Here is a 144179-nt window from a genome sequence, read left to right as displayed (position 1 = left end):
GGAGCCGTCGTCAACATTTCTTCGGTGGCCGGAATTGAACCTGCTGATTTTGGCGCCGTTTACAGTGCTACTAAGTATGGAATAGTTGGTTTTACTCGTGCTTTAGGGGTAATGTATTCTGAATTTTCAAATGTTTTTTTTTAACTGGAGTCATTTCCATAGAGCAAAGACGTCTTTGAACGTACCGGTGTCAAGATAGTGGCGATATGTCCAGGATCAACCGACACAGGCTTGTTTGATGAATTCAAACAGGAATCATTTTCGGTCACCTTCCCTTGGCTAAAGGCGAAACAAATGGCAGTAATGGATCAAACCTTTCTGCAACCGTGAGTGAATTCTTAAGTATTACTCATAATGGAAAATTTATTGTATTTGGTTGATCTTTAATGATCTGCTTTATTTTACAGAGCCAGTGCTGTTGGAAAAGGTGTTGTCCAATTAGTGAATGGTGCTGAATCCGGATCTGTGTGGATTTCCAAAGACAATAAAATATTGGCTGTGAACTTTGTACCAAATGAACATTTGTGAATAAATTTTCCTACAATTCCTTATTTTTTGCATTTTTTGCATATGAGTATTCTGAACATAGTTCTACAATTTATGAAGACAGTATACACAGATTTGCTTCATAAAAAAATCAATTTCACACAGATTTTATAGGTTATATTTGTCATTTTCGAAAAAGGAATTACACAACAGAATGAAGAGAATTCAGACCCACCGAGAAACTTATTCAGCGCACATTTCAAGAATAGAACGAGAAATGAAATCCAACCCAAAGCGACTTTTGGGTTTTGTGGAGCCGAAACGATCTAGCATTTCGATTAATGAGACAAGTGAACAATATTAACTGTCACAACCAGCGGAGTGAAGCACCTTTCATAGCATATACCTACCTTGTTTCATTCCGTTAGATAGGCTTAGGTTTTAAATTAATCATAGCAATCGGTGTCATATTTAAATCACAAATCTGTGAGGAAGAATCATTGCAAGTCGAAAAGCGTATAGCGTGTGGGTAAAATTACAAATTAAAACCAATTTCCATTAATGTTAATTCATTTGAAAGTTTACATAAAATGTAGTTAGCGTAGCTACAGACAGTGCCAGAAACTCTAAATTATTGGAGTGCGAGCATACAAGGAGATTGAGAAACTAAACGTAAGTTACTTATTTAAACTACTACCTAAAAATCATTAAGGGAATTTATTAACCCTTAATGCATGACTTTTTTCAAATGAGAATTGCAGATATTGATTCAGTGAAATAATAACATTTTAATTCGAATAACAAAACGTAACAGATAAGAAGTCGTTATTTTGAGTATTATAAAAGTCATTGCCCATCAAAGTTGAAAAATAATTTTTGAAATTCTTAGTTCATTTCAATAGAATTTTGCTAATTTTTTCAAAACTTAGTTAATTTAGTTCAGAAACGTTTTTGTGATTGATTGAGACTAAAAAATTTGTGAGAATTTACAAATCTTAAAAGATAACAGCGATTTTCCAAAAACTATTTTTTTTCAAAAAATTAATGAATTTGATTTTTGCCGTTTTTTGGTATACTATGTTCGATATCTCACACACAATCTTTGAAATATCGTAATAAAAATACCATGGGCTAGTTTCTTTAAATCTTTAGAATATTTTTTGTGAATACATAACTCAAAAATACCCACGCATTTTCGAGATACTTGGATTTTGATTATTGTTGTTTCAAAACAACACTATGCATTAAAGGGTTAATGCCGTTGCTCTCACAAACGATAAAATTGTATTGTTATAAAAGCAATTAGATGATCGGAAAATAAAGTCTCTCTGCTAGTTTAAGAAGGCTGCTTTTAGTAGTTTGCATGACCGGCTGAGCCCATATATCCCAAATAAATAAATTAATTTGAAACCATTGATATGATTTAACATAACAATTTTTTGTTATTCTATGTTCCCTGTGAGAATAAGCTAAAAGCTTATTCTAAAGAAGAAATAAATAATTTTTGTTGGTAACTGAGAATAGATTTGAGTTTTCTCATGGCAAAATAAATTTAATTTTGAAAGATCCATAAAATGGTTTAATTTTTCGGTGATATTGTGTAGGGGAGGAGCGGGCTATATGCGCCTATTAAGCAGAATACTGATTTAATTAAATATGACTTTGAATATGTGTACAAAAACTACATATACATGAGCAGACATCTGTTTTCTATATATTGGAGTAATTTTTTTGTTGAAATCTCCTTCCGTTTTTGAGAAATTGATTTTATTATAACTGTTGTCAAAATTGCCGAACCTCAAACCGTGCGGGCTAAACGCGCCTATTTATGTTTAAGGTAAAATTTCTGTTTCTTTTGCAATACTTCCGTATAATTTTATTGGAATTGCTAGAAACTGATAACTTTCATACGACAAAGCTGAAGTTTTATAAAAATCTATGTCTTTTATAACTTTATGGAATAAACAAAATTTAGGGTTGCCATCATATGGAGGAATTTCATTGATAAGATAAATTTTATCAAATCTGTTTTGAGATCTTCGATTTGCTCTTAAGATGTTAATTAGAGCTTATATTTGAAGTTTTAATGATAAAAATCATATATTTATTCTATTTAACCAGTTATTTAAGGGTAGTGGCATTTTACAAACATGATGGGGGCATACAAAAACACTCTCTTATTCCACTTTCCCATCATTATGAAACCATCATAAAAGCTTAAACTTGTTTTACTTTTATGGTTCATTTGAACAAGAAACAAAAACCACCCAACTTTTTGTTTTGACTTTCTTTACGTATAATTTTTAAAAGTCAAAATATTACATCAAAAGGTGTCAAAACCTTGTATGAATTTTTAAATTTTTTTGAGTTGGTTTATACATAAAATTCTTTCTTGCCTTATGTTCAAAGCGTATCACCCTCAAAATGCATTGATTGGATATGTTGTCTTGCCAGCCATTTCGTCAAACGGCCGTAGGGTCATTTAACCCGATAGGCCCATTTAGGAAACCTTTCCCCTACCATTACAGGAATTCCCCTCACTGTATTGACCACCATCAGTAATCGCCGAATTTATTCCCTACAAAAAAACTAAGGCTTATTGATAAAATTTTGATAGTGAAGCTTCAACCTTTTCCGCAGCTATTTATGAAAAGATACGATATTTTTTCCCGAAAACACGTTTTGAAAACATGACTTAAAGGGTGTCCACGATGAAATTGCCACACACAAAATTGATTCGCAAAATTCGAATTTTCATTCAATTGCCATGAAATTTTCAGGGATTGAAAAATAACTATTAAATTTTATTTTACCATTTTACTCGTATTTTATTTACTGTCTACAAATCCCTTTGGCCTTATCCCCGGCTAAAGATTCTGCACAACCTGTGAATCAACCGTATTTGCATGAAAACCCATGCTTTCTTCAGCTCCTCGACTGTCTTCACTACCTTAGGTCGTCTAAGAAGGTGCTGCTTCATAATCGCCCAGTACTTCTCGATGGGGCAGAGCTCCGGAGTGTTGGGAGAGTTGAACATTTTCGGCACGAAGTTGACCTTATTGTCCGTATACCACTTCAGCACGTCCTTGGAGTAGTTGCTAGAGGCCAAATCCGGCCAGAAGATTGTTGGGACGTTGTGGGCCTTCAGGAGAGGAAGCAGTCGCTTCTGGAGGCACCCTTTCATGAACGCCTGTCCGTTCATCGTGTCCTGGGTGGTCACGAAAAGTGCACTTCGCTATCCGCACGTGCAGTAGCTTTCCAGGAATTTATTCGCAAATTTGGACATCTTCTGAGTGCGGACATGCTCCGGAACGCTGAACTTTAGCCGTGAAAACAGGTTACCGAGGATCTGTTTGAAGTCGGCCTTCACATATGTTTCGTCGTCCATGATGCAACATTCAACATTCGTCAGCATGTTGAGGTACAACATCCTATCACGGGTTTTGGCGGACTTGTTCTGCTTCTCTCATTTTTTTCATGGATTTTCATCCTATAGGATGATTCATCCCATGTTCTGCTTCATATCGCAATTAGGGGTCTTTTGTACCTTGAAAGTTCGAAGGCCAGCCATAGTTTTGGCCTTCTGGACAAAACTTCGGCTTAGGTGCAGCTTCTTAGCCACATCCCGAACGGAGGCGTTCAGGTTTCGGCGGGTGTTGTACGGAATACTTTTTCCACAGACAAACAGACAGGACACTTAGAAGAAAATCGGTTGATTTTTCGCAAAACTATTACATTGCCATCTAGCGGCGACATTGCCTATCAAACAATTAAAATTCTAGAATAGATCATGGTCACCTATGACAATTTGGCGTTTCTCACAAAAACGTAAACAATCAATTTATCATTTGTAAAGAGATACTCTGTTATTCTCTTTTATAAACTAATTAAAATTTTTGTATTATTTCAGAAATTATTGATACTGCTGTGCTGTTGCTGGCGAGTAAAAATCTTGTTCATAAAAAGAAGTTCAGATTCGAAGATTTCAGAAATCTCCTAGAGAAGGATTGGAGTTGAAACCGGTCATTATCAAGCATTTCTGCATGTAAAGAATATTTTTAGTGGTATTGATCATTGTGATGCAGCGGCCAAGGCTGGAAAGCCTATCTTTTTAATTTTATAAAGGGAATCTTTCCAGTTCAAACTTTTTTCAAAGAAAACTGGCGAAATTTTGAAGGCTTCATGAAGATAACGGATAGACACATTGCACAGAGTTATAATTGATCTAGTTTTATCTAATAAAGGCTATCAATGAGTGTAGGTATATCATTATTTTTAGTTAAAATATGTTTTCCGAATAAATTTGCTCTACCAGAATAAACGTATTGATTTCAAAGAACTACATCTACAATTGATACCCGAAATCGAACTAGGCAATATACAAATGGGAAAAGAAGGAAATAACAACCGATTTTTATTCAATAGAAACACATTTTATTAATACAAAAAAATTGGCAATTCACATCTCAACACTTAAGAATTCGATTTCTGCACAGCATTTTTTTGCTATAAAATGTTTTGGGCAAGAGCGGCTGAGAACTTATGCACCGGAATGAACCTAACACGATTTGCCACCTTATCCGCACAACAGTTTCTCTAACTGTTCATCGCCTGAGATATCGTTCCTGGATTCCTGAAATATTGGATTCTGGATGTCAAAATAGGCATAAAATGAATAACAGCAAAACTTATCTTTTCGCACGAGCGCATTTTTTCCGAACGCTAGTTTTGTTTGTTGTTAAATCAGACTGAATGATGTTGGAAACCATGGAGATATACAAGAACGGAAGGTTACCATGATCAAAAATCTTGTATTCGAACGCAGTGCACTCTAGTGTCGACATTGCCAAGCTTCTAAAGAATCTAAACCGGTTTGCGAAGAATGAAACAGGAGTGTCCCGTCTGTTTGTCTGTGCTTTTTCCTTCACTTCTGGACTGCCGATCAGTGGTCAATCGTTCCTCGAACTTGCGACACCGTGGAATTCGCGATTCTCAACGTTTTAGCGATGGAACGATGCAAGAGATCCTTGTTTTCGTGATGAATGCGCAAGATTTTATCACGCAGGAGCTGTTCTTTCGGCTGCATTTCCGCGAATTTGGTCACAGGACTTGAAAACTTGCAGAATGTAAACAAAGCACTATTAACTAAATCCACCAAAAAATTTATTATATTCTACCCATCGGTTGAAAAGTTAGCACAATTTCATCGAGGACACCTTTAGGCTGCATTGGTCTTAATTTTGAACTCAAGGATTCTAATACTGAACAAGAAGTGTTCAAATTATTGAACACGTACACATTGGAAATGATAGTAGGTATTATCTTAGGGAGAATTCGTTAGATAGTATATTATAAGGGCAAAGGTCAACAGCACACAACCATTCCCTGTTCAAGAACTGTATAACCTATGGGTGAGTTAGCCTGCCCAGCACCTATGAGAACCCCTCTCAATATGCCTCAGGGTCGGCTATCCGCGTTCTAGCTAGCACAAGAAACCACTGAGCTTTGTGAAAACGAACTTTCCCCGTTTGTTGTTTATTGGGTTGATGGGTCGACATGATGGTTTCTACCACTAAGATTTCACAATAACATATGCTCTTCCTACCTTGACGATGACTGCCTATGATGAACTCCAGGGCTGCCCCAGCACCTCCCAGCACCCTTCCGCCTACTTCCGTTGAACTACGCTGCGGCGCAAGGTGAGTAACCCGGTCTACTTTTGGCGTTGTTCTTCTTCGGCTGACCCTTCCGATTTCCGGACCACCAGGTGTTGACGGTTACCTGTATGTGGTGTACTGTCGGACCACTCGGCGTTGACGGCTGCCTGGGTGTGGTGGGAACTGCTACGCTGTCGTGACGGGGCCTCTTGGGATTTGCCTCGCTTAACTGTTGGCTTTCTCCAGACTCGCTGCAGTCCTCCAGTGGAAGGGTTTAAATCCAACAAACGTAAAGGGGTCCTGTTGGTGCAATGGGACAAAACGAAAGTGGATTAGGAATCATTCCAGTGGGCCAGTTCATCATCCCTTAGGATTCCGGGGCGGCAATCACGTTTCACCTGGTTGTAGTGTGATTATTTTTCACTGTACGCACTATCGGTTGAACCGTATGGTATGGAAGTTGTTTGTGGAGTGATTGTCGTAGCTGTAGGTCATCGCTCCGGATCTGAACTTTCGGCTCCGTCCTGGGATTCCGCCCCACTGCGCCGCTTTCGAAGCCCGCCTATGGCTGCCCATCTGTGCGTTTCAATCAGCGCCCTCTGTTGGTCAGCATCTTACTCGACTATTACCTAGCCATTATTTGCGTATGGCGTCGGTGGTGTAAGGTACGGTCCGCCTCCACTCCCCACAGCGCGTCCTGTGCACATTTACATTTAAGTCGATGATTCTCACTGACCTTGGGCTTCTCACCCACGCACTGGTTACAACTGATACCCGTTTTTCCCTACGGAATAAGTAACTGCAAGACTGAAGGAGATAGGGATGCCGAACGAAACATAGCTTGACTACCTTGCTAGTAAGTAGTAATATCACAAGTAGTGTTTTTAATTTTATTGATTTTTGCCAAGAGTGGATTAACTGCCAATCATTATATATCATAACTAATATGACTCAAAAAACACGATTTTACGGTCTCCGACAAAGTATATAGTTTAACAGAAAATTTTCTTTAAATACTTAATAAATTGACTCCAAAATGGAAAGCATTCTCGATTCCAGAGATAAAATAATAATCATGAATGTTTTTTTAGATGAAAATTTCCATACCCATCTAAAGCCTATATAGTCCACACTAGGCAACATGAACTGCGATTTTTGTTATAAGACGTACTTTGTTGTCTGTTGTTGTTGTTGGAAACCTGAGACGGTCTCATTGTCTCCCGAAGAAAATGGTAGACGCTGAGACCGTCTCGAGACGAACCGTCTCCTAGTGTGGACTAGGCTTAAAAAATATAATTTAATCATGAAAACGTTTCTTCTAAATTTTACAAAAAAAGTACATTACTATACTTTTTAGCCCTCAGGCCCTGAGAACTTGAAAAACGATCCTAAATCGACTCAGTCTATACATGCATTCCCGGTGTTAGATAAATAATTATGAAGCTGCGATCTTAGAACAGTAATATCATATTTCGGTTTCAAATGGATTGTTGTTCCGGTTCTGTCAATGCATATAGAACCATGCATTGAAGACAAGTTCAGTAGATGTTCGCAGTTGCACATTTGAATTTGCCAAAGTCAGAAGCTTACAGCATCTCTAACCGCAAAATGTCGCTGAAAAATAAAACAGCCGTAGTTTTCGGGGGTCTTGGAGGAATTGGTTTGGAGATCGGTAAACATCTGCTGCAAAATGGAGTATCGGTAATTTATATTCTGCTGATGCTTTCGGAGGATGAATTTTATTACAGATTTTTTTCTTTTAATTCTGAGTAGAAGCTGTACATTTTGGATATGTTTGAAACCATGGACCTGGAGAAGAAATCCGAGCTTCAAAGCTGCAACGTTGATTGTGCAATTTTTTACGACAAGTGCGATATCACGGAAAAAATGCGGATGGAAAATTTGCTACGAACAATCGTCCTGTCTCGGTTGAGTTTTATCGATATTTTTGTCAATTCGGTAGGGATTATTGACGAACAGGATCCGGAACGAGTGATCGCCACTAATTTGGTATGTGTATTTCTGTGATTCTTAAAGCATGGCTATTCATATTTATTTCAACAGCTCGGAACTGTCAACAGCTCTCTAATAGCTTTAGACATAATGTCCTTGGATAAGACTGGTCTTGGAGGGTACATCATCAACATTGCTTCGATCGCTGGCCTGGAACCTTTCCCGTACTGTTCCACCTATACTGCCAGCAAGTACGGAATCGTAGGATTTACCAGAAGTCTGGGAGTGAGTTATCACCATTCATAGGAACACAATAATTCTGACAAATGTAATTCCTTCCAAGATCGACACCGTCCTGGTAAAGACGGGAGTTAAATTCATGACCATCTGCCCCGGAGCCACCGAGACGATGCTGTTCCAGAAACCGAACACCAGTAGTGTTTTCTTGCTGCCCTGGATGGAAGAACCTGGCCGACGTCTGATGAGGAAGATCGCCATACAAAGGTAACGCCTTGAGCGAGTGAATTACGTTATTGATGTAACTTAATTAATCATATGGATCGGTTGCGCTTTGTTTTCTACATTCCAGGCCCAGCGTCGTTGGAGAATGTGTAATTCGAGCCCTCGTCGAGGGAGAAACTGGTTCGGTGTGGGTTTGTGCGGGAGGAAAAATCGAACACGTTTCGATGCCATTGACCTATGAATAACATTTTCGAACTTATATGTATCTTTAAGCACCTTTTAGGTAATTGGATAAGAAACAGACGTCCGGCCTGGAATTTAATCCGTTTGCTTCGGGAATTTCGTTAGGTTCGGGTTTTACCACAGAACGTTTGACTGATTTTCTTCATCGCTTAAATTGATTTTGATTTTGGATGAGATGAGCAATGTTAAAAACAAGAAAATAAAAAAAATTACTGTATGCCACATCAAAGAAAAAAGCTCTTCTTTTTCGTTAATTTTTCTTAAATCAACAAATATAAGTCGGAATTTCCAAAAGAAGTATTGAAAAATTATTGAATAGTATTGTAGGGATGAGATGAAGAATATGCAGAAAATAAATCAAATGTAATTAAAAATAAAATAATAGTTGTATTCAGCAACACTGAAGATAAATGAAATAAAATCAATTTCTATGGCAACGTTTGTTATTTTGGCAAAACTAGGCAAACAATCAAAACAAAGTCAGTCATTGATCTATTCTTGTGAGCGACAGACGTGTCAAAGTGAATCTCTGAATTGAGATTTGTAAAATCACGAAACGGGGTTGGTAGAATAAGAACAAATAGCACAGATATTTAAGGCTGCTGCTGCTGCTGATTGTTTTGATTTGGTCTTCCGGTGGAATAAGACGGAATTGGCTATAGAAGCGCAGATTTTTAAGGCTGTTGCTACTGATTGTTTTGATTTGGCCTTCCGGTGGAATAAGATGGAATTGGCTTTAAAAGCGCAGATTTTTAAGGCTGCTGCTGCTGATTGTTTTGATTTTTCCTTCCGGTGAAAAAAGATGGACAGCTTTTGTTGATTGTTTGCTTTGATTTGGCCTTCTGGTTGGGAAGGCTAAGAATACTGTTGAATTTTTCCGGCTCTGGTAAACAGAGAGAGAGAATGACAAGAAAATCACAGTTTGAGAAAGCTGTTGCTAAGAATGTTTTTTTCGCGAATTGTTCCGGCTCTGGTAAACAAAAGCAGAGCGACAGAAAAACCACAAATTGGGAAGGCTTTTGTGAAGAATTTTTTCGGATGGGATTAAGAATATGCAGAAAATGAATAACATTTTAAGATTTGAAAATTGAGATTGGAATGAAGAATTGAGAGGAGGGATATTTTGGGGTATAAAATTTGGTATTTTAGAAAACTAAAGTCTGTGAATTGAGAATAGAGTTGAGAAGGAATGTAGAGATGAGATGAAGGATAAACAGAAATTAAATTAAATTTGTATAGGATGGAGAATAAAAATATGGAATATGGATTTGAAAATAAGGATATTTGGTAAATACAATTTTGTTCTAGAGAAAAAAAAAATCGACGCGTAAAAAGTTTTAATTTAGAATAGAGGTGAGAAGGAATCCCGCATGGAGCAGTATTATACAATAACTATACCCATTATCTTCTTCCCGAGACACGCAAAAGATTACTTCTATAGTTTTGGATTATTAATGTAAGATAAGGCTTATCATTTTTTCATGACATGGAATCGTTTGGACGCACTTTACGATACAGAGAACGGGTCGTTAAGTAGAGTAACCATTCGATTTTTTTGCTTTTTTCTACTCACTCCAAGCGAGTTTGATCATACGTGGAATCTTCACTTCATGGTTTTCTCATAAAAAAAATAACGATACAACATATCGTGTCCTTTAGATACAATTATTGAAATTAAAACTATTGAAATGAAAACCTTTTTAAATAGTTTTTAACGCATTTTATTCACAACACATACATATAGTTTATTTGAAATACAAAAAAAAACACTGTTCACAGTGTCCTACACTAACAGTAACAAAAGAAATCCTTGCATTGATTTCGTGCAGACGCTATAAAAAAAACTTTTACAAAAAATATAAAATATGGTTTACATATAAAGTTTCAAAAAAAATTTCTTTTGTTCAACAAATGATTTTGAATTACGATTTATCTTTACAAATATCGACTCATTTAAATCAATCAACATATACATCTAAGTTTACTAAACATAACATATGATCTCGAAACATAGCAATCTTTTGTTTCCTAATAAGAAACCAAAATTTTTCATTTAATGTTTTCGAAATGAATATTAATATTACCTAATCTTCATTACTAATTATTTTCAATTCTGAATTGAAATGTTGAACTTGTACCTTTATATTGGTTAGAATGCTAATCACTCAATCCACTATTCTATTTCTATTTCTTCAAGTTTAGGAAGATTTTTAATGTACATACAAAATTAAACAAGCGCAATCCGCTTTGTGAGAAGGTTGATGCTTATGACATCAACCTCTCCTATAGATTCGAAATTCAGATCGCCTCCGGGGTTTGATAACCTTTCGGCACATGATGTATTCTTGGACATCGTTACCGGTGAAGCCATTCTTTCGTTTTACCTAAAGAAGAAAAACTAAATTATAAACAAATTAAGATAAATTAACACAATTTTACCGTCAGGTGGGTGAATCCGGAATGCTTGTTGCGTATACGATACGGGCTGCAGGTATCGTTGTATATTGCTGTTTTCAGATCTAACTGAAAAGCTCGAAGGTCCGAGGAAAGCTTCATGGGAGAACGAAGGTGTGGATCTTGAATTTACCTACATGAAAAAAAACCGATTTGCTTTGGTGAAGTTATTATGAAGTGGAACATAGAGTTTGAATGATGAAATTCTGGTTAATAATTGTAATTCCGCTTTATCAGAACAATTTTCTAACTAATCGGAATGTCCGGATCATAATCTTATTCCGGAACTTGCTATTTATAATTTGAATTTAAGATTTAAAGATAAACAAGTTCCTCAATCTAAATTCTGATTCTCAATAATTTGTAAAAATCGACAGATGAGCTTCCGGCAACGCCAATCCAGCAAAATCGAAAGCTCATCTTAAAAACTAAGCGAATTGTATTCGAATAGCTTGAAATTTACATAACTTACAAATTTCATCACCAAAAGCATTCCGAGAGAATTTCAGTATCATCTTTCATTTCAGTATAGAGCCAATGCCGGGGAACTAATATCTCACGAGAGGGAAAACCGATTGATTCTGCTGATACAAAGACATCAGGAGCAACCTTGAAAAAAAACAAATAAATTAGCTTAAAATATAATTGATTTTTAATAAGCATTTACCAACAACAGATGATATCTTCGGGCGAGCCAATGATGCCGGATCCTTTCCCGCAATCCCGGGATTGAGAGTTTAGAAGGGACAGGGGTTTCTTCGCCGTAAACAACGGAAAATTGAGCAAATAAATGCCGATGTCATTTAGTCAAAAAAAAAACCAGTTGCTGCCGCCTCTACGCGACTCAGTGGAGTTTTTCCATCCATAACCAGTATTATGTCGACCTGTACAAAGAGTTATACAAATTAAAAATTTCGTTTAACAAAAAAATTTATCAACTTACTTTTATCGCTTGCGTATTCGTCAACCTTCGTGCACTTTCTTTTCGGTCCTGTTTTCGTCATTCATGGTTTTCTTCCGGATCCGCAAGGGTCATAATGGCTCGAGGCCCAGATTCGTTAGCATGCCTGAAGTGTTGGTCCATTTTTATTGTGGCACTTTTTTTCCTGGAGTGTTGGTTCCGTCTGATTTGCGACACAAAATGGGCGTTTTGTCTGTTCATGGTTCCTTCCGGCGAGTGACGGCTACTGCTAATCGTAGCCCGAGCCGTTTCCGCTGCCGGGTGCTCTTCGGCCGTGGGAGAAGAGAAATTGACTATTTCAACCGGTGGCTGAGAAACTGGAAGAGTGGTTGTTTTCTTCCGCCAGGATATGTAATTTGAACTGCTGCTGCTGTTGATGCTACCGTGGTGGCTGTTCCGGCCCAGTATTCATTGTTTTTCACTAAAACTGCTACAGTGTTTGTCTTCCGGACGGTGGATCGGAACATCAGATGCACTTGGTCGAGCTGTAGAAGGGTTAGAAAAATTATTATTTTCGCCAAACAGAAAAGCTCTTTAACTTACCTTCATCGCTGACATTACGGTGGGAATCGGTGCGTTTATTTTTCTTCACGCTGTTGCAATGCTGTTTATTGCCTTTTTCGGGTTCCCTGATAAAATTCGAGGGGTTTTCCCGGAAACGTTCGGGCCCACAAGACTCAAAGTCGCAAAAGCCATTTTATTTTTTTTGTTGACAGTAAAGACACACTCAGACGCATCTTGAGTTTTGTTTCAAGGATTATTACTCGTATCTTTCAAAAAAAGTTTTTTATCATATAAAGCGAAGACGCATGAAAAATATAAAAGTTGGTAAAAATAAAAAGATTTAAGAACGATTACTCGAATAGTCACCATTCATGTAATCAGATCTGAATAATATTAACGATTACGTGTATGATATTTGATTATGCGGGATGTAGGAATGAGATGAAAAATATGCAGAATATAAATCAAATGTAATCAAAAATAAAATAATAGTTGTGTTCGGCAACACTGAAGATAAATAAAATAAAGTAAATTTCTATGGCAACGTTTGTTATTTCGGCAACACTAGGCAAACAAACAGCACAAAGTCAGTCATTGATCTATTTTTGTGAGCGACATACATGTCAAAGTAAATCTCTGAATTGAGATTCGTAAAATCACGACAAGTATGTCCCAAAATAATAGGTAATTTGGTTTTTTTTAACCTTAAGATAGTCTTTGTCAACCCGCTATGCTTAGTTATTAAAAGGCCAACGTTTTCATATCCTAGGCTTTGTCTCATGGGATAAAATATTTTCAATCATCAAGTGTCGCTTCCCAAAGTTTGTAACGACCGACTAGCTCAGTCTTATCGCTAATCTCAGAGTCGGCTAACTGCAAAGGGGAAACGCGAAAAAGACGAAGAAGAGGGATGCGCAACAAAACAAATCTCCGAATGAGATAGCGGACCTCTCCAACATATATCGGCTCGGAAAATTATAAGTTTGGAAATTTACGTTTTTACATTTTTTTTATTTAAGACACCCGCATACGAAAAAACCATAACTTTTATAGTCAGTACGTTAACCAAACTGATCCAGAAACAGTGACTGCTTATGTAATCGTAGAAATTTTGTTGAACCTTGTTTGCAAAATTTCCAAAAATCGATCAAAATGAAACATATACGTTCGTTTAAAAGGTGATGTTCATGTGAAAAGTAAAAACAATCTCGAACTGTTGCCTTAAGCGTCCCCTCTTTCATTCGACCAAACTCGCATTTTAGGGTGCCAGGTGGTTTTCGTATACAATCAGTATTAACAAAGTAATAAATGATTTGTGTTTTTCAAACACAACTCAGACCAAATCATATTAAATCTAAATATATTATTTATTTTGTTTTATTTTTTCTTATGAAGAATTGAGACAGTCGAATATAATTTTTATATATTTTATTAACATTTGAGTGAATTGATTAAAAACGTTCGTAATTTATTTGTTTCCAAGGGTCGCGTTCGCCCACGCCAATAACCAACATTTTTACAGTTTCGATTCCTATTATACTATTTTTTCTTTAAAAAGTTCAAAACTATGGTCATAGTGAGAGCGATGTGATAAGAATTGGCGAACGCGGCCAATGCGAACTCGAGCGGCGGAACAAATTGACATCTGCTTCGCCGCGTGGAGTATGCCAGGTTTAACCTATTCACATACATGTTCATCAAATATGGTTCGCCGCATTGAATCGTATTCGCTGGTTCGCATCGCATCGCACTCACTATGTCATCGGCCTAAGTGTTAAACACATACATTTTAACATGCGGTCCAAGCGTATCACATCTCTCATATAAGAACGTAAATGCATTGTGAAAAAAATTTACGTTTAATTTTGTCAAGGAAAATATTAACAAAAATCAGACCAGTTATTGTTCAATGCAAAATCAAACTTAACCATTATAAAAATTTACCAAATTAAAAGCAAATCAAAGCATTACAACTTTTCAAATGAATATTATTTCGAAGATTTTAAAACAGGCGTATAAAAAAACAGTACACTTGGCATCAGTGGTGACATTTGTCAGATGGGCAAAAACTAAAATGGCGTTGTATTTATCTCGCGTTCGTGTGGATATAAATTATACAAAGTTAAACAATAATTGGTACGAAAATGTATCCGAATTCGCCAGAAGCTGTTTCGCCAGCGGTTTTTCAACATTCAACTCGGTCAGTACGGATAAATCGCGTGCTGCAATCTTATCAAACTGGATGGAACATCAACAGAATGCAAGTCGAGTTTGCTGCTGATTTTCATGAAGGTAAGTGAGCTGTGCTTTTGTGTTAAAGGATTTTTGTTCGCATTTTTAGGGCAAACGCTTAAAAAGTGATTGATTAAAGTTTTTTAATTGCAGTGTATGAAGTTCCCGAATGCTGTCCACTCCCGGCGAATCTTCCGGTACCAAGTCGACCACTGCATGAAAGTATTTCTGCAGGATGTTTTCTCCGGTTTGGATCCAACCGACGGACGGACGGACGGATAAACTGGAAAAAGGACACAAGCAATGTTCGCAACCGGTAAGTTTCATTAACATTTTATAAATATATCGATGCCAACTTATGAAGGTTTTTTTTTCATTATTTCAGCGACGGGAGCTGGAAGAGCAATGTCGTCACGCTGGGAGAATAAATGTCCCGTACGACTTTCGGATCCAGCAGTGACCAGCAGCTACGCCCCTGATTTAATAAATTTGACCTAGTGAAGAAGCTCGTAATATAATACTAATGCATAATACAAGTGAATTAAATCAATCATAATAAAATTTAAAAATGAGTTTGTTTTTCTCTTAAAGAAAAAAGTGGGTGGGTGTGCGTGCTGCTTTCCCCTACGATTCAGAATACAATACGCATAGCGTTGGAAGAACGTTCTATCGAATCGTTTTGCGACTATCACTGTAAATGTTCAGTTACAATGTAATTTTAAGAATAACTGTAACTAAAACAGTTTGATGCAAAAAATACGTTATTCATAAGCGTATTTCAACGTTATCTCAACCGTTTGCTGAGCAGTTCTTCCATATAAGTGTCTTAACAGTTTTTAACAGTAACATAACTTAACGCCATATTCCACAGACCGTCGTTTTGGAATTCACAATTAGTGGAATGTTTTTTACGATGTCAGTTATCGTTTGTTAAAAGTTTTTTTACGCTATTCCTTATAATTATATTACTATTATAGTAACTGTTTGGTAACAGTATTTTTTTATTCGGGCATACAACAAAGGTTATAAGGGAAGGGAATCGATGCGGCCGATACAGCAACTTGAAATGATTTTGAGGGCATGGGTGGCGACTTGATTTCTTGGTTCTTGGAAGGCTTAATAGTGTGGCTTACCGCAATTGCCGGAGCGGATGGGCGCCATTCGACGATCCTTGGATGGACCCCCGAAATTGATACTTTGTGGTTGCGGTAGCCGTCTGCCTTCTTCCACTTGGATGTCTAGTTGCCGGATTGTCGCCTATGTGTCGATGCCAGCAGGTTGTAAGAGCGGGTCAACACCGGCGACTTCGGGCCCGCAGATGCGTGCCAGCAGAACCTGTGCCAGCGGAACCAGTGCCAGCGGAATCAGTACCAGCGGAACCAGCGCCAGCGGAACCAGTGCCAGCGGAATCAGTGCCAGCGGAACCAGTGTCGGCGGGGTCGAAGCCAGCCAGTTGATTGCGGCCAATCGGAGCTTTGACGGCGAGGTAACACCGAGCCAACGGATTGCGGCCAATCGGAGCTTGCCAGCAGGGTACAATAAAACCAACGGATTGCGGCCAATCGGAGCTTGCCAGCGGGATTTGTTCCAGCGGAACCTGTGCCAGCAGGGTCGATTTGATTGCGGCCAATCGGAGCTTGCCAGCAGAGTACAATAAAACCAACGGATTGCGGCCAATCGGAGCTTGCCAGCGGGATTTGTTCCAGCGGAACCTGTGCCAGCAGGGTCGATTTGATTGCGGCCAATCGGAGCTTTGCAGGCGGGGCTTTACCAACAGATTGCGGCCAATCGGAGCGTGCCAGCGGGATACAATCAAGCCAACGGATTGCTGCCAACCGGAGCTTGCCAGCGGGATTTGTTCCAGCCAATGGATGTTGTCGTCGGATCAATTAGCAGATGAAATGCTAAGTGGATAGTTACCACGTGGTTTGGCTTCCGGTAATTAAATGTCCAGAGTTCCAACTTGTCGGTTGACCAAACTTTTCGGAGATGTTGTAGGCCACCTGATTTGAGTTCTCCGGAATTGCCCAGCAAACCTTTCCGAGGGTAAATTGCCAGAACTGGGTGTTCTTTAAAAGATGGCTTCTCCAAGCCCACAACCACGCGGTTTTTTTTTTCTTTAAGTGCAGACCACTTCAAACACGTCTGCTCCAATTCACTATCCACTCCCGACTGACTCCTTGTAGAGCTCGACAACCAACTCTCCACTTCGTTTCCAGATTTCGCCCCGGAAATTTGTTGGTTGTCAAACTCAAGTCGCCCATTATAGCACGAACGGGGTAGGGATGCTGGCAGTTAGGGTGACCATGGACATAGTCCTATGTCCGATTATCATACTCACGAGCCACGGAAGCCAGCTCACATCACGTAACCGTTCTGGTAGTTGTGTCCTAGGGCATCGCGCTCTTGGGACACTCCAGACCGGAAATCTTCCGTGATGATAATCGAACATAGAACCCTATCGCAAATCCTAAACTAACAGACAACACAGCTAATGACAATTTTATGTTTCCCTATCATCAAACATCGAGCCTTATAAAAACTATTACAATAATTACCCTAACTTAATTTAATTTTATATACATGGGATCGGTCCATTAACATCTACATTTAACGCATTGTTACCTTCCGACGGTAACAAGTTATGTTTGATTTATATTGCTTAACAGAGAAAATTGTTATTTTCCAAGTCAAATGTATAAAAAAAGCAAAAATATTCGAGATCTTGTTTTATTATAACTTTTTTTTATACCATTAAAAAACTTTAAAGGATTTTAACATTGAAAAAATGATAAATGATCAATTTGCAACTTTTTTCATTTTAAAATTAAGTGTATTTTGATTTTTATGTTTTTTTTTGTGATTTTTTCTGTTTGTCATACGTCGTATGTAACGGAAATAGTTACCTCTTTGATTTTTTTAAATTTATGATAAATACAAAAAAAAAATCAAGATCAGTCACACCAGTTTTTTACTGTGTCGTTTGATAATTATCATTTTGCTTTATAAAGTTGAAGTGTATTGCAGATATTAGAATACAAAGTTGATTAACGATCATATTCCTAAAGATACTGGTAAACTTGAATTTGATAAAATTAGCAGTGTTCGGTATCGCTAACTGAAAAAATAGCGCTGCTAATTAGATCGCTAACTCATGCAAAGTTAGCGATCGCTAATAAAATACGCTAAATGTGCCGAAAAAAGTTATCGCTTTGAGCCTGAAGCGCTTATCGCTTATCGCTAACTGTTGACCAACATAAAGGCCGGAACAAGTATCAAATTCTTCTTTTGTGACGCCGCTCTCCCTGCGATTTTTCCAACTTCTCAAGGGGGAATAAATAATGTTTAAACAACTCTCTGTGTTCTACTATTCAAAAAAACGAATTCTCGAAGAATTACTTAATCGTTCTACATTATCATCATTTAAATTCTTTAAGCTGTTCTCCCCTTTTTCAAACTTGCAGGAGCATTGTCAAACGTAAACATACCTATACAATGTCTAATTGAACTTTAAACGAAGGCTAAAATGCTAATATTATCTTGTTTTTATATTTAATGATGATCTGTAAAATCTCTTAAAAACTGTAGGGGAGAGTGGGGATACTTGATCCCCTTTTCTTATTTTCACCATATCTTTTTGGAAAAATTTAGTAACTCGCACTCTTTTACATTTTCTGACAGCGTGTAACTTCAAGTTTCTATGCTCCTAAAACTAGAACGAAACTTGAACCCCTAGATGAACTAGAAGCATTTTCGTGGGAGTAAAAAAATTGCGATATTTTCGAAGTTAGGGTAGACTTGATTCTTTTATTTAGGAAGCCCTAATCCATGGAAAAAATCAAACAAAACCCCAAGATAGAATGTTAATTAACTATTTTGGTCATGTTTGTTCTCATTTCACAATCTATAATTGTCAGAAAAAAAAATTCTATAGCTTATTCTCAACCCTAATGACATTGCATACTTACGGGCGCCATTTTTTATAAACAAGTAAAAATCAATTATTTTAGCCCTTTTCTTCAGATAATTGAGGATTAATATTAACTATTGGATAAATATTTGTAATCTCGTAATCAGCAATGACCACGATCCATTGAGAAGAAGAATATACCGGGATCAATTGTACCCAAAATCAACATTTTAGAAAACTTTTTTCTGAAAAAAGTTGGGAGTTTTCCATCGCTTTGAAAATATTGTATTTAGAAGTTCATTTTACACTCGAAAGATTGATGTATTGGAATAAATATTTTTGTTATAATATTTCCATGTTAGGAACATTTTAAAATGATGAAAAAAGATCTTCAAGTCACATTTTGTGAAATTTTTCAAACAAAGTTCAATAACCCAAAAACTTATTTTGTTAAAATTTTTTGAGCTTCAACCATTATTGCTGTTTTGTTCCATTTGGCACATTTTTTTATTGTACGACATTCCAGTTTGGAGATTATTATTTTATTTACATAGTATTCCGTCTCACGACATAACTTGACGAACATAATTCCTAAAATTCACTCGGTCCATGGCAACCGTTCTCCAATTTCTCGGGCACCCCACGTTCGCCAGATCACGCTCCACTTGGTCTAACCACCTCGCTCGTTGCGCCCCCGCTCGTCTTGTGCCTACCGGATTCGTAGCGAACACCTGTTTTGCAGGACAGTCGTCCGGCATTCTCGCAACATGTCCCGCCCAGCGTATCCGGCCAGCTTTCACCACCTTCTGGATACTGGGTTCGCCGTAGAGTCGCGCGAGCTCGTGGTTCATCCTTCGCCTCCACACTCCGTTCTCCTGTACGCCGCCAAAGATGGTTCTTAACAGTTTGGAGATATAGCTAAGGAATCAAGTATCCCCGGGGATCAAGTATCCTCATTCCCTCTCCGCTATTGTGAAAAGTAAATATCTCAACCATTTGAAAACAAATGTTGATGAAGGGATGTTAAAAATAGTTTTATATTGTTTAACACCTTTTATTGTTATCTTCTTCTGTAAATGTTGCGAAAAAAAGTGCTAAAAGAGAAAAAAATGACACTAAATAAATCTTTTATCTAACCCGAGTACACATTCCACCAACTAACCCAATTAAGCAATCAGAATGATGCCCAATGTCACTGCGTATCGGTCACACAGCGATTACCCACGCCGAATTTTTCACCAAAGGAATCCTAACCTGCGGCACTTGTAACGAACCACTCACCGTCTCACACATCATCGGAGAATGCAGAGCATATGCAATATATAGACAATCCAGCGGCATTGGACATAGGATAGAAGAAGCTTTGCATCCAGTCAATGAAGAAAAGCTAGTAAAATTTTTACAAAGTCTAAATTTATTATCAAAGATTTAGCTTTAAAAATTGAACCAATGTAACCAATTCTTCGATACAGAGGGTGAATGACCACGAAGGTTAAAATCCTCTTTAAATAAATAAAAATAGAATAGAATAGAATAGATGCCCAATGTCACCTTAACTTGATTAATTATATAGTTTATTCTGTCACTTATAATTCAAGAGATTGATACAAATATATTGGAGCTGGCGGTCTTCAATTAGCGGAACCAAAAAATAGCGGAACTTTTTAATTCGCTAGATCAATCAAAACTTAGTGGCAAAATTAAATAGCTAACGAAAATTTAGCGAACTAACTAGCGAATAGCGGATTAGCGCTTTTGTGCCGAACATTGAAAATTAGAGTGGAATAGATTATTCCAACAATATTCATATTTCATTAAAAGCACCTACTTAACATTGTAATCTTATGAAGATTCTAAATCATAATTGATCTTCACGATTTTTGCTTAACAGCGAAAATAATTATCGAAACCAAAAAATAGGTACCAATTGACAACTAACGACAACAAAAAATCAACGTTCTTCGCCTTTAGTTTTGCGCCTTTGGGTATGCAATCAATTTCTTGCTAACAAGTTGATCGACTCATTCTATGCTCTAGGGTTCCCAAACAGTACGTCGAAGCTCTTTCTTTTAAGATGAATTATTCGAATACATTTAAAGTTCCATGTTGCAGTGCCGTTATAATTTCATCAACTTATTTGAATTATTGAATTCTAAACTTTGAGACGAGTTTTATGTAGGATTTTTTGGATAATCATCTATTCGAACGTTTTTGCCGGCACAATAGGAATTCTACATTAAGGAACAATTGCTTTAAGCCAAAAAAAAAAGAAAAAAAAAAACAAAAAGTTCTACATATGTCATCTATTTTTCTGAATGCCAAATTAGTAATATCCATCATGTTGTCTAAATATCGATCGTTCAGTGCCGCACGAATGTTGGCACTAAACCAAGCCATCTCATAAGCGACACGTGAATTGACCACTGCCATGATGATCAACACAAAACGATGAAAAGAGAGGCACTCAAACGAATGGTGGAATCAAAACCATGTAGAATATACTATCATTTTTTTTAGAGAGGTTTCGTCATCGAAATCCCTAATTCAATTGGAAATGTCTTATTGAAGTTCACTGCTTAAATCGAATAGGATGATTTCGAAACTTTAAAATTAGCTTTTATCCATCAGAATACCGACTTATATTTATTTATTTTTTCCTCTCATAGTTCGTCACTTTCTCTTTGTAGATTACAATCCCTCCGCAGTCTGTATAGAACGAAGTGCGCGGGCAGCAGTTGCCCGCTGTAACGTGCATTAAAATTAATTCAAATGAGACAGAATACAAATTGAAAAGAATTTGGCCTCGTTTCAGCGGTATAATGTATTCTCGCCTCCCTGCGCCCGTGGAATGATGTTTTGATATTTCTCGCTTGTTTTTTTTTTTCTCCTGGTGGTAAGTGTTGTTATACCAAAATAATGAACTTAATCTGGTCTTGATGGTTTGGTGATTTGAAAAAAACAAAGGTTAAAGTCAATTTCATATCAGAACTTCTAACATCGTAGTCTTGTCGACTATCAAAATAATTGGGATGAGTGATTAATATTTTCACCATTTCACTCATTTTTTTTAATGTCTATAATTATTAAAGCATTTTTAGTAACAATTTCACTGAATTAACACCATTAACACAATGGATTATTTTTCTGCTTGTAGTCTTACATAGTTTTTTTTAATTATTTTTTTTACACCAACTAATTTAAATCAAGTTATTCCAAAATAATGTTTGGCAAATTAAAAAAAAAATGATTCCAATTATTTTTGAGAATTTGAAAACAAAAATTCGTTCAGTGTATAGACAACAGATTTTTGCAGGGAAGAATGGGGAGACTTAATCTAATTTATTTGTTTTCATCATATCTTTTATATCTAGTATGTTCCAAAAAAGGTTCTCATGGAGCAAGAAAAATTTAGATTTTTTTAGCTTTAAACAGATTTCAACCCATACTCAACAAGACTTAAAGTAAAGCTTTATTCAGATGACCTTAATCTTTATCCAAATTTAGCAAAATCGACATGGAAAGATTTGTTGACTGTTTTTGGCCATATTGCTCCTCTTTTTATAGATTTATTCTTCAAAAAATTGAGGATTGACCATTGGTTTGAAGATATGGCGATATGAAGTTCATATCTGTTAATTAATTTTTCAGCCTTATTGGTGAAAGTGATATCCTTTTGAGTAGGGGAGATGGGGGCATAATGGCCACCTTAAGGAAAACGGTTATTTAACCATAGAAAATAGCTATAATATGGAGGTTACATTATTGTATCGTGTAAGACACTTAAAAAGCCTATTCCCTAACGGGCTGAAACGTGAAAAACTAGATGAAAACGTTAAAAAATGCATTTTAAAAAATTTTGCCAAAAGCTGAAAACCAGCCACTGTGGAGGCATAATGAGAACCCCCCCTGAGGCAGTATGAGCACCATTAATCAGAGTAAGGTGTACGTTTTTGCCGGGGAATCTAGCAGCGAATTCAATTCGATGAAGTCAGGTTAGTCGTAGATTCATCAAACAAAGCAATAACAAAATAATCTAGGTCGGTTTGTAGAATACAAACAATTCACGCACGCTCATACATTAAGTGCTTTGTTCGGAGGATGATGCTACTAGCCGTATAATGTAACAATAAAAAAATCGATCATGAATTGTGAATGTAAAAAAATCACCTTGAACAGAAATCTAACTCTAGTCTTTTGATTACCTCTCCGACACCTTACCAATAGGCTAAATTGTCGGATGAAAACTAGTCAAGGTGTGGCGCTATAAATCAATTTTAATTCGCTGCTAGATTCTACGGCAGAAAATGCTCATTATGCCTCGATAATATGGTGCTCTATATGCCCCTTGTCAACAAATTTAAGTAAAAACGTGTTTTAAAATTGATAAAAGTGAAAAATCAAAAATTTTATGATGGTAAAAATTGAGAAACAATGTGTACATCATGTTGCAGTGCGTACATTATAGATCAAAGTTGCTTTAAGATCATAAGAGCTTATTTCGTGGTGCTCAAAAATTATAATATTTTCGTAACTTGAGAACCAAGCTAGTTTTTTTAAATATCTCTGTAAAGATGATAAGGAGATACCTTTTTTTGTGAAAAATTAATACTATAAGGGTATATACGGACGATAGTATTGACGAAGAATTGGCCTCAGCCATAACCTCAAATTTTGATTTGCTGGCGGCCTCACCAGTGATGCTAGGTGCGTTACTAAAATCAGTATTTGCTTGTTTTAAACTAATTATAATATTTCTGAATTGATTAAATTTTTTAACAATCAACAGCTAAACGTTTGAATTCATTACTTGGCGTCCATAAGTGGATGAAGATGCTATCTTTTGCTAATGTATGTTCATGGTGAATGAAAAACATCTGAAATATATTTTCATGTACTGCTCGGTAGAATAAAAAAGAGTTGTTTCTAACTTCTAAACTAATTCAAAATCATTCACTGTTACAAACAAGCTTAAGTGAAAGCCCCGTCTTTGTTGAATTTGAAAATAATCGCCTGCATGCTCGAACTATTTTAAACAAATCCACATAATTCGCTCCTTCGCTTAAATGTGCGATACAGTAAGTTGTTCTTTCGTTCAGATAAATGATGCGTTTAATTTCCCATTCGAATATAAATCTACGGGAAAGTTGCAAGTTCTCAGTACTCATGAAAAGGTTTTTCAATAACAATGCTTTTAATTGCATAAACATCGTTTTCCAAATATCAATGCACTTGGCAGCTCTGAACACCCAAAAAAAAATCAAAACACGAACATCTGTGTATCACTTTTCCACAGGGCGAATTTGTCGATTTTAGTACCTGAAAATCGCGTTTATCGTGCGCCCTTCTCAAAAATCGATTCTGTTCTCCCATGGTTTGAGGTTAGGGCTGAGGCCTTCTGTTAATGTGGTGTTCGTGTAGAACTGTCAATATATCCTAATAGGAAGTACGAAACAAATTCTCATGAAAATTTATTTAAGAAAATACGCACTTTCGTAGAAAAGCGTAGTTCTCATTATGCCTCGGGTGCTTGTTATGCCCTCATCTCCCCTAAAAACATTTGAATATCATGAAAGTTTATAGACCGATAGAAAATTAGGTGAAATGAAAGATGGTGAAAATGGGCGAGAGGAATTTTTTAGAGCATTTTGATCATATTTATCCTAACTTTATCCGTCTATAAATTTTCATAATCTTGAAATTTTCGTACTAAAAATGACATCACTTTCACCGATCAGGCCGATAAATTAATAAACAAACACAAATAACCGTGATTCAAGTTCTTTTATTATTTTATTTACATAGTATTCCGTCTCACGACATAACTTGACGAACATAATTCCTAAAATTCACTCGGTCCATGGCAACCGTTCTCCAATTTCTCGGGCACCCCACGTTCGCCAGATCACGCTCCACTTGGTCTAACCACCTCGCTCGTTGCGCCCCCGCTCGTCTTGTTCCTACCGGATTCGTAGCGAACACCTGTTTTGCAGGACAGTCGTCCGGCATTCTCGCAACATGTCCCGCCCAGCGTATCCGGCCAGCTTTCACCACCTTCTGGATACTGGGTTCGCCGTAGAGTCGCGCGAGCTCGTGGTTCATCCTTCGCCTCCACACTCCGTTCTCCTGTACGCCGCCAAAGATGGTTCTTAACACTCGTCGCTCGAATACCCCGAGTGTACGTAGGTCCTCCTCGAGCAATATCCATGTCTCGTGCCCGTAGAGAACAACCGGTCTAATAAGCGTCATATACAGGTTACACTTCGTGCGAGGGCAAAGTCTTCTCGACCGCAGTTGCTTGTGGAGTCCATAGTAGGCACGACTTCCGCTGATAATTCGCCTCCGGATCTCACGGCTGGTGTCATTGTCTGCGGTCACCAGTGAGCCGAGATAGACAAAGTCTTCGACTATCTCCAGCTCGTCGCCGTCGATCGTGACCTTGTTATTACTGGACAAGCGGGTTCGGTCGGTCTCGGATCCGCAGGCCAGCATGTACTTCGTCTTGGACGTATTAATCATCAACCCAATCCTTCCTGCTTCGCGTTTCAGTTTGCGGTAGATCTCCTCCACCGCCGCAGATGATCTGCCGACTATATCAATGTCATCGGCAAAGCAGATAAGTTGACTGGATCTGTTGAAAATCGTGCCCCGCATTTCGCCCACCGCTCGTCGAATAACACCTTCTAGCGCCACGTTGAACATCATGCAGGATAGACCATCACCTTGTCGAAGCCCCCTGCGCGATTCGAATGAACTCGACAATTCACCCGAAATCCGCACACAGCACTGCGTTCCATCCATCGTCGCCTTGATCAGTCTGATTAGCTTCTCGGAAAAGCCGTTCTCGTCCATGATTTTCCATAGCTCGTTACGGTCGATCGTGTCGTATGCGGCTTTGAAGTCGATGAATAGATGATGCGTAGGGACTTGGTGTTCACGGCATTTTTGGAGGATTTGCCGTAATGTGAATATCTGGTCCGTCGTAGACCGTCCCTCCATGAAGCCGGCCTGATGACTTCCCACGAATCTGTTTGCTTGTGGCGTGAGGCGGCGGAGTAGGATTCGGGACAACACTTTGTAGGCGGCATTGAGGACAGTGATCGCTCGGTAGTTCTCACAGTCCAATTTGTCGCCCTTCTTGTAGATGGGGCATATTACCCCTTCCTTCCACTCCTCCGGTAGCTGTTCTATGTCCCAGATCCGGATTATCAACCGGTGTAGGCAATCGGCCAACCTGTCCGGGCCCATTTTGATGAGTTCAGCTGCGATGCCATCCTTCCCAGCCGACTTGTTTCTATTCAGCTGGCGAATGGCTTCCTTAACTTCACTCGTCGTTGGGAGTGGCTCCTCTTCGTCGTTGGCTACGCCGGCGATGTACCTTCCCCCACCGTCTTGATCTCCTGCATGTGCGCCGTTCAGGTGTTCATCGAAGTGCTGCTTCCACCTTTTGATCACCTCACGATTGTCCGTCAGGATACCCCCGTCCTTATCCCGGCACATTTCGGCTTGCGGCACGAAGCCTTTGCGGGATGCGTTGAGTTTCTGATAGAACTTTCGTGTTTCTTGGGAACGATGCAGCTGCTCCAGCTCCTCGAGCTCCTCCTCCTCCAGGCGGCGCTTTTTCTCCTGGAAAAGTCGAACTCGCTGCCTCTTCCGCTGTCGGTGATTTTCCACATTTCGACGGGTGCCTCTTTGCACTACTGCCGCCCGCGCGGCATTCTCTTCGTCCATCACCCTCCTACACTCCTCGTCGAACCAGTCGTTCCGTCGAGATCGCTCCACATAACCGATGACGTTCTCCGCAGCACTGTTGATGGCTGTTTTGATGGTATCCCAACAGTCCTCGAGAGGGGCTTCGTCAAGCTCGCCCTCTGCCGGCAGCGCTGCTTCGATCGATTGCGCGTAGTCTGCCGCGACCTCAGGTTGCTTCAGTCGCGCGATATTTAACCGAGGCGAGCGCCGGTTTCGCGTGTTGTTCACTACGGAGAGTTTTGGGCGCATCTTCACCATCATCAGATAATGGTCCGACTCGATGTTGGCGCCCCGACAGGATCTGACGTCGATGATGTCTGAGAAGTGCCGGCTGTCGATCAAAACGTGGTCGATCTGTGATTGAGTTTGGTACGGTGATCTCCAGGTGTACTTGTGTGGGAGGCGGTGCTGAAAAAAGGTTCTACGTACGGCCATTCGTTTGGAGGCGGCGAAATCAATGAGTCTGAGGCCGTTTTCGTTGGTCAGCTGGTGCGCGCTGAACCTTCCAATTGTCGGTTTAAATTCCTCCTCCTGGCCGACCTGAGCATTGGAATCCCCGATGACGATCTTGATATCATATTTTGGGCAACGGTCGTATTCACGCTCCAGCTGCGCGTAGAATTCGTCTTTGTCGTCACCGGTACTTCCGAGGTGAGGGCTGTGCACGTTGATGATGCTGATGTTGAAGAACCGGCCCTTGATTCTCAACCGGCACATTCGTGAGTTGATCGGCCACCACCCGATCACGCGCTTTTGCATCTTTCCCATCACTATAAAAGCTGTTCCAAGCTCGTGTGTGTTGCCGCAGCTCTGGTAGATGGCACGACCATCTGGATACGTTCGTACCGTGGAGCCCTTCCAGCATACCTCCTGCAGCGCTACGATGTCGAATTTGCGGCTCTTCAATTCGTTGGAGAGCACGTGGGTACTGCCCACAAAATTTAGAGATCGGCAGTTCCATGTTCCAAGTTTCCAATCGCTAGTCCCTTTTCGTCGCGTGGGTCTTTGCCGATTTCCATCCGAAATTTGTTGTTCGTTATTCGTTGCTTCAAGTTCTTTTATCATCCTTAAAAAAATACATATCGGAGTTCATGTTTCTGTTATAATTCTTTTATGTTGGAAACGTTTGAAAACGTTTGTCTTGGTAAAATTTTCTTAAAAATATCAATCCAATTCAAATAATTCAAACAAAACTCCTTTTTAATTTTTTTTTAAGATAAATGCAACAAGGTTTTTTTTCGTTTGGCTCATTTTTTATCATTATATACGGAGCTATCGATGATAAAATTTTAACATTTTATGATGCTGTTAAAGCATTATTACGACAGATTGGCTTGATGATATTGCCTACAAACTTAGCATTTGTCACATTTGTTCAAATACTCTATACCAAGGTTGCCAGAATGCTCGGTTTTGCCCGGATATTTAATATAAAGTTTAGGAAAAGTCCGGTCTGGCCCGGCTACCCGAATTTCATTGGAAAAGCCCGGATTTTGCCCGGTTTATTCTCATTATCATTCTCAAATCAAACTTAAAAAAAAAACAAAAAGTGTTGTAAATTTTTTTTTATTTTTGCGTCCAAAATGAAACTTTTTGAGCAAGTTCCCCGGATTTCATTGGAAAAGCCCGGATTTATCCCGGTTTATTCTCATTATCATTCTCTAATCAAGCTTCTTAAAATATACAGTGTTGTGAAATTTGTTTATTTATGCGTCAAAATTTTTTTAGCAAGTTTCATAAAAATAATCATGACATAATCGTGAAAGGCTCATAAATTTTGATGCCAATTTTTTCCAGTTTTTTTCTTGATTTTTGATGGAAATTCCTAGGTTTCGACCAAATGTGCTCGGATTTTGGTTGGCAATTTTGAAATCAAGTGTTCGGATTTTGCAAGGTTTTTAGATAAAATAGCCTGGATTTTTCCGGCCCGCATACGTGCTGGAAAAATTCTGTCAACCTTACTTCATACCAACGCTTTGGGTGTAAAATGTTTTTGTTGTTGGAAGCACTTTGGGCAGTAGAAAATCAAGGGGCTGAAAGACAAGAAAATTTCCGAATTGACATTTCAGTACCGCACTGACGTTTTGGTACCAAAATTCCATTGGAATCAAAGGGGAACTGACGTTCTGGTTCCAAAAAGTCAGTACGGTCGGTTTGTATGTGATTTGACATTTGCTTCAGTCCTTTGTAGAAAATAGAGACTTGTTTTGTTATTGGTGGTAAAAACTAGAAAACTTTATTTCACATTTCTATCTTGCATTTATACTAAAGAATCACCATACCTACATTAACAAGCGAATTTGCTGGAAATTTCCCACTTTTAAAACAAGTTATTCTAGAAGGGTTCTTGCTCTTCAAGATTCAAGATTCATTAACTAGCGAATTTGCTGGAAATTTTCCACTTTTAAAACAAGTTATTCTAGAAGGATTCTTGCTCTTCAAGATCGGTACAAAAAAGTTGGACTTTTGAGTTATTTTTAATATAAAATAGGCCATCGAAGTCCGAAAAAATGGTGGATTTTCCCTACTCAAATTAGCAAAACTTTGAAATTAGTTCAAAGTCTCCCATGAAAATGTTCAAGTCAGTTCAGTTAAAGATCATTATTACAATGAAGTAATCATAACACAATCTTTTATACAAAACCACAATCATTTGTAGGCATTTTAGTAGATCAAGTTAACAATCATTAATTGGTGTTAATTGTTCTATACATAAGAATTGAATATGGTAAACCGATTGGATAAAAATGATGACAATCAGTTGAAAACTTAAAAAGACAAGACCTTTTAAAGATGATTTTTTTTTCTTTATTTTTACACGTTTTAGCTTCAAAATGTCATTGCATTCATTAATAAAATTAGAAAAAAACATAAACTTTCATAACATAGTGAAATAGAGGCCTTACAACACAATAAACATGAAATTTGAATCCATTTTCGTTCAAAAACGCGTTTTTCTTTGAAATTTCTGTCATTCGCATATAAATTTTGATACATTCGTTTTTGTGACGTCACAAAAAAATCCAATATGGCTCTCGGCACTGTTTTGTTTAAATATTCCTTGCATCGTGCGTTTGTTGCTATTCATCGCATCGATTGCTTCGACGAGGCTCTGAGAATCTCAACACTCCTCCTCAACACACGCATTCCACAGTCTTCTAACTGCATCCGGCGGCTCCTCTTCAATGCACGAAACGGACCTTCTGGCATCCGGCTTGACGATCTACCAGTGTCTCCAGCCCGTCGATCTTTCATGATTTCTGGCTCGACGACCTCTAACTGGCCTCTAGGTACGACGACCTTCCATGATCCCTGATCCGACGACCTCTTCCTGGCTCCGATCCGACGATCTTCCAACTGATATATGGTCTCGACTCCCTTGCTCGAAGCTTAATCCTGACTTGACGACGTTCCATGATACCGGCCAGCCAATCTTCCATGTCTTTCTGTACGACGACCTACCAGTAGATCTGGTCCGACCGCTGCGTCGTTGTCTCAACCCAGCGACCTTTCATGGCACCGGTCCGATGATCTTGTTGAATTCGACAAGACGTTCTCATTTTGGCCCGACGCCTGCCTATGGTACGACGACCTTCCGCTGGCTCCCGACTCGCCGACCTTCGAAGGATCTGACCAAACGACCTTCCATGGCACATGTCCGACGACCTCTCGTGTTTCCTGGATTGTCAATCTCCACCTGGCTTCCCAGATCGACGACTTTGGCTCCTGGTCCGACAATCTTCCTCGGTCTCCGGATAGCCGACCTACCAGTGGCCCCGGCTTAACGACCTCCATATTGGCTCTGCACCGACGACCTTTCAGTGGCTCTGGTTCCTACCTCGATAACCTCCCTAGGTCGTTGGACTTGTTGTCCTTCCTTCGGCGCTGGCTCTCCTAGCCGCTGTTGATTCCTAGCGATTCTTCTTCTCCTCCTTTCCTCTAGTGCTGAGCCCATAAACTGTTGAAGGAAGCACTTGGGCAGTGGAATGGAGAGACTTGCGTAACTACTTGAAAGCAGTAGAACCTGGAATACTTGATTTCACTTTTCTAACTTGCTTTCATACTAAAGAATCACCATAGCTACATTTACTAGTTATTTACACATGATAATCAAACATCATGCTTGTGTTGCTATTTATCTCATTGATTGCTTCGATGAGACGAATCCCAACAATTTTCCGTACAACCACTGCATTTTTTTTAATTCCGTCTCCTATCTGTAGTAAAATGCAACAAAATTTTAATCTCATTTTCAAACACTGTCATATTGGAGCCTTGGAGCCAAATGGATACAAGTGCATAAAAGCTTATTTTGAGAAAATGCACTTTTAAAGGGTGATACGGTCAAAATTTGATCAAGGGAAAACGTGTGTAAATCGGTGAAATCGTTTATTTAAAAAATCAAATAAAATTTATTTTTCAAGTTTAATTAGTATAAAATTCAGAAAAAATATTCAGTTGGGCTTCCGCTTTTCCAAATCCGAATTGCCGGGTCTTACGCTTAACCCCTGCCATCAGATTTTGTACAGCAACCTTGTCCACCTTCTTCGCCGCAGAAAGCCAGTTTGCCCAGAACTGCTGCTCGTCCTTAACAGTTTTTGGTCTTCTTTAGGTTCCGCTTGACAATAGCCCAGTATTTCTCAATTGGGCAGAGCTCTGGCGTGTTGGGAGAGTTCTTGTCCTTGGGAACCACCTGCACGTTGTTGGCGGCGTATCACTCCATGGCCTTTTTACCGTAATGGCAAGATGCCAAATCCGGCCAAAACAGTACGATACAACCGTGTTTCTTCAGGAAAGGCAGCAGACGTTTATTTAAACACTCTTTCACGTAAATTTCTTGGTTGACAGTCCCGGAAGCTATGAAAATGCTGCTTTTCAAGCCACAGGTACAGATGGCTTGCCAAACCAGATATTTCTTCGCGAACTTTGACAGTTTCATGTGCTTGAAAATATCTGTTACCTTTCCCCTTCCTTTTGCCGTATAAAACTCCTGTCCCGGAAGCTGCTTGAAGTCGGCTTTGACGTAGGTTTCGTCGTCAATTACCGCGCAGTCAAACTTCATCAGCATCGTCGTGTACAGCCTCCGGGATCGCGCCTTGGCCGTCGTATTTTGTTTATCATCGCGATTTGGAGTCACTACCTTCTTGTAAGTCGATAGTCCGGCTCGTTTTTTGGCTTGATGCACGGTTGTAGACGATACACCCAGCTTATTTGCTGCATCTCGGAGAGAGAGGTTAGGGTTTCGCTTGAAACTACTGGCAACTCTCTTTGTCGTCTCAGCGGCTTCCGGTTTTCGATTTCTCCCGATCCAGACTTCCTGGCTGTCGACAAACGTTCCCCAAACACTTTAATTACATTTGTAACGGTTGATTTGGCAACTTTTAGCGCAGCTTAGCGTGCGAGTAGTTCGGATTTTCACGATGCGCGAGCAAAATTTTGAATACGCTGCTCTTCTTCCTTGGACGACATTTTGACAACTGAAGAGTGAATTCCAAAATCAAAATAGGAGCAACATTCTACACACACACACACACACCTTCAAAATGAGGGGTTTTCAGGGTTTTTAAATGCAAAATTGAAAGAAATATGTCAAGTTGATATTGACAAAATTTTGACCGTATCACCCTTTAAGTTGTTGAGTCCAATATCCATTTTTCGAAAATTTCTTTCATACGTAAAAATATTTGAATAAAATTGTAAAAAAATCACCAAATATAGTTTGTGATATGAATAATCGTTCGGCATTTTAACTCACTATCGTTCATTTTGCATTTTGCGTTTTTTTATACTCCTTTGGCTCTGAGGGCCTCATATGATTGTTTTGCAACACTCTTTTGTGAACAGTAACAAATCATACGTTCAAACTTTCTGTTTTCAGAATTGAATAAGTACGTTAGTCTCAAAATAGATCGTACACCTAGAGCCTGCATTTTATTTGCAAATCAGACTATGTACATTGAAATAAAAAAAAAAGTACAACAGTGCGAACACAATCCTCAAGAAAAAAGGAAAAGAGAACAGGTGTATGTGACGTCACAAGTCTAGTAGGGAGATCCCTTCCTCGACCAGGTGATTATTGCAGCACGTTGACTGAATCATGCTCCTGCCTGATACGGAGTTTCTTCGTCTTCGTCAACCCAGTCCATAAATAGTCAGTCGTTTCGTTTATTTTGTTTTTGTTTGGATCTCCGCCGAGGGTGCAAAAGTCACCCGTCCAGAAAGGCAGTAGTCTTCGTAGATAGTCGCAGACTTTCTAGTGAGAATATTCAAGAAGAAATAGGGAGCTAAGTTACAGGTTGTTTGCAGGCAGTTGCAATTTGTATTGGAATGATGGTATAGCTATGGTGACTTCAGGTTGATAAACGATATTAAATCCAGTTTATAATTATTACGCATCACGGAAGATTAACTTGATTTTTATTCTGGAGAATTAATTTGATGTTACTAAAAATCGAGTTAATTTTTTAAGCAATCTTATGAAATCTGTTTTTTAACCTTGAAGTAAAATTTTCATTCACCCGTAACGTATGGATTCAACTTGTAACTTTAAGATGTACTATTCTTTTAAATTGGTGGTCTTGTTGAGATTGATTCTACGAGAAGAAGCGTTTTATACATTGTTGCTTCTGGGGATGAACCTATAATTATCTTATTTCCAGAGGTTGGGCTATCATGTTCTAACGAGGTTTAAATCAAACAGACAGGTCGGAAACCGATTAACACAACGGATTCTTCGATCAGCTGAGCTTTTTTGCATTTCTCCACCTATAGACACACCCTAACTCTATAATTATGTTCTACAGAGTCAAGAACCCCTTTTTCGCGCACGCGGCCGCACATGTTCCGCCCAAAAGAGCGAGGGGAAGAAGCTTCAAATGTTAGTCGTCGCTGAAGCGCGGGCACTTAGTACCTACATACATTCACCCTATAGATACTGAATCGTTTTGGCAAGGTCCAACGTTCTCTAGCTGTCTGCTGCAGCCGTTTGTCGATGTCTGGCTCGGCTTGTGCTCTTCCATTGTAGCTATGTAACTTCCTCTCTCTCATCATTCACATGGCACGGAATAACAAACCTTTTCTGGCTGGACCCGGTCTGCTACCGGCGCGTTGCTTGTTGCTGTTCCGAACACGCTGCTCGTTAGAGAATCGACCCGCATCATCGTGCCAGACCGTGCTATGGTGTTACACCCGCTTAAAGGCCGATCGCTGCCAGTGGAGGCGGTGATGGACTTATAAATGACAAAAAAAAACTAAAATAAAAACAATGAACAAATTTATCAGAATAAAAGACAGCAAATTGTTAAAATAATCAAAAACAAATGTCCTAAGGCGACATCCATTAACTACGTTACGCCAGAAAAGCTCATTTTTGAACCCCTCCCCCTGAAAAATACCCACCCACCCTATCGTATTTTTTTATTTTAATGTTCGAGGGTTAAAAAAGAGTTGCAACAGAATAATATTTTTAATGTTCTTCAAAATACATAGGTACAATAAAATAAATAAGATATGCTCCTTTATACTCAACAATAGCTTCGTTCAATCGTAATTGGTATTAGTATTGGAATTGATAATTAGTAAGAAATTGGTTCAGGTCGTTGTTCAATGAAGCAAGTTGATTCCTTTATTTTATTTCAGGAAATGCTTTTTCTTTTTTTTCAAAATCAGCCATTTCAATAACAAAAAGGCAAAAAGTAGTGCTTTCTAACTGTCAAATTAGATTAAGAAAAAAAAAACAATTTCAAATCTGTAGACGTGGACATCCGGGGAGGGGGGTAGGGGTTTGCCAAATGTCCACGCTTGTCCACGGAGGGGGAGGAGGGGGTCAAAAATCTCATTTTTCTGTCTACGTGGTATCTGAACGGCCTTTTATACTTGCTTCGACCTATTTCGACCAGACTTCATTAAACAGACTTAATGATAACTATCTTGATTGTCTTATCCCGATTTGCTCTGTGTTTGTTAGCTGATGGCCTTTATTTACTTTATTTTGCTCAAGGAGCACAACTTGTTTTGCAAAGCTGACTTAATTTAGTAATATTCGTCGGAATCAATAAACCTTGCATTTTGAACGTTTTTTTTTCGACTTGAAATCGATAAAGTATAATTTAGTTCTTAGGGGTCTTAAAATCGGTTTTCCAAAGGTTATTCCACGAATATTCAATACCGATCTTAAGAAGTCACAGAATATAAGAGGAAAAGATACAAAATAGCTAAAACTATGTTTAAAGAAAACGAACACAAACACATATCTACAGGATCTCAATGTGGAACTTGATGTTTCCTCGAAAAGATTCCTTTTTCTTAACTCTTAGCGTACACAGATATGAGGGCTATCATCTCACAAATGCCAACCCACCAACCCACAGAAAGTGTGTTATCTATGCCGTGAGCGGGATTCGATCTCATGCCCACGGGCTTAGAAGACTTGAATGCTATATCCTCTACAGTCTACATTATAGGCTGCGGCTTCGAAACTGTTAAAGCTTCGATTAAACAACTTCGATCTACAACATTAAGATCTGTCGACCAACACCGTCAAGAGTAAGCTATCCAGACATTTTTAGACATTCAAAATCTTCCAAAAATATTCGCAAAACAGCTGACAACCATGCTTACTTTCATATGAAGAAGCAATCAGTGCTGCTCAAGGTTCCGAGCAGACCAGTTACACAGAAAGATGTTGCTCTGTTAAAATCAAATCTAATGTTTTGAATTCGTCTTGGTACATCTTCGTACCTGAAAATGATCACATGCTAGACTGACATGGAGTATTGATAGAAGATCCAGCGATCGACCCACGGAGCTATGTACGCAAACTGGAGCATATTTGGTCACGATCGCCGTGGTGTAGTAAGCTAGCGCGCCGTTGTTCTGGAGCGGAAAATGCATGTTCAAATCCCTGCCGGTGAGCCGTTGTATCTTTTTCGAGAAATTTATGATATTTACGGCATTCTTTGATATCTTATGTTTCTCTAATTCTTCCAATCACCTTTGAAAATGTGATCATTTTCAGGTACGAAGATGTACCAAGACGAATTCAAAATATTAGATTCGATTTCAATTTTTAGCCTTTTTTCTTCTATATTTATCCATATATCGATCATGGTACCTTCAACAGCTCCAATATTTTGTACTTCTTTAAAAAAATGTCTACTCACGGATAAAAAACTCTGCTAGTTGTTATCAAAATTCGTATTCTTGGCTCTTCCGTATCCCAGATTTTTGGTACAACCCATAATGTTGCTTACACGCTCGGCCATATTGAACCATTAATGCTTGAAAAATAACCATAATCGAAGTTTTGTGGATCAAGTCATTTTATGAGTTTTCAGTGAAAACTCATAAAATGAGATTTGGACGAGAACTAGGACTATGGTTATTTTTTAAACATGGTCAAAAATGTGAAAATAGGCAGAAAATCGAGGGTTTTTTTATTTCTTTCGTTTAAACATAAAAGTATCAAAGGAAGACGACCTTAATTAATGTATAATGATGTTATTTTCAAAAAATAAAAACTTTTATTGGAAAATATGTATACTAAAGGGGTGCAAGTAGTATTATAAGTCGGCCACTTCCGGATGATCCGCTGGTGCTACCTTCCCGGTGACTGCACCCGATGCTAAGTCCGTTTTTGCCTTTTTCCAGTGTTGTTCTTCTACTACCAGCTAGGGTCGGACAAACTTGCCGAATTAGAGGAAGTGTACCCCTTATGCCCTTATCATTTCTGCAATTAAAGATTAAAAAAATGATTATGGAATGTTCCATGGAACAATGTAACCACAATTGAATTATTTAAAAAAATGTAGCATTAACCCTACCTTTTGGAAGATTCCAAAGATTAGTATAGTTCTCTTTTAATAATCGTTTTTAAATAAACCGGGAGTCCCGTTTCGCTCCCGGTGCGCAGATGAGAAGAAACAGTTTCTAAGGGGAAGCAGCATTCCTCTTCTTTTGGTGTTGCTACTGGAAGCTCATGATACGAATCCTCTTGAAGCTTCAGATGCACGAGCCGAACGGATCTGTGTTCCTTGGAAACTGCTAGCCATTGAGAGCGCCTGTGGTCCATCATGATGGTTTAAAATTTTCGGAACCGTTCGTTCTGTTTGAGAAAAAAATTGAAGGTTACTGACGTGGGGGATTTGGAGGATATTCAAAACATAATTTTAAATTCTCATCACTATTGTTCAATTCAGTATAGATACTTACCCGTTGTATGATCTAATAATCCTCCGGGAGCCGTTTAATAAACTAAAAAACTCTGTGAGGTTCGACCGACAGCCGTAGAAAACAAACAAAGCGCACTGCGCGTCCAATAATGGCAATTTTTTTTCAAATAAACTGCATTTGAAATTTAACCATTTTCTGAGTTTACCACCACAACTTAGAAAATGCTTGAAATTCAACCGAACACTATGGTTGAATAATAACAATAATGGCAGTTTTATCGGAAAATCCGTAAAACGGTTCAAAAAAAGTCATTTTTGGTAAAAAAAAAATGAGCGTGTAATCAACAGCGATTACTACGAACAAACTACCGTTTTTGTGAAGTTGATTTGGCTGTCTGGAATTTCTCAGCTTATTGCTAAAATAGATCAACAGCTGGTAAAGAGTGTCTCTGATGAAATCCCACACTATGAAATTGCTCTAACTTTTTAACCGGTGGGTAGAATTTAATGAAAATTTGGGTGGATTTAGTCCATAGTGCATTGTTTACATCCTGCAAGTTTAAAGTCCTAGCTGTAATCAAAACTCGCGGAAATGGAGTCGAAAGAACAGCTCGTGGGTGATAAAATCTTGCACATTCATCACGAGAACAAGGATCTCTCACATCGTTCCGTCGCTAAAACGCTGGGAATCGCGAATCCCACGGTGTCGCAGGTGATTAGGCGGTTCGAGGGACAATTGACCACCGGTCGGAAGCCCAGAAGTGAAGGTAAAAGTAGTTGGGGCCTTCAACCGAAACCCGAACGCCTTCGTTCGGGATGTGGCAAAAAAGTTGCACCTAAGCCGAAGTTTTGTCCAGAAGGCCAAAACTAAGGCTCGGCTTCGAACGTTCAAGCTACAAAAGGCCTCTAATCGCGACGAGAAGCAGAACAAGTCCGAAAAAAATCGTGCCAGGAAGTTTTACCTCAACATGCCGACGAAAGTTGAATGCTGCATCATGGACGACGAAACATATGTGAAGGCCAACTTCAAACAGATCCCCGGCAACCTATTTTTTACGGCCAAGGATAAGTTCAGCGTTCCGGAGCATGTCCGCACTCAGAAGATGCCCAAATTTGCAAATAAACTCCTGGTTTTGCAAGTCATCTGCACGTGCGGGAAGCGGAGTGCACATTTCGTGACCCAGGACACGGTGCACGGACAGGTAGTGTACATGAAAGAGTGTCTCCAGAAGCGGATGCTTCCTCTCCTGAAGGCCCACAACGTCCCAAAAATCTTCTGGCCGGATTTGGCCTCATACCACTACTCCAAGGACGTGCTGAAGTGGTATGCGGACAATAAGGTCAATTTCGTGCCGAAAATGTTCAACCCCATCGAGAAGTATTGGGCGATTATGAAGCAACACCTTCTTAAATGTCCCCAGGTAGTGAAGACAGTCGAGGAACTGAAGAAAGTATGGGTTTACTTGAAAAAAAAAACCCGATTTAATACACTTGACAGTGGATTGTAGCCTTTCTTACAGCCTGTAAATTATATTTGGGTACTTATGTCACAAAATGAATTATGATTAATGAATTTCATACGCAGTAAATCCAAAAAGAATTTAGGAAATAAAAATTTGAAGTTTTTAATTGGAGATTTTTGAATGACTAGATTCTGGAATATCTTGTAAAATTTCGTTTCTATGACATTATAATCTAACTCAATTTACTCTTTTTGGAGTTATAGCATATGGTAACTTCAAAATGGAAGGGGTATAAAAATTAAGAATACAATTTGAAAAATGATGCATGACCATGTATTTCAAATAATCCAACCTCTCAAGTAATGGATACATAGATAAAATTATTGGATAAAATTTCAATTGCTAGAGTAAAATACGATACCGAAACGTAGAAAATCGGTAGAATAAATTTTGAAAATCAAAAATTTTGAAAATTTTGAAATCGCAATATTTTTAATTATGTAAGTTTGCCATTTTTTCAATTGCCAAATTTTTCAATTTTGTCTATTTTGTCAAATTTGTCATTTTTGTCAAATTTGTCAATTTTGCCAGTTTTGTCAATTTTGTCAGCTTTGTCAATTTTGTCAATTTAGTGAATTTTGTCGATTTTCTGATTGTCAATTTTGCCAATTTTAACAATTTTTTCAATTTTCTAAGATTTTGTCAATTTGTCAATCGCTTCAATTTTGTCAATTTTGTCAATTTTGTCAATTTAGTCAATTTTGTCAGTTTTGCCAGTTTAATCAATCTTGTCAATTTATGAATTTTGTGGATATAGTGAATTTAGTCGATTTTGTCTTAGTCTATGTTGTTCAATTCTGTCAGTACTATCAATTTTGTCAATTTTATCAATTTTGTCAGTTTTGTCAATTCAGTGAATTTTGTCGATTTTGTCATCGTCAACTTGGTCAATTTTGCAAATTTTCTCGATTTTGTCCATTTTCTCGATTTTGTCAATTTTATAAATTTTGTCAATTTTCATGATTTTGTCAACTTTGTCAATTTTGCCATTTTTGTCAAATCAGTGAATTATGTCAAGTCAGTCAAGTTTGTCAATTTCGTCAATTTGGTCTATTTTGAATTTTTTTTTTTAATTTTGTCAATTTTGTCAATTTTGTCATTTTTCTTTTTGTCAACCTGGCCAAAATGGTTAATTCGGATAGTTTTATCTGTTTCTTCATTCAACTTTGTCGAATATTATTATTAGCTTTTTAGCTTTATATGCATGTTCCAAAAAAAAACCAAATGCTTCAAACTCTACTATGGAGGGCTTGGTGGCGCTACTGTTTGGTTGTTATTTTCCACTGGCTCCAGCAAGTGAAAGTTCGGATTGACTTCCAAGCCGTCCTTGTTTTTTCTAGACACCAACCCCAACAACAACAACGCAACAATTGCACAGGTTTTTCGATGCGAACGAAAAGTTTTCATCGCGCAACGTTAGATCTGGAGAGAGGAAGAGAAAAGGGAACAAAAAAAACCAAGCCCGAGAGCTTAAAGCTCGAGAGGATTCAGTAGCATTTGTCCTATTAGATTCAATTTGCTTCCACGGGCGAAATTCTCTCCTGTCGTTCGTGCTTAGAAAAAGCTCCCTGAGCACGAACGGCACGTGAGAAGATGAGATGGTGTGCATACATCGTCCGCGTTCCCTCCCGTGTCGTTTTCCCCTTCTCAGAGCAATCTATGCTTGAGAATCTATCGTTGGGCGAGACGGGACTTACCATCACTATAGAAATATGCGATGTGAGGGTCTAGTCCTTCGGCTTGAGTCATTCGAATTTGGGGTTGTACCTCGTGTTGCAATCCCTTTACATAAACTTTAGTTTGGGAACAGTCCCGAAATTAATTTTTTGGCTCCTGTTCGCCTTAGGGTGGACTGGTATATACTTAAATAATTTCTACGTTTACTGGTAACATATAAATTATTACATTTTGTTTACTAAAATCTTTTTGTCAATAAACTCATATTTATCGTTCGATTGGAAGCGCCCTCTGTTTTCCTTATGGGGAATTACACGGAGTGAAAGCGTACCCAGCGCTTATCGCTCCATGTTTTCGATCATCTTCATGAGTGATTGTTGGAAAATGCTGGCAAGCCAAATGGATACGTTTTTTGGAGTGATGATTTGATGATAATTACTATGAAAATTTATTTTTCAAACTATTTTGTTTTTTTTCTCTTTCTTTTATTCATTGAAGAGGGAAAAAAATCAAATTTTTTAAGACAAAAATCATTTTTATTGTACTGCCCAGTTTCGCAAAAACGTAGTGACAAAGTTTACAAAAATTCACACCAATACATACAAATACACTGACATCGTCTGAACTCGTCGAGCTGATTCGATAGGTACCTATAAAGGTATATCTAAGACCCATAATTAAGGATCTCACAAATCGACCGATAACTATACCTTTCTGAAAGAAAGGCAAAAACGGTTGCAGAATCTTATGGCCCCGGGGTTAAGGCCAAGGTAGGCATTTGCGTACTTACTTACTTACTTAATGTTCCCGCGCCGATCCTCCGGTGCATAGGGCTGGGTAAAAGACCTCCACTGTTGACGATCCGGAGCCAGTGTTTTCACCTGGTCCCAGTCAAGATTCTCGTCGACAGTTCGGATTTCAGCGGCTAGGCTTCGCCGCCACGAGTTTCTGGGCCTGCCTCTTCTTCGATGACCTTCTGGATTCCAATCTAGCGCCTCTCTGCAAATCTCGTTTTCATCTTTTCGCAGCGTGTCCCCAATCCATCTCCACTTACGTTCCCGAATCTCGATTTCTAGCGCCCTTTGATGACACCGGCGATGTAATTCCTCATTCGAGATCCAGTTGCCAGGTCACCAAGCGCGGATGATATTCCGCAGGCAGCGGTTTACAAATACTTGCAGTTTTCGCGTCGTCACCGCATATGCGCACCAAGTTTCGCACCCGTACAGCAATACGGATTTGACGTTTGAGTTGAAGATTCGGATTTTTGTTCGTAAAGAGATCTGGCGTGATCGCCAGATGTTTCGGAGACTCGCAAACGCAAATCGGGCCTTTCTGATCCGGGTTTCGATGTCTTTCCTGGTACCACCATCAGGCGTTATCTGGCTACCAAGATACTGGAAGCACTCCACTTTCTCAACTTGTTGCCCAGCTACCATGAAACTGGAGGGATTTCCTGTGTGTTGATCTCCATCGACTTGGTCTTTCCGACATTAACTTTGAGACCTGCTGCCTTGGAACTTTCGGTGAGGTCGTCGAGTTTGCTCTGCATATCCGGTTGCGTTTGGGCGAGCAAAACAATATCGTCAGCCAAGTCAAGGTCGTTCAGATGCTCCAATGTTGAAGGATTCCACGGCAATCCTCGGTTCGGTGCGTACGGACTGTAAATAAAATACGAGTTAAATGGTACAATGAAGTTTAATAATTATTTTTCAATCCCTGAAAATTTGATGGCAATTGGATGAAAACTCGAATTTGCGAGACAATTTTGTGTGTGGCAATCCTTTAGATCTGGTTAAGAAAAATCTTCGTTATACAATCTGATAGTTAGTTCTCAAATATCATTGATGACCTTGAATTTTGTACAACCAACATTAATTTCCAAGACGAACAAGTAATACAGTAGTTTTTCGATTTTATCACTGTTCAATTTTTTCAATACTCGTCATATTCACGCTCGATTTTATCACGGTTCTTTTTTCGATTTTGTAACTTTTTTTTTTCGAAAGTATTAGAAATCTTACAAAACCCAATTCCAGCATTTAAAATCAATAAAAAAAACATGAAATACATTCGAACTCAGTAGTTTCCAAGTAGGGAACTGACAGACAGACAGACAGAAATTTATTGTTATAAACCGTTATGAACCATATATTATTTTCCCCTCAAAATTGTTTACGAATGCACAATAGACTGCCCCAAATTTGTATGAGAAATTTCCAGCTTGTGAAATGTTATGCGCTGCAGGCTTAACCCACCAAAGCTGTTCGGGTCAATAGGACCCGAAGCGCACATTTCAAACATCTGTATCATCAATCCAATATACTGATGAACTACTAGTTTCACACACCAAGTATGTTCTATGAAAATGATTATCAAATTAACGCCAAAAAATTGAAATTTGAGTTTTGAAAATCGGTTTATTGGGAAATGAAATACAGCTTAGTAAAGCTAAAATTTTATGTCGTTTTTTGAAAGTAAGATTTTTTTCTGAAGAATGATCTGTCATAGCGGTCAAAACTTTCATTAGATCCCAACATATCTATACATTGTCAGAAAGATGGATTCTTGACGATTTCAAACATCAATGAAAAAGTTGAATACAGAAAAGCTGTCAGAAGTTATGAGTACTATAAAAATAAAATTCATTTTTCGGACTTTTTACTTTCTGAACCAGTTTCAAATAATGTTGAGTAATTAGAATAAATTACCTACACATTGAATATAATATCATCAAAATCGGTTAACATTTTCAGCCAGGAGAACGAAATTAAACCACAATTCAAATTTCCCCGAAAAGGATATTTAGCGATCGGCTTTGAAAGGTTAAATTGATCATAGGCCTAACACAAAATCTCATGCCAAATTTGGGCCAGATTGGATCACGGGAAGGGGTCGCTCATGAGACCTTGTACTAGGCCTATGATCAATTTAAGCCTACAGTGCATAACTTTTTCAAATGTCGGGTCATTTGGGGCACTCTAATGCACAACAATTCAAAAAACTATTTCATAATACTTTTCATTTCTTATTCTACACACTCGTCGGTTTGCTTAGACATCTCAAACTCAAATAAACATTAACGTAAAGTTTAATGTAAAACTAAACTGTTCCAATAAATAAAATAAATCAATCGTTTCACGTTTTTTTCAAGGTTTAATAAAAAGTATTTCAAGTTGTAATTTTCTTTTGCGCCAGATCCTTAAACTTTTGTTAAATAATTTTATTTACAAGAGTTCGTAGCATTGCATGAATGTTAAAGCTAAATTAGCAAACAAAAAAAAAGATCATTAAAAATCATGAAACCCCCAAAACCGAATACTAAAAATTTTCGCATTCATATGGTAAATGTAATGTAACTTCTAGAATACCAACAATCGACTCCCACCTAACTCATCTTCACCCGACGCATCTGCCCAAAGCAAGTAGAGAAGGTACCTAGGTACAACAGTATCACATCGCAACTGGGGGAGAAGCGGATTTTTGTTTTCAAATTCAATTCGGACAAGTGTTCATGCACCAGCAGCTAGCAGCTCGCTAACTCTAGCAAATGGGTATGCCGGGACGATGGGAGCGCACGTTTGTTTGTTGCAGTTTATGTCGAAGGCCTGGACGGTGCACAGGTTTTTCATTTGTGTCGGTGCGGCGTGGTTTAGTTTGGCGTGGTGAATCAGAAGCGGAGCGCGCTCAGTGCAATTAATATTCGAACGCAAAAAAGACGTTACAACGAACTGAAACGGATTACCCGTAAAGTGACGAGTCAATTTTTGTGGGATTTGAATTTTGTGCGCCAAATTTCGGAAACCGGCATCATCAACGGCGGGAAAGTGTGTATGATGTGTGTGCCATCAAAAGCAATATTTAAATGAAGCTAAACCGTGTGTTGTTATCCGTTTAGTTCGTGCCTGTAAGGTATGTGCTGTTATATTTACCATAATATCGTTGCTTGTGTCTTCGTATTACTTCTTTTTTCCGGGGAATTATTTCCTGTGGAACTTTTCCGCATTCAACGGAGTGAATTTCTATGGAGTTCATATTTTTAATCGGATTACATACCCTTCAAAGTCTGTTGTCGGTGCTCTGGTTCCATCCATGTGTATTTTAACCAGTCATTTGGCAGCGCTCCTCGTCGGACTTTCCAAACACTTATTTCGTGAATGTGTAAAATGTGCGCCGGCCAAACAAACGATTGATAAGGATTCCCCCCTCACTGAACTGGTTGGATGGAGCATTGTTTGGTACCTTGGTGAAGGAATTGACGAGCGCTGAGAAGCTTAAACGATTCGCACCGGGATACCAAGTGGTCGTTGGTAGTCATTTATGAATACTATAAATCAATCGTCCGGTATGGGTTGGAGTTTGTTGTTAAGGAAGTCCATTTGGCAATCCCAGTGAAAGCAAAAAATACACTTTCAATCTCTTACTTGTAATTATTAATTCTGATTTTTTTTTACAAATTATTCTTAGTTCTGAATTGAGACATGGCTACAGAACTAATTAAATAATATTAATACTTGTTTCCAAAATCTTAAGTGATTTCATCGTCATTTCTTTTCGAACGATTAGTAAGCACTCCAGATGTTCTCTGAATTTAAAGCCAAAAAAGAAATAAAATCAGCAATGTGGCAGTTCGCTGGTATTAAAACGTCAGGGGATGGTATCGAGCAATCTGTTTCAAATTATAAGAAGGCACTTACAAATTTCACCACGTGTTTGATCAACGAGAGCAATCAAACAGCAAATACAAGCTAGTAGCGCTATAGATAGATAAGTAGATAGGTATCTTTTTCGTGTTTTTCTATGTAGACTGGAGACGCTCTCTATACACATTTAGCTTAGTATCGTGCCGTTGTTGGGTGTTTGTGGAAAACGTAAACAAATTTCCCATTGCAACTAATTTGTACCTAGTGTTGTGCTTCTATATCTAATCGCCAGAACATATATTATTTAGACGAATAATCCAACTTGAGAAGAATCTTCTGAAAAGGTGTAAAATACGTATTAACAAAACACGACAAGTACGTGAAGTGGAAGGCAGTGAAAACTAAATTTAACTAGCTCATTTTTGATGAAAATTTTTATGTCCAATCAACAATCCATATCCATATCCAATCCATGTGACTTGAGGTATTCTTTTGAAAGGTTTCCCTTAAAATCGTAATAAAATTTATAAGTTCTTTTAACTCTAATCCGCTCTTGAATGTCAGTATGACACTATTGAAAGTTGGAACTTTATTCGGGTGCATCCAAATAGTACAATTTCTTCGGGAGCTCTTAATAAATTCTTAAAATATTTAATTTTGCGTTATGACTTTTTTTATGGACGCACCCTGAAAGCCCAGGAAATTTTTTATTTATTATTTTTTATTTACATAGTATTCCGTCTCACGACATAACTTGACGAACATAATTCTTAAAATTCACTCGGTCCATGGCAACCGTTCTCCAATTCCTCGGGCACCCCACGTTCGCCAGATCACGCTCCACTTGGTCCAACCACCTCGCTCGTTGCGCCCCCGCTCGTCTTGTTCCGACCGAATTCGGAGCGAACACCTGTTTTGCAGGACAGTCGTCCGGCATACTCGCAACATGTCCCTCCCAGCGTATCCGGCCAGCTTTCACCACCTTCTGGATACTGGGTTCGCCGCCACACTCCGTTCTCCTGTATGCCGCCAAAAATGGTTCTTAACACTCGTCGCTTGAATACTGAGTGTACGCAGGTCCTCCTCGAGCAATATCCATGTCTCGTGCCCGTAGAGAACAACCAGTCTAATAAGCGTCATATACAGGTTACACTACGTGCGAGGGCTAAGTCTTCTCGACCGCAGTTGCTTGTGGAGTCCATAGTAGGCACGACTTCCGCTGATAATTCGCCTCCGGATCTCACGGCTGGTGTCATTGTCTGCGGTCACCAGTGAGCCGAGATAGACAAAGTCTTCGACTATCTCCAGCTCGTCGCCGGCGATCGTGACCTTGTTATTACTGGACAAGCGGATTCGGTCGGTCTCGGGTCCGCAGGCCAGCATGTACTTCGTCTTGGACGTATTAATCATCAACCCAATCCTTCCTGCTTCGCGTTTCAGTTTGCGGTAGATCTCCTCCACCGCCACAGATGATCTGCCGACTATATCAATGTCATCGGCAAAGCAGATAAGTTGACTGGATCTGTTGAAAATCGTGCCCCGCATTTCGCCCACCACTCGTCGAATAACACCTTCTAGCGCCACGTTGATCATCATGCAGGATAGACCATCACCTTGTCGAAGCCCCCTGCGCGATTCGAATGAACTCGACAACTCACCCGAGATCCGCACACAGCACTGCGTTCCATCCATCGTCGCCTTGATCAGTCTGATCAGCTTCCCGGAAAAGCCGTTCTCGGAAAAGCCATGATTTTCCATAGCTCGTTACGGTCGATCGTGTCGTATGCGGCTTTGAAGTCGATGAATAGATGGTGCGTAGGGACCTGGTGTTCACGGCATTTTTGGAGGATTTGCCGTAATGTGAATATCTGGTCCGTCGTAGACCGTCCCTCCATGAAGCCGGCCTGATGACTTCCCACGAATCTGTTTGCTTGTGGCGTTAGGCGGCGGAGTAGAATTCGGGACAACACTTTGTAGGCGGCATTGAGGATAGTGATCGCTCGATAGTTCTCACAGTCCAATTTGTCACCCTTCTTGTAGATGGGGCATATTACCCCCTCCTTCCACTCCTCCGGTAGCTGTTCTATGTCCCAGATCCGGATTATCAACCGGTGTAGGCAATCGGCCAACCTGTCCGGGCCCATTTTGATGAGTTCAGCTGCGATGCCATCCTTCCCAGCCGACTTGTTTCTATTCAGCTGGCGAATGGCTTCCTTAACTTCACTCATCGTTGGGAGTGGCTCCTCTACGTCGTTGACTACGCCTGCGATGTATCCTCCCCCACCGTCTTGATCTCCTGCATGTGCGCCGTTCAGGTGTTCATCGAAGTGCTGCTTCCACCTTTTGATAACCTCACGATTGTCCGTCAGGATGCTTCCGTCCTTATCCCGGCACTTTTCGGTTTGCGGCACGAAGCCTTTGCGGGATGCGTTGAGTTTCTGATAGATCTTATATCTCTACAATATGAGAACTGAGTGAAAGGGCCCGAATAGTAGGAAAAAAAATGTTTCTTGACGCCATCATTAATTCAAGATGGCGGCTTTCGCTTTTATCATCAAAGCTGTAAATAACTAAAAATATTATGAAACTTTTATAATACAGTTATTAGGAGAAAGTAATAAACGAGTAGAAGTAGAATTTCGTTGTGAAAATAATAATGATAGAAGGAATGGAGAAAAAGAAATCTTCTAGTTATCTATTTTTCCTGAGCTTCTTCAGATCAGCGCCTTTCCCTTACTAACAAAACGCCCTTCCTTAAATACTTGAAAATATATTCGCAGACGTATGTACATATATATACGGTTTCTATAGCTGAAGATACTGAACAAACCACTGCTTCAGAGTTTTTCAAAATAACTTTTGTGAATACTGGACTGGAAGGTTGATTGTTGATCCAAAAAAGTATCCTACTAACAGGCCTTCCTCCCTCTTATTGATTACTAGGACTTGACCGGCGCCGTTATTGACCTTTTTTTTCAATTTTTTTTTAAGAGAGAGCACCATTTTTGTGCACTGAGAATGACATGTGCCATATGTCATTTTGTAGGGTTTTTATTGCACTTTAAGAAAAAAAAAATATATAAAAATCATTTGTCAGCTTTTCGGATGAATTTTCGAACTTTTTTTTTATTATTGTTATAATTATTATTATTATTATTATTAATTCATCGAACATTAAAGTTTAAATGAATATTAAAAACAAAGTCAAACTGAATTAAAAAACCTTAATTGGCGTATACGACGAACAAAACGACTAGTAGGCTCTCCAAACTGGTATAGATGTTCAGTATCCCGGAACAAACGCATCATTGCACTTAGTGGCTCGTTGAAGCCGTATGAAGTTCGGTGAATTTGACTTGCGAGTAACGAATTAGATCGTAGATTCCTCGATGGGGCACTGAAGTTTATCAAACTTAGCAGCTTGGGCGATTGCACTTCTCCATTCATTATTTTGGCGATGTATGCGGCCTGTTGAGTCTTTCGGCGGCATCCAAGAGTATCAAGACCCAAGAGCTGACATCGGTCTGGATAAGCAGGAAGATCTTCGGGATGGCGCCAGGGCAGGTGTCTCAAGGCGAATCTGATAAACCGTTTCTGAACATGCTCTATTCGCAGAATCCAACTTAACTGGTAAGGAGCCCAGACAATAGAAGCATGTTCAATCACTGACCTGACGAGGGCACAGTACAGAGACTTCAAGCATAGAGGATCTGTGAAATCACGTGCCACTTTGGTGATGAATCCGAGTTGACGATTAGCTTTGTTGATGACTGAAGAGCGTTGACTGTTGAACGTGAGTTGCGAATCAAGTATAACTCCAAGGTCATTTACCTCCGAAATCCGGTTCAAAATCTGGTTGCCGATGTTATAATCATAAAGAAGTGGCGTTTTACCTCGATGGAATGTTATGACAGTGCATTTCGAGACACTAACGGACAGTTTGTTGAGTTTACACCAATCTCCGAAACGATGCAACAGCACTTGAAGGTGAACGCAATCAGCAGTGGTTTCAACGGGAACAAATATTTTTAAATCATCAGCGTATCCAATTTTGGTTCCGTCGTCTAAGCTGAGAATTAGATCATTAAAGAATAGTGCAAACAATAGAGGTCCCAAGTTACTTCCTTGAGGAACGCCAGATTGATTCGTGAAGGGAAAAGATATGCTATTGCCAAGCTTTATTCTTATGCATCGCGCAGTAAGAAATGAATTCAGCCAAACAATCATGTTGTTAGCCAGCCTAAGCTTAGCCAGCTTAGCTAGTAGAATTCCATGATCAATTGTGTCGAATGCAGCTTTGATGTCGGTGTACACCGCGTCAACTTGTTTTTTATTTTCCAACTGATTCAAACAAAAAGATGTGTATTCCAAAAGATTCGAAGAAACTGATCTGCCTGGCATGAACCCGTGCTGTTCAATGGCTATATACTGTGATGATGCGCGTAAAAGGGCATCACTTACAATAATTTCAAATAACTTTGATCCTGCTGACAAACTGGTAATGCCACGATATTGTTTCACGTTGCGACATTCGCCATTCTTAAAGACCGGAAACATGAACGAATTTTTCCATATATCAGGAAACTTACGTTGCTGAAACGATTGATTGAAGATTCGAGCTAAGGGCAATGACAAAGCTTCAATGCAACGACAGTAAACAACAGAAGGAATTCCATCGGGCCCAGAAGAAAACGACGTTTTGAGTTTCCTTGCCGCAGATTCGATAGCTTCCTGATGTACTGTAAACGTGTTAAAGTCAATCGCATCAACCGGAACGTGAAGAGTTGACTCGCTTTCAGATGAAATAGTGTCCAAAAAGATCGATCGAAAATGTTCTACAAACAAATTGCAACACATAACTGGGGAATTTGCAACACTTTCATTATAATACACTGAAGACGGCAGGGAGCTAGATTTTCGTTTGGAGTTAACGAAAGACCAAAAACTTCGGGAATTTCTGCGTAAACCAGATTGTAAACGCAAAACATAGCTCTTGTAGAGTAAGGCATTGAGTCTTCTGTAGGCAGTGCTTGCTGTTCTAAACCGTGCTTGCTGGTGTTCAGTTCGATTTTTTCGGAGTTTTCGTAAACAGGCATTCCTTTCACGGCGAAGTTGTCGCAAGGTAGGTGTGCTCCAAGCGGGTGAAACAGGTGGTTTGAATTTGGGAACAAACGAATTCAACCACTGACAAATCACATTACAAAACGAAACTGTCATCAGATCAATAGATGAATTGCCAAAAATTGCGTCCCATGCAATTCCATTCAAATGTTGTGAAAGCAGCATAAAATTAGTCTTCCGGAAGTTCAACGATGTGTTGTGACTCTCAAGGTTTGATGAGCCTTCTGTGACCAGCAAACTAACAGGTAAATCGAAGACGATGGGAGGGTGGTGCGTATCTACAGGTACCAAAACATCGGGAGCAGTGCTAATTTTAATTTCATCCTCACTAGGGCCGAAGACCAGATCCAGCGTCCGTCCAAGGTGATTCTTGATTGCATTGAACTGAATCAAACCCAGCGAATTCATGTCATCAACCAAGGTGGCGGCAGCAGCACTAAGAGGATTCACAGTTAACAGTTCAGCGCCTTCATCATTGACCTCCCATATCAATCGAGGTTGATTATAGTCGCTACAAACTAATACAGACTCGCCAGGAGAAGCTCGGTTGCACAGTTCACGTATAGTCGCCACATGGGACTCTAGAAAGTGGACACAACTGCTTTTATCGGGTGGAATATATACGGCACATAACAGCAATCTTTTCCGTTGATATTGGCAGCAACACAAACTTGTTCTAAGTCGTTTCCATGTTCCGTTGTGACAAAATTACTTACATGACCATGCTTTACGGCAATCAAAACTCCACCGAAGGATTTTTTGCTGCTATTTCGTGGACTGCGATCGCAACGAAAGACTGTATACTCGTTGTCAAACAATTGGGATGAACTAAATGAGTCAGTCAGTCCCGTCTCAGTCAAAATTATGACATCATAGGTACAATCAATAGTTTGCAAATAAAACTCCTCTATTTTAGTGCGAAGACCACGGACGTTTTGGTAGTAACACCCATCATGGTGTGAAATCACCCATCATTTTCTGCACAGTACTGCTGGTAACCTCATTCGTCATCTTGTTCCACCACTTTTCCATTTGAGCGAGTTTTTTCATGGTTCTGCCACATTTCTTCAGATTGCCCTTAACTATTGCCCAATATTACTCGATGGGACGAAAATTCGGACAGTTTGGTGGATTGAAATTTTTATTCAACAAAATCGATCTTGTTCACCTTATACCACTTAACGACAGCCCGGCTGTAGTGGCAGCTTGCCAGGTCCGGCCAGAACTTCACCGGACCTTTGTGGGACCGAATGAATGGCAAAACCCTCTTCTGGAGACATTCTTCTTAGTAAACATTTCCATTCATTGTGTCCCCAGTGATGAAAACCTTTATTTTCTTCCCACAACTACAGATCCCTTGTCAAATCATCAATTTACGAGCAAATTTATCTGCGAAAACAAACTTGAATCTACCCGCAACATTCCCTTTACGCTTCGCAGGGTAAAATTTGTTACCGGGTATTTGTCCAAAATCCATTTTGACGTAAGTTTCGTCGTCCATCAAAATGCATCCGTTGTACTTGGTCAACACTTTCTCGTACAACTTCCTTGTCCTGGTTTTGGCAACCAGGTTTTGCTTCAGCGTCCTGTTGGGGTGTTTGCTTGCATGATACGACTGCAAGCCTTCTCGCAAACAAATTCGTCGAGCTGTACTGTGGTTCGTCTTGAACTTTTTCGCCAAATCACGCAAGGAGATTCCAGGATTATTGTGAACTGATCGAATTACCTTTGCACCGTAAGGGTCTCCCGGTAACGTTGCAGCACCGAATTTACAGTCGATTTTGGATATTTCAGGAATTTCGCGATCTTTATCCCTGACCACGTCGGTTTCTCTACGTGAGTGTGCAGAATTTTCTCTCGACTTTCGCGTTCCATCGTCGATAACTTTTGACTGACTGCTTCAATCTTGATGAAATTTTCACCACTAAGTAAACAAACCATCCGGATCAAAACACTGTCAATAGATTTGCGACAACTAGAGGCGTTGCAGTAAATGTAAAGATGCGACCAGATTCTATGTGAAACAGACTTTAATCCCAAGCTCCATTCTATTGGCCCTGCGCAAAGTTGATGGCGTTGATCAATCACGGAGAAGCAACCATTGGCGAGGTAGAAATTGTTCTGCTATTGTGGGATTCGAAATACACACATTTATGCTTTATAATTATAACATGAGATTATTGAAAATGCCATAGATATTGTTTTTTTTTAATTCTGCGTTTCGGTTTGTACTTTAAGGTTGTAGGAGTAGTCAACTAAGCTAAGCTAAGCTAGCAAAAATATTGCTTCATTTTTGATTATACAACTTCGTAGGGCTTTTAGTGCTTCAAGAAAGACAAAGCTCTTTCTCGTGAATTCAATGAAAAACAAAGCGAAGAAATGCAGCTAGCGTTGGATCAATTAAGCAGCATTTTTAACGACAGCAAGAAACTCGTGCCGTCGATTCAAAATCTTAGCGTCTTCGTCTTCGGACACAGGTGTAAATACCTGCAAGCTTCCAAACGACCGCGCCGGCTCGTGGCGTCTAAAGGTGAAAAACTTCCAAAACTGTATTGCCGAAACAATGAAAGTAGGTACGTAATTGGGCTTCCATGGAAATTCACGCCCAAAACTTACTTCCGAAACATTCCTATGCTCTACTATAAAGCTACTATCTGAAATAATAATGATGATCATTGCCTGCGAAAATGACGCTAATGATGATGAGGATGGGATGTGATGTTGTCCGGTTGCCACGTAACTTTCGTCCATCCATCTCGAGTGCTGCCAATCTTGATGGGGTCATCAGAAGAGCGCCATTGATAACGACTGCCAGCCGGACATTGCCGCCAAATTTGATTGGGGTGGAGTCGTTGTTCGATCATTGAACTGATAAAAAAGAAATGAGTGCTGTAGATCGAAAATTCGTGTAGGCCAAGATATTGGCTAGAAACAAAGATTCATTCCATCGACCCGGATGGCCGATGAAATTTGCAAACTTCAACTGAAAAAACCATTAGAGAGTGTATGTTGGAGCAGCCAATAATAAATGGTACAATAACCGGACCTTGACTGCTTATCTATTAAACAGCGAATCACACTCTGATTAGATAAAAAGGTCGATAAGAACTACTTCTAATAACAGTCATGTTTAACTGTACGGGCTTTTTTATGGCTTAGTGAAGTGCAAAATTGTTTGCTCTTGACGCAATTCCATTCGAGCACAAACGTTGATGACTGGTGCAAGTGATATATTTAGAGAGAGATCATAAAAAATCTTCAATTACCCTTCTACAAGTTGCTATTATTAGGGTTTAATAAATTGGTTCTAACAGCAACCTTAAAAATTGTTTTTCTAATGAATTTTGTAGGTTAAAAATTTAGGTAATCGAATAACTTTAATTCTCAATCATTGCACAGTGGGAAAATTTGGACCCGAAATCCTAAAACTTTCGAAGCGTAGCACAGAGGAGTATTTCATCCAAAAACCTGGCCAAAAATCAAAATTTAAACTTAACGATTATTTTTAATTTTTATGTTTATTTGATTTTTCGACACTTTTGACACAATGTGCCAGCCATTTGATTTGTTTACTAGCAATAGTGGCTTTCGTAACTTCAATGTTTTAATCAGCTGGAATTTTGCTTCAAACCGTATAAAAAGTGCGTCATAGTTCAAAGTGTAATTACTTGCTTCAGAAGTGACTTAAAAACAAATTTTAAAATGAAGAATTTGAATGAAGGTTAGTATGTTGAATTTAAGCACACTTGGAGGCAAAAAAATTATTCAGATAATGTTGAGGAAGCTTTAAAAATCGTTTATTTTGTTAATTGTTTTCAAAGTATTTTTTTTTAATGTGCTTTTGTTTATATTCCCAGCAAGTCCCAGCAACACACTTACCATCATATGAAAATTCATAACTTCAGCAACCATGTACAAAAGAAAAAAAAAACCCGCATACTTCCGCACTCGTGAAATGACTCAACTATGCGATGCTACATTTGTGGAAAATCATCCAAAGAATTCAATGATTTAGTCAAAAAAAGCAGCAAATCCAGAAACGTTTAAGTTTGAGCTATCAATTTTACACTCAAGTATTCTAGATTTTTTTAAATGATTCTCCACATTGGCTACAAACTGCCAATAAAAAAAAGGCAAGCGAGGATCGAAGAAGAAAAGTTGATTTTATTGAATACTAAGACAAGAATTCAAAAAAAATATGGAAGAGATGGGTTTATTGGTTGGGCAGGTGCCATAAATAACGGTAATAACGGTAGGGTAAGTGAGCCTAATTTCGCTATATTATGTAAGAGGTTTTTAGCTTTCATATTAGTAGGAGGAATCATTAATTCTTAGATATACAATTTTTTGGTAACTAAGTTCCAAATTTTTTTCTGAACTCTGTTATGGTTTAAAATATTCATTTCAAGCTTTAATTTACAAAAAATATCATGTTTTATAAAGTGTCTCAATGTTCCTAATTTGGCACTAATTGTTCCTTATGTTAACATAAGGGTGTTCCTAATGATTACATATGAGGAAAAATGTATCCGCGTACCCAATATTTGTTCCTGATTTTGCATATGGGTCTGTTTTTTAATACTTTAATGAGAACAACCTCAAAACTCACCTTTTTTTTTTTATTAATTTTACAAAGTTTTTGGAATATGAATAGAGAAATAATGACTATTTAAGTCCTACACAATATTCTGCCGCTCATAGCAAGTCCGTCCCATTTGCGTTTTTGTTGAAATGAGAAAAACGGCATTGAAAAATCGTTAAAAGTCCAATGGTAGTTCGGCACTTGTATGCGTTTTTAATCAAAATTATCAACTGAATCTATCACTGCAAAGGCTAATGAAAGATTTCCGCTTTATGAAGATATTTTTTTCGTTTTGATTCCGTTGAAAATCATTTCCTGGGCCCTTATGACTGTGGGACCGACATGCGATGATTTATGCCATATGGGACCGACTTGCGATCATTTGTTCAATGGGACAAATTTACTTGAGATTTTTTTCAATGTTCATCAGAATAAAGTGTTGAAAACAAAGTTTTCTCTTGAAACTACAGATAAAGTTAAACTGATTCCAGCGATAAACTGAAAAATGATAAAAACGCAAATGGGACGGACTTGCTATGAGCGGCAGTATTCCTTTACGCTAGTTTTTAAGAAACTAGTGGATGTTGAGCTTATTAAAATTCAAACTTTATCTTTTCCAATGGATACACTTATTATATTTCAAAAAGTAGAAAATTCATTGTAATGGATACAAATAAGATACAGTCAAACAGAGCATCATGCAACAGCATGGTTAGATGCAACATTTGTGTATCACAACACTTATTTAAATTTTGTTTGAGTATAATGTAATAAAATTAGCATTTAATGAGAACAAAACGAGCGCTCATGTGGTCTAGTGGATAGGCTGGCGCGAGTCTGGTAACCCAGGCGTACTGGGTTCGATTCCCGGTATCGGCAAGAAGAACTTTTGGGCTCGAATCCCATAAGTTGCCGACAGGTAAGATGTGTTTCATTGTATAAATAATCATATATTTCAGAGGGAATGCATCTGGCTATAACCTGAAGAGACTATTGCAAGCTGAGTGGATTGCCAACCATTGTAGGTCTCTGAAGGTTGGATGCCTCCCTCGACGAACCAGGCCGTGGAAGCCTGAGAAGCAATTCGAAGGCCAAGCCACACAGACATAGGCTGGACCTTGCTACCGATGGGGGAACCATACATACATTTAATGAGAACAAAACGATGATGCCATAGATTCTCACGTCGTGAAATAGTTTTTTGAAGTTTTTGATTCTCATAGAAAATTTGAAAAATAGAAATTTTTATATTTTTTGACAGCGTAAAATACTTTACACAGTACGATGGATTGGCTTATCACCTACACACTTTATATTGATTTTATTATTCTTTATCAACACTGTTGATGTATAAATATTTTTCGGACAATCTTTTTTTATTAATAAATATTTTTAAAAATTCCGATAGCAGTTTGGGTTAAAATGCATCGACATGCAAATCAATGATTCACAGTTTAAATCTTGTTTCCATATGCTGGAATATCGTTTTAAATTTTCTTTTTAAAAATATCTTCTAAAAATATTTCTTTGACTGAAAAAATATCAAATTTAATTCGAATAAATTCAAAAAAAATTGCAGATCGTGCTTTCTGCGTAACGAAATCACAAATATATCAAAAACTAAATCTTTTCACACTTTTTCATTTAATTTTTCATTTAAAACAAAGGTTTTTGCAACTTACCCCTTTTCCTTAGTAGGGTGAAAATCGCATGTTTTGAAAATTTAAAAATAACTGGTGAAACCAAATATTTTTCTGACTACGTTAATTTGATGTCCCATTAACCTTAAACCTTTTGCTGTACAAGCGGTATGATTATCTGTGAACATTAGGTTTTTGAAAGCCATTGAAATGGAAAACTGTTGCATGATGCCCCAGGTGGCGGTATACAACGTATTTAATTGAGTTTTTTTTTTAATTTTTCCTTTCGATTCTGTTCTCGTTGAGCAGCTCTCAGTAACTTGATAGTTTCCTTTTCTGTTGCGTAGGGTGCGTTCTTTACATCCTGGAGAAAATATTTTCTCAACATTTATAGCTTTGAGATACACTGAAGTAAAAAATAATCATGTTTCATTAACTCAAAACAGCTGATTTTAACAGATCATTGAAAATTAAGTTAAAACACAATTCAACCAACCAACTTTATTTCAAATACATTCTATGACTTTGATAAAGTTTGGAAAACTTTGACTATGCTCATAATTAGGAACACATTGAAAATAGTGTTCCTATTGTGGACATAAGCTTTTTTAGTTTTTACACGAGAAAAAACATGGTTCTAACATACTTATTACTTAAATCATGATAAAAAACAACCCGACGAAACATTTCAAAAAAATCGGATGACAAATTCAGCTTTTATCTTCCATTTCTTAATAGGTGTTTTTTTAGAAATTTGCTAACAATTCTATTCAATTTGGACATACTTTGAAACAATCCGGATTTTACGAAAAATCCTGTGAGTTAGAAAACTAATTTGTTTTTGAAATGAAAGTTCACACGATCCGTTACATTATCTTTTTTTTAATAATTGTGATAAGTGAAAAACAAGGTCAAAAACAGTGAAAATCGAACGGTATGTTAACATTAGGTACACATGCCAAATTAGGAACACTTACCCTAATATTTCCAGGGCATTTTTTTCAAATCCAGAAATGTCTTCCAAAATAACTGGAGTGGATATCCACCTAATAAAGAGATAAGAAAAAAATTTTAAAAATCAGTTTTCCTTATTGTATAAATTCTAGGTTAAAGGTAATACTTAAAGTCATATCGAGCGGTTTCGATATAGACACCAACAAATTTTCTATTTATACCAAAGAAACAGCTAAGCTCCAATGAGTCCAACTTTGCACAAAATATTGGAACATGGTGCAGATGTCGTAAAACATGCTTTACTACCAATAGGGCAACTATCAGAGGAAGCATAAGCATTTTCGGGACTATCGATTGAATTTTTCGAGAAAATTCTCTAGATAGCAAAATAATCGAGATATTATAAATAGACTTTTACTGAGGTTGAGCAGGCGTTGACTTGCCGGGAACGGACGCGTTTTTTTCTTTCGTCTCATGAAAATTTGTTACAATTTGTGAAATTGATAAAATGTGTACTTTTGTACTTTGTACGTTTGTACTTAGCATAAGCCGTCGAAAAGATGATCATCTTCGTTTTTATTCGTGTTTGAAAATGGTTTCCGGAAAACAAAGTTGAAAATTGGAAGAGTGCGCTGGATAGCAACTTTTAAGTGGCGTTTTTAGAAAAAAATGAAGGTGCTATGCTGCAGTTCTTTCTCTCGTATTAAGAAAAATTAATGGTGTTTTAAAAAATTGTTTTCTCTAACGAGTGTTTGAGCCCAAATAGCTGAAATATGTCACCTGAAGATATGTTTCGAACCATATTCATTTTTTCGTATTCGCGGTTGTACGTTGTATCGCGTTATTTCGCTCGGCCCACTGCTGTTAAAAAATGTTTTTTCGCGATACGGCGTTAGTCTGAAATTTATCCGAAGCTTGAAAAGAGTTTCATTTGAAATGATGTTTCAATAAGTATGAAAACATTGATGTAGAGCGTAGCGAGATTTGAACATTTTTAACCAGCATACGTGGTAAATCTAGTATCTCTATTTTCGATCCTTCTCATGAACTACGAGTGTGTGCATAGACTTGAAGTTCTGGATTGCTGTGATTGAAAGAAATGCGTATATGAAGTATGAAGAACATGAAGTTCATTCCCGGATTATTGAAACTGTTAAATATTTTAAAAAAAATGACGAACATCGACATGGTAAGATCTTTCCTTGTCATTTTAAATTAAATATGGGAGAGTGGGGAATCATGGGCCACTTTTTTTCGTTGTTCCATAACTTCTTTATTATAAATGATAAAATGAAAACAAAAAATGATATGGTTTTCTACATTTTCAAGATATCATAAATTTTTTTTTTTAATTTTTTAATAAGTTATTTTCCCCAAATTCTGACTTCTTTAAAAAGCAATATTTTTTGGATTTCGAAAAATGGTGGGGAATCGTGGGCCACTAAATCTAAATTGATCAAATAACATGCATAGTTTATGAGTAGACCCAAAACTGTGATTTAATAATTCATTTCGATACTTTAAAGCAATTTTGGATGGCGAAATAAAAAAAAGCTGTGTATGATTGAATAGATTCCAAAACCTGGCTCGCGAACGTTTTGGCAAAATTTCTTATATAGGAAATATTTTTCATAACTCTTCATTTGGCATAAGAAAACTTTGCAGATAGGAAAAACGTATTTTAAGTTCTGAATGTGTATAAAAACATAAAAATATAGGTGATTCAAGATGTGTGTCCCACGATTGCCCACAAGCTATGATTTGCAAATTCGTTGCGTTTGTGTGACTTATTGATGTTTCATCAAAATTTCCTGAGGGTGCTTAATCGCTAAGCGCACGGCACCCTCCCAAATAAACGCAATTCAATCAATCAATCAAAATTTCCTTTTCCACGTGAAAGATCATGACAAAACTAAGATCATAAGCGTATGAACATATTTTTGTTATGAACTTTAGGTTCCCCATCGATGAAATTAGCGGGTTTTTTTTAATTATGTAAGTAAATTTTCTAACTTTTTTTTAGCTTGATAAATAAAAGAAATATATGATGCGTATTTAAGTCAACAACATATAGAAATACATGCTCACGCAAAACGACGATGATGACAGTTGGTTTGAGATTTTTATCTCAACACACATTTGAGATATTAAAAGTGGCCCACGTTTCCCCATCGCCCACGATACCCCACTCTCCCCTATAATTTTTAGAAAGTTAAATTCAACCGTTAAAAATGCATATATTTACCTCTTTCCAGCCGAATAGGTTTTTTTTAAGTCAGAATAAAACAGTAAATTTATTTAAAAAAAACTAATATAAGCTGGGGATGTCTTTGTCGATTTTTAATGTTTTTTTTAATACTTCCAAGGAATGGTTAAAGTCAGATGGGTTTGCAACTGAAGCGAAACGAACTTTTCGAGTTCTCGGCAGACCTCTAAAGGTTATGTGTTTTAATAAAAGTTTTTTTTTCTTATTCATTTTCAAGAGCGAGTAAAGGCGCTTTAACATTGGTCGATGACCAGAAATGAGGGTACACTGAAATCAAAGATAGGACATAAAATCATATTTTCACGGATGTTTTTGTTAAACTAAAAATGTTTAGATGTTTAAATTCTTCATCTCTTTTTTATGATTCAGACTTTTTTTAATTCCTGTGTACAAAATAACTCATTTCCAGCCATTGAAGGATGGACCTACTACTATTATCAACAAGAAGCACTTTTTAGCGTGCTTCCAACGAATTGCCCCTCGGAGCGTAGGGTATGATCGACAACAAAGTATGGGAAAGTCGAGAAAGACGGACACAGCAGGTGAAATGGACACTTTCAATATTTCGAAAATTACAATGTTGGATACAAATCTAATGAAGAGAATATGTTCGCCTTAGTGTATCAACACTGTCGAGACCCTTTGTTTATGTCGATCAAGTCAGGTCTCATAATAGTAAACAAAACAAACAAAAACTTTGAGGATCCGTTATTTGATGTAATATTCTCTTCTCAGAAAATAGTTCATAAGTGGTAAAATTTTCATAATTTCAACCGTTTTCAAAAGTGCCTCTTAACCATCTGCAGGAGAATAAATGAATTTCGATCGAAAGGATATGTTTTTAAAGGACCTTTGCAAGATCAATTGTCCCGCGTCTAAAAGCATTCAGCTTGTCAAACATGCCATAAAAACTGTAAAAACTGGATCCTCGGTGAAGACAACGTCTATAAAATACGGAATTCCGAAAACCACGCTGTTTCGCTTCTGGAAACGGGCCAGTTGGTTCCATTTTGTTTTAAATACGTTTTCAAATACTAAACTCACAAAAGTATGTACTTTTCCTGTAATTTTTCCGTCAAAATTGACCTTTTTTACGCTGCGCCCTTTATACCCGACCATTTTTGAAAAGTGTAATTTGCAAGCATATTTTAGATAGCTATAAAAACTGGCCTAATGAAGGAAATTAACTCATTTCAATGGTTTTAATGCGATAGCAAACAATGTAAACTGCCCATCTGTACGAAAACTGCGATGATTAAAGTAATATCTGATTTTCTATTGCGATTTAATCTTAGGGTGTCCATGTTACCGAAAAAAAATATGAGTTTTGGCGAAAAAAAATTCTGAAATTCTGTGATGCTACTCAATAATTCTGTGATGGTTTTCTGTGACGCTATTTCTTTATGTTTTATTGAAAATTCATTAAAAATTTGGTCTTTTTTACAGTTTACTTGAGCGAAATCAGTTAACCTTACAAATGCAATCATATTTTTTTCAATCTCAACCTAGAAATCCGAAATTTATATTGACTTAAAATATTAAAATTTTGGAAACAGATAAATTTTTTTTAAGAAAATTGTGAAATCTGTGAATATTCTCAAAAATCTGTGTTCTGTGTCACAGTGCTGTGATAAAATTTGCTCAAAATTCTGTGATATAACAGATCTTTCTGTGATTTCGAAAACCCTGATGTTTTGGGAAAAAGCTGATGTTTTATAAAGGCGCTCATAAATTGAGTTTTTGCATTTTCCCGGCTTCCAATTCGTCTGTATTGTAAAAATGTGTGATCGTCACCTGTTTTTACAGAAAGTGCCATTTATTGTCTCATTGTAATTTACGCCAGTAACGAGACCAAAATGAATACAGAGCTCTAGGTATACTCTTACTGGCAGGAAATATACAGTGAGTGAATGTATTTTGGATGAAAATTTGAACATGGCAACTACCCACTACTAACCCCTATACAGGTCTGCTGCTTCTTCTCTTCTGCTTCTGATGTTGATGGTCCTATTGTCCATTATGGCGTGAACTAAATAAATTCATGAACGTATTACGTTATCTGCGCCGACAGTAGATTTATACGTGATGGTAAAAGCGGAAACTGACCATGTTGACCGAGGGGTTTATATAATCATGAAGTCGCGATCATGTTTTGGTCTGAAAAGTAATTTTTAATTCTTGCCACGATGAGATGAATGCGAAATGGAAGGTTTACAATGATTCATTGGAGAAAATTTTTATTTTCACAAAAATCATCTTAGAGCATTTCTATTCAACTGTTGCTGAGGTCAAATCCAGATAGATAGCAAATGGTTTCAATGATCTAAATAGAAAACAAAGTTGCATTTAAATGACCTGTAAACATAATGCCAGTACGACACCTTCATAGTAGCTACTTATTTATCTGAAACAAATATCGTAACTCCCACCCACTCACTCGCATATAGTGTGTCATCAAACAGTGGACAATAGCTTGCATGTATACCGGCTATAATAGTTATGTAAAACAGAGCATCAGAACCACTTATTTAAAGGATTGGAAAAAATTGAAAAAACTAGCACATAAGTAGTATTTTCTAGGTGCATAAAGTACAAAATTTTAAGGAAGTAAAAATGCTTTCTCGTAAATTTTTCACGTCTTGTAACATCATCCCTGATTTGAAGGCATCCTCACGCCAATGCCATTAATACCTATCACTTGGTGGAGCCAACAGATTCTTCGCTGATGGCCGTACATTAGCTTCCTATTGTATCGGTAGGGTATAGTCTTATAATGAGTGAGGGTGGATGGGAAACAATTAGCAGCAGCACGTTCCGTTCCATTATTGTGCGGCCTCTCTCTTGGAACAGGGTTGAGGTTTTTCGTTCTGAGAAAAGAAAAACACATTATGTCTGGTACAAACGACGTCGACGAGCGACGTCTAATTGTGGATCCATCTATTCATTAACGAATTGTTGTTTATACCGTTTTGTTCTGAATAAATCTGAAACGACTTGGTGGAACGCGCGCGCCATTCTCTGGTTTTTATTGTTTGTTGCAGTTCACACACCTTGGATCAAGTACGTATGTATCTGTTTTTAAACTTTGGTTTTTTGTCTAACTTCCTACCGGATGGGAAGTTGGCGCTTAAGTTTTTGCTTTCGGATCAGTGGTTTTATGTCAGTGATATACCCGTTTCATAGTACATGAAAAATAACAGGTAGGCCATTGCACTCTCGAAAGCTCCGTGTATGTACACAGCATGCTTCCATACCAACAAAAATTTGGCAGTTTTATATGGAATTGCAATCAAAATTATTAATTTCTCCGTCGATAGCCATTCGATTCTTTTGAAAAGGGCTTCAGATTAAAGATTGATTCTTCGGGCTCATTAATCATTTGATAAATTATCTAAAACACTTCAAATTTCTGTGATGAAAAGTCAATTTGTTCGAATTTTCGGTCAAATCAGAACAGAAAAAGGCCACGCAATGCAAAATATCACCAAATTTTAGTTTTAAATCGAGAAAAAGCCCATTGCATATTTCATTTAGCGGTGTTGAAAAGCCAAATATTGTTCGTTATATTAAAACGCATAAGTGCATATTTTTTTCATAATTTTATTTCTTGTCAATTTTAAGAAAAATGTGATTTTTTGATAAATTCCATACATTTGCCAGTTTTTTCCATAACTATTTTTCGGGGCCTCTAACCAATACGTTGAAAGAGAGCGGAATGGCCTACCTTGTATATTTCAAAGTACTATGTACCCGTTTTACATTGATAAGGGACTCGATAGACATTCATTCGAGGGCGTAAACGCAACATAATTTATAAGTGTTTGCTTAGCTTGCTTAGTTTTGTTAGCTTTTTCCCATTCTGTAATGTAGGGTAATTTTACATATTATTAAAAAAAAATTAAACCAAACTGAATTTTGGAAATTTTTTGTAGCAATATTCAAATAGTTTTGCAGTCTTTAACAAATTTGTTAAATGAAATAAAACCTCTTTAAAACTTTCTTTAGTTAGGTCAGAAAAACTTGTAAATGATCTTTTAAAATTTTTTTAAATACATATTGAAGAATTTAAATTTATTGAATGTAGGATAATAATTAAGTTCATAATCATGTCTTTCATGGTTTGGTGGTTCATTAGTTAACAATGATTGATTTCACTCAAATCTGATTTATTTTTAAAAACGCCATATCATCAAAATTAGAGGGGAAAGACAAAATCTGACAAAATATTTGAGTTCAGGACGCCAAAATGTCCCAAATCAATCATTAAGACATAGGCATCTAAAATGTTGTTCCTTTGAGTTATCAATATTTTTTTTTAAGTTTTGAAAGTAATGAAACAATTAAAAAATTTCATTCTTCAATGTAGTGTTCGGTATCGCTAATTAAGAAATTTAGCGCCGCTAATTGAATCGCTAACTTTGTCAATGTTAGCGATCGATAATTGAAGCAGCTAAAAGTGATGAAAAAGTTATCGTTTAAAGCTTAAAGCGCAAATCGCTAACCGCTAACTGTTACCCAACGAAAACTTAAACCAAACAATTAATTATAATTCTTTTTTTAAATGTTATGTTATTTGATTGTACAGTACATATAATACACCGGAATCTCAAATACAGTTGACTAAAACTTCTAAAAAACACAAAAATATGAACTTGGATTATAGTTGAATCTAAAATCTTTTTATTTCAATGATTTGCCAACATAGTATAGATTTTTATTTCTAAAATCTTTAACCGGTTTTCACCTTTTCTAAACTTGCATGATTCTTATGGTAGAAGCATTTCCAAACATGAATCTCCATGCAATGTATATTCGAATCTTAATCGAATACTAAACGAACGAACTCAATGTACAGCTTAACAATGTCAATTTTTTTCTCTGGTGATTTTTTCTTATTTTATATGAACTGATCTGTGAAATCAAAAGAAACTTATTTTTGAAATGTGAATATTTCAACCATTTTAAAAACAATAAACCAATGGATGAATGAACTAATTATAGGATAAATATTGTTGAGGAACTTTTATTGGATTCCTCTTCTTTGACAATAACGAAAGAAGTACTAAACGAATTTGGAAATTAATATCTGCGTGGATGTGGTGTGAGGTGACCCAAAATACTCCTATCATTTGTCTCTTGTACGCAATCTTCCATTGAGACCATTCGAAGTGCCTGATTAGCCTGGTAAAGGACTAAAAGTATAATACTTACCTACTTCTATCACCTGTAATCTATGAACTCAAAAAATATATGGGATTTAGCGGTCTTGAATCAGCGGAACCAATAAATAGCGGAACTTTCAATTCGCTAGCTCACCAAAAATTTAGCGGCAAAATTACCCCCTGACAAAAAGTTAGCGGGCTAATTAGTGATTCACGGATAAACAATGTTGAAAAACTAATTTTTTCATCTTCATATTTTGAGATAACTTAAAAAATTTACCGAATTTTATAGTCCTACTTTATATTTAAAAATAATAATTTTCTTTGTTTTTCAATTTTGAATTTTTATGTTCCAAAAACCTGATCTATAGAAGCCTATAAATCTAATTTTTTAATCAGAAGAACATTGTTTAAACTTAACGATTTTTTTAAAAACCAAATTTTCGAACCTTAACTCTGTTGTCAGTAGAAGCTTTCAATGATGTATTGAACATGTTGTATTTTAAATATATAAAGCTATTAAAAATGAAACCATTGATGACTGTAGGATTCCAATATAATTCTAAATTTTAATTCGAATTTTCTGGTGTTTCAAAATTATTTATTTCATTTTTTTCTAGTTAATAAACTGCTTGAAATTAATTTTCAAGCAAATCTCTAATTCCCAATAAGGAACATCATTTTGAATAATTTATTATTGACTTACCGGAAAATGCATTGATTTGAAATTTGAATCTGATCAATTTCGAATCGTAACAGAATCTTTTTTCGTGTTTGTGTGATGGTCATTTTTGGTATTGATATAGGGGAGAGTGGGGTGTCGTGGGCCATGGGGAAACGTGGGCCACTTTTAATATCTCAGATGTATGTTGAGATAAGAATCTCAAACTAACTGTCATCGTCGTCGCTTTGCGTGAGCATATATTTCTATATGTAGTTGACTGAAATACGCATCATATGCTTCTTTTATTTATCAAGCTTAAAAAAGTTAAAAAAAATTTACTTACATAATTAAAAAAACACCCGCTAATTTCATCGATGGGGAACCTAAAGTGCATAACAAAAATATGCTCATACGCTTATAATCTTAGTTTTGTCATGATCTTTCACGTGGAAAAGGAATTTTTATGAAACATCAATAAGTCACACAAACGCAACGAATTTGCAAATCATAGCTTGTGGGGAATCGTGGGCCACACATGTTGAACCACCTATATTTTTATATTTTTATACACATTCAGAACTTAAAATACGTTTTTCCTATCTTTAAAGTTTTCTTATGTCAAATGAAGAGTAATGAAAAATATTTTGTCCATCCTACATAAGAAATTTTGCAAAACGTTCGCGAGCCAGGTGTTGGAATCTTGTGTTGTGTGTCTTTTTTGTTTCATCATCTGAAATTGCTTTAAAATAACGAAATGAATTAGGAAATCACAGTTTTGGGTCAACTCATAAACTTTGCACGTTTTTTGGTCAATTTGGATTTGGTGGCCCACGATTCCCCACCATTTTTAAAAATTCAAAAAATATTGCTTTTTTTCAAACATTCAGAGTTTGGGGAAAATAACTTAATAAAATTTAAAAAAAAAATGCCTTATGATACCTTGAAAATGTAGAAAACCATACCATTTTTTATTTTCATTTTATCTTTTATAATAAAGAAGTTATGGAACAACGAAAAAAAGTGGCTCATGATTCCCCACTCTCCCATAATATCTAACTGAATTTGAATTTCGAAACCGAAATCGAAGTTAAAATTTAAATTAAAAACGTCAAACAAATTTCGTTACCTATAAAGTTTTCGTTGAACAAAAGTTGTTTGTAATTTTTTAAAGCTCCTGTGAATTTTTCATAAAAAACAAGGGTTTGAAATCATGAAGAAATTGGAGAAAAATGTAATATCTAAATAGTTATCGATAGTTTTTCATTGTTTTGTCAGAAAAACCATATTAAATTAATTGACTAAAGTTTTGCATCTCAAATATGATTGGTTCCATGAATCAGACTTTATTTCTTATTCTCTACCTTTTCTTAATGATCAACAGTCTCAAAATAAAGTTTTCATTAACTTTGTACTATAACCTCTCGAAGACTTTGTGTATCACGGCTCACTGGTGACCGCAGACAATGACACCAGCCGTGAGATCCGGAGGCGAATTATCAGCGGAAGTCGTGCCTACTATGGGCTCCACAAGCATCTGCGGTCGAGAAGACTTAGCCCTCGCACGAAGTGTAACCTGTATATGACGCTCATTAGACCGGTTGTTCTCTACGGGCACGAGGCATGGATATTGCTGGAGGAGGACCTGCGTACACTCGGGGTATTCGAGCGACGAGTGTTAAGAACCACCTTTGGCGGCGTACAGGAGAACGGAGTGTGGAGGCGAAGGATGAACCACGAGCTCGCGCGACTCTACGGCGAACCCAGTATCCAGAAGGTGGTGAAGGCTGGCCGGATACGCTGGGCGGGACATGTTGCTTGAATGCCGGACGACTGTCCTGCAAAACAGGTGTTCGCTACGAATCCGGTAGGAACAAGACGAGCGGGGGCGCAACGAGCGAGATGGTTAGACCAAGTGGAGCGTGATCTGGCGAACGTGGGGTGCCCGAGAAATTGGAGAACGGTTGCCATGGACCGAGTGAATTTTAGGAATTATGTTCGTCAAGTTATGTCGTGAGACGGAAAACTTTGTAAATAACGGATTGTGGAATCTGTATCCGGTTTATTGGGACATCATCCTTGCTCATCATCGGTATAAAATCCTGATTCAAATATTGGTTTTGCATCGGTCAAATTTCCATGTTCGAAACTTATACTTCTGGAATATTAAAGAAAAATATTTAAAATAACATACCATTTTCGAGATTTGAATTTGAATTTTTATTCTTAACTGTTATGAAGAGTTGAATCTAAAAAAAAGTTTCATAATGGTGAACCAGAATTAAAATATCAGAATTACATCAATCGGAATTTTAAATCAGATTCACTAGTTGAGTTACAAATAGATAATTTAAGATAGAATTCATATAGAAAATGAAGAATTCGAAATTTCTGGTTAAGGATTCTGTAATAAAATGCCCTTTTTGGTTAATAATTATTGGGTATGTTTATTGGGAATTTTGATTCAGAAATGGATTACAAATAAGGAATTCAGATTTTTTTTTATGTTCAAAATGTAGAATTCAGATTCGGAATAAAAATTCAAAACTTTCCAAAAAAAGCACAACCGGAGAAAATTACCATTATATGTATAAAAATCTGAATTTATTTTCAAGATTGCGTTCTATGATATATCTAAATTTTACTTTATTTTATTCACAGGATTTTAAAAATGAAATAAACCATTAAAGATAATTTATTTTTGTACTTAATGAAAGGTTCAGGAAAATTCTGCTGGAAATATATTTTATTGGTCCGTTGTTTAACATTTATTTATAATGTGGATACTTCAAGATCAAATATTTAAACTTAAATCTGAATGTTTCGAGTTTAGAAAAGTTGAAAATAGATCTGATTTAACTCCAAACAAGTTTTTCTATCAAATTATTTTATTAAAGAGCGTGATACGGTCAAAATTTTGTCATGGAAAAACACGTGTGAATCGGTGAAATCGTTTATTTAAAAAATCAAATTAAATTACTTTTTCAAGTTTAATTAGTATAAATTTCAGGAAAAATATTCAGTTAGGCTTCCGCTTTTCCAAATCCGAATTTCAGGGCCCTACGTTTAACCCCTGCCATCAGATTTTGTACAGCCACCTTGTCCACCTTCTTCGCCGCAGAAAGCCAGTTTACTTTGAACTGCTGTTCGTCCTTAGCAGTTTTTTTGGTCTTCTTTAGGTTCCGCTTGACAATAGCCCAGTATTTCTCAATTGGGCGGAGCTCTGGCGTGTTGGGAAGGTTCTTTTCCTTGGGAACCACATGCACGTTGTTGGCGGCGTACCACTCCATGGCCTTTTTACCGTAATGGCAAGATGCCAAATCAGGCCAAAAACAGTACGGAACAACCGTGTTTCTTCAGGAAAGGCAGCAGACGTTTATTCAAACACTCTTTCACTTAAATTTCTTGGTTGACAGTCCCGGAAGCTATGAAATTACTGCTTTTCAAGCCACAGGTACAGATGGCTTGCCAAACCAGATATTTCTTCGCGAACTTTGACAGTTTCATGTGCTTGAAAATATCTGCTACCTTTCCCCTTCCTTTTGCCGTATAAAACTTCTGTCCCGGAAGCTGCTTGTAGTCGGCTTTGACGTAGGTTTCGTCGTCCATTACCACGCAGTCAAACTTCGTCGGCATCGTCGTGTACAGCCTCTGGGATCGCGCTTTGGCCGTCGTATTTTGTTTATCATCGCGATATGGAGTCACTACCTTCTTGTAAGTCGATAGGCCGGCTCGTTTTTTGGCTCGATGCGCGGTTGTAGATGATACATCCAGCTTATTTGCGGCATCTCGAAGAGAGAGGTTAGGGTTTCGCTTGAAACTACCGGCAACTCTCTTTGTCGTCTCAGCGGCTTCCGGTTTTCGATTTCCCCCCGATCCAGACTTCCTGGCTGTCGACAAACGTTCCCCAAACACTACATTTGTAACGGTTGATTTGGCAACTTTTAGCGATTTTGCCATCTTTGCGTGCGAGTAGCTCGGATTTTCGCGATGCGCGAGCAAAATTTTGATACGCTGCTCTTCTTCCTTGGACGGCATTTTGACAACTGAAGAGTGAATTCCAAAATCAAAATAGGAGCAACATTCTACACATACATACCTTCAAAATGAGGGGTGTTCAGGTTTATTAAATGCAAAATTGAAAGATATACGTCAAGTTAATATTGACCAAATTTTGACCGTATCAGCGTAAAAAAGCTCCTCCTAAGACTCATTTTGTTTTTAAATGATAAATTTAGGTTAAAACAAAAATTAGAGTATTTTACAAGTTTTCAAACGAAATGTAATCAAATAGCTCACTTTCGGTTCATTGAAAAGTTTTTTGACTATCCAGGCCGACACTCAATTGAATCGTGTGTTTTTTTGTTATTTATTTTATCAATGGGATTTTAGCATCTTCGGAGTCATTCATCCCTCCTTGAATCGTGTTCTAAATTTTAGAGACTCTTCATAGGACGGAATTAGGGTGAAATCGTTTCAATATTCCGTTTAGTTTTGTCTGTGGTAAAGTTATAATGTGACCTTCGATTACTTGTGAATGACACCAGTGCAGCATACGCAAAATGTTTATAAGGCAATAAATTCATTCCTCTCATTATCTTTTAATACTGATGCATCAGCTATTTTCACTTCAGTTATTATTGACAACATAGTTCTGTAGAATGATTCTTGGACTATTTTACATAAAAAAGCACCAAAAATAAAAATTTGCCACGTTGTAGTTTAAGCTACGATTAAGGCTAAAAGGCTAAACTAAGCAGCCAAGGTCCAAATTTATCGAAGAAATAATAGAAAACTAAAAGGTGTTAAGCATATGTTGTATTTTAAGAGAGCAAACAGGTGTCCACTACGAATAGGTTCAGACTTGTCGAAGATCGATCTCGCATAGTGCATTTCTTTGCTTCACCTACAGTTATCAAATTGAAAAATAAAGTTCGACACGGGTACTTGCTCACTTGCTGACAGGCAGCCCGCGTTCCCCCAACCCAAGTACCAAAGCCGTAATCTTATCAATCAATTTAGCACAATACATTGAAGTATAGTACCTGAATACCTTTTTGTATCATCAGATGATTTCATTGCAATGTTTTTTATAACGTCTATTTTCAGCCCAATCGCCCCCACAACAACAACAACAATCGATCTACTTCCGGTGACGATCCAAAGAGACGTTTGAATAGAAACCACACACAATTCAGCGCACTAGCCGGATAGAGGCCTCTTCAACTGGTCAAAACGTGAGGCTCGCACTAGTAGCGGTTCACCTTCCGTGTCAATAAGTACTAGGTCCGGACCCGAGTGAGTGAGTTCAAAAGTTTGGAAACCGAATTGTAGGTACGCGCACACACAGGCCGCCGGAATTGTGAATTGCGCCATCCGAATAAAAGTGGAAAGCTCGCACATATCCGGGCTGACGATCTCCGGCTGGAAGATAAAAGTGAATCAAACCATCATCAAAGAAGAGGGATGTGCCAAATCATTATTGTTTCGTAATTTATGATTTCTTCTTCTTTCGCGCCGGTGAAGGTCAATTAGTGTGAGAAGAGAAGTGATTAGAAAGAGATAAGTCAACAACGACGACGACGGACGCCGCAATTGGGGAGCAGAGCCTGAGTGCGATTAATGTCGGTGGATGGTGTTGTCGGCCAGAGTGAGTGAGTGACCGATCGATGCATGGGTTGAAGGCAGACGCAGCAGAATAAGTGATTGAGTGTTGATTAGTGTATTTTTTTCTCGCGCTCTAATTGAGTGAAAGCTTCCAGCAGAGATTTATGATAGCGTTTGTCGATAGCCGGATCAATGATGAGTGCGAGTACCAACAATAACAGCAGCAGCAACAACAACAATAATAGCAATAACAACAACAATGGAATTGCAACCAATAACAATGAAGTACAATCACCTGAGGTGCAAGTTACGATAAAGGATCTACCGATTGCGTTTAAGGTAGGTTTCATTTTAATTGATTAGAATCTCGTGTTAGTTTGTCAGGACTGAGCTTTACCAAAACAGATAACAAACCGAATGTACCGAATGTTATAATGTAATACTTCATCAGTGTTTGTTCAATAACGTTTTTTTCATGAAACTGTCAACGGCGATATAACTCCACTAAGGTCTCCATCAGAAAATCAGGAAACATATTCCTTAAAACCTTTCAAGAATGTTTGGCAATGGATTAATTTAAGGGTCCATAGTTAAAAACAACCACCTGACAACTTGACAGTTTAGTCGAGTTTCGTGTGCCGGTCTCAAAATCCAAGATGTCGTCTGTTAACATACTTTCTGAGGCATGTACTTTTTTTTTACTGAAATCCTAACATGTGTAACTCGGTAATCCATTTGGTATTTTTTTTCATGGCAGTGAAGTGACATGACAGCTATCAAATATTACAGAACTTTTTCGGTCAACACATACCGAAACTCGGCTGATCATATCTAAGATCATCTGTCAAAACATGGACAGTTGTCAACGTGATAGCTCGTTATATGTATTACCGAATAACCAGTATTGTTGAACCGAAATGTCTGTTATTATTACCGTACAATCGGTAGAGTTTACCGAAATTCTTGTGATTATTACCGAATATTATTACCGAAATACCTGTAATTACTATCGAAATATCTGTAAATATTACCGAAATACCGTGATATTTTTACCGAAATGCTGTAAAAGTTCGGTAATAGTTACCGAGCAGCCGGTGATTTTTATCGATATATCGGTAATTAGCATAGCATGGGGTGACTACACACATCTTGCATTGGCTGATACAAGAGGTACAACTGATTATTATAACCAACACAAGATGCCAGAATAAGTACCTGGAATCAGTTCTTATTTCTAGTGTTACTTTTGAAAATCAGTGTGGTACCAAATTGCACACCGCGACAAGTCAATGTAATCATGGTTGGGAAGATCTGAAACAGCAAAACAAAATCTTTAGGTGCAGAGAACTCATACGACTCAGAAAGCTATTTCAGAAGGGATCTGGAATGGTACAATTTCGGAATTTTTACTTGGCAGATAGGATTGAAAAGTTTCAACATAAAACAATCTCACCAAAATCCATCCTCAGCCGGCAGTGACTTCACACACTTCTCATTCCCGGCACCGTGTTGTTCACGATGGACTCATCGGGGTTTCAATTCCTCTTCATCTTCACATTTAATAACTAAGTATTAAGCACAAATAAAACTTCTTAATTTATAGTCTAAATTCTTGACCTTTTTTATCGATATATCGGTAATTTCTACCAAAACTCTAAGATTTTTACTGTTAATCGGTACTTTTGTCGAAATATCTGAAGTTAATATCGAAATATCGGTAAAATTTACTTTATATTTACTGTAAAGATTTTGGTATTTTTTATCGAAAACCGTAAAGCGCTCGGTAGTTTCGGCTTATGATGCACAATGAATTATGCGAGATGATTCGTGTTTCTAATGCTCTCTTGTTTTGTGCATCATAAGCTGAAATTACAGAAAAAATTACGGATTTCGGTAGAAATTACAGTATGTACATTTTACAGTTTTCAATAAATATTGCCGGTATTCCCAGACGCTTCATTAACGAAAAATTTCAATTCTGTAAATATAAGCCTTAAAAGAAGAATACTGTAAGTTAATGTGAAACAACTAAGTTCATGGTTATTATTTTAAATTATTGTATTCTTTACACACCGAATCACACCGTGCTTGTTTCATTCCTCCTGGATCCGGAGCTCATCCGGTGTGCAGGCTTCGGACGGCTCCTGAGGTGTCACTCATAAGTGCAAGAGCAAAGCTTCACAAAGAGGAGTGGAACCCACACTCTTGTAAGCGCTAAACCGCACAAACTCTGCTCAGCTTCCCGAAAAATAAATCTTCGACACTCACTTACATGAGTGATGTGTGCTCCGTCAGTGTAGCTCTTAGAGCACGCTCTTAGGGAATTGAAGAGTGTTTTAGGAAACCGTCCTTCCAATCATGTGCGTACCAAAAAAAGACGTTCATTAATGGAATTCTTTAGGCAGCGCTTTGAAAGCAAAGCGTGCAAGTGTTGGTGCCGAGGTTCAAATATCGATGGTTTCATGATATTTATGTAATGTAAATCTACTTAATTACATATATCTACATTATTATGACAATAGATGAATGGGGAAAATTTCATTATCAAATAACAAAAAACTTGTACGTACATTTTGATGACTATTTGATGCCATATGACTTAGAAATTGCATAAAACACTGCACTGCTATTTTTTCAGATCTCTGGGGGAATCATATGGAATGTTTAAGAATTTCACAACTCGCTGAAAATCCCAAATTTTTTTGTTGTTGTCCGAAAATATTTGAATCTATATATAAAATACAACACAACGACAAATAACACCGAGTTTCAAGCAAAATGGAAAATTGATCTCAAAGATAAAAATAAAAATCTTTCGAATAACAAATAAGCAAAATTTTAAAAATAAAAAAGACTTATAAACGTTACGAAATACCTTAAGTTGGTCTTCTTTTTTAAATTTTCGTCATTTCTGTTGTTTTTACCTTATAATCATAAATAAAGTTTTGCATTTTGGTTTTAATCTTTGTGTTATCTAACCATCTTGATGAATTAATGAAAAATTCAGGATAAAATTGATAAAAACTTGGGTAATTTTTGAGAAAGTTTTAATAAAATTAGAAGGCATCTACGTTGCACTGAGTTCATATGAGGTCATTTTCGAATTACTAAAACCCGTAGGTCTCAACAAATTCGTTGCAGAATTTTAAAGAAATGATCACAAGAGTAAAGTTATATATGCAGGTTTGTATGGAAAAAAATTAAATTTTGTTCAAAATAAGAAATATATTTCTCTTTTAAGCCGAGCCATCTTATCTTTTTTCCGATTTTCAAATTCTCTAAAGGAAATTTTCCGCTGCATAACTATAAGAAAGCTCTTCAAATGTACCCTGAAATATTTAACAAAGCATCTTATAAATGGTTAAAAAGTAAATTTTGAAATACTTAAATTGTCTTCATTTCAAACAGGTTCGAGTAATTTTAAACTTTACGCATTGTTAGATTTGAAAATATGCTGCACACAGTACTAAGCTTTTAAATCACAATATTTGTGCTATTTGGTTGGAGTGAAAATAAGCCGAAAACGCGTCGTGAAAATAAACGTGATTTTTATGAAGACATTTTTTTCTACTCAAGATTAAATCTATAATGTTAATTGCTTCACAAATCTAGCATATGTATTTGCGTTAGGATGGCAGCCAAATGGGTCAAGTCGAATTTCGAAAATTGCTCATAACATTTTGTGGATTGGCCCAAAAAACTAACCTCGCGAAATTTCAACTCATTCGGACTTATTTTGGGGTGCCTCACAGCGCTCAAATTTATGGTTTGTTGCCCTCAAAAATCTCCTAGGGGGGACCAAAGGAAATCAGAAAAAATCGAAATTTTAATTTTGATGCCAAAAGACTTAAAAATCTTGAAAAAAATTTACTTCAAAATTAAAAAAATTACGTAATTTGGTTTGTATTAAAACAATTTTTTTCTATTAGTAAAAATGTAATATAAAAATCCCAAAATATCTGTTTTTTTCAAGGCTTGCAAACAAACAGCTCTCATGATAAAAGCAAAAAGCATTTACAAGCAAACGGGTTGTTGAATGTGAAAGAGCTATTTTTTCACTTTGTATATGTATAGTTATAGTACTATTTTTATAGTCATTTGGTGATAAATTTTTGATTAAAAAAAGGACTTTTCCAAGAGTAAGACCGTATTGGACAAATGGATAGGAACCCTATCACATGGTTAACTTTGAATGAAAATGGAAATAGTGGGAGGGCCTAGAGGAATGTGTGAAGGTAAAATTTCGTTTGTATTTTGTAGCTCAAACTATTAAGCAATTATTTCAATTTTTGCCCCTAAATGTATGCACCATAATAGTTCTTTTTTTGATTATAAATGTTTAAAAGCAAGGTAAAATTTTTAAACAAGCATTTGTTAATATTATAAATGTTATTTTTTTAACCTTTATGATCAAGAAAACTCGTTAAAACCGTCATCAACTTGTTTCTGGAAAACATTTTGGGCATTACTAGTATATGCTAGTGTTGGTATTGATTTTATTTCATGAATCCAAAACAAATCTTGTTAATAACACCCTCGCTCGACACTAGCTAGCGGACTGTAAAACTAACTTTCAATGTTCAATCAGCACCACTATACTGCAGATCACTTACATTCGGATAGGTTCTAGGCGTGACTCGTTTGGTTTGTTGTTTGATAGAGACTTATATTTTACCAAAGTGTATTATATATTATTATTTTCATTAATTCTGGCTTGATGTTATTATCTTTTTGATTCATTTTCGAAAAAAGCAGCCAGATACGAACCAAAGCGAACAGCACCATCAATTAATTACTTGGGCGCACATTGTGTACACCTTAGGAGGACTCTTTGGGTGACGCTCTTATAGAGTGCTCATTTCAATTTTGAGTGTTATGTGAGTGACGAAAAACGCTCTCTGTGTGTATAGTCACTCCGCTCCAATCGACCACTCTTGCTCCGCTCACAACAAAATTTAAAGAGCGGAGCTGATTGTTACACCGCTCTTGTTGGGCTCTGAAAAGAGTCCGAAGCCTGCCGGTGTGACCATATTCAGCAGACTTCTGCTCCATTTCGATCTATTATCGACCGTTCTACTATTCAAATAGTACCTTGGAGATATCTGGACCCAAGGTGGTCACTTCTTAAAGATATGAATCCTCTCAATGTCATGGAACTTAAGACCCATCGAAATATACACTGAGGTTTTTTTACGCGGTATTTTGTCCCGCGTAAAAAAAACCGCGTAAAAAAACCGCGTTAATTCGAAAATCCGCGTAAAAAAAACCGCGTTAATTCGAAAATCCTGGTAAAAAAAAACCTCGTTAATTCGAAAATCCACGTAAAAAAACCCCGAAATTCGAAAATCCACGAAAAAATCCATTTTAATTACAAAATTTGACAGTGTGGAATTCAGATCGTCTCATGTCTCAGGTCTCATGTCTCAGGTCTCAGGTCTCAGGTCTCAGGTCTCATGTCTCAGGTCTCATGTCTCAGGTCTCAGGTCTCATGTCTCATGTCTCAGGTTTCAGGTCTCAGATCTCAGGTCTCATGTCTCATGTCTCAGGTCTCATGTCTCATATCTCATGTCTCATATCTCAGGTCTCATGTCTCATGTCTCATGGCTCATGTGTCATGTCTCAGGTCTTATGTCTCATGTCTTAGGTCTCATGTCTCATGTCTCAGGTCTTATGTCTCATGTCTTAGGTCTCATGTCTTATGTCTCATGTCTCATGTCTCAGGTCTCATGTCTCAGGTCTCATGTCTTAGGTCTTATGTCTCATGTCTCAGGTCTCATGTCTCATTTCTCATGTCTTATGTCTCATGTCTCAGGTCTAAAGTCTCAGGTCTCATGTCTCATGTCTCGTGTCTCAGATCTTGAGTTTCATATTTCAGGTCTCAAATCTCAGGTCTCATGTCTCAGGTCTCAGGTCTCAAGTCTCAGGTCTCAGATCTCATGTATCACGTTCTTAGTCTCAGAGCTAAGATTTTCCCAACTACAAAAAGATTGGGTTTTCCTTTGAAAAAGTCTTAGAATATTTTCTCTGAAAAACCGCGTTAATTCGAAAATCCGGGTAAAAAAAGCCGCGTAAAAAAATGTCGTGTAAAAAAAAACCGCGTAAAAAAACCTCAGTGTACTGAGTTTTACGAAGCAAACACTACTTAAACATTTCGAGGGGTTTAATCTCGAAGAAGAAGTTGATTTCTATAAAGAAGAAGCTGTAGCAAAATGTGTACTAAATGATATGAACAGTGTTAGGCTGAAAAGCGATTGTATGGATATAATAATTAATTCAAATGAAGTAATTATGCCCAAAGCTCACTAATTCGTTATATTTCGTTGTCTGAAAATTTGAAAAGGATAGGTCGACTAGTTTATTTTATAAAGCGTTCTTCTCGTGATACAATTTTTGTGTTAAGGAATGTGTTGATCAAAAGTCGATCACGCTTCCTATGCAGAGTAGTCTGTTGTACGGCAAAGGCGTACCATCACACTTTCATGCTTTCCAATACAAAAAATGCCCTAGGCTTACAGTTTCAATACCTGTTCAAAACTTTATCCTACGAAGCTCATCGGATGCTTGCCTATCCGCCTATTCTTCATTCGTTTACAAATTCTTCTATCTAGCATTTCATCTTGCCGACCGTGTCAATGAAAATATTAAATCAATTAACTGGAATAATGTATTTCGAAAGTATGACAGTATGAAAATATGACACGATCAGACAATAAATTCGGGTATCCCACAACAGATAACAAGTAGTTGGTCGCAGTCGCAGTGGATTATTATGATTAATAAATCAGTATTAGCGGTCGGGAAACCTCCATGTAGATAAGGGTCACTCCAAATCTCCCATTACTTATGAGATGTTCTTCTTTCTCTTACATTGTTTTTGAAAAGAACATTTGGTGGTATTTTAAATTATTTTTTAAAGTAAGAAGGTTTCGGTTTTCAATCAAGGTTCGGAAATTCTTTTCATCCAGAACAGTGTTATTTCAACCTTTTTTGACTCACCATCCCTTTTACCTAATTTCTTTCGAACCCTGGAAAAATAGCAAGAACAAATATTTAAAAAAAAAACAATATATTCAAGCATCTTTAGTCTGCTAAAAAAATAAACTTACCGTTTCTTGTTGAGAAGAATTCAAACTTTACTCGAATTTATATTTAGTTATCTTGATTTATACTTTGAAAACTTAGGTTCCAGTCATTTTATTGATATCCAAATGATTCCAAAATAACAAAACTCTAAGTTGCTTTCACATTCTACTTTACATACATGTTAGATTTCTGTAAAATACACAAAAAAGGTAAATTTTACCGAGAAGCAGAATGAATTTTTTCCATCCATCTTTGTCGGTAAATTTTACCTTTTCCCTTTTACCTTTTTAATTTTTCCCAAGATTTTTTTTTCTACCTTTTTTTAATTCACCAAGCGAAAACGTAAATTTCACCTTTTTCGCATCCACTTTGCAAAATAGCAAATAATAGCCAATAATTTCCAATTCACTGATTTAAATGCAAGCTGGTTTCGTTGGTTCCTAAAATATAAAATAAAACATAAACAAAATTCATTCAAAATTTGATATTTATTTAAGATTAATTTGGGCTATTACGTTATAATTATTGTTGGAGTGTATCACTGTGTTTAATAAAATATTGTTGCAAGACCAGGTTAATCCTCAGGCTCATGACAATTCGGCTTGGTGATCTTCGTTTTACTTCGTTTCCGGACAAATAAATACTTCTGCTTCCTCACACATTCATTCCCTTCTCCGTTCGACTTATCCAGTCAGGTCCCCCTTTTCGGAATGATCTGTGGGATGTTCCGGAATGAAGTGGAAAACACTTCGAAGCTCTGTGGGCCAATCTGTAACATAAGCTAAGTTTTATGACGAAAACCAGCACAACTAAATGAAATTTAAGAAAACATTTACCGTTCTGTTCCTATTTTCACAGATACGGCACGAAGCAAAACTTGTTCCTGAATGACAAATCAGTTTAACCTCAATAAACGAGTTCGACAATAAGTTTTTTTTTCCGAAATGAATTGTACCGTTTTTTTTAGCCCAATCCAAGCAACTTTACCTCGCTAAGAGGTAATTTTTAACTTTTTAGGATTTCCTTTTTTTTCTAAGTGAATTGTACCTTTTTACTCAGCTCAATTCAGGTGAACTTCAGCCTGCTACGAGGTAAGATTCATTTTTTGGGTTCACAATTTTTCGGTGAATTGCACCTTTTTTCCAGCTCGATTCAGGAAAACTTTACCACACTGCGAGGTGAGTTTCACCTCGAAAAGGTAGAAGATAAATTTTCGGCTTCCATGAGCTTTCACCTTGCTATCTCGGTAAATTTCACCTTTTTATTATTTTTCGCTTATGATTCTGATATTGGTTGGTATTTTCAGGGTTGCGAATAAATATCTATAAATATTTATGTCTTTTTTACATTCAGAAAGAGTATTCTACATATAATTTTATCATTTTCTGTATAAACGGATTTTATTCAAATCTAGCTTAGTTCTTTTACACTCAGAAAAATACTATTATGTATGCCATAAGATTCTCTTATGAAGTGGCGCCATAAGAAAAATTAATGAAATTCATAAGATTGTCTTATGACGCGAATGAATTCTGAAGATGAACGCCTACTTCAATGAGAGGTTGTTGCTTTTCATAAGAGATTCTTATGGAAACAGTAAATCACTTTCTAATAAGAAAAATTCTCGATATTTCATGCTGAAAACATTCACTTTATTGTTTGCCAAATTTGTTTAAAATTAAATCCTTCATGGTCACCATCAGCAGCGCATCAACAGACGGCTCCATCAAAGTTTTTTTTGCCGCATCTCAATCTTCGACCTTTCGTTTTTTGCCGATCAGCTTGCTGAAAAGTAAACAAATAATGTATTTTAGTTTACTAATATGTTCAACGTTCACACCAAAAACATCAAATCGAACTTACCATTCCGGAGATAACAATAACATTTAACTTTGAAGGAAAACTATAATAACTATGAACCGGTGATAGTTTCGTACTGTTAGATGATTAAAAAAAACTGATGCTATGAATGAATGTGTTCATCATTTTTTCACAATGCCGTTTCTTCTATTTTTCATAAGAACATCGTATGAAAATTGAAAGAATTTCATAAGACTCTTATGAAAAATTAGTTTGGACGCAAAAAAGTGGTTCATAAGATGTATCTTATGAAATTTATAATAAGATTTCCTCTGAGTGTAGAAATGGGACACTTTCTTTTGCTAAAGGGTGATACGGTCAAAATTTGGTCAATATAAACTTGACGCATTTCTTTCAATTTTGCATTTAAAAAACCTGAACACGCCTCATTTTGAAGGTGTGTGTGTGTGTGAAGAATGTTGCTCCTATTTTGATTTTGGAATTCACTCTTCAGTTATCAAAATGCCGTCAAGGAAGAAGAGCAGCGTATCAAAATTTTGCTCGCGCATCGCGAAAATCTTAGCTACTCGCACGCAAAGCTGGCAAAATCGCTAAAAGTTGCCAAACCAACCGTTACAAATGTAATTAAATTGTTTGGGGAACGTTTGTCGACAGCCAGGAAGTTTGGATCGGGGGAAATCGAAAACCGGAAGCCGCTGAGACGACAAAGAGAGTTGCCGGTAGTTTCAAGCGAAACAATAACCTCTCTCTCCGAGATGCCGCAAATAAGCTGGATGTATCGTCTACAACCGTGCATCGAGCCAAAAAACGAGCCGGACTATCGACTTACAAGAAGGTAGTGACTCCAAATCGCGATGATAAACAAAATACGACGGCCAAAGCGCGATCCCGGAGGCTGTACACGACGATGCTGAAGAAGTTTGACTGCGTGGTAATGGACGACAAACCTACGTCAAAGCCGACTACAAGCAGCTTCTGGGACAGGAGTTTTATACGGCAAAAGGAAGGGGAAAGGTAGCAGATATTTTCAAGCACATGAAACTGTCTAAGTTTGCGTAGAAATATCTGGTTTGGCAAGCCATCTGTATCTGTGGCTTGAAAAGCAGCATTTCCATAGCTTCTGGGACTGTCAACCAAGAGATTTACGTGAAACAGTGTTTGAATAAACGTCTGCTGCCTTTCCTGAAGAAACACGGTTGTTCCGTACTGTTTTGGCCGGATTTGGCATCTTGCCATTACGGTAAAAAGGCCATGGAGTGGTACGCCGCCAACAACGTGTAGGTGGTTCTCAAGGACCCTCCCAACACGCCAGAGCTCCGCCCAATTGAGAAGTACTGGGCTATTGTCAAGCGAAACCTAAAGAAGACCAAAAAACTGCTAAGGACTAGCAGCAGTTCAAGGCATACTGGCTTTCTGCGGCGAAGAAGGTGGACAAGGTGGCTGTACAAAATCTGATGGCAGGGATTAAGCGTAAGGCCCGGCAATTCGGATTTGGAAAAGCGGAAGCCTAACTGAACATTTTTCCTGAATTTCATACTAATTAAACTTGAAAAAGAAATTTAATTTGATTTTTTAAATAAACGATTTCACCGATTTACACGCGTTTTCCCTTGACCAAATTTTGACCGTATCACCCTTTATAACTACTTTATAAATTTATTATTAAATCTGTGTATGTACCTTACTTTGATATTAATTTTCAACGTTCTAGGTCTCATTTTAATAATCCCGATAACTCTGATTTGTGAAAATGTGTGAATACATAGGTATTCCTTTATAGAACATTTCTAGTAATTTCTGGTGAATTTTTGTTCTTTTTTCGAACTTTTGGATGATTTCTTCTTCTAACTACATACATACTTATTGCATTAAAGAAGTTGACCTCACAACGATCGTTGTTTATGGAATTGATTTTTTCCGGGTCAACCAGCGAACAATGAAATTCGACTTTACACCAAACTTGAACCGAATTCGGTGAACTGTGAAAAGCGGCCTCGCTCAGGTTATCACGTTAAAAATGAGCAACAAAAAAAAAAAACACACAACAGAGAAAAGCCACCAAAACTCAACACCCATAACGGTGGCGCGGGACTTTCAACGACCTGTCCTTCTTTGATTTTGTGTTCACTCGATGATTTAGCTCTAGAAAATAGAATCGTTTCCGAAATGAAAACTGAAAAAAGAACCAACCCAACTTCACGGCCAGTTTACAACTTAGCGACGACCAGGTGCATACACTTGCGTTTATTATGGTTCATAATGAGATAGCAAATGATTCACCGTCGCCCACTAGACGAGCTGGGAAGGTAACAGCAACAAAATAAAAAAAAAGACACGACGATAGGCTCGACGCATTCGGGAAATTCTTTTGACACCCAACGGAACGGAAGTTCATGGTTGGCTTCCGCTTTATAATGGAAAGTGGTGTAGCGTGGCGTGGTGATCTATAGTTGGAGGCCACTTGATTTCGTTTTAAGAACCTAGTCATCATATCACGTCTGTTTTGTGAATTTGAGGAACTCAAATCCACAAAAATAAACCGTTCCTGGTTTGAAAATTACAATAGAGACTGAATAAAAATTGATGAAACACCCCATAAATAACGATTAAAAAGCACAAATGCACAAATTTTACCATCGGGCTAACCCATCTTCATTATCGTTTAGAATGAAAGCAAAATGTAGATGTCTGTGTGCACCTGTTCTGGTCACTGATCATGACAATCAACGGTCAATCCGCTTTTTTTTACTATCCATACGCTTGGATCCATCCTGTGGTAAACGGTTTTTGGTTCTTTCAATGTTACAAATAAAAATAAATGCCATTGCCATAAGCACTTTTGTAATGGTCTGGTGAATTTCAGTATGTTAGATGTTACCGTACTGGTTTAAATTTTGAACAGTTGTATAAAAATACGTTTTGAGCCTAACGTAGCGTAATCGAAAAATATCTTCAGTCACAAACTTCTCAATCATCCCTCAATAGTTAACAGCCCTTCCATAAGATCTAGAAACAGTATCAAATGTTATTCAAGATTTAAACCAGTGTTGTATCTTGACAGTGAGCGTCATTTGCTACAGAGTTACTTTTGTCTAGTCGAATGCGTTCGCACGTAAAATTATCTCTATTTCAAATGATGGCCAGGTTACGTTTTAAATGATAATGTCGTTCGGTTCAAAATTAATGTTCAGAAAATTTATTTAGTTGCGTTTTGATACAAACTATATTATTCTCACCCTATTTCCTAAATTTTAGTAGTTAACGAGTTTTTAAAATTGAATAAATTGAATAGTTTACTTTAAAAAATATGATAAAAAATAAAGATGATTTTGAATTGAATTGAAAATTATGAAACTTGGACAGTGGTGAACCAGCCTGTGAATGAAAACCTCTTAAATAGAGACAAAATGAAGAAACTTGGAGTCTACTTTTTAAAGCTTGTTCGATGTTTACAATTTTGTTTTCAATTCTTAATCAAACTGATCGTGGTGGCATAAACATTATTAATAAAAATTACTAAGATATTTATGATGAATCTAAAAATTCCAACGGTGGAAGTTCTAGAGAACTTGCTATGTTTCTAGAAATCACAAAACGATAGAAATAGGAAAAAATCTAGCAACACTGCTTCGTCAAAACCGAAATTAGCCTGACACAGATTTAGAGTTAAGAGCCTTGGTATGTTATGCAACATTATTGAATAGCTAAGGTGATCTATAAAAAATCAAGTACCGTCGTGCGGGGTGAGAATGGGCCAAAAATGGTTGTGTTTGAATTGTTTTCTGAATAACTATTGTAATTTAGCTTATTTAGAAAATCAAATAAAGCATATTTGTTCTTACATAGTATATATACAATTACACAAAATTTGGTTAAAAAACATAATTTTTTTGAAAAAGTTACAAGACAAAGAAAATTGACTCATTCTATGGACCACCTTTGTTATAGTTGCCTGATGAAATTTGAATCCATATGTTTAATTGAAGAATGATCCCGTAGTGTGTAAAAATTTCATCTGTCTTGGATTTTGTGGCTTACAGTTTCATATAATGATGATCAATAAATGTTAATCAGTCAGTTCCTTTGTTTCGACCGAGGTTATTCATTCAGTAGGAACAGATAAAATCAATCTTCGTTCTCTATCTCATATTCTAATCCGTTTTTATATTGGAATTTCTGGTAAATATGTGATTCCTGTAACAATTTGTTTACGTGGTATATGAATGCCCTTTTTAATGTTCTCTCACGCCGGTCCTTGCTGATATTAATTTGAATGTAGATAATCCACCAGGGGTGCACGGATTCACCGCAGTTTCGCCAACGTATGCGCTGAATTGCATTCTTTAGATCATGAGTTCGGCTAATCTTCAATGCAAATCACCACATACCCGACACCATGGCTTCGTGTGAACTGTTATGTAAGGAATGTGTTTTGTGTATAATATGTGCAGATTCGCAACCGTATAACATTCATCACATTTTCAGTGCTATGAATCTACGACGAGTATTCCGCACTCGCTGGCCAGCTGGCAACTGATTGAACATTCTTATTATATAGTCAGTTATAAGAGAAAACACATTTTACCTGCCGGCCACTTATGGGATTAGATCCCAAAAATTTTCTTTCCGACCGGGAATCGAACCCAGTACGTCTAGCATACCAAAACCAAACTCGTGTCAGCCTATTCGCTAGACCACATCGGCGCTGCACAGTGGTCCGAAAGAGCTAAAAGTGGAACACGGTGCTTTTATGGAAGATGTTTAAAAGAAAAAATACAGTTACTCTAATTTTTTCAGAAATGAAAAATTAAGCCTTTTCTGAATCATTTTCAGGCAAAATAAAAATATTTGGTCGGTGAGTCCTCATACGTTTTGTTTTTTTGAAGATTTGTTGTCCATATTTAGAAATTATTACCTGTAAATTTATTCCAGTGCAATGGAATAGTAACTTTTTTCATGGAAAACTTTTTTTTTTATTTTTACTGAAACATTTTGTCATTCTGAAACAATGAAAATTGTCAACGCCTGGAAAGATAAGTGATTTGGATTTCCTGAAAAACTTTTTTATGAACATTTTATTTTAAATTTTATTATTTGGAATATCCTTGTTATTATTGGTGTTATCCAAATGTAACATGAATTTATATTTATGTGTGTGTATCTTGGAAAACTAATTCTGGTTAAAAAAATGTTATGATACATGAATAAGAACAGTCCAACACCATTTGATTGGTTTCCAACAAAATACTAAAAATATATATATTTTTTTTTCAAAATTGTTCTTTGCAATATTTCCACAATATTTGCAGGCTCTGGTGCATATGGGTATGCACTTTTGAAAACAAAAATTTAATTTTTGATGATGTCACTCGTTTATCGCATTTTTAAAATAAATTTAAAGATAAATATTAGATTTAAACATATCTAAGAAGATCAGTTTTCAATAAAATTTTGTTAAGAGTTAAAGTACTTGCACTGAAATCTGCTTATCTTCCGCTACATAACATCTATTTTAAATTTCTTTTTCTCATATTGATGGTGAACAAATTTTCTATTAATCATTTGAACTTCATTTTTACTTAAGAATTGAATTACTGCCGATATTTTCATATTCATGATCATCAAAACGATGAAAAACTATTTTTTTTTAGAGAAATTTCTATTTTATCGACGGTTTTGGACCTGATTTATGCGTTTTATTTTTTTTTTGTTTTTATGGATTTCTAGGGTTTATTCAAATCAATGATTTCTATACTTTTTGCCATAATTGGTATACAATTGTAGAAGTTATGATTGTTTTACTGTAACATAAATGCTTCATTATGGTTCTTTTTATTAATAAAGGGACCTTCAGTGTACAGTAGAATAATTAAAATAAGTGAGGCATGAACAAAATATGATGAATCTGACGCGCTGCAGGCTAGTTTGCCATCGATAATCTGCAATTCACTTTTTCCAACAATACTGATAATTTTTGTACATGTAAAATCGACAAAAGGATTAAAATACATTTTTTTTAGAAAAAATCCAAATTTATCACAGTTTTAGACTAGATTCATCCATTAAATAAATTTATTTCCAAAAAACTGTAAAACTTAATTTAAATCAATGAATTTAAGAGATGATTTAAATAATATAGTGGGTTGGAAATCGTGGAAGCTAAGATTATTTAATCTTAACAGTAATGCTAGCTCTTTGAATAAAATGGAAGAATCACAGAGTGCAGTAGGGTTACAAAACTTGGGCTAGAAAATAATAAAAATAAAAAGGTTAAAGCAAACTCCAGGCTTATAATGATAATTGTATCAAAAGACAGAAACAAGCAAAATTTAAGCTAGATTGAACTGCTGTAGCGATTTGCATTGAGTCTGAAGTGCGATTGGAATTTTGAGACATTTAACTCAGGAGAAGTATAAAAACGGATTTCTCATCAAAGATGTTTTTTAACGTATCGTTAACTTTCCAATATTCCTTATCGTTATATTTTTTTCAAAGCTTAAATTAAGGCAAACGTTTCTACTCCTGATCGCATTACGATAAGAGTTATCATAAAAACGTTATAGCGGTTCCTAGTGTTTACTAATTTTCTTAATCATTGAGCTTTTTCAAAAAAATTTCCTCCAGTGTTGCCATAATCAAAAAATCTAAAAATTATGGATTCAAATGGATTCTTATTATTTTAGATAATTCTAATAATTTCAGATAATTTGACCCTCTCAGACTACTAACAGGATTTGCCAGCCAATTTTTAAAAAAAATTTAAGGATACGAAGATACTTTTTAAGCATTTTTTATATTAAACAGCTCTGTAACTAGTTTAAAAAAATTTGAAAATTTTTCAAAGTTTTTAATGACATTGTTGACATGACATTTAAAAGTATTAAAAGTTAAAACTTAGAGAATTAGCTCCTCTGAAATTTTAAAACACCAAAAATATTCACAGTCGATGGGTGGGGTTAGAGAAACAAGAGAGATCAATAGAGGGAAAGATCACATGCGGGATATACATGGTGTTTCGATAGAAGGTCCAGCAGTTGATCGGCAGAGCTCGATTGCTCGTGTTCGCCGGTTCCATCACGTTCACCGTGGTGGAATTCGCTAACGCGCCGTTGTACCGAAGCGGAGATTGCAGGTTCAAGTCCTGTCGGTGAGCCGTTGTATCTTTTTCGAAATTTTCATGATATTTACGGCTTATGTTCTTTCGTTCTTTGATAGTTCATGTTTCTCTAATTTCTTTCATCACATATGAAAATGTGATCATTTTCAGGTACAAAGATGTACCAAGCGATTTCATAACATCAGTATTGACCAAAAATATATTTATTTTTTGAAGATTTCAAATAGAAAATTTTCAAAAAAATATTTTGTATGGGGGGTCACCGACAAAATATTTTAATTTTCGGTGAAAATGAACCGGAAGAAGCTTTACTTTCTACCCATGCAAAAAATAGCGTTACTGTATTTTTTTCTTTAAGTCCTTCTACGAAACACACCGTGGGAATTTTTTTCCTAGCGCCTCTGTTTTTCATCTTATTTCTTAAGTGTCTTTAGAACATTTGCTCCTTTAAACATGTTTCATAACTTGAAAGCATCAAAAGCTAGTCAAAGTCCACTACCAAAAATTTTAAATTTTTATCTTTTTTATTTCAATAGTTTGAGCTTTACTTTATACTGCAAAGTTGTAGAGTACGTAAAAATATGAAACTTTGTTCAATACAATAAAACTATAACTCTTTTCAGAGCATAGTTATAAAGGTTTTATTTTGAAAGTTATTTAAAAGATAGTTTTTTATACTTAACTTTATTAGATGAGGATTTACACGAATAGGATGTTCAGAATATTTGTTGAGGCATTCAAATCACACGTTTTGTACAAAAATTCCAACATTCTACGACATTTCCTACCCAACTTATTGCAACTTTAAGTTTTATTTCTCTGGTCGTTGCTTTTATTAATTTATCTAAAAAAACAATTTTCTCGAAACATACATTTATCATCTTCTACTTATCCTTATTCTATAGAAATAAAAGCTGATTGTTAAAACATTTTTACCATTATTTGGATTTTCCTTTCTTACGCTTGATATCTTTCTTGTTCGTTTTTTTCAGTTTTATTTTTTTTCTATCACTGTTTGCAATTTCCTCGGCTGTAATGCTGATTTCGGCTGAGATATTGAACATTGAACTTCTTCCTTCGCTTCGCAGAACCTTCTACAAAAATGGCTTATTTAGTGGTGATAAAATACTCATTCAAAATCTTCATTTTTTTTTAGTCCAATTCGGCGCATACGAAATGTACCTTAGCAGTGATCCCATACTTGTTGGAAAGATACCACTTTTTTAAACCAAAAATCAATTTTTCTTTCTAATTTTCCTACAGACTTTCTATCAATGTTTTAACAGTGCTGGGGAATGAGGCTTCTATAGATTTGTCGCTGAAGACATGCTTTTTCCTTTATAAGTCCGAAGCACTTATCTCGCTTCATATTCGCTTCATGGGACGAAAAAGCAACGTCTAAAGTTTGCGTGATATGTGTTGAGTTCGAAGGGAGACATTTAAAAAAAAAGTTGTATAAAAAAAGTAAGTTCAAGGCTGTGGAAACCACGATCTTAGATTGGCCAATTTTCACTCCCATTTGTATGGGAGAGTGGGGAATCATGGGCCACTTCTTTTCTTTGTTCCATAACTTTCTCATTATAAAAGATGAATTTAAAAAAAAAGGTTTTGGTTTTCTACATTTTTAAGGTACCATTAGGTGTTTTTCTTTAATAAAGTTATTTTCCCCAAGTTCTGACTGTTTTAAAAACAGCAATATTTTTTCGATTATGAAAAATGGTGGGGAATCGTGGGCCACCATATCTAAATTGACCAAATAACATGCAAAGTTTATGAATTGACCCAAAACTGAAATTTTAAAATTCGTTATTTTAATGCAATTTCAGATGAAGAAATAAGAAAGAGACATGTGTATGATCGAATAGATTCAAAAAACTTGCTTGGCGAAATTCTTTATGAAGGATGGACAAAATATTTTTCAAAACTCTTCATTTTTCATAAGAAAACTTTACAGATAGTAATAAAGTATATTTAGTTTTAAATGTGTATAAATACATAAAATTATAGTTGGCCCAAGATGTGGGGCCCACGATTCCCCACAAGCTATGATTTACAAATTGGTTGCGTTTGTGTGACTTATTGATGTTTCATCAAAAATTCCTTTTCCACGTGAAAGAACATGACAAAACTAAGATCATACGCGTATGAGCATATTTTTGTTATGAACTTTAGATTCCCCATCGAAGCAAATAGCTTGTGCTTTTTTAATTATATAAGTAAATTTTTCTAACTTTTTAAGACTTGATAAATAAAAAAAGCATATGATTCGTATTTTAGTCAACAACATATAGAAAAATTTGCTAACGCAAAGCGACGACGATAACAGTTGGTTTGAGATTTTTATCTCAACACACATCTGAGATATTAAAAGTGGCCCACGTTACCCCACTCTCCCCTACATTTTGGACACTGCTTCAAAAAATTGGAATAACTCTTAATGTATTCAACCATATCCAAACATTCATTCTGGTTAAGGAGATTCTAATAAACGCTGAAATTTGCTGGTGATAGTTTACACATGACAAATTAGTGGAATATAGTTTGTTTGTCATTATTACACTGAATTTGGACGATTTTTAGAATTGAAACAAAATTTTTAAAGCAAAAGAAGAAATGATAAAGGGTGATACGGTCAAAATTTGGTCAATATCAACTTGACGTATTTCTTTCAATTTTGTATTTAAAAAACCTGAACACCCCTCATTTTGAAGGTGTGTGTGTGTGTAGAATGTTGCTCCTATTTTGATTTTGAAATTCACTCTTCAGTTGAATTTTATACAAATTAAACTTGAAAAAGATATTCAATTTGATTTTTTTGAATAAACGATTTCACCGATCGATCTATACGCGTTTTCTCTTGACCAAATTTTGACCGTATCACCCTTTATGCCGGCTATCATGTGTAAAAATTTGTAAATGATATATCTGATACTTATGAAAATATTTCAAAAACAAACATTTTTCATTTTGGCTCATACTCACCCCTCACGACGGTATATGTATTGAAAATTAAGCATCGAAATTCCGATAAAGAATTCATGTTGATATTCAGCATTCAGCAATTCATACTTAAGTTTAATTAAGAACTTTTATAAACTATATTATTTTTTAGATTTCTCAAAAAAGCCAAAGATTTTAGGTTCACCATAATAAAATTTAAAAAAAAAAAACAATTCAAGGAAAGTTTTCACCATTACACAATTTTTAATGTTTTTTTTTCTAATCATCAGTGCAAATAAAAAATATTATCATATTCGCAACGATTTTCATTGAGAAAATTTATCTGTTGCCAAATATGAAACTGAAGTTGCACAATTTGGCATAAATTAACAAAATGTAAAACGAATTTCCACAATGGCAAATATCATGAAGAACAATAATTGAAATATTTTTCGGCGTTATACAAAACATGTAGTATGTTTCAGTTTGATTATTTTTTTATTTTCAAATATGAATAGCCATTTTGTAAACTCTTTGTTTTATAAAGGAACACCACTAGGGTCAAGAGCTAGTTTGTCTGAGGTTTGAACTTGAATGACATTATTAGAAGGAAACTTCAATAACTTATTAACCCTTGAATGCATAATGTTGTTTTGAAACAACACTAACTAAAATCCAAATATCTCGAAAACGCATGAAAATTTTATGGGTCATATGTTCACAAACATATTCTAGAGATTAAAAAATTTATTCATGGTATTTTCATCACGATATTTAAATGTATGAGTGAGATATCGAAGAAAATGTGCAGAAAAATGCAAAAATCAGATTTTTTTTATTGGAAAAAGTTGTTTTTGAAAGTTATTTCTTCAGATTTGGAAATTTAAACAAAATTTTTATTCTCATTGAATCACAAACATCTTCCTGCAACTAATGCACAATGTTTGGAAGAGTTTTGTGAATTCGTTTGCAGTACTCATTTCAAAAAAGTCATGCATTAAAGGGTTTATTTTATGTGTTGAATAAATATGATTGGTAATAACACCCATTCAATACATTTCTTAATATGTTCCATAAAAAAATTTTTGAAGCTTCATAAAATTTCTAGTAGCTTAGGAGGTTTAGGACAACATGATTGCACCATTTACCAAAATGGATCCTGATCTTTATCTTTCTCGTCTTAATAACACAGTCCTTTCCTTGAATACTTGAATATGGATTCGCAGACGTATAGACGGTTCCCATAGCTAGTGTAACTACTTATTTCTGCTTATGCCTATTTCAAAATTATTATTTTGGAGTATGCAGGCACGAGGGTTTGCTAGTTGGACCAAAAGAGTTTCTTACTAACAATTATTGCTTCATTCCCCATTGACTACTAGGACGTGGCCGGCATCGTTATTGATCATGTTTAAAAGAGAGAGCCTGAGTTTTGTACATTGAGAATGTACTGCTAACCCCAAGCACCATTCTTTTGGACTTTGCACAAAGCTGATGACCTCGATCAATCTCGGAGTAGCAACCATTGGCGATGTGGAACATGATTCGCTCAGCTACGCCAGCGATTGTGGGATACTTTCACTCCTTACATTACATAAGATTCAATACCTAGAATAAATTTGCGACGTCTTTAGGGACTTTCTTTCGTATGGTTAAATCACAAACTAAATATCATTAAAGTTTCGTCATGTAAACACCCAGTCCACTTTTCAAATGAAAATTAAAATGATCAAATATTTATGACACAGTGCTGAGGGCAAATCAAATGCGAGATCTTAAATACCGACATCAGATAAACAATATATAGGGTAAATGTACCCGACCTTGGCACCTAAGGCATGGTTTACCCTTTTTTTCATCATTCCAACCTTCCTGTTGAGTGTACCATAGAACATCCTTTGAAGAATTTACTTGCTAACTTGCTTAGAGTTCAACAAAAATATGTGTTCTCTATGGAACTTTCATTAATGTGAGCAAAATGCATGCAAAGTACTCACTGTGGTGCTCCAATTACTTGGCCGCCGTACCAATTGTTTTCCGTTTCTATGATCCGATTCTTGGCCTCCAGCAGAGTGCAATAGATCTTTACCAACAAGGCTCAATTGACAGTTAACAGAATCGTTGGCTATTCTGAATATAAGGCCACTGACAGAATGACGTCAGATGAGCGTAAAGTTCTATGCGACGATGGAACACCGGGCGCCACTCATACAACAAAAAGGCTTTTGAAAACATTGATGAACTTGGTTGGAAGGGAAGCACAAAATAAGTCTTTCATTTCAAAAAGTCCGAAGTCCAGAAATTCCGCAATGCGATTGCGACACATAGGATTATTTTCACTACTAAACAACTGTCTTCATATTGTGGAGTTTGGCTCCATAAAGTAAGAAATTGAAAAATTCCTTGAATGGTATTTTAAAATTTTGCCCTTTTGAATTTGTTAGCTGAGATTATGAGCTTCTGGCAAGAGCCATCTCTAATGCCCGGGGCGTTGCGCAGTGGATTGATACGCGAAAAAGATGTTATAATGTAAACCTTGCTAAAACATTTTTTAAATCGACTTACATATTTTAAGGAATAATTGGAAAGAAAACGATATTTTCCTGAACTTCCAGCTTCTGTTTGCAAGAAAAAAATTAGAACAAAAATCTATAAAATAAATTCTGAGTATATGGTTCCCAAGCAATAGAAAACGATTCCAAAACTCAATTAATTGTGTATTTTATATACTAAAGTCATAAATTGCCATCGATCTGGCAATTTTTGGATAAGAAAAACATCTTAAGTCTTGTGATATGCTTAATTTCACTTAGTTTTTTTTTTATATATTTCAAACCACTGTGTTCTGTAGGAGACCACGTGGCTTTTGCTCGGTAGACTGCAATGCAAATGCTGTACGCACGCATACCAATGTACCTTCGATTCATGGTTCCCAAATAGCGATTTTTGCATTTTCAATGCTTGGATATGACTTTTAGTTAGTCGAATCACTTATGTTCTCCAACTTATTTCAAAGCTTAAGTTGATAGAAACGGTCTTATCATACAACCCAATTAGTATGAAAACATTTTTGCGTAGTTTTAAATGAAGTTTTGGGGAAAACATCAGCCCAAAAATACCTCTTTAATTAACATGTATTTTTTCCAGCTTCCAACACTGGTGGTGTATTTCGATTGAAGTTGCATGCCAAGAAAAGGAACAAAATTAGTTTTAAATTTTTATTTAAAACCTCAATAAATATTCACTCTTTGGTCTTTCTAGTATTTTTTGATTTTTTGCCGAGTTTAACTGTAAGCATGAGTATTTATTGCAAATTTTTCAAATGAATGTCCGCGTTTGAAATCGCATGTGAATTTAACAGTTGCACTAGAAAGGTGAGTTCATCTGATTTTCATACGATGATTTCCAACATAATTTCCACGGATGCAGATCGAAAAAAAATTAACTTCTTTATTAAAGTACAAAGAATCAAAAAATCGGTATGCACAGATTTGAAACAAATTATTCTCTTCGCAATGAAAATATATTCAAAATTTTTCAAGCTCAATTTGGACCTGAAAAACATGAAAAAATATGTTGGCATGCCAAGAAAAGGACCATGCCAAAATAGGGCTCACTTACCCTACATACCATCGTATATCGCGAGAAGATTAATTCACTTCCCCCAATTACTCAATCATATTTTGACCGGGCAAGGCAGCAAGTCACTGCCAATTTCCTAACACGACGCAGACCAGAAGAAAAGGAAAGTGTAAGCTCTTTTGTTTTTATTCATTCATTTGGCAGACGATCGTGTTTTTTCTCCTCAATTTTCGTTAACTCCGAAAATCCATCAGCCAAATGAAATGATCACTGAACTTTGCTCGCAGCGAGTGCAGATGATGGACGCATAAATATGTTATGTATGGCGTTTATTTACGATCAATTAAATATTATTGTATATTTTCGCTGAATGCAACTTTATGGCACGATTCGAACGATACCGGATTAATGAGTGATGATGTTTCGACTTTTGCTTTCGATGATACAGGTTAGAAGACTGCAAACGATTTATTTTTGATTATTTTTCTCTTTTCTTCCTTCAGGTTAAATATTTGGGCAGCCAGTATGCACGAGGCCTCTGGGGAATCAAACACACGCGGCGACCGGTGGACCACCTCGTAAGTGATTTTAAACGTTCCTTCAACCTATCATTTGTCGAATTTTATTTATCCGTATATGTATGAAAAAAAAGTAATAAGGCAAATTTAAGATCACTGATTACAAAAAACTTCTACGTACAGATTGATGAAAACGTTAATCTCTATGAAAATACAGTGTTAAGAGGCTTCAGAGTCACTAATAAGAAGATAAAGCTTGAGAAATTTAAGGAAATCAGAAAAAATGAAATAACCACAATTTTCGGAAGAGATCATTTAGGTCCGGCTGATTTTTTAAGTTTTACCTGTATATTTTAACAAGTTCTGAAAAGTTCGGTTCCGATCTCAAGATTTGGAGCTTTTTGAAAATTCAACCAGTGTCATTTTTTGGACCTACCCTTGATGGAAAGTTTTTTTTAAAACGAGCAGATCAGCTTTCTAGGTCCCCCGTCTTTGACTTTGAAATTGGGTTACCTTTATTGTCCTGACTTTTCAAACATGCTGTTTTTTTTAAATTAGAGCTGGCTAGAAGTGTTCAAGAAATAGTCACTGCCACTGAAAGGATAGGGGCCAGAGTTCCGCTCAAATACATGTATAATTTTCCCCATTTTTTCAATAAACATATGAGCCACTTCTAAAATGTCATCGTGAAATCTTATGATCTTACGATCGAAACCAAAAGAAATGACAGTCGAATTGTAGAAAACATTTCAATATATGTTTGTATTTTGAAATTATCGAAGTTTTTAGGTGAGTTTAATAATCAAAGCTACTCCTCGAGTATAGCTCGAAACGTATAGATAACTAATAAATTTTGTTTGATTATTATTGAGATTCACCGGAAAACGTCGATAATTTCGAAGTGCAAACATTGCGGTGATAAAACCAAAACTCCAATTAATATAAGTTTGTCCGCTTGCTTGTATAACAATGTGCAGTGTTCGGCACGAAAGCGCTAGTCCACTAATCGCTAGTTAGTCCGCTAACTTTTCGTTAGCGGTTTAATTTTGCCGCTAAGTTTTGATTGATCTAGCGAATTAAAAAGTTCCGCTATTTTTTGGTTCCGCTAATTGAAGACCGCTAACTCCCATATATTTGTATCAATCTCTCGAATTATAAGTGATAGAATTTTTTTTGTCATTAATCATGCATCAGCTGGCAAGTAAATTTAAAGCAGCCAAGTTAAGGTGACCTTAGGCATCTTCTGATTGCTTAATTGGATTTACTGCAGGATTGCGTACTCGAGTTGGAGGAAATATATGTATTGAGTGTCCAATAAAGGGTGTTGAACAATATAAAATAATTTTTAACATCCCTTTATCAGCATTCGTTTTAAAGGGATTGAGATATTTACTTATCATAATACGGTTTTTTAGAGATTTTACAGATCAGTTCATGTAAAAATAATATAAAATCACCATAGAATGAATTGATATTGTTAAGTTGCTAAGAAAGGAATTATTAGTAGCCTTCGTTTTAAGTTGTTATAAAAATTGTATAAATTTTCAGGTTTGACAATGCTCTTACAAGTTTGAAAAAGGAGAAAACTGGTTAAAGATTATAAATGAGGATAATGTAAAATAATGCTAAAAAACAACAAAAAAGAATGAATTGCACAAAAGATTGTTTGCAACGAAATTACATACAATCTTCTTTGCACATAACCGATAAATCGAGTGAATTTTCAACCAAACTTTAAATTAAAAAGAAATATTATAGCTTCCATCTTCCACATTTTGTTATTTTGCTCTTGTAATTCATTGAAAATTCATTTTTTTTTATTTGTAAAACACAGAGAGGTGATAAAATTTCCATCTTTAACAGTTTTGGTTTTTGTTCATACAATTATCAAATTATCAAAAATCAAATTTTTGAAACTTTATTTATTCCCACTTGAGGATTTGGAAAAATCGAAGGGGGGAAGGGTGTGTCGAAAGAAGAATTTGATATTTGTCCCGGCCTCAATTTTGGTCAACAGTTAGCGATTAGCGCTTTAAGCTTAAAGCGATAACTTTTTTGACACATTTAGCGAAATTAATTAGCGATCGCTAACTTTGAATGAGTTAGCGATTTAATTAGCGGCGCTAATTTTTTAGTTAGCGATGCCGAACACTGACAATGTGTCATAGTGCGGTACCATAGTTGTCATAGTTACCACATGAATTGTTTTATTTTCATTATAACAAGAATAAGCACCAAGTATAGGCATGAAGTAAACGTGAAAAGATAGGCTAGCTAGCAGATTTTATGAGGTTTTGATTTATATTTGTGTGGGATAAGGGAAGGATGTATTGGTGTATCAGCATTTTCTCCCACAGCCGGGTTGAGTATCTACGCCAGTAGTGACACGACAGCCTACCAGGTAGGCCGCAACGAGAGGCCCGGCGCGGTGGGTGATCTCTGGTGGTTAGCCAACCTGCACATTTGGCGACCGTGACAGGACCTAAGCGTTTTTTTTTCTTCACCACACAGGGTTCTAAAAGTGATCGGTATGTATTGTTTTGGAAAGATATGCTTTGATTTAAAAACAAAGGAATCTACTGCAGAGATCACCCACCGGGAAAAAAATATCTGTTAAAGTTTGCGTGGAGCGAAAAAGATCAGTGTTGCCAGAATCATATATCTAGTGATTATTCGTTTAATGAAACATTTTTGGAAATGATGTAATTAAGTGAGGTAATTAAGATTAAATTTAAGCGACCCGAAAAGGCGAGTTGAGAGGACAGCCTTAATATTGCGTGTTCAGAGGACCGCATTGAAATAAAAACAGCGTATTGAGAGGACAGCTGTGAAAAAGGCGAGTTGAGAGGACAGCCTAGAGATTGCGTGTTGAGAGGACCGCATTGATACAAAAACAGCGTGTTGAGAGGACAGCTGTGAAAAAGGCGAGTTGAGAGGACAGCCTAGTGATTGCGTGTTGAGAGGACCGCATTAATAGAAAAACAGCGTGTTGAGAGGACAGCTGTGAAAAAGGCGAGTTGAGAGGACAGCCTTTAGGTTGCGTGTTGAGAGGACCGCATTGAAACAAATACAGCGTGTTGATAGAACAGCTATAAAGCGAGTTGAGAGGACAGCCTTGAGATTGCGTGTTGAGAGGACCGCATTGAAAAAAAAACAGCGTGTTAAGTGGACAGCTGTGAAAAAGGCGAGTTGAAAGAACAGCCTTGAGATCGCGTGTTGAGAGGAGCGTACTGAAAGAAAAACAGGGTATTGAGAGGACAGCTGTGAAAAAAAGGCTAGTTGAGAGAACAGCCTTGAGATTGCGTGTTGAAAGGACCGCCCTAATAGCAAAATAGCGCGTTATGAGGATAGCTTTATAAAAAAGGGGGAAAAGGCTAGCTGAGAGGAGAATGCCTAATGATGTCGAGTTGAAAGGACCCCGTGTAGAAAAACAGCGTGTTGAGAGAATAAGCCCCATTATAGATGAAGGTTTGATGAGAGGATAGCCTGAAGATTGTGAGTTTAGTGATTCCAATTGATAACGTAAGAGAGCGTTAAGAGGATTACTCTAATGGTGAGAATGCGAATTGAGAAGACTGCCCTGTGCTTCTATATGCATGGATATAAAATCTGTACATGAAAAAATAACCGATTGATTCCAATGAGATAATAACTGCAAAAGTTGCAAAATTTCTAGTTTAAAGACAGTAACAAATCCATTGAGGAACATCAGAGCCTATACAAAATTGCTGCAATTTTAAAGTAAAAAAAAGCTGCATTTTAAAGTAAAAGAAAACAGCGAATTTTGGAGACAGCTAGATTATAAGAAAAAAAAAACAGATAAAATGAGTAGCTCATGTGTTAGAAGCTTGAAAAATGGAAAGCGATCTCAAACTAGTTCATTAATATACTTAGTTATCTGACTTTTACAGTTAGTAGGCTATTGGAGCGGTGATGTGGGGTGATTACCTCGTTACCTTAGTTAACAAACTAGCAGTGTGCTAAAATGAAAAGGCAAGCTGAGGTCTCAGCTGTTCTATGGATTAAAAAAAAACGCAACGAAGCCATCAATATGGCTGGTTCTGAAATTTGACGGATCAAATAACTTTCTATTGAAACCCCTTGGCGTCGAAAGGATTATTTATTGAAAAAGTAAATCAGTATGTCAAACTTGGTTTGAATTTAACTAAAATAGAGTATTGGTGGGGAACAATACTACAACAAAGTAGTTGGATGCTTGAGTGATAATATCATTCAATTCTAAAATCATTCCAAGAAAACGAAGCCAATTGAATAAAATAGTAGATGAAATCTCGGTTAAAATCATGTAGGATAAAGTATTAAAATACGTTGTTTAATAATCGTTTGTCGGCATTTCTATTTGCTCAGATTACATGTACAAGATATACACGTATTTTCAGAATGTAGCATGAGATTTAAAAAAAAAGTTGTAAATACAAAAAAATAAGATTAGAAAAACACAACTGGCAATCCTGTCCATATTTTCAAGGCGAAGTCGAAAGAGTATAAAAAAAGCCACGTGGTACTTAAATCTGCTTCCCGATGGTGTGTGTGGAATTTCTTATGCTAAGAACGAGAGAGATTTGTAATTGCACCGCTCGCTTGTTGGAGCGGGATTGGCGAGTAGTGGAGTCGTTTAGATAAGAAAACGGGAGAGAAATTGATAGAAGACACGGCAACCCGTCCCGATTGCTCTGATGCGTTCACACAATCGCACCGCGTGTTTGTTTAGCCAATCATGCGGGAAGAGAGGGAAACCGCACACATTCGCTCGAACCGACTGCTGTGTGTGCTGTTGCTAATGTCATTGGTATTTCAACCACCAATAAGCTTAGTTGGTGTGAGAGGGAGTATTGAGTCTTGACTTGTTCTATTGAGTCGATAATGCTTGCGGCCGCACATCAACTTGACCCGATGATTGTGGTTGTTTAGTGATATGGAAAATAAGGTTGATGTCATGTTAAGGCGACAATGCGTCGCTTTGCGTTCTACGTTCCAATAAGAAAGCAATACAACGCATTGGTATATCATACTGGCGCGCCATGGCGCTTTGAAATTCACTACAAATAATTATTTCTCTCACTCTACATCTGATAATGCTTTTCTTTCGGGAGTTATTAAAAGTCATCAGATCATGATCCGGATTGCAAGAATGCCGAAATTACAATAGACAAATTTCCTTGCTATTTGGCGGGAGCTTAGACTTAATGAGAAATTTCTCTCCGATCAGGATATTATTTAGTTTCTTATCACAAATTCGGACAGATCTTCAAACTATTGTGCTTAACCCGGAACCTACTTGTCGTGCTACAAAACACCCTGACATCAGCCTATATTCCACGCTCGGTTGCCATCATGCATACCCGTTCCGCGAATCCATTATTCTTGTAGTCGATCTTCGAACTGTGATCATCAATGTTTTGATTTGATTCATAAAACAGGGAGCTCTGATAAATGGTTCCAAGCCGCAGTTCCGGATTTGATGGATAAAAAAACATTTGATGCAATTATCATGAGCCTTTGATTTTTTTTTTCCGTAAATGAAAAGAGTAGTATTGGCTATTCTTATACAAACTGCTAGGCACGATGGGCCAACTAATGCATTCAGAGTAAAGAAATTTGTGAACATATATTTTTGTTGAATTATTGCTTTAAATTGCATCATTTAAAAGAAAAAATTCCAACAAAACATGTTGTGACAGTTTTTACTCCTGAGAGAAAGGGGGATGTGTGGGATAAGGGAAGGATGTATTGGTGTATCAGCATTTTCTCCCACAGCCGGGTTGAGTATCTACGCCAGTAGTGACACGACAGCCTACCAGGTAGACCGCAACGAGAGGCCCGGCGCGGTGGGTGATCTCTGGTGGTTAGCCAACCTGCACAATATTGAAATCGATTTTTTTTTCAATAAAGGCAATTAAAAAAAATGGTAAAAAATCATGCATTCAATTTGAAATTTCCAATTACAAACACCGAACATTACTCGGACAAATCAGAGCAAAATTTATCCATTATTCGAACAAAATCAAGAAAAGATAGGAGAAACTTGGACCTTTTTTTTCGTCGAAGCACATCAAACTGTGTTCAATGCTTCAAAAAAAATTGATAAAAAAATTATGAAATATTCGTTTTCGGTTCAGGAATTAAAACAAATCATGATTAAATTTATTTTTTTTGGTAAATTCAGCAAATTATGTGAAAAAAAACGGACGGAAAAACGCACAAAAAACGGACAGTTTTATTAAAATCCGGGCTAGTACGGACTCGCCTCGATATTCTCCTTGAATATTTGGGCACGCCCGTATAAGATCGGGAAATTTGGAATGCTTTTTCTATACGATCTAAAAACCGTCGATGTTATTAAATTATGAAATTGATCGAGAAAAATACGAAATTGATTGATAAACATAAGATAAAAATAGCTAAACTGAAAATCATTATCATTGATTGCTACGAAGGTAAAGGTAAAATTGGAAACTTGTTCAAAAAAAAAAGATCATTTGAATAGATTAATCTAGCGTAATTTAAATATAGCTGAATGGCAGTTTGAACATCTCAGAAGTTTTTTACATTACTAAAAATAATCTTTTGCGTTCCATTGAAGTAATTCAAAGGTTTTTTTTCATCCAATAGTTGATGAATGGAAATGTTAAAGGGTGATACGGTCAAAATTTGGTCAATATCAACTTGACGTATTTCTTTCAATTTTGCATTTAGAAAACCTGAACACCCCTTATTTTGAAGGTGTGTGTGTGTAGAATGTTGCTCCTATTTTGATTTTGGAATTCACTCTTCAGTTGTCAAAATGCCGTCCAAGCACCGAAAAAATTCTTCACATGAACGCTACGTGAAAATGTACATGGATTTTTGCCACCATAAAAATAACGTGAAACCTACGTGAATTTCAGGTAGCAAACGGAGCTGGCGCAGCAAGCAGAATTCACGTAATTTTCATATGAGTTGTATGTGAAAATAACGTAGGTCGAATGTGAAAAGGGATGCGTTCTGCTACATGCGATTCACGTAGATTTGATTGAAATATAAACGTAGTTGGTTTTTTCGGATCTTATAAATAAAAAATGTGTTGATTTTGCAGGACATTTAATTTTTCTAATACATGATGCACTTTTTATTTTAATTGAAACTTTGTACACTTTTTTCTTCACATACCTAACATCGAAGACCGCATTTGGATTGCCTCCATAATAATTGCCTGGTCGTCTTAGCTGCCCCAATTCCGAATTCTGAAAAATAACAAAAAATATAAATAACGAATACACAACTTAATTTCAGCTACTTACGAAAAATCAGCTTCTCCATCACCTAGAATTTGTCTTTCTGATAGCACCAACTGTTGGATCCGCGCCATCTTGGTAGTGTATTCTGTCACATAGATTTTATGTGAATAAGTTGTCCAGAGCTACGTGAACGTCACATAGAATGAACCAAATCCCTTTGTACTTGGCGGATCACTCGATTTTCACGTAAATCGAATGTGTTTTCATTTTGACAGCGATCAGCCATATGAATTTCACGTACGGATCAAGTGAATTTGTATTAGCTTCTAAGTGATTCACGTAAGTCGAGCAAAAATTCACGTAGAGAGCGCCTACGTGAAAATCTAGGTGAATTTAACGTTTTTATTTCGGCTGAGTGAGGAACAAGAGCAGCGTATCAAAATTTTGCTCGTGCATCGCGAAAGTTCGAGCTACTCGCACGCAAAGCTGGCAAAATCGCTAAAAGTTGCCAAATCAACCGTTACAAATGTAATTAAAGTGTTTGGGGAACGTTTGCCGACAGCCAGGAAGTCTGGATCGGGAGGAAATCGAAAACCGGAAGCCGCTGAGACGACAAAGAGAGTCCAGTCATTTTATCGTTATACTAGTATACAATTTACAGTTGAATTTATTTAAAACATAAATGATTTCATGTCGCCCTAACCTGATTTCGAATCAGTACCACTATCTGATAAAAATAAAAAGGTTTTGAATAAATACGAAATAAAGATTTGTATCTCTCTAGCGGAAAACTACGCAGGAGGTGTTTGAAGTGATCCATTATAAGAAAAAAAATTGCGAGATTAAGGTTTGCTGACTGCAGTTCTGGAGGTTTTCATTTTTTGGTTCTGATTATCCAATAATTTTTATTGTTTTTGAAAGTGAAACGTTGAAAGATTTAAGTTGTAATATTTTGATTGAAAAAAAAAGACTTATTGCATGCTGAATTACTGATAGATGTTTATTTTTTCTCAACACTTTTGCAGGTCAGTGCCGCCAAAAGCCTGCCACCGAACAAGATCCTGCCGTTCTGTAACCTGACGGTTTCGCTCGACGGAGTCCGGATGGAAACGGCCACCTCAAAGCACAGCATGGTGACGAACTTCACCATCGATACCATTTCCTATGGGGTCCAGGATCTGGTCTATACCCGAGTGTTTGCCATGATTGTGGTCAAGGAGAACTACAACCTGAAGGACGAAAATCCCTTCGAGGTGCACGCCTTCGTCTGTGATAGTCGGTTAGTTTCAAGTGACTTTTTTCTTGTCAGAGCCAAATAATTTAATGATTTTTTTTCAACAATTTTAGAGCAATGGCCCGAAAGTTAACGTTCGCGCTGGCCGCCTCCTTCCAGGATTACTCCAAGCGGGTAAAAGAAGCGGAGGAACAGAACCCGGGCGATTCCAATGGTAAACCTTTGCGCAAAAAGTTCGCCATCGATCTCCGAACGCCGGAAGAAATGCAACAGGACATCACCGAACAGGAAACGGAAGCGTGATGATTTCAAATACATTACCATAAGTAATGTTTCAAATGACAGCGGAAATGCGAGAGTGTTCGAGACAGAGTTGTAACAGTGCTGTGCCTAGTCTTTTTTATTACGATAAACAAAGAAAACCGTTCAGTAAGATGCCTTTTCTAGTGACAAAAGTCTTTCTTAGATGTTCGGCAACAAATATGCATCTAAGGTCCAAACAGTGACTCGACGTCGAGTCCAATATTCCAAATAACTAAATAAATAATAATCAACAAAAAAAACACAAATTAAACAAATGTGTGAATCCATACCAAAACAGTTTTAACCTCTATCGTCGTGACTGTTGATGATGAAGATCACTAGCGACGAGTAAAACAAAGAGTTATTTAAGTATATTTTTTCCATAAAGATGTATTTTAGAGAGATGAAACAGTGAAAACTTCCCTTCTTGTACGTGTGACACGAATGTAAATGCACTTATGTCTGAAAATTTGATACCTACTTTTAAACACATGTGTTGCTGCTTGATTGTGCCGAAATCCCTTTCAGATATGCTTTGATTGACTATAATTCCCTCCTTTTTTAGAGTGAGACTTACAGATTATTTTTTTCTCAAGGGATTTTAAGCAACAATGGCTTATTCATCCCGAAGAGACTTCCAGAAGTCACGTGAAACGCACTAAATATTAAGTCACGTTCACATCCTATCAAGTATGACAGTGAGTGCTTTCAAACAAATTGGACAACTTGGGGATGAATAAACCAATTGGTTTAAAATCCCAAAAAATAAATAAATTGAACATCAAACTATGTTAAACGGAAACAAAAAGTTTCAGTCTCAAATTTATAGCAACCCAATGCAAAATGGGGAAAACAGTGTATAAAACGTGAAGAAATTCAATATCTTCCCTCCTACATGAACCAACCTACCTACCAAATCTATGAAAATATACTTTTCTCTAGTAAAATTGTCTGGAAAATCGATAGGACATAGTTTCAGACACCGTACAAGCTTACGAACGGAGAAGCAGTGTCTTTCTTATCCCTAATTCCCCTATATTTTGTGAAAATTCAGAAAAACGCTAATTTGGACAAAAAAACTTTGATCAAAAATAGACCTATCTTGTGTGATTTTTTTGTTAAATGCGTCGATTGATTATCTTCGTACTTTTTTAGAACAGAGATAAAAGAATAAGAAATTAAATGCTGTTATTAGTTTTTTGAAAAAACAACTGCAATTTTTTTTAAATAGGATAGCACTAAGGTTGCACTTTTACCCCAAATTTTTTTAAATATAGCAGAAAAGGATGTTCGGACTTGTTCATTTTAAACCAAATGTGACTTTTGTTATGTATTTTTTCTGAGCAATCGAATTAAGGCTATTTGAGCCACCGCACGCTTTGGAATATAGACCCAAGCAACCAAAAGTCGCGTTCTTAATTAAAGATGGAACTCTGTAGTTCACATTTGGCTGAAAAAATGTTTTACGGAAGCTTCAGGTGACTTATGTCACGTTTAAGTGTATCAGGAACTTCTATCGCCTTTTGAAAGGTGAAAATATCGATAAAGGAACTTCTAAGCGCTTTTATTGGAACTTCTTTTAAGAAGGTCGGTTGCGTTCGCTAAGCACATTTACGAACCTTTAAGATACTTATTGGTGTTTTGAAGAACCTATTTGGGAATTCTAAGCGACATGTCAAATATATCTGTCAATTTTATATCATGATGGTATGTGTTTTGTTCATATCAGTTTATTTGTTTATTTTTTCAGTTCTAATATTTGCAAAGGAATCTTCCGAAAGTTAAAATAAATATGAACAAGAATTCCCCAAATTTCCATCGTAGTTTTTTTATTTTCAGATCCTTTTCATCATCCCCTGCTGTGATTGAGGAGAATATCATCGCTTACTGCCGGCAAGTTATATTGAGTAAGTCTTTGGTGTAAAAAACAATGTTCAAAGAGATTTATTCAAATGAACTTTGTCGATGCCAAATGTTGTAACTGTTTATTGCCCAAGTGTACTGAAAGTCCTCGGAAAACGAAATGTACCAATTCATTCCATCGTGCTCATACGAATTTGCAAATGAAATTTAATATAAATGCTTATTATGACAGTGGCAATCAACTATTATTGGAATGGTCGAGAGGATGGTGAGTTGCATTGCGACCTAGAGAGCAGCGGGTCAATCCTCAAAGCGTAAGTAGCTTTGGAAATCAAAACATAACACTAAAATCATTGAGATGGACCGTGATAGACCGGCAATCTAGCAACCTGCACCTGGTTGTCTGAGCAATCTATCAACAGGATTTTTTTTCGGCGTGTAGAAGTTTTTTGACATTCCCTTAGAGGCTGAAAAGTATTCTCCACAGCCACTTAAACTAACTTTAAAGTAGCTTTAAGAACTTAAATTTTGATCTGTATAGAATTCTGATTAAGCTTCTATGGGCACGTTGTAAGAGAATTCTGGTTGCTTGGGGAGCTTTAGCTGATTTTTACCCTCAATTCCCCTATTTTCTATTATTTTAGAAAAAAAAAGTTCTGAACTGAAATTTTCGAACCAAATGAGACCCACCCAAGCAATCAAAATTCCTTTAAAAGTTTTCATAGAAGCTTATTCAGGTCTCGTTTTTGTCTGAAGAGAATGCTAGTCAGCCCAAAATTTTAGTTCTTAAAGCGTTCGTTTAGGTGGCTCTGGAGAATGCTATTCAGCTTCTAAGAAATGTCAAAAAAATTCTACGCGCTGAAAAAAAATCCGGTTGACAGATTTCTCTGACAGCCAGATGACAGATTGTTAGGTTGCCGGTCTATCATGGTCCACCTCATTGATTTTAATTATATTGTTTTGATTACAAAAGCTACTTACGCCTAGAAAATGGAACCCCTGCTCTCTAGGTTGCAATGAAAATCACCAGCCTCTCAACCAGTCCTGCAATAGTTCATGGCAACTGTAATAATTAATATTTAAACTCAATGTCATTTGAGACGATTGAATGGGGTGGTCAATATTTTGTACCTCATTTCGCTTAAATGACTTTCAGTACATCTAATAAATAAAAAAAATCTCATCATCAAAAATTTATTCAAATATCTTAACATTGATAAGAAAAATTCGAAAAATTCTTGAATTCCGTTGGTAAAAATCAGTGCTGATATAAACAAAACAAATACCATGACAAGAAATTGACAGATATTTTTGACATGTCGCTTAGCATTCTCATAAAGGTTCTTTAAAAAACCTAGAAGTATCTTAACGGTGCGTTAGAAAGTGTAAAGCGAACGTTATCGATCTTCTTGAAAGAAGTTGCTTTAAAAAGCGCTTAGAAGTTCCATTATCGATAATTTAACCTTTCAAAGGGCGATGGAAGTTCTTGAGTAACTTTTACGTGACAAGAGTCCTGAAGCTCCCGTAATGCATTTTTTCAGCCAAATGTGAACTTCGGAGTTCCATCTCGCGACTTTTGGTTGCCTGGGTATCTTGTGTGGTTTTTTTTTTCGAGAAATTAAACGAAGGCTTTTTCAGCCACCGCCCGCATCGTAAGTTATGTTATGGCTGTTTTACCCTCAATTTCCCATTAGTTTTCAATCAATTCTGAAAAAAAAAAATTATTCGCACATGAACAAATGAGTGTGATTTTTTTCGAGGAATCGAATGACGGCTGTTTAAGCCATAGCACCCATAGAAAAGTGTAGCAATGGCTGTTTTACCCTCAATTACCCAACAGTTTTCAAATATAGCAGAAAAATTCATGTTCAGACTTCAAATTTAAAACAAAATGAGACTTATCTTGTGAGGTCTTTTTCGAGAAATCGAATAAAGTCTGTTTGAGCCACCGCATGCTTCGTAAAACCCTTTAATTTTGTAGACCATTCAATCTTAAACTTTTTTTTTCAAGAAACCTAATTTCATCGACCACCTTTTGGGATGAATAATGACCTCAACAGCTTGCAGCGATTGATGGCGACAGCTTTTCATGAATTTCTTGTAAACCGCACTTTTATATTTAAAGATGCTATTATTGTCATGTATTGTTCATTTAAATATCATTCAGGTAAACATAAATTTCGTAAAGTGTTTAGAGACAGAGTTTTCCGCATGAAAATGACATATGGGAAAGTCATCATTTACAAATATAATAAAATTCTTTGTAAATTGTATAGATTCTTTTAAGTTTCACATGTTTTTTTCATCTTTTGAAAATCATTTGTTTTTGAAAATAAATTATTTTAAATATCTTAATCTAAAGAACGTCAACGTTTCAAACTTCTGGGGGATGAAAGGGGGCAGGTGAAGATGATGAAGAGGTATTAGAATATGCTATTCCACAGGAATTAGGTTCAGCTAGGTCCGGTTTCGCTGTTTCCGTGCCGAATTGGCATCGGCTTTGAAGAGGAAAGTTTTCCTCCGTCTCTGTGGAACCACTACGGCCACTGGTTCTATAGACGATGGTTGACTGTCTTTCCTAAGATTTGCCACAGTCGAAACGATAAATTCTGGCCAGTCTGGGTAATGTACAGATTCGGCTTCGTCGATTGGTTGGGCAAGACTAGTCGAGTTTGATTCGTCCGCCAATGGAGCACTTGGGTTAAAGTCTAGTTGATTTTGTTCTTCATCGTTTTCTTCCTTTAACGCTTGTAAGGATTCTGCATTCGAGGATTCAGAGTCTGTCGAAGGCTGCTCATTCTTTGTGATAACTTCATCTTGAATCGATGATTCTGTAATTTGTTCTTCTACATGGTCACTATCAATTTGATTCAGTTCTGGGTTATGATCGTCACTGCTGATTTCAACATTTGTGTGCTCCTCGATATGACTCTGCTCATTTTCCTGTGCCTTGACTATCGGTTCTTGTTCTTCCACGATCTGCACATCGTTCTTAAGCTCCGATTGAACATTCGTTTCGCTTTGTTCGGCTTCCATATTGACTTGTTCAGCTTCTGTTGCGATTTGTTCTAATTCGTTGGCTTCTGGTGCTGTTTCCAACTCGTTACTAACATCATTGACCTCCACTTCTTGAGTACTATCATCTTGCAGAGCTGAGTTCACATGCGTATCGTCACCGTATTGTTCATCAACAACCTCCTGAGCGGTGTTTTCTGTTTTATCATCTTCCTCAACGGGGTCGAACAAGTCGGCACTAAGCTGCTCATGGTCAAATCGGTGCATGTAATCGTCACTAACTGGCATCATCACCATGCCAACAACCTTTTCGTCCTCCAATGCATTACCATCTTCCATCGGTGGCATCAGATCCTGGGCTGGCATCATCGCTGCTGGAACCATTTGTTGCGGCATGTCTTCCGTTTCATTGCCTTCGTCAATGGCGTTGTCGACGTTTTTGTCGATTGACATCGGTTTGGCATCCGTTGCTGCGGCGGCGTCGTCGTCGTCTGAGTCGAAGAACATGGCCGAATCTTCGCAAGGGTATCCTAGCTGGCCTTCGTGCACGCAGGTTTGATACATTTGGCTGAAGACGGTCTTCTCAGCACAAATGAAACTGAAACGGGCTCGGTCCTGGCATCGGTGAAAAATCTGAAATAGTAAAAGATAGAAAATATCTGTTTAAATAAGGAATAGAAATGAATGCGTAAAATATATAACAAGGGATATTTGTTAGCTTGAATCAGTCGAGGAGTGTAAGCGGATGAAGTGGTTAATTGTAGTTCCCTCACAACAGTTTGTAGTCCTGCGGTACATGGGCGCTAGTAACAGCATCGCTTGAATCTGCACACGATGAACAAATGAATACCCGAAAGACTATTCAAGCCGTAAAGAAAAACCGTTTTTTATCAGTTCTTCTGCTGTCCTAAATTTAAGTATTCACATTAATTTCAACTTACGTCTAAAATGTGCATGCAGTATTCCCAACAAGTTATCTTCAATTTTGATTATTTTTTTTAATGTTTCATAAACTCTGTTCAATTTAACCGCATAACTTGTGTTTAAGTTTTCCAAACTGTATGTATTACCTTTGAGTTTTACTTAAATTCTAGCAAAACGTAATTTTAATTTTTGAATATAAAAATTTCACAGTGAAATGTATACATTTCATTTATTTATGTTAAAATTAAATAATTATTTTTTTTTTGCAGATCTTTATTAAGAATTCATAAACGCTAGCCAGAAAATTACACTATAAATTTTCAAATATTTCTTAAAGTTCTATGAAAAATTAAAATTTTCTCCGACTCTAAAACGCAAACATTTTAAATTCTTGCAGAATTCGGAATTCTTTGAGTTAAATTTATCTTTGATAATTGGCAAACTATTAAACCTACATGAAAATTAAAATTAGATTTTGTCGCAATCAAGGGAGGGAAGTCACCCATACAAAATATTCGTAGAATACGATAAAAAGCGGTTAAATTCAATCTACTGACAAGTGAATCTAATCAAATGTTGTGAAAATGCTTACATTTACATGTTCAGATTGTTTTTAGTACACAGAAGCCACATCCGTTGAAGAAAAGAAGAGTTCCCATCTAGTATAAAAAAACAGGAGACAACAATCCTTATCAAGAAACAAACAGAGTGATTTGAATCGAATAAAAAACAAACAATATTCGATTATTTATAACATAAAATGGTCCCTCCCAATTTGTAAAATGGGGAGGACCTTCACAAAACAAGTTTCTTGTTTAAATTGATAAATTATTCAATAAAAATAACCCCAAGTGTTTCCTGATAAGGTTTTTTCGTGTTTTCTTCATATCGGATGGGTGCCCCCCTTTTCTTTGGCAGGAGAGGCCTTTGTGTACTAAAAACTGTCTGAACATATAAATGTAAGCATTTTCCCAACATTTGATGAGATTCACTTGTCAGTAGATTGATTTTTACCGATTTTTATCGTATTTTACGATCATTTTGTATGGGAGCCCTCCCTACCTTGAGTGCGACGGACTAAGAACTTAACAGATATCATTCTTTACCCAAAAAACTACTCCATGCCGAATTTCACATCAATCGGTTCAGTAGTTTCAGACTTCTTTAAAAACAAATGTACGAATTCTCCCTTTTTGAATAGAGATTTTGACGATTTTTAGCATAATTCATACAACGATTAAACGCATTAATCAAAAAACATATCTCCAGTTTTTTGATATTGTGAAGATTGTAACATGAGCTTCCAAATGCAAACAACGCTAAAATTTTCGACTTGCTCCTTTTGAAATTTGCTGAAGTTCTAAAATAATCATTTTTCAACATATATTGCCTCATAACTTCAAAACCAAAACAAATTTTAGTAATCCGTTTTCTACAAAAGATGCGCATTATAATTATCTAAAATGTTGCTGAATAAATAACTTTGTTAAAATATCACCATGAAAAGATACCAAGAAAACAAATTGTCACAAAACTTTCAGTTTAAAAGATAGATGTATGGTGTCTTCAACAGAGTTTGATGAATTATTATGTTCTACAATATTGTAGAATAATGTAGGCCTCTATCTTATCACAGTTAGGAAATAATTTTCAGCTCTCAGAAACCTTTTGAACCACCCTAAAAATTTTCCAATCAAAATGACCGCCTTTAGTTGGTGTAAAAGTTTGTCTAAGACAATGTTTGGAAAATCGCTCAAGAAAAGCAATCATGATTCGTTTCAAGCTAGAATACTTTTACCTCCGAGTGCTGTGATACGCACGTGGTAAAGGGATCCGTTGAATGTTTGTCGAACATCAACACTAACTAGATACATAAAAATATACCATGCTCCATCGGGGGCTACCGTTGCTATTCGTCACGTGGCAAATCAACGGTGATCGACATACTTGATGATACATTTTGAACGTCGCTTTCACAATCATTCACTAACGTCTGTACTTCAATCATTGTTGATAATGATAGACGATCATGAATGTCTCAGAAGGAAAATCTGAAGAAATGCCAGGACTACATGTTGAAAAAAGCCGTAGCACATACTGGACAGTTCATTGCGGTTACTTAGTAATGATTATGTTCTTCTACGCAAAGCGAAAAACTAAAATCATACTGTAACCTTTACACATCTCTCAGATCTGATACATATCAGTTGTGATCCTAGAAGGTTGAAAACCATCAAGGAAGGCAATCACCATCACCATCGAGACGTTCGTTGCTGATAGGCTGCGTCTTTCTTTACCACATCATGTTTTGCGGGAATGTATGAAATACAGCAGCATCGTTGTCATGCATGATTGTTTATATGATTTGGTTGAAGAGAAAAAATTGACTGCTTCGGCTCTGAATGCAGTAAAGCATGGCTGATGGAAAATGATTGATTTTCGGAACATTGGTCTAAGACATCAAATGCATCAAACCAGTGGTCGGAAAATCGCTCAAGAAAAGCAATCAGGAATGGTTTCTAGCTAGAATGATGCTACCTCCGAGTGCTGTGATACGCACGTGGTAAAAGTACCCATTGAATATATGTCGAAAATCAACACTTACTTGATACAAGAAGATATACCATGCCCCACCGGAGGCTACCGTTGCTATTCGTCACGTGGCTAATCGACGGTGATCGACATACTTGGTGATACATTTTGGACGTCGCTCCCTCAATCATTCCCGAACGTCTATCCTCGCATCATTGTTGATAATGCTCGTTATTGATAGACGATCAATACCGTCAAACGGGGCATCATGCAACAGCGGGGTTCGATGCAACATTTATATAACACTACATTGAATCAATTTTTAATTTAATGTTTTGTAATAAAGTTATCTTTTAATGATAACAAAACGATGATGACATAATTTCTCGCATCTTAAGCTAGTTGTCTTGAGTTTTTTATTTTTATGTAAAATTTGAAAAATCGAGCAATAAATGTACAAATTTTAACATTTTTAGATGCCGAAAAAAACTTTACCCAGTATGACGGATCGGCTTGATAAAATTACCTACAAACTTTTTACAGGTTTCCTCATGTTATACCAACATTGTTGGTGAAAAAATATTTTTCGAACAATCACCCAATTTTTTTAAATGAATATTTTTAAAATTCAGTTAGGTGTCTGGGGTTAAATGCAACAAAATGCAAATCAAAGAAATACCTTGTATATCTCGTTTCCATGTGCTGGAATATGAATGTTTTGCATCACGCGTTTGTAAACATTTAAATTTCATTCATCCAAACATTTATTTTTATGATTTCAACTTGTAGAAATTTTCGTAGTATTATTTAACCCCTAAATGTATGCAGCATCCTTATTTTCAGACAAAATGTGAAAATTTGTTTTTACAGACCCAAAAACAACTGCAATTGGTGTTGTCATGCGTAATGGTCTTTAAGGCATCGCAAATATATTAAAAACTATGAATTTTCGTACGCGTTCATAAGATTTTTCATTAAAAACAAAGTTTGTTGCAAGTTACCTCATTTTCTAAGGAGTGTGAAAATCGCATGTTTTTAGAAAATTAAAAATATTTGAGGAAATAAATAATTTTTTTAACTACGCCAATTTGATGCTCCAGCATCCTTAAAACTTTTGATGCATAAAGGATACGATTAACTGTGAACATAAGTTTTTTAGAAGCCATTGAAGTTGAAAATTGTTGCATGTTGCCCCAGTTGACGGTAATGTTTCAAAAGGAAAAATCTGAATAAATACCAGGACCACATGTTCAAAAAAGCTGTAGCACATGCTGGACAGTTCATTGCGGTTACCTAGTCATGATTTTGTCCTTCTAGGCAAAAATCATCTGATAGCCTACATAGATCGCTCAGAACTGATACATATCAGTTAAGATCCTAAAGGTTGAAAGTCGTTAGGGGAAGGAAATCAGCATCGAGACGTTCGTTGCTGATAGTCTGCGTCCTTTTTTACCTCATTCAAATACAGAAGCGTCGTTGTCATGCATGATTGTTTGTATGATTTGGTTGAAGAAGGAAAATTTGACTGCTTTTATTTTTAGGCTCTGAATGTAGTCAAGCATGGCTCAGTGAAAATGATTGATTTTCGGAAGCATGTATCAAACTTAAGGAGAAGACGCTAATAATTGTTTCCCGCTAAATTTCATTATTGGACTACTGTGCAATGGTTGCTACTCCGTGATTGGTCGAAGCCACCAATTTTTCACAGAGGTCAAAAGAAAAGCGCTTGGGATAAGCAGCACTTTCTAATTGTACAAAACTGATGCTCTCTCTTCGAATATCAATAACGGCGCCGGCTACGCCTAGTAGTCAATAGATAGGTAGAAAAATGAGAAAGGGATGAAAGATATGAATTCGTGCTTTAGGACCGAGGTTAACTTTGCATTAGATTGCCCTAAATTTGTATGATAAATTTCAAGCTTGTGAAATGTTATGCGCTGCAGGCTTAAATTGATCCTAGGCCTAGTGTAAGGTCTCATGCTTTAAGGCTTTAAGAAAAACCGTTTTTAAAAGAAATCGGCAGAAGGGGACCAAAGTTATCAGCTTAGCTTAGCTTGATTGACTACTCACATCCATCTTTAAACATTGAACCCGAAATGCTTTATTATAATTTCCTTGTAATATATTAAAAATGAACTTAGGCTTTTTAACTCTTTATTGGTTTAATAATGATATTGAATCAAAGGCATTTCGAATCCTATGATCGCAGGCGTGGCTCAGTAGAATGAATTCCACATCGCCAATGGTTGCTACTCCGTGATTGACCGAGACCACCAATTTTGTTCAAAGGTCAAATGAAAGGTTCTGGGACTGACAGCACATTCACAATGCCCAAAACTGATGCTCTCTCTTTAAGCATCAATAAAGGCGCCGGCCACGTCCTTATAGTCAATAGATAGATTGGAAAAGAGAGAAAAGCCCAAGTAACAATTTAGGTTTTATAAGGGACTCCATACCAACTATAAATTAAAGCTATAAAACCTCGTCCGGTTATGTAAGGATCTATAAAACTGCAATACAACGCTTAGTAGCACAAAAAGGCCCTTCTGCAGTTGGTTCTGCAGAGCAAATAATAAAACCTTGCCAATCCAAATCAACTTTCAGAGTTCTGTGTGAATTTGCCCTAGCTGAGTCTTTTTCGCGCTACTTATCTAAAGTTAGCTCTCTCTGTGCACCTGAAGATGACATTCTAGTGATTGGTGACTTCAATTTGCCCGGTTTGAAGTGGTGCTCCAACAATAGTAACTTTCTCTATCCGGATCCAGTACACTCAACTTTTTCAACCCTATCGAACGTCATACTAGACTCCTTGAGTACAGCGACTTTGCGGCAGATTAACAGCGTGACAAACGAAAACGGTCGTATGTTGGATCTCTGCTTTGCCAGCGATGGGACTCGTGTACCGTCCGTTGTTTCGGCTCCCGCTCCGTACGTTAAATCGGTACACCATCATCCTGCTTTATTGGTTTCGTTCGATGTCACTAGACTTGCTCCTGTCGCAAAATTAGCACCCTTCTATCTTGACTTCAAGAACGCCGACTTTGACGAGATTTCTCGTACCCTGGTTTCCATCGATTGGGAATCTGAGCTCGACTTATTTAATCCCAACGCTGCGGCCGAAACCTTCTCGCATATCTTGAGTTACGTTATCGATCGTCACGTGCCAAAACATACTACTGAAAAGGATATACGGACTCCTTGGTTCACGACTGAACTACGACGACTAAAGACGGCAAAGAGATGTGCCCTTAGAAATTTTAACAAATCGAGATCCTCCTATACTAAGGACATTTATCGTAGACTAAATTGTGTTTACAAAAAAGTCAGCAAACGTTGTCACCAAAACTATCTAGCTCGAGTTCAGCGTGATCTCAAGTCCAGACCTAAATCGTTCTGGAAACATGTTAAAAGTCAACGGAACGAACCTGGTCTGCCAAACCAAATGTTTCTGGATGACAATACGGCGAACTCTGATCGTGGAATCTGTGATCTCTTTGCCGATAAATTCTCGTCTATCTATAATACAGCATCGACATCCCCTGAACATCTGGATAGTGCAGTCAGGAATATTGCGCCACTGGGCTTCTCTATAAACAACATTGTGGTTGAGGATGCAGTCATCTCAAAAGCAGCAGCTAAGCTCAAAAATTTTTTCTCTACGGGTCCGGACGGAATACCTGCTACTTTTATCAAACGTTTTATGCCTGTTTTGCTGACTCCTTTTAGGCTTATTTTCCAAGCTTCGCTTGACAGAGCCGTCTTCCCCTCACTATGGAAGGAGGCTTACATGTTTCCGGTGTATAAAAAAGGTAACAGGAGAGATGTCAACAACTACCGGGGAATCTCGGCATTATGCGCAGTAGCCAAGCTATTCGAATTGGTGGTCTTGGATCCGATTTTCTTGTCCTGTAAGAATATTTTTTCCGACGATCAACACGGATTCTTTCCCAAGCGCTCCACGACAACTAACCTTCTGACGTTTACTTCTTACGTGCATGAAAGTTTTGCTGCGAAGTCTCAAACCGATGCTATTTACACCGATTTGTCTGCGGCATTCGACAAAGTCAACCACGATATTGCCATTGGAAAGCTCGAACGCCTGGGTTTCTGTGGAACTCTTCTTGACTGGTTCCGGAGCTACCTATCAGGACGTAAATTAACAGTTCGCACGGAGGACTCTTTCTCCAGACAATTCTCTGCTTCTTCTGGTGTGCCTCAGGGAAGCCATTTAGGGCCGATTATCTTCTTAATCTACTTCAACGATGCGCTCTCACTCCTCGACGGTCCAAAGCTATGCTATGCTGATGACCTAAAGCTATTTTACAACATCAACGGCCAGAACGATATTGATTTCCTACAAAATCAATTTAACCTCTTCGCACACTGGTGTGATATAAACTGCCTGCCTTTGAATCGCAGTAAATGTGCAGTCATCAGCTTTTCAAGAAAGCGGCAGCCTTTTTCCGCTGAGTACTTCCTCGGAGATGAGCCAATCGCACGCGTAGAACACATCAATGATCTGGGTGTAATTCTAGACCGGAAGCTGGAATTCAGGACACACACAAACTACGTTGTCGACAAAGCCTCGAGAAGTCTCGGATTCTTATTTCGAGTGTCCAAGGACTTCAAGGATGTGTATTGCCTGAAAAGTTTGTATTGCAGTATTGTTCGCTCTATCCTTGAGTATGCATCTGCTGTTTGGTGTCCCTACTACCAGAATGGGGCCGAACGGATCGAGGCTATACAGCGGCGCTTCCTGCGATTCGTCCTTAGACACCTGCCTTGGCAAGACCCGTTTCACTTGCCAAGCTATGAACATCGATGCCGTCTCATAGACATTGACACTCTTCAAGCCCGCAGAAACGCAACACGAGCTTCCTTCGTCGCCGATCTCTTGACATCGCGAATTGACTGCCCCACGCTCCTAGAAGCCATTCCTCTAAGTGTGCGACCCCGTGGGCTTAGAAATCAAGATCTTCGATTGTATGTTCCCATTCGTTCGAACAATTATGGAGCTAATAGCGCTATCATCGGTGTAATGAAAACATTCAACCGTTTTTCTGAGCACTTCGATTTCGACGTTTCGAGAGATGTTTTCCGTACTAAAGTTTTAAGTGTATTGAGAACCCTGTAATTAGACTTAGTACTCTTTTTATATTAATTTTAAGTCATCATTTGGACCAATATGTGTTCCGTTGATTTGTAATAAATAATAATAATAATAATAATTTCGCTTATAAAACCTATTTATTATATTATTTTCATCTACAAATAATTCTGCTCCGGAATTGGGTTTTCAATAATAATTTACAAAACAATTGAATCTTATTCAAATAAAAAATGAAAAAAAAAAACAAAGCACAAAGGATATCTTAATTCTTTAGGTAATTCAATGCTATTTTCTAAGCCGGAATGCTCAATACCTGTTATTTATTTACTTGCGCTTTCAAATTTACCGCATATAGGCATGAGAAAATTTGGGAAAAATTGTGGGCCTGCTGTAAATCGTTCTTTTAAACAGTAAAAACCGATTAAATAGATCGAATAAATATTGCTTTCAACTATTGAATCATCTTTTGGTTTGTAAATAAATTTTAAAACATTATCTCAGCAATAAGGATATCCAAATTTATAATGCGTGGGTTAGGGGATAAGGGTTAATCTCTAAAATAGAAAGATGTCATTAATAAATTCACCTTCCATTGTTGATATTATGGTCGATTGAGAGACGACTGACTGTTGTAAGCCAATTATTCGACCGAATAACTTTTATAAAACTTTTACAGCGTATAGAAGTTTTAGTTTCTTATAAACGGTTTATAGACGCCACAAAAAGTTATTTATTTGCATGTTTAAAACCTAAGCCACTTGTAATGACCGTATAAGAACACGAATACTAGGAATTGGTTTGAAAGAGTTTTTATAAATCTGAACAGGTTCATAGCAAGGTATAATTAAACATTTTCAAATCCTTTATCTTTTCAAATATAAAAATGTTTTATAGGACTCTCAAAGCGCCTAATAAAAATCAAATCTCAAAAGTTTAATGTTGTTATATAAGTTGGATATATAATGGGCGTGTAGATGTCCTAGAGACTAGTTGTAAAAAGGTTATTATTAAATGATTTTTAAACCAATAATAGATATTATACGACCTTTATAAACTAACGTTCAAAAATTATAAAACCAATCTGAATTTTATGTGTTACTTGGGAGGATGAAAGAACAATGTTGCGCTTTAGGACCGAGGTCACCTCTGCATCCTAGCAAAAAAAAAATTGGGTTGGAGCGTTGGGTGAAAGAATATGATCAGGAGACACTTTTGACTAGTGTAACGATTTAAGTTTTCTATAATAAATTTCCTACGTTTCCTGGTAAAATTTAAAAACTGACTGTTAAATGATTGTAGAGATCTTGATCCCATTAATTAGTTTTAAGAAAAAAAAATATTTTAAAAATAACAAGCTTATGTTCATTGGAGCCTTGTTTTTTTTTATCAAGTATAAAGTAATACATATAAACCATTATATAAAAACAGCAACATGAAAGGAAAAATGCTTCAAAAGATTACAAGCCTTTTTATATGACAATACAAAATGTTTATCTGGGAAAGTTATTGCTTATCTTGAAGTTTTTGTTTCACAATTTTTAAACATTGATTTACTGACTGACTACAATTGGCATTAATTTATTGATTAGGTCTAAGAAATGATCTATCATTTTCTATTCTATCGGCAGAAGGGGACCAAAGCTATACATGAAAAACTAGATTTTCATGTTCCTCCCGAACAAAATGTCCCAAAATCTTATACAAACTTCAGGCTCATTGAGCGACCCTTCCCTTGAACCGATCTGATCGTGATCCTGAAATTCGGCATTGTATATTTTTAGAAACCGTTGAATTTTGTAACTTCGAGTTATCTAAAGTGTGATGGTGTTTAATTTTGTAGAATTCCTAGTTTCGATATGAAATTTATTACATTTGGGTTATGCTTCCAAGTGCACACCTCTCGCGCAAGCGAAAAAAAACGAGATATCTCGTATTTGGACCGCAATGTGTTAAGAACTATTCGCATATACAGTGAGCGAAATAAAAATAGCACCACTATGTTTTTTGCTTGTAAAAATATGAATGATTGAAAATTACGAAAATTTTCTTCCACAGTTTGTTCTGAATTGCTTAACGGATAAATCAAGCATAAGTTTAGTTTTTTGGACGTAGCAATTGGCTTTTTGAGGACCAAAAATGTGAAAAAAGGGTGCGAAATAAGAATAGCACCACTTGAGTTTTTCAACAAAAGCAAGATTATTTTGAAAAATTTACTGTCTAAAAGTGAATAATAATGCTTCTACGAATTATTTGAATAGAAAACTGCACTTTAAGGAGTTTTCCAGAATTCCAAAGGTTTTAAAAGGGGGTTTTAAGAGATGCTCCCCTAGCGTTAAGGAATTTGATATTTGAGCTGTAATTCTTTACCGAACTACTTACTTTCTTCATTTAAATGACGTGAAATGATGAAACAAACCTTCGGAATTAATATTGAATCAGAAAAAAATAGGTTGGAGATCATAAACATTGTTTTTGTTCAGTAAACCACACTTTTTCCAGTTTCAAGTCGTAGATGGCAGCACTATCTTGCAGTTAAAACCAAATTTAGTCTCAATATTGATTTTCCAGGTTTATTCAGGCCCATATTCATCATTTTTAGGTATTTTCCCATCACAGTTTTGCGGAAGTTCACGCTGCAGAAAGCTTTTCCGGATTTGCAAAAAAATCACCAGCACAAAAATGTACAACCGCTAAAATTCCTGCTCATCTCAACTTCCGATTCAATTACAAATCATACCAATAAAACTGCTAGCCGCCTGGTCCATCAAGCTCCATCGCAAAGTATAACTTTATTCTGATGATCGATAATGATGAAATAGTGTTTGACTATTAAAAAACAAAAGTACTTTTGAATTTCAACCTGCTTTTTGGATTCAAACTCAGCCTCAAATCTATGTTCCATCATTTTGCATCATACTTATGAATGTTAATGAAGAAATCAAGCAGTTTGATAAAGTTTTATAGCCCAAATATCAATTTCCTTGACTCTAGAGGAGCATCTTTTAAAAAACCCCTCTTAAAACCTTTGAAAACCTTTGGAATTCTGGAAAACTCCTTAAAATGCAATTACCTACTCAAATAATTCATAGAAGCATTATTATTCACTTTTAGACAGTAAATTTTTCAAAATAATCTTGTTTTTGTTGAAAAACTCAAGTGGTGCTATTCTTATTTCGCACCCTTTTTTCACATTTTTGGTCCTCAACGCCAATTGCTACCTCCAAAAAAACTAAACTTATGCTTGATTTATCCGTTAAGCAATTCAGAACAAAAGGTGGAAGAAAATTTTCGAAATTTTCAATCATTCATATTTTAACAAGCAAAAAACATGGTGGTGCTATTTTTATTTCACTCACTGTATATTTTGAATCAGCGCAAAATTCACATGCTTTCAAAGCGAAAAGAATTAAGAGCTTGTTTCAAATAAATTCCCAACTTATTTAAAATGAGCTCTTAAAGTCTGCGCCTCGGAAGAATGTGAATTTTGTTGCCTTGTGTTATCTTTGATAAAAACTCTTCAATGTTAATTCTTCATTTGCTTCATATTTATAAATTTTTCTTTTGAATGCAACAGCCGCTAACTTAAGGAGATAATCAATACAAAATTCTAGGATGCGTTAATTTTTGTATAACGACCCACGCGGCCGCCCACACGAGACAAACTAATTCTAAAAAAAATAATTTCGAACAAAGCCAAACAGACTGCTTCTCTTCTGAGAGAGAAAATTTGCGAAATATAAATCAAAGCAACTGGTAAAATTTTACGAATGTCTACCAAAACCAGCTGGCATGCATAAGCGACGCCTAAAGCGAGGATAAGCACAGTGTCAAACGAATCGGCGAACGTTCTAAACGTAACTGTTGCATTCTCGCGCACAATAGATTTGTTTCAGGTATCTATTGTATTTTTTTGCTACAGAATATTACTCTGCTTTGGCGGACGCTGGCTAATTCAGGTGAGTATAATAACACCACGTGTTTGTGAAAAAAGTCGTGCTACTTAGTAACAGTTGATGATGAGATTAGTAATTGATAGAATTATCACCAATTGTATACGTCAATCAAATAAAAATATTTTTTTACATTCGAACAATCGAATTTCAAGGTATCCGAAAAAAAAGCGTCCAAAATGGAATCATCCACTCAAGCGTTTTCTCAAGTTCGCGAGTACAGCGCTCAAGATTTGCACAGCACCGAGGTTGATCCGCGATGCCTGGATGCTAGCTTTCCGTTGGCCTCTCTTTGGCCGGTCTATCTCTCGTGCTTCTACGTGCCCGGTAGCTATCGGGACAATCATGTCGGTCACGTGCAAGAGTATTTCGCCTCGAAAGGGCTGCTAGCGACGCATGTGTTCGGTCGCTCCAAAGAAGAAGACTCCTATCGGGAACATCAGGCTAAGACGGGCTATTACGATTTTTTGGTTTACTTTTTGCGGCGGCAGGACGCTCTCGATGCCATCGATCGTTGCCATCGAGATGCGTACTACGGTGCGCCGCTGAATGTTTATTGTGGTGAGTATGTCTTTAATCCTAGTTTATTAACAGCAAAATCTGATCAATACGCGTGAAACCGATAAATTTATTCTAGCATTCTAGGTACAAAGTTACACATTAGCAAATTCAAATTGAGGCAAATTCTCTTGTAGAACGTTATTTACTTCTCAAAATTGTTGCAGCTTGTTCATACGAAGTGTTTTTCTATCAAATTCATCGAAGACGCCAAACCTGTAGGACTAGCGAGAAAATAGTTATAACGTCTCAAACGAAGCATTCTTTTTCATGAAGAGAATCTAGCAACAGCGCTAGATTTTCCGTACAATTTTCATTAATATTACTTTGACATGCAAGTTATTGATTTTAGAGTCTTGAATTGTTCTGATGTTCTAATTTATAAACCCACGCAAATTTGAAAAATAATGATTGAAAAAAGATAAATTATAATAATACCCGGTATTAACCCGGATTCTGCCCGGGTAAAATTCTGAAATGTTTATCATAAAGCTTCTCTGTTCTCTCTTAGCACTGTGAACCAGTTTTGGAGAAATTAGCTGCCATTTTAGTAACCATTACTTGGAAAGTTGAAGTAATAAAAAGCATTCTAATTGTGACGATTGTATGTAATGAAAATTAGAAGATTTTTTTTTTCTTATTTTACCTGTTATGAACAGAATATCCTGACTGACATGTTTCGATAAAAATAAATGAAAATTGAGGTTCTTTGTTCCCTATTCTTCTTATTTTTTTCAATTGTTTTCATAAATCGGTTAACATTATTTTTGTTCAGATTTTGGGATTTTCAATTTTGAAATTCGTTACCACCGGGAGGTCCGGGGCAATTGCAACTATTGCCCCCCTTCCTTAATCCGGCCTTGATGGTAGCCTTGAGTCTAGTACTATACCTAAATACTTCACTTGTGATTTGAAGTTTAACACTTCCCCATCTTATGTTAGAGGTTTCCTTGTAGTTCGTCTCAATGAGTGATTAAAATACCTAAGTACACTGAGGTTTTTTTACGCGGTTTTTTTTTACACGGTTTTTTTTACGCGGCTTTTTTACGCGGATTTTCCAATTAACGCGGATTTTCGAATTAACGCAGTTTTTTTTTACGCGGATTTTCGAATTAACGCGGTTTTTCAGAGAAAACATTCTAAGACTTTTTCAAAGGAAAACACTTAGAATCTTTTTGTAGTTGGGAAAATCTTAGCTCTGAGACTAAGAACGTGATACATGAGATCTGTGACCTGAGACCTGAAATATGAGACTCGAGATCTGAGACATGAGACATGAGACATGAGACCTGAGACCTGAGACATGAGACCTGAGACCTGAGACATGAGACATGAGACATGAGACCTGAGACCTGAGACCTGAGACATGAGACATGAGACATGAGACCTGAGACATGAGACCTGAGACATGAGACATGAGACCTGAGACCTGAGACATGAGACCTGAGACATGAGACATGAGCCATGAGACATGAGACATGAGACCTGAGACATGAGACATGAGACCTGAGACATGAGACATGAGACCTGAGACCTGAGACATGAGACATGAGACCTGAAACCTTGAGACATGAGACATAAGACCTGAGACATGAGACCTAAGACCTGAGACATGGAACATGAGACCTGAGACATGAGACGATCTGAATTCCACACTGTCAAATAAGCCTCACTATATTATACTATTCTATTAATCTAATTGATTTTGTTTTTTATCTTAAAAATAAACTATCATTGTACGTAAATTTTTAAATAATCATGACTCTTACGCGTTTTTTCAGCAACGTGCTTTTTTGCGCGAGTTTTTTAATTAAAATTGATTTTTTACGTGGATTTTCGAATTTCGGGGTTTTTTACGTGGATTTTCGAATTAACAAGGTTTTTTTTACGCGGATTTTCGAATAAACGCGGTTTTTTTTTACGCGGATTTTCAAATTAACGCGGTTTTTTTTTACGCGGGACGAAATACCGCGTAAAAAAAACCTCAGTGTATTTCCAACTTTAAGTATTTCCGACTTTAAACTTCCAATTTTTTTTAGAAACCCAAATACATAGTAAACTAGCTGACTTGGTGTGCTTTGCTACCCCTTCCAAATATTTATGTTTGTAAAAATTATTTTTATTAAATTAAATTTAAATTTCAACATTATCAACAATGTTATCAATTATTGAATCTAAAAGTACACAAATGGCTGTTAGAGCACTTGAACCCGATTTGAACCCAAACTGTAGACTGCAGAGATCATAATTGGCACTCAAAAAAGAGTTGATTCTTTCGATTAAAAGTTTTCCAAATATTTTACTAAAAACACTCAAAGTTGAAACGGGACGGTAATTATTAACATTTGTAGGATCACCAGATTTAAAAATATGTAATACTTTTGCCGTTTCCAAGCAATCAGGATAAGTTCCTGTTTCTAAGATTTGATTGGAACATTTAGAGAGAATCGGTTCAAAAAGATCAATATTTTTTTTTTTATAAAAACGTGCGAAAAATTTTATCTCGTGTCAAAAATTGGAAATTGAAATTGTTATTTAATTTAAGTTGTAAGTGAGATTTGTGATATAAATGTTTACAGTTGTACCGAAATGCAAGCAGGAAGTTGCTACATATTTTCCAGGATTTAAAATGGTCTGAATGGAAAATGGATCAAAGCTAAGTATCATTCTATTTATCTGTTTGAACTCTGACCAAACGAGTGATTCCTTGTGGTAGTTTTCTGTTCATTACAGATGAATTAATGGGTTTTGGTCTGGGTTTTGTCTCCGGCGGGGCCTTATTTGTGCTTTGCTATTTCTCCGGCTAAATGGCAAGGTATGGGTGAAATTCCATATTACTAGAAATTTGGCTGTTTGAAACATACAATTATTGAAAGACAAGTTTAGAATGTTATCGAAAATTGAGACCGATCATTCATTTGAGAAATGAGGGGTTACATGCCCCTGCGTACACGTACCCGTTTGTGCGTGTGCGTGTGTGTGTGTGTGTGTGTGTGTGTGTGTGTGTGTGTGTGTGTGTGTGTGTGTGTGTGTGTGTGTGTGTGTGTGTGTGTGTGTGTGTGTGTGTGTGTGTGTGTGTGTGTGTGTGTGTGTGTGTGTGTGTGTGTGTGTGTGTGTGTGTGTGTGTGTGTGTGTGTGTGTGTGTGTGTGTGTGTGTGTGTGAGAGAGAGAGAGAGAGAGAGAGAGAGAGAGAGAGAGAGAGAGAGAGAGAGAGTGTGTGTTTTAAAAAATAAACCTTTCACCATCCTCATATACAAATAACAAAAAGTCTAAACCGTACACATTGATTGCAATCAGATAATATCGCAGGATTACAAACGTTAGCATTCAGTTTTGAAGTAATAATCAGTAATTACCGCTCAATTTCGGTAGATAGGAAACAAAAATCCTTTTTAAATACGTTGTGCCAATCCACAACATTAATGCAGTCGGTTTAAAATAAAAACTGGAAGACTGTAAATTGGGAAACTTCAATTGTTTCCAAATCCTATGCTTTCTTAGTTAATTTTTTCTGAGAATAAAACACATTGAGTTTTTTGTTTATGATAAATTCAATTCCATCAGTTATTTTACTTTTAATACATTTAATTTTAAAAAATCAACTTTGATTTGTGATGGTCCCTTAGGCCCATTTGGGTCCTTCCTCCACCCCATACGCTTCTTTAGAAGTGGGAGGGACATATTATCCTAAGGATAATTTTATTTTACTTTAAATTTCCTTTTTCTGTAGGACTTATTTAGTCTTACTCCCGCGTATGTCCATCACCGTACAATTTAACATCTGATTCTTCGTCAGATTCCATCACTTTCATCGTATGATCCTTGTCAGGATTGGTCATATTTTCAAACAGTCCGTTTGATGTATTGTATTGCCATTTTCTTGAATGTGTTTATGTTCACAATATTTTTGATGCTCGACGGTAGGTTGTTGAACATTTTCAATCCATTGTAGAAAATTGAGCGTTTGCTCATCTCTTTTCTGATATTTGGCAGTCTGAAGTCTTGTGCTCTTCTAGTGTTGTATCTGTGAATGTCGATTCCGTATTGCAGGCCGTCCGTTAAATAATTTGGTAACATACCATTTTTCATCTTATATTATGCATGCAGGAAAAATCCAAAATATGAGCGCTAATAATCATAGCAGCTTTGCCTACTAGCGACACGGCGCATACGTCGCGACGTTGAGAATAATAACGACGCACCGCAAGTTTCCTAGGATACTTGGAGCATGCGATTGATGGCCTAAGGAAAATGTACAGTAAATAACATAAACAATGATCGAGTAGTACATCGAAATCGCCTACTGGACTGAAAAAAGAAAAACAAACCTGCAAATGACAGAAATCTCGCTAGTAAAAAAGCGTCGCTAGTCCTACTGTCGCTATTCGGTTTGGTGCTATACACATAATATATAAACATTAAGCTGTTATATGCAATTCTCTGTTTCACTGACAACCATTGAAGAATATCGAGCATTAAAACACTAGGGGTGTATCGATTGCATCGTATCACTACTCGCATAATTTTATTTTGTATTTTTTGCAGTCGATTCGTTTGTGTGTCAGATGCATGAAGCAATATTGTAGCGCAATAATCGAAGTGTGGCATGATCACGGATTTAACATAAATTACTTTTGATCAGAAAGTCATATAGCGACTAATTCGGCAAAGTATCCCATATTTTATGGCGATTTTCTTGATTGTATAGTCAATATGTGCTATGAAATTCAGCTTCTCATCAACTTGTATTCCCAAGTATTTTACCTGGTGCACTCTTTCGATGGCACAACCATCAATCAGCAATTCTGGGCAGACTCTTATTTGACGATTACCAATAACCATCCAGCTGGTTTTATTAAGATTCAGACTCAATTTTTTATGTTTTAAAAACTCAGAAATATTTTTCAAATCGGCATTTGCTTCTTGGATAACGAGCTCTAAGTCATCACCACTCCAGTAGGAGACTGAATCATCCGCAAATAACTTAAGAGAACCATAACGTAGACAGTGTTTCATGTCATTGATGTACAATATGAATAAAATGGGACCCAGAACACTTCCTTGGGGGACTCCAAGATTATTTTCTCTATATCGTGAATATGATAACCCATATTTTGTTCTTTGCATTCTATTATTCAAGTAGTCTTTAAACCAGTTTAGTACCGTTCCGTTGATACCTATTCTTTCCAAAACGTTCACCAACTTTAACCGATCAATCGTTTCAAAAGCTCTCTTGAAATCCAGAAACACGGCAACTGTGTAACTACCGTTTTCAATATTGGCTTTCCAATTTCGAAGTATCAAGTTCACTGCAGACTCCGTTGAATGCTGCTTTCTGAAACCAGATTGCTCGTTAATCAATATTCCTTCTGACTCAATAAAATGGAGAAATTGTTTTTTAACTGCTAACTCCAGCACTTTTTCTTGTATTTCCAACATGTTTATCGGACGATATAATTTAGCCTCTCGTGCTTTTTTCTCTTTTTCAATTGGAACAACAGTTGAATGCTTCCATGTAGAAGGTATTATGCCTAATTGTAGACTCGTATTTATAATTTGTGTCAGCTGATTAGCTAGTACCGGTAGAGAATCCTTAAAAACTTTCAAAGAGACGTTGTCGATACCAGCCGTGGATTTCATAGTTTTCACGATCTCATCAAATTCTTGACAACTTATTGTTTCAAATGAACTGAAACTTCCACCATTGCAGACAATATGATCCACGAAGGCGTTAGAACTTGCCGGAATACTGTCATGGATTTCCATGACACTGTCAATGAAGAAGTCATTAAACTTCTCTGCAATTTCAGTTTCATCCGTGATTTCAACCCCGTCAAACGAGACGGTATTTTCTTTTGCAGTATTTGGACTTACTAATCGTTTTATCGTTTTCCAAAGCAATTTTCCATTATTTTTATTTCTTTCCAGCTCATCTTGAATTGATCTATTTTTAGCCAGCTTTATTTCACGTGAATATTCATTCCTTACCAATTTGTATTTTCGCCAACTTCTTCCGCATTTCGTTCTTAGAAACTGTTTATAAAGATTGTCTCTTAGCTTTTTCATTTGCTTGAGGCTACTGGAGTACCATTTAGTACTCGAACCTGTACCATTTAGTACCGGCTTAACCTCTTTTTGGACCACAAGTGCATTTACACTATCTTTCAATAATAAGTCGAAGCGTCTTACTAACTCATTGAAGTCTGCGCGTCTCAAGGTTGATTTTCCTGCCTCCAGAAGCTGACGAAATGCATTGTCATTATATCGACTCCAATCCTTCACCATGTAATGGTTTCCGGGAACCCATTCTTTATGTCCAAAATCAGCAGAAACATTTATAGTCTCATGATCTGATATGCGACAATCTGGAATGATAACTGCTCCAGCTCTGTCCACATTAGTGAAAACAAGATCAATTCTAGTACTGCTGGTTGCCGTTCTTCGAGTGTCTTCTGTAACAATTTGTCGAAACCCATATGCTTCCATAACACGTTTCAAGTCTCTGCATTCTGCTTCTTTATTAAAGTTGATATTAAAATCGCCACAAAAAATGTTATCAATTTCATCAACTACAATATCACTATGCCAAAGGTTTTCAAGAATATCCATAAAACGGGCGTCATTTGCGCTTGGCGAATGGTAAATTCCACCAATGATGATACTTTTCTTTCGATTCCTTAATTTTAAGGTCAGCATCCAGTTCATATCGAGATAGGCATTCAGTAAAACATCTATCTCAAATATATTTTGCACAAACATAGTAACACCACCAGTATGTTTCGAATGCGAAAGACAATTAATCATTGTATAACCTATGATATCGAGCGTGTTCAAATTTGCGTCTACAGTTAGATGGGTTTCAACTAAGACTATAACGACAGGTCTTAGTTCCTCAATCACAATACCATTTTTTTCGAAATTATTTATCAATCCACAAGCATTGAGATACAAAATCTCAGAAGTTTTTTGCTATTTGCCGTAATCAATAAACTTTTTTGCTTTTATAACCTTTCTTTTGTAAAGCTCACAGTCGTAGCTCCAAGCCGAATGACAAATATCTAGCTTTGCTTCGTCTGAGTTAGTTGAACGATTAAATTTAAAGCAATTAATACATTTTTCATATTGAGCCGTACATTCTTTCGTTTCATGACTTTCAGCACATTTGGCACAACAGGTTTGTTCATTACAATGTTCAGCTTTATGGCCAAAATGCCAACATTTGTAACATCTAAGCACACTTACTGCTTCATAAATTTTGCATCTTTCCCATCCCACATTAACTTTGCCACGTTTTATCAAAGTAGTAAACGTCTCTGCATCAACTTCAATAGTAGCAATCATTGGATTAAGTTTCCATTTGGCATTTTTCTCGATTTTCAACACTGTGATTTCTGCATCGGATAAATTATTCTGTTTTTTTTAATGAATTAACAAAATCCAAATCATTAAAATTATCAATTTTATCAAATCCTACAATTTTCAGTTTAGGTTTAGTGGGTTGTTTAATGTCGATTATGTATTTCTTGCCGAAAATTTTCTGAGCATGTGTCATAAAACCTTGAGCTTTTTCTTTAGTCCAACACCTGACAAACACCTCTCCTGTTGAGTCAATGTAACGAACTTCTTTAACTCCTAAAGCTATTGGATCTAGAGATGATTTCAATTCCTTGCGTGTGACTTCGATATCCTGTTCAGAGAGTGGTTTCAAACGAACAGTTTCTTCCAATTTTAATATCGAATTATTTATAACGTTGTTATCACTTTTCGCAGATTTATCTTTAATCGTCTCAATTTTTCTCGGTCGGACTGATTCATTATCTTTGCTACTGCCTGTATTCTGAGCAACCGTCGATTTCACTACATTGGAATAGGAAACTGGCGGCATTTTGTCGTTTTCATCCAGTTTGCGTTTCTTAGAATTTGAACGCAAGTGATACCGGACCTCATCATCTCTAACAACTATTTCTGGTCTAACAACTGATTTAATTTCATCACGCGCAATTTCTTGTATTTGTTTTTTTAGATCGTACGGAACAATTATTTTCTTATCCAGTCTATCAACTTTCGCATCAACAGCTTTTATCAATTTCATCAAGTTATTCAAGTTTTTTTCAAACCCTGAATTTTCCAAACAACTATCACAAACGAAAACAAAATTTTTAATTTTTTTGAAAATTTCTAAGTTTGAGCCCACTGTGTCTGGTAGACAGCTGATGTGGAAAGCTCTCTTGCATAAACCAAAACAGAGAACTTGATCATCTGTCGGTGAGAATCCCTCACAGCATCGAGAACACTGCTTGGAACTCACTCCCTCACTATCTCGTTCATCCATCTCACGCACTCACGCTCTCAAACATAAGGGAACGGCTTATGCCGTTTCTCTCAACACAACTACGATGACGATCGTTATTGATCGTAATAGAACGAACACAACATCAAATGAAGAAAAAAAAAATACTTATCGGCGGTAATGGAGTCCAGACAAACCAAGCGAATCAACCCAACTTTATTCTGGGCAGTTTGATGCCGTTGATTTCCGGAACCACTAATCACCAAACGAAACAGTTAATGTTCACAATAAACACAACACAGAACATAAAATGATCCACATTGAACTTTTTTAACACAATAAAAATTAGCCAAAACTATGCAACGGAAATATGCACGTCACATCTGTGTTCCACTTCTCAGGAATGGAATAAGCTAAGCTTATTAGTTTGTGTACATAGGAGTTTATTGAACAAAAGAAACATTAAAAGTTGGATAGACATCAGATAAAGTAGGTACTCTAAACACTGATAAGCTGATATAACTCTGAACCACATTTCCATCAACCAAAGGTTCGTGTCTTTACTGCTTAGTAAGTGAATAATACACTGGTTGTGATGGGGCGCTAGCATTCAAAAATTACTCCACGTGTTCTAATGACACGTAGAAAAATATATAGAAATTTTATTATCTACCATGCATTTTTAGCCTGCTTCAATTTTTCTGCGTGCAAGAGTATAAGTTGCTATGGTGTTCAATTTTTGTTATGTTTTCCTCCCAGTGAAAAAAGGTCCCGATGGTTGAAATGTACTAGATTCATTGAGCTTTGAATTTGAGGAACAAAATTTGAAACGTGCCTACATATGAAAAACAATTCTTCATATTTAGAAAAAAAAACTATTCCAATTAAAAGGATATTAAAATTTAAAAAATAATTTCACAATATAATAGAATAAAAGTTTAACAGTTTTTAAGAATTAATTTAAGCAAATGAATAAAAGTTAAAGATATAAAGATTTTCTAAGAGAAAATGTTCTTTATTTTATTGAGGAAACATTCACAGTTCTTTAAAAAAAGACCTTCTGGTGAACGATTTAGTCTTGGCACTTTTTTAGAGAATATACTTTTAAGATCATATGATTGCCGAAATTGCCAGAAGATCATAAACTCTTCTTCAATAAGAATGGAATTGATCCGATTCATTGAAACTAAAATTTAAACTAACTGAGTTACATATAACTCTTTATAAAAAATATTTTCAAATTGTCAAATGAAAATTTAATGATTTGCGAAAAATCGAAATTTAGCTATTGGTATCATTACAAGATCGGGAAACGAAGCTTAGGGAATGATGAGCTAGTTGGCGCCAGGAGCTCTGGGCGATGAAAATTTTTCTCCTACGCAGGGAGAATTATATCAGCTTATCAGTGCTCTAAAGGTAAGTTTTTACAAGTTGTTTGTTGAAAAATAGCACACAAAAGGGATGAATCTGTACTACCGAATCAAATCCTTTATTAAATCAGAAGGAACGTAGGTTAATTTAAAATAGTTTTCCATTGTTTGATTTTTACACTTGTCAAAAGTGTCTCCTGATCAGATCCCTTCACCCATCCTCAAAAAATAATTATTTGCTAGGATGCAGAGGTAACCTCGGGCCTTAAGCATAAATTTGTTCTTTTATCCCTTTCTCTCTATTTCAAAATCTGTCTATTGACTACTAGGACGTGGCCGGCGCCGTTATCAATGTTTAAAGAAAAGCATCAGTTTTGTTCATTGTGAATGTGCTGTCAATCCCAGACACCATTCTTTTGACCTCTGAACAAAATTGATGGCCTCGGTCAATCACGGAGTAGCAACCATTGACGATGTGGAATTCGTTCAACTGAGCCACGCCTACGATCATGGAATTCGAAATGCGATTGTTTTTAAAAGATTTCCTTCATTTAAAAAAACATCAACTAAGTTTACTAAGCTTATTGAAATATATCGAACTTAAATATTCTTCAGGTTGTATTCCGAGTTCAATGATTTAAGGTGGATGTGAGTAGTCAATCAAGCTAAGCTAAGCTAAGCTAAGCTAAAAACGTGTGGAAATATTATCTGGTCCACAACTTTTTTTATTTTTCAAAGCTCGCGTGAGCTTTCATTACGTCGTATGAAACATCTTATTATTTCACAAAAAACTGCTGCAAAAGTTATCGAAACAACTTTAAAATTTGTATTTTACATAAAGAATATGTTGTCAAGGCTACAAATATTCTAAATGGGAAGAAGTTGCGACTAGTTTATGTCAGTTTTTCATTCGTAATAAAACTCTTTGTTTACATTTTGTTTCATACGACGTTATAAAATCTCATGCGAGAAAGATTGAATGATAGTAGATACTTCGTTTGATAGGTCCCCTTTTTGGAGAGAAGGAGGGATCTCGAAACATAAACAATCATTTCTCGTACTCGGATATTCCATTTGCTTGATAACTTCTCGAATTTTTCATTAATTGTCACTCCTCTTTTTCTATCTCCACACTGAAAGGAGGGAGGCGTCTCACACCATGTTTAAAATATTCTTCCTATCCATCCAGGATTCATTTAGCTCATACCAAAAGGAGACAGTGAACTTTTTCGCTCCTAATAATTGTCAGTCGATTTTAAATGAGCATTTCAACATCTGCTGCTGAGAGAGCGAAGAGAATTTTTTTTCTCTATAACGAATGATCACTCTTCTACTGTCAGAGCACCATTGGTGTGTGACTCTGAAAATACCTCATCAGCGCAACGTGTGATCAGTGAAAAGAATTGCTCAGTGAAGGCAAGGGCATAAGCTATTCTCGTCGCTTCTAGGAGAAAAAGAGATGCAAATCGCATATGAAATTAATGTGTGATTGAACCGTCCTCTCTCAACATGGAATTATGGAACATTGGCCCAAGGAATATTTAAATAAGGTAGTGTCGAGAGCCATATTGGATTTTTTTTGTGACGTCACAAAAACGTATGTATCGAAAATTTATATGCGAATGGCAGAAATTTCAAAGAAAAACATGTTTTAGAATGAAAATGGATTCCAATTTCATTTTGATTGTGTTGTAAGACCTCTATTTCACTATGTTATGAAATTTTCTGGTCCTTTAAAGATTGCATTATGTTTTATTTCTCGTTTTGACAATGAACGCAATGTCATCTTGAAGCTAAAACGTTCAAAAACGAAGATAAAATCTACTTTAAAAAGGTCTAGCTGGTGGTTATTGAGTGTTCAACTGATTGTCATGATTTTTATGTAGAATTCTTATGTAGAACAATTAACATCAATTGATTATTGTTAACTCGATTTACTAAAACGCAAATAAATAATTGTGTTTTTAAAAAAAGTTTGTTTTTTGATAACTTTTTTGTAATAAGGATCTTAAACTGCACTGACTTGATCATTTTCATGCAAGAATTTGAACTAATTTTAAAGTTTTGCAAATTTGAGTAGGGAAAATCCACCATTTTTTCGAACTTCGATGGTCTATTTCATACAAAAATTACTTGAAAATCCAACTTTTTTCGTACCAAGCTTGGAGAGCAAGAATCCTTCTAGAATAACAGGTATTAAAAGTGGAACATTTCCAGCAAATTCTTCAAATTATCAACGAAAAAGACAAATTTCCTAGTAAATTAACATATTTTTCGTGATTGTGACGTCGCAGTGTGTACTAATACTAAAGCAGGGCTGCCTCGACACTACCTTCTTTAAATATTCCTTGACATTGGCCCCAGCATTTGTCAACCTGCTTTATTGCTGGGGACGTACAATAATTCTGGCACGCTTTTTCAAAGGGTCCTATCTGATTTTGTAAACAAAGAGGTAAAAAAGATTGGAACTTCTTTAAATTTCAGACATTTCGGGGACCTTGGAGTTTGAAAAAATACATTTTTGATTCCGACATTGAGAATTTTGACAATCATTAATTGAAAAATTTGACAGGCCGGAAGTAAAATTCAAATAACATAAGTTATGCATCTCGATATTTTAAGAATCAGAGATCACTGGGTCAGCTAGTGCTGAAATAAACCACAACCGAAGCATCACATCTCCGTTCGGTCGTTGATTTCTCAACCAGTAACTGAGAAGCTGATGAACATTTCTCCCTGCGAGAATGAAATTGGGTGACTGCGTTTTTGAAATGCTCTGCAACAAAAAGTGGGCTGCTTGATCGCTTTAACACGTTCGTCGCCACGCTCATTTTGGTAATTTTATTAGCCGGGCCCTAAGAAATTTCCAGAGAGAGAAATCAAAGAGGAAGAACTCCCATATTTGAAACGTGTGGTGAAGCTGAGCGGTAAACTCAAGTAAGAGAGCGTCGCACGCTTTTTGATGTAACGGGGCCCCCCAGGAAATACACCCGTCACCCGAATATGGGTGGCGTGGCGACGAACGTGTTGAGTGCGAGAAAGGATATTTTTCTCAGGCGTTGGACAACCAGATGAGAAAAAGTGAGCAAAAATTAAGAGAATCGAAGAAGCCTGCACTCAACCACAGCCTACCAAGTCTCAAGTAGAAAGTTTATTTTTAAATTTATTTTATTTACCTTTATGTTATATCTATGACTTAAAAAACTTTAGTTTAAATAACTACATTGAAGTATTGAATAAAATAATTTTAATCGAAACAGGTCGCGATCCGGTTTTGTTTGACATCTGGAAGAGTGCAAATTTCACCATTGCCAACGGATTCCCGAAAGCCGTCGAACGCAGCTTCGAAAACTATTTTGAAGAAAACTTCCACGTCCGAGTTGCGTGTGCCTGCAGACATTCTCCGGGCAATCTGTTGGTTGAATTCCAATCACAGGATGATTTTTACACGGTTGTCGAAAACTGTTCGCTTTTTCCGGCTAGCGTAGTGGCTCCCAAACAATCCAAACAACGGTTTTTGGAGCACGACGTCCTTGAGGAAATTGTGGAACGAATTCAATTGGATCCTGGTTTTTTGAATATGCGCCCATCAGATTACATTATGGACCATCTTCTGAGAGGTCAAATCCCGGTGATCAATCGAAATTGGCGCTTAAATACAGTGCCTGTGTTGGATTTTTCTTGGATGTCCCCGAAGCTTAAAAAAGCAATCACACAACAGTGTAGACGATCGGCATCTTTTGGTTTCGAAATCGAATGCAAATTTGGAAAAGAGGAAAGTCCCAACAACAAGAATGATAACAGACGTAAAAGTGATGACCATCCAGAGGAAGTAATACAATTGAACGAGGAAGAATGTGTCACCGAAATTTCAAATATGGATTTCAATGGAAACGAACAGCAAAAGAACGATTCTATGGAAATGGTAACACCATGTCGCAAAATGAAGGAAATTCAATTAGGTGAGAACTTCCGCTTTATGAGGAAGCTGTCGATGCGAGAATTTTAATTTTTGCTTATTTTTTACCAGTAACACAGAGCCATAATAATAGAATGACTGAAATCGTTAAAACTGTATAGGCTAACCTTGTTTTCATTAAACTATAACTAAATGTTTTTTTTTTTCATTTAAAATGTTCAAATTCGAACAATATTTTGATCGTTATTTGTTAGTAATAAAATTGATAAATGTATTGACTTACATTAAGATTGATATAACATAAGGATAAAAATTGAATGAGGTATATAAAAATCTGATCAGAAAGAATTATTCAACTTTTTTTTTTGTTAACTAACCTTCCACCAATTCATGAAACCATGGAAAATTTGAAATGAAAACCAAGGAAATGAATTTAATCCTAAAAATAGTTGCCGCACAATCACACCTGGATTGCGTATAAACTCACCTGACAGTCATTATCAATGTCAACGTAGAATCCGTCGGTTCGATTCGCACAGAGAAATGAATGGTTAATGTCATCACGTATTTCTTCGGCTCCGGCGGGTAAAACGTACGAGTATGCTTTCACTTGCTTCGTCTGAGGGAGGGAAGGGGAAAGAAAAAGAAAGAAAAAAATCGTTAGCAGAAGCACTTCCTTGAACATTTATTAGTTTAAATTAGTAACTGTGCAATTGAATAACACCCCCGAATATGAACGTACGATGCAGCCATTGATCTATAATAATGAAATTACCGGGGGGAATGTAACACCCGGCGTGAAAGAAAGGTGAACGTGATTGGAATTTTATGATTCAATTAGCGACTTATTCGATAAACGCGTTATATAAGCTGCACTAGGAACTCATTAGCTCCATATGAAACTTTGATTTACAGTAATTAAGCTTTTTGACATCTTGGTTTGATGTTTGATCTATAATAAGCACAATGCAACATGATTTAACCTTCATTGAAGTTTCGTTATTCTTCTAAAATAAGGGTAAAACTTGAACTGATAACTAAATGGGAACTTCCAGGAGGGTAAAATTGAGCCCCCTTCGCGGTAGAGTCTAACGTAACCAAGATTCGAAATTACACTTGACAAACCCTAGAATCTCTTAACGCAGTAGGAATTACTCCTAAAATCACTTCGAGAAAAATGTCACAAAGTGATAAATTTCAGAGAAAAAATTGAAAATCAATTTTTGGAGTCTTAAAAATATTGCTCTTTCGAAATATTGACTATAGAATGGATTTGTTCAAATTTGAAGAGAATAATTGAATGAAATTGAAATAGAACATGCATAGAACAATATTCACTTAACTAAATATGTATATACAATAGGGTGGCAATGGATGCATGAGAAAAGTTTCATGATCGAATTTAAAAACCGACCATATACATTTTGTAGATTGGCCCAAAAAACATACTTTAAGGGTGCCTCAAAGCGCTCATAGTTCCGTTTTTTTACTCTCAAAAATCACCAAAGGAGGACCAAAGGAAATTGGAAAAATCGAAGTTTTAATTTTAATGCCAAATGACTTAAAAGTGCATAAAACGTCGAAATATGGTGTTATATCGGAAAAAAAATGTCAAAAATGGATTTCAAAATTTCAAAAATCGCGTAAGAGGGTTCCAATAAAAATCGGGAAAATTCAAATTTTAATTTTAAAGCCAAATGAATTAAAAATGCATGAAACGTCGAGTCTGGTGTTATCTCGAAAACAAAAATCGACTATCTGGGACTTTTTTCTCGAGATAGCATCAGATCTCAACGTTTCATGCATTTTGAGTCATTTGGCATCCAAATTAACACATGGCGGACGAAATACGAGGATTCTCGGTTTTTTTTTTGTTGCCGCGAATGTGCTACTCTTAGAAGAACAACTCAAATTTTATAAATTTGATAAGAAATTCTATTCTAAAAAATGTAACACAACACTTTCGGTAACCCAAAAAAAAACCCGATTTAATACACTTATCAGTGGATTGGAGGCTTTCTTACAGAGTGTCAATTATCTTTGGAAATAAATGACACAATAATGGATTCCTTATTTCTGAATTATTTATTATTAATCTATAAAAAAGATTATGATTAAAGAAAATCGATAGCAAAAATTACTAAACTCAATATAAAAAAAGGTGCCCAGTACGTTTTTTGGAGGATAAACGAACTTATATTCAACGAGTTCATTTATAATCCAAATAATTCAAACTGTTAAAGTTTGAGAGCCACATATCTCGACGCTCACTAGTGGTCAAGGGGTTAACCTCCTAAACTCTCATGCTAGATGGCGTGGGATCGATTCTCTGCTGTTTTATGAAATTTTTGTCAAATTTTTGATCGCCTTTGTAATTAATTTAGCGATTGCTGGCTACTGCTGCTGAGCAAATGGCTACCTTTTTTGGAGCCGACATAAGCATGATATTTACTATGGAATAGACAAATTTTAAACAATTTTGTTTTTTTTTTGGTTTTGAGATAGGTCCTACAGGAAAAAAAATCCAATTTTTTGATACTAAATTCATCAAAATCGTGAAACCTAGAATAGGAGTTAATGTGTTAAGAACGTTTTTATGGAACATACAAATTCCCGGACATCATCGTAACTCGTCGAGCTGAGTCGATTGGTACCTATAAAGTGGGGTCTTGGACCCTTAATTAATGATATCCCCAACTGACCGTTCCCTATGCCTTTCTGTAAGAAAGCCAAAACGTAAAATTTGATCCAGCGCGTTTTAATATAAATAATACCAAATTTCGATGTTTCCCGGCTGATATTTCTTTGCGGTCCTTAATATGTTATGTGTACTTTTTTTTTTATTTTCCCGATTGCCTTTGCGGGTCAGCGCTTCTCTCTTCCCCTTACGCGTTTTTTGAAATTCCTAAGTCAATTTTCGACAACATTTTTTTTCCATGATAATTTATTTAGACGTTTTATACATTTTTAAGTCATTTGGCATCAGAATTAAAGTTACGATTTTTCCGATTTCCTTTGGTCGTCTCCCCTTTCGTGAATTTGAGTGTCAAAGAACCGAAACTTTGAGCGCTCTACCAAACGTTTTAATCTTAAAATGGCGATATTTTCAGTTTCTCAAACTCTTTTGAAATTTCAATGAGTTCGTTATTTCAACATAATTTTATAATTAAAAGGTTAATTTTTATTTTTTTCTTAACCCAATAGCAGTTTACTGAATAGCATAATAGGATATAACATTAAAAAAATTTACTTTATGGTATGGTGGTTTAATAAAAATGATAAAAACGATTAACCATTTGTTAGAATGATCTTTATTGGCTTTGATGATTTGGTGATATTTCGGAGGTATGACAGTGAAAAGCTCTTTTTTTTTATCAAGAAGTGCATGGTGAATATGGTTATTCCAGAGAGAGGGGGGTTGGTAACAGTTTTATGTGGATGAACGGGAGGCCCGTGCGAAGGACCCGTCCATGGGGGGGGGGGGGGGGGGTGTTTACACAAGAAATAAGGAAATTGATTTCAGAACCTTATTTTTACGTATAATCAAACAAACTCAAAAAATTTGACTGATAAAAATGAATCATCATTTTCAAAACGGATCAGAATGAATGTTGAAAATCAATGCTTTTTCAGATAAGTCAATGAAAAATCATTAAAAATGATGTTCCTTATTCTGAACTAGAAATTTGCTTAAAAATAAACTCTAAGAGCAGGTTCACTGGTGTTGGGAAAAAGTGGTAGAAATTTTGTCACTTTTAGCACCTTTTGAAATTTTTGTCATGCAAAACCATTTTCAAGATCTGTGGTCTTCAAGTTTTATAACAACACGTGTTGTACTTTCGCATGAAAAAATAGCAATATTTCTATCACATACGGTTGAAATAGAAACAGTGCTATAAAAAAAATACAACGTCCAAAGATCTTCAAAACATTTTTACATGGTAAAATTTTCAAAATGTCAAAATTTCTACCACTTTTTCCCAACACCAATGAACTTGCTCTAAGAAGTCTAGATTTCAAATTTGAAATCAATATTATCGAAACACCAGAAAAAGAATTCAAATCAAAATTACGAATAAAGCTTCGGACATAAGAATTTATGCACATAAATAGATACATAAAATATATCGCCTAATTAAAAAAAAATCTGAGTTCTCGAGTAAATGTCAAATCAGGTTAAAAATTAACCTTGATTAAAAATTGTAAGAAAAATTGTAATGATTGTTATTTATTATTCATTCTATTTCACATTGTTTTTCTTCATTTTCATTGGGAGAATTGATAAAAAACCGCTCTATCTAGGTTTGAAAAAAAATTATCACGAAATGTGAATCTTCGATTATGAAATAAAAAATTCAACTCAGGAGATTTTTTTCAATAGTTAATAATTGAATTTTATTTGATTAAAAGAAGAAAAAATATAATTTTATTTCAAGGCTGCCAGTAATCAAAGTAAAAAACAAAACCCTCTTCTATATTAAAATTCGTTCAGTTAATAAATAAAACGCTGAAAAAGTTCTGTCAAAGTTGTTGTCAAATATAGTCCACCTTGCTTTTTGATGATATGGAGTAGCTCTAAAATGTATCAGTTTTAAGTGAGAATATTATTAAACCCATTTAATTAAATTAAGGAATAATATTACAAAGATAATAATGCATGATTGAAAAAAGGTAAATTCTACGTTTATACAAATTTGGAAAGATATCATTACAAGTATTCATGACATTACTGAATAATTTAAAAACAAAGATGGAATTCATTTGAAAAAAAATGTTCAAACTTTAAACCTTAATTTTCAAATGTTGTGTTTTTGTTTTAAAATTTTGTCGAAAAAACGCATAAATTTTTTAAATGATGTTATAAAAATTGCATATTTAGATCCACCGCACCCAAATTAGTCCAAAGTTTTAAATTCTTTGCACTTCGAAGAATGTTAATTTTGCGGCCTTGTGTAATTTATCAAGAACCACAAAATTGAGACTGAAATTGGTTTGATGAAGAATATTTCAAATCAGGACATTTTTTTGTAAATTAAAATTTTTAGTTACAAACTAAAGGGTAATAGGTTTTAGATTTTGATTTACAAATTTCGATGACCATTGTAAATCAAGATACATGGCTCCCAACTTGTTGATGTTTAAAATAAGTATTCGATGAATTCATTTTGAAATTTGAATGGTTGGTTTCAAATTCTGAATTTGTTTGGTTACACTTCTGAATAAAAACCCTTTCTAAGGGCGAGGGTTTTTGTATGTCAAGTTTAGAGTTTAAAGGCAAAAGGTTGATGGAATTCCAAGCCAAAATTTACAATTAAAAGATAGTTTCAATTCGTGAACGGTATATATGTATGTATGTATGTAATATCCCCCCCCCCCCCCCCCCCCCCGTTTGCACGGCCTTGATCAACGGTAATGAGATTGCTGATGATATAACAGACATTTTAAGCGAGAACCTGGAAGAATCCATGCTAAAACCGGGCCAGGAGAGCAAATACATTCTTTAGAAAAATAATGACCAAACCGAGGAGCGTAGAAAGCAGTATTCTTTTGATTTTGATCTACATCGCTCACACCAATCAAGTGGTTATCCCCAAGGTTATTAGATCACAAGGTTCCCCGACTTTGTCAGTAAGTAGGCCTGGAGGCATTCTCCACTTGACTCGCTGTGTCATGTAAAACCAACTGAGGTCGATCCAATCTTAAAAAGTGTGAAATTTGTTTGATAATTTTTTCCTAAAACACTGAAATCTTCATACAGGTCGTGCGAAGGACCCGTCCATGGAAGGGGGGGAATATAAAAAATGCACAACAGATAAGCAAATTGATTTCTTGAACTTTTTTCTTTTTAAGGATTTTTATCACAAACGCCAGGAAAAATAATAAGTTTAACTTGTACGTTTCAAAATCAATCAGAATCAATGTTTTAAATTATTTCCGAATAAAACCAGAAATTAAAGCTTCGGACATAAGAATCAGTGCACAGAAATAGAGTATATAAAATATAACAGCAGAGTTAAACAAGAAATCAGAACCCAATTGTAAAATAAATTTCAGACTTCAAATCATCATTGAAAGCTAAAACTGGCAATGTAAAGGTTGGGTAATGGGTGATTTCTTGAATGATCAATAAAAAACTGATAGAAATATAGAAAAAGAATTCCCAGTTTTGTTATAAAAATTCAAAGCATGAAGCATATACTAATTTGCTAAACATTGCACATTAAAACTTAGCTTTACAGCTGCTATTCCGAATCATTTTTAGAACTTTGCATAGATTATTAAAAGAAAAGATCGATTCAAGAAAGATGATTTAGAATAATAAAAAAACAGTGAAACCACTGTTTAATTTTTTTATTTTTGAGCGCGAGTTTTGTAGTTCAAAATTATATGCTCTGAATATTTTGTCATCGTCTTTTGAAATGTTGGGTCCTAGGACAAAACAAAGATATTATGTTTTTCTTACCAAAAATTTAGATTTGTAAGCTTTCAAGAAGATTACTTTCTCAAAACACAAAAATTCAGGATTTAAAAACAAAGCCAAAATTATTTAAAATATTGCTAAACAAATTTTAAAAGTCTGACTTAAAAAATCGGTAAAACAAAAAAAAACGATTTTACTAAATTCGGTAAATTTATTTAGAAATCAAAACAAAATATGAAGAAATTGAAAGAGATAATTATTTTTTAACAATTCATAAGGAAATTTTTCAATAAATGCATCTTGACATTTTAAAAACTTATTTCATGAATTTTATTGTTTACTCAAGAAAACAGCATTTTGGAGCCCATGACTTAAAAAAATGGTAGATTTTAGCGTCCTGAATTCTAATCTTTTGTCAGATTTTCTCTGTCACCTCTAGTTTTGGTGATATAATGTTTATGAGTTCCAAAATGAAGTTGGGTTGAATTTTGAGTGAAATCAGTCATTCTCATAACTGATGAACTAACAAATCTATATGAAATTAAAAAAAAAACTGATGCTGAATTTGATTATTATACTTCTTTTTTGTAACCTATCATTTGGATCAAAATGTGATCTGTTGATGAAAATAAACAAATTTAATGAATCAATAATATTTTGATGATTATAATGAAAAATGATCTTAAAAATTAAAATCCTACATTTAAAAAAAAATGAAAACTATCATCAGTCGTATTACTGACATTAGTGAAGAAAATTTAAAAAAATATATATTTTATTGCATTCAACAAATTTGTTAAATCCTGCAAATCGATTTGATGTTTGCTTAAAAAGATATCTAAAATTAAATTTCGAAAAAAAATTAAAACTCCCGTATTGCTTAGGTGGGGCATTATAGAGCATGTTCCCCTATACGAAACACATGCATTCACAACAGATCACACGAAACCATGGCGCCGGGTATAGCGAGCTCTGCATTGAAGATAAGTTGAGTTGTTAGTCTAACGATGCAGAAGTAGTCATACTTTGATAAAACTGCGGTGAATCCATGCACCCTTGGTGGATTACCTATTTACCCGCAGCGCTCAACTTTGAGTTCGACTGAGTAATTTCAAAACTAATTTCAGCAGCCGAACTCATATTTATTTTTTTATTCGAGGGCATTTTATTTTCAGGGAAATGAAGAAAGGTTACAAGTTTGCGGAACCGGATGTTGCTGTTCCGGTACATTGTATTGCATGCAATTACAGAGCGCTGGAAAGTTTTGACACTCCCGGTCAAAACTACAAATGAAACTTCCGGATGTTCTTTATCACGGGAAGTAATATCCGGAAGTTTCCGGACATCCAAGCCGCTCACCATATGATGACAATGCCGGACACAATTTTACGCTGACAACGGTGGACATTTCATTATCATTTATTGTTATCATTTATTGTTCCAGAGTGACAAAATTGACGTGTTCGTTAGTTGCTGCTCCGGTTCAAAGTGAACCCGCTATGTCTTTTCTGTCAGTCCAACAAAGAGAGTTCAATTTTTAGTTCATGAAGTCGAACTCAGTTTTGCTTCCTCGCCGAAGGAAAAAATAGAATTAGTTTTTAGTTCGCACAATCATAAAAGACTTCAACACAATCGAGGAACCTGATAGATTTTAGAGCATTGAAATATCTCGATACGTGTATTTAGTCTCATCACTGAACACATTTTTATTAACACTGATAACAAATTGAATTTTCTACATCCAAATATGTGGTTCAATCTGTTAACTGTGGCACGTTTAGTCAAGTTCCTCTTTCACAACGTTATTTTGAAAAATATCCATTCGAATTAATTATCAAGTAGTTTTCAATTTCACTGGATCACATTGTTTGAATATTCTCTGAGAATGTTGAAAAAAAATGCCAAATCTACCCGCTGAATTCATTCTGCCACATTTACAAGATTAAAATGATTAAACTTACACGATTTGGCACGGTCCTTGCTTGACACAGTCCTATCACAATTGTCACGATGCACAGCCCCACACGAAACATGATTTTTATTTCAAGATCACTCGACTGTTCTTTTCACTCAAATACCAAAAACTTTTGCGTTATTCTTCCACTTATCAGTCTGAGGATTACACTCGATAATGCATTAAGAAGGACAATAACCATTTACAACTCCGTCGTATTGTCTTAATCCAAATCGCGCTCCCGTTACGAAGGTCCACCCAACTATGCGCGAAAATTTCGCCCAAGGTTTCAATTTATAGTGAAATTTGTCAAAGCGCCGGGTTCCGAGTGTGTGGTTTGGTTCCTTTGGTCCCGCCGGACCGTTCAATTGCGACTCCCTGATGGCGGCCAGTGCCATTGGAATTATAAAACCGAAAGAATCGCGCCCGTCCGTGGGGAGTGAGGGAACCCAGTAATGGGGGAGCAACACGATCAAATAGGTGGTTGATGACACTCACCTGGCCATAGATCAGCTATGTTGTCGGTTTTTGGGGTGGGTGGTGGCCCTTGCTAACAAGTAAGTTGTGGATGAACCCACCTTCCACTGGACCCAGTAGGTTGACGATTCAACGAGCACCTTCTTACATGTTAATGAAGCTGAAATATACCGGTATGTTTTGTTGTACTCTTGGAATGATGATTCACTTAGCCGGTGGAATTTTTTTTCGATCTTAACGACGTCAGACCGAGAATTTCTGGTAAAAAGTCCTATGCCTTGGCAAGAAGAAAAAAGATTTACAACTTCATCTTGTAAAATTTTTTCACCATCAATCTTTATTCTTTCTTATACATAATCCAAACTTTAAATATCTTTTAAATACAGTATTCAGTATACAGGATCAAACCATCGAATGGCTTAGCATAAGCCTTTTAGAAGTGGGTGCTGTCACCTAATAAGTCCAATTACAATAGTTTAACCGTTTAATACATTTTTATGAGTTAAGAAATTACCAACCCCATTTCTTCTATCGTGACCTAGAGCGGGTCAGTTACCATTAAATTAAGTTATCCGTTGTCGAAAAAATTAACATCAAGCTCATTGCGATAGTTTTCTATAGGTGGCTCCATAGACTGTTCTCTTATTTGTCGAAATAGCGCCCTTCTAGAAAATTTGAATATTCCTCTTATTTCTTCTTAGCTCAAACAATTGGTACATAAAACCTTTCCAGAAACAGTGACTGTTCTTGTTAACATGACAATTAGACCACTGCAAAAAATATCTTTTTGCACCCCTATGTTTTTTCGATGCCTTTTGGGTCCCCAAGCATCAGTGTAACATTTGAGATGATTCGGTTGATTCCTGAGTTAGCGCAACGCGTTTCAATTTTGTATGGAATAAGAAATTTTTGTATGTATATGTATGTATATGTATGTATGGTTCCCCTATCGGTAGCAAGGTCCAGCCTATGTCTGTGTGGCTTGGCCTTCGAATTGCTTCTAGGCCTTCCACGGCCGATGGTTAGTCGAGGGAAGGCATCCAACCTTCAGAGACCTACAATGGTTGGCAATCCACTCCGCTTGCAATAGTCTCTTCAAATTAACCCCAGATGCATTCCCTCTGAAATATTTAATGCATTTCGTTATTTATACAATCAAACACATCTTACCTGCCGGCAACATAAGGGATTCGAACCCAAAAGTTTTCTTGCCGAAACCGGGAATCGAACCCAGTACGCCTGGGTTACCAGACTCGCGCCAGCCTATTCTCCAGGCAACATCAGCGCTCTCATTGTATGGAAGAAGAAATTTTTGCAAATTAAATCATCCAGAAAATTCAATTT

At 36.4% G+C, this 144179-nt stretch overlaps 5 protein-coding genes across 5 annotated transcripts in view; 4 read left to right on the top strand and 1 right to left on the bottom strand.

Annotated features, from left to right (window-relative positions):
* LOC129752646 (uncharacterized) overlaps positions 1-549 on the top strand; it is a 15318-nt gene extending 14769 nt beyond the window's left edge. Inside the window, exons 10-12 of the mRNA XM_055748418.1 lie at positions 1-108; positions 163-326; positions 408-549. The exon at positions 1-108 is cut by the window's left edge and continues 66 nt beyond it. Of these exons, the coding sequence (XP_055604393.1) occupies positions 1-108; positions 163-326; positions 408-528 (393 nt within the window). The 3' untranslated portion in view covers positions 529-549. The remainder of the gene's footprint in view (positions 109-162; positions 327-407) is intronic.
* A 7134-nt stretch (positions 550-7683) lies between these two features.
* On the top strand, positions 7684-9248 carry LOC129755816 (alcohol dehydrogenase 1-like). The gene is made up of 5 exons (XM_055752489.1): positions 7684-7844; positions 7917-8153; positions 8208-8381; positions 8440-8600; positions 8686-9248. The coding sequence occupies exons 1-5, from the start codon at positions 7689-7691 to the stop codon at positions 8801-8803; spliced, it is 846 nt and encodes a 281-aa protein (XP_055608464.1). The 5' UTR covers positions 7684-7688; the 3' UTR covers positions 8804-9248.
* A 34268-nt stretch (positions 9249-43516) lies between these two features.
* LOC129754498 (uncharacterized) lies at positions 43517-102940 on the top strand. The gene is made up of 5 exons (XM_055750610.1): positions 43517-43892; positions 70119-70955; positions 93663-93737; positions 101941-102194; positions 102263-102940. The coding sequence occupies exons 2-5, from the start codon at positions 70809-70811 to the stop codon at positions 102450-102452; spliced, it is 666 nt and encodes a 221-aa protein (XP_055606585.1). The 5' UTR covers positions 43517-43892; positions 70119-70808; the 3' UTR covers positions 102453-102940.
* A 3738-nt stretch (positions 102941-106678) lies between these two features.
* On the bottom strand, positions 106679-142725 carry LOC129755383 (extracellular matrix-binding protein ebh-like). Its single transcript, XM_055751833.1, has 3 exons — positions 142366-142725; positions 134471-134602; positions 106679-107963 (listed from the first exon to the last, which is right to left on the bottom strand). The coding sequence occupies exons 1-3, from the start codon at positions 142435-142437 to the stop codon at positions 106773-106775; spliced, it is 1395 nt and encodes a 464-aa protein (XP_055607808.1). The 5' UTR covers positions 142438-142725; the 3' UTR covers positions 106679-106772.
* LOC129755384 (uncharacterized) lies at positions 119755-134110 on the top strand. Its single transcript, XM_055751834.1, has 3 exons — positions 119755-119852; positions 120002-120407; positions 133325-134110. Exons 2-3 carry the CDS (start codon positions 120026-120028, stop codon positions 134071-134073), a joined length of 1131 nt encoding a protein of 376 aa, XP_055607809.1. The 5' UTR covers positions 119755-119852; positions 120002-120025; the 3' UTR covers positions 134074-134110.
* Positions 142726-144179: the final 1454 nt, after the last annotated feature.

Source organism: Uranotaenia lowii, chromosome 3 (assembly GCF_029784155.1).
Source record: "Uranotaenia lowii strain MFRU-FL chromosome 3, ASM2978415v1, whole genome shotgun sequence".
Taxonomy (NCBI): domain Eukaryota; kingdom Metazoa; phylum Arthropoda; class Insecta; order Diptera; family Culicidae; genus Uranotaenia; species Uranotaenia lowii.
This window is presented reverse-complemented; position numbering and strand designations above follow the sequence as displayed.

Excerpts from the sequence above, each read along its gene's own strand:
- LOC129755816 (XM_055752489.1), top strand. The coding sequence starts at position 7,689 with ATGTTCGCAGTTGCACATTTGAATTTGCCAAAGTCAGAAGCTTACAGC. Across the intron at positions 8,154-8,207 it reads GAGTGATCGCCACTAATTTG|CTCGGAACTGTCAACAGCTC; the intron begins GTATGTGTATTT and ends TTATTTCAACAG. Across the intron at positions 8,601-8,685 it reads AGGAAGATCGCCATACAAAG|GCCCAGCGTCGTTGGAGAAT; the intron begins GTAACGCCTTGA and ends TCTACATTCCAG.
- LOC129754498 (XM_055750610.1), top strand. The coding sequence starts at position 70,809 with ATGATGAGTGCGAGTACCAACAATAACAGCAGCAGCAACAACAACAAT. Across the intron at positions 70,956-93,662 it reads ATCTACCGATTGCGTTTAAG|GTTAAATATTTGGGCAGCCA; the intron begins GTAGGTTTCATT and ends TTCTTCCTTCAG. Across the intron at positions 93,738-101,940 it reads GGCGACCGGTGGACCACCTC|GTCAGTGCCGCCAAAAGCCT; the intron begins GTAAGTGATTTT and ends ACACTTTTGCAG.
- LOC129755384 (XM_055751834.1), top strand. The coding sequence starts at position 120,026 with ATGGAATCATCCACTCAAGCGTTTTCTCAAGTTCGCGAGTACAGCGCT. Across the intron at positions 120,408-133,324 it reads GCCGCTGAATGTTTATTGTG|GTCGCGATCCGGTTTTGTTT; the intron begins GTGAGTATGTCT and ends TAATCGAAACAG.
- LOC129755383 (XM_055751833.1), bottom strand. The coding sequence starts at position 142,437 with ATGTTTCGTGTGGGGCTGTGCATCGTGACAATTGTGATAGGACTGTGT. Across the intron at positions 134,603-142,365 it reads CAAGGACCGTGCCAAATCGT|ACGAAGCAAGTGAAAGCATA; the intron begins GTAAGTTTAATC and ends TCCCTCCCTCAG. Across the intron at positions 107,964-134,470 it reads ACATTGATAATGACTGTCAG|ATTTTTCACCGATGCCAGGA; the intron begins GTGAGTTTATAC and ends TTACTATTTCAG.